Source organism: Salmo trutta, chromosome 1, assembly GCF_901001165.1.
Source record: "Salmo trutta chromosome 1, fSalTru1.1, whole genome shotgun sequence".
Taxonomy (NCBI): domain Eukaryota; kingdom Metazoa; phylum Chordata; class Actinopteri; order Salmoniformes; family Salmonidae; genus Salmo; species Salmo trutta.
In genome coordinates this window covers 37,683,927-37,828,105 of record NC_042957.1, presented here as the reverse complement: position 1 = coordinate 37,828,105, position 144,179 = coordinate 37,683,927, and the positions used below count along the sequence as shown (strand labels likewise).

The following is a 144,179-nucleotide window of genomic DNA, read 5'->3' as shown; positions in this document are numbered from 1 at the left end:
CTTTACACATTTCTCAAATTTCTTGCAATCATGGGACAGTATGGATGATGAGTAGTAGACAGGATATAAACAGCACTCCTAAAGAAGATGCATTCTCGAGTTAGCTACCAACTTCAAAGAGGCGATTTTAGCTAGCATAAAACCCACATTGCAAAATGTGCTTCGGCAAATAACATAAAGAGTGGCTTATTTGACGTCAAACCATCATGGCTATGTTTGTAATTGTTAAGGACTGGGGAGTTTTTCAGGATAAAAGGGCCAGGGCCCCAGAGGGGCCAAAAGTAGTGCACTACACAGGGAATAGGGTGCCATTTGGGACCCCGACACAGACAATGAAATGCTAGTGTCAAAAAGTGGAGGGGAAAGAACCTGTGGAAAAGAGGGCTAAGAATAGCAGCTAACGATTGCCTCCACTGGCACTCTCTCTCTCTCTCACACACACACACACACACACACACACACACACACACACACACACACACACACACACACACACACACTGAACTGTAACATAAACTGGCCCGCCAAAGAAACCAAAGCAATCAGGAAATCAAAGCGCCCCCAGTGTCTGTGTGTGGGCAGGGAAAGGAGGCTGGTGGAAATAATTCGCCCAGAAAGAGGGGTGTGTGCCTCTGATGTATAGCGGATGTCCCGAGTGAGTGAGAGAGAAGACTTATTTTCATTCAGCGTGAGGAGATTTGTCTTGTTCTCTCAGCATTTGAAGTCCATTCTCTCCCCATCACACACAAGTACAGTAAATAAAATATCTCTGACTGCTGCTCTTTCTTCTTGCAATTATGCCCAGACAAATGAGAGAGGGAGGAGAGGAGAGGGGTTAGGTGAGGAAGGCGATAAGGGTGGAAAGTTAAGGTAGAGAGAGAGAGGGTAGGAAGAGAGAGAGAGAGAGAGAGGGGGGTAGGAAGAGAGAGAGAGAGAGAGAGAGGGTAGGAAGAGAGAGAGAGAGAGAGAGAGGGTAGGAAGAGAGAGAGAGAGAGAGAGAGGGTAGGAAAAGAGAGAGAAAGATAGAGGGTAGGAAGAGAGGAAATAGTGGGGAAATGAAAAGGCGAGAGGAGAGGGTTGGAGTGGGGTTGAGAAGAGAGAGTGGAGTCAAAACAGGAGAGAAGAAAGGAAGAAATTAAAGATGTGTTTGTTCACAACCACCGGCTGATACACTTCTCTTATCTCTTGCCCAAGTAAACCACATGCCCCTAGGCCACAGAGAGGGAGGGAGGGAGGGAGCGGTGTGTGTGTGGCATGTGTGTGTGCATGTGTACAAGAGCGGGCACATGCCAGATGGACAGGGAAAAGAAAGAATGAGCGGTCGAATAGGATGAATGGAGAAAGTGAGAGAGAAAATATAGCAATGGCGAGGAATGGAGAAAGATTGATAGTGAGAGAGAAAAAAGAGAGCGAGCAACAGACAGATGGGGAAAGGATGAGTTGAGCTAGCAGGGGCTTGGCTTTGACCTGGTTCCATTCTCTCCCCCATGGCCACCCAGTTGCCCGATGACCGCAGACACAGCAGGCCAGGCGCAGTGCAACTGGCAGGGTACAGACGCCATCGCCCCATGACAAAGAGCCGCCGCCACAATCCTCCAGACACCTCAGCGGGCCACCATGTTGGCTTGATGGCCCTGATTCGACATCTTTGGAGCTGATAGTCCGCCATATCAAAAAAACGGACCATTCTGTCTGTGGAAAATTTGGAAGGGAAGTGTGAATGTCAAACAATGTTTAGACCACTACTGTGTGTATAACAAAAGTTATATTTGGTTCGTTTTATATTACTAGCAAAACCTGGCGTGTGCCAAGAAATTAACATAGCGGCTGCCGGTTTTTGATTTGTTGAGTTACATGTTGAGTTAAATGTGAGTCGAACATACACAGACTATCACAGTGTAAATCCTGTCAACGGTGACTGCGGTTTGGATGCGAGTCTGTGACTCGCTCCACATGTTTAAACTCCAGTTGAACGTTGAGGTCCTCGACGCCTAATTCCCCTGTTTATTGAGTCGGCTTTAAACACAAAGTGAATTCAATAGCTGCATCATGGTTGGTTGTTGGCCATTCACTTCTATGCCCCGAGGGATTTTACATGGCTGTGAATGAGGTTAGCTTGCCCCTGGTCGCATTCATTAGGCACCAACGGGAGAAAATGGGACTACATTGAACTTCCCAATGCGAAACGCTCATGTTAATTTCCCGTAGCAACATTTTTTCTACGGCATGCCCTAATAAGTACAACCCCGGTCAGGATGTCTGTCTCTCTCTCTGCCTTTGGGCTGCATTCAGAGGAGCCGTTGTGTTCCTGAACGTTCCCCAGTGCGGTCTCATTCCTCAATAACCCCTGAATAGTCTGCTATACTATGAAAGCCTTGGGGGCTGTTTTAACTTTGCGTTCCATTCAGTGTGTTTTATATGTCTTAATGAGGGGAGAAATTGGAGGTGGAGCATTTATCTGTTTTATCTGTAGTCAATGTGTGACTTCAAATAGTAACAGCGGTGAAAAATAGAATCCCTTGAGATTGTTGTATTACTGTGAATGAGACCTGCTGTCACAGTAAAATTGTGTGTGTGTGTGTGTGTGTGTGTGTGTGTGTGTGTGTGTGTGTGTATATAAGCCATAGAGGTTTATTTTGGACTTGTCGTCTGAGTAGGATTTACAGTGCGCCCCCCGAGTCTACACTTCCTACTCACACTCACACATGATCCCTCCCTCTCTTTCTCTCTCTCACACAACACACATTCCCGGTGCGGAGGTGCGCTCTTTATCACTGTGACAGTTTGATTTATAAGGTAATCAGTCAATTGAAAGTAATTCAGTAGGCCATAATCTATGGATTTCACATGACTGAGAATACAGATATGCATCTGTTGGTCAAAGATACCTGTGGAACAGAACACCAGTCAGTATTTGGTGTGACTACCATTTGCCTCATGCAGCGCAGCATCTCCATTGCATAGAGTTAATCAGGCTGTTGATTGTGGCCTGTGGAATGTTGTCCCACTCCTCTTCAATGGTTGTGCGAAGTTGATGGATATTGGCAGGAACTGGAACAGGCTGTCGTACACGTCGATCCAGGGCATCCCAAACATGCTCAATGGGTGACCTGTCTGGTGAGTATGCAGGCCATGGAAGAACTGGGACATTCTCAGCTTTCAGGACTTGTGTACGACATGTGGCCGTGCATTATCATGCTGAAACATGAGGTGATGGCGGCAGATGAATGGCATGACAATAGGCCTCAGGATCTCGTCACGGTATATCTGTCAATTCAAATTGCCATCCATAAAATGCAATTGTGTTCATTGTCCGTAGCTTATGCCTGCCCATACCATAACCCCACCGCCACCATGGGGCACTCTGTTCACAACGCTCACCTACATGATGTTGTACACGCTGTTTGCCATCTGCCTGGTACAGTTGAAACCAGAATTAATCTGTGAAGAGCACACTTTTCCAGCGTGCCATCGAACACCGAACTGCACTCAGATCAAGACCCTGGTGAGGACGACGAGCTTCCCTGAGACTGTTTCTGACAGTTTGTGCAGAAATTCTTCAGTTGTGCAAACCCACAGTTTCATCTGCTGTCCGGGTGGCTGGTCTCAGACAATCCCACAGGTGAAGAAGTCGGATGTGGAGGTCCTGGGCTGGCGTGGTTACACATGGTCTGTAGTTGTGAGGCCAGTTGGACTTATTGCCAAATTATCTAGAACAACATTGGAGGCGGCTTATGGCTGAGAAATTAACATTCAATTCTCTTGCAACAGCTCTGGTGGACATTCCAGCAGTCAGCATCTGTGGCATTGTGTTGTGTGACAAAACTGCACATTTTAGAGTGGCCTTTTATTGTTCCCAGCACAAGGTGCACCTGTGTAATGATCAGGCCGTTTAATCAACTTCTTGATATGCCACACCTATCAGGTGGATGGATTATTTTTGGCAAAGGAGAAATGCTCACTTAGAGGGATTTTTTAAATTTGAGCTAAATAAGCTTTTTGTAAGTATGGAACATTTCTGGGATCTTTTATGTCAGCGTCCTAGTGTCTGGTCATCTGGCATTATAACGTTTTAGACTGATCCAATGAACCATTACATAGCTGTTCAAAATGTTGTATCAAGACTGCCCAAATGTGCCTAATTGGTTTATTAATACATTTTCAAGTTCATAATTGTGCACTCTCCTCAAACAATAGCATGGCATTCTTTCACTGTAATAGCTACTGTAAATTGGACAAGAATTAACAAGAATTTAAGCTTTCTGCCCATATCAGATATGTCTATGTTCTGGGAAATGTTTTTGTTACTTACAACCTCATGCGAATCACATTAGCCTACGTTAGCTCAACCGTCCTGCGGGGGGGGGCGACGACACCGATTCCGTAGAGTAGTGTTGCACATGAAATCACAGATGCAAAACACATGGACAATTGTTTTACAGTAGATGGGATAAGGGTTAGAAGTGATATGAGCATGCATGCAGGCAGGCAAGTGAGCAACACACACATGTGCACACACACACACTGTAGGCCTACATAATGGATAATGCTTGGCACAATTCAAAAAACATAGTAGGCTACTGAAAAGGGTAAGACTACACATGTTATATGCAATAACAAGGGAAATACATCCAATAGGCCTATATCTGACCTTTACAGTGTGTGTGAACCAAGTTATCACTAGGGAGTCTAATGTGTCTCTCATCAACACACCTACTGTCAACTAAAAATAAAACTCTAGGGCTGGCAGAAACCCAGCAGTGGTGCTACGATGAGGCCTCCTCCTCTCCCGGCCGCAGCATTAATCTAAAACACATGGTTAAAACGGATGACTTTTCTCCTGGTCTTTTATTACAGCTATTGAAGAACGCATGCTGACTGAGTTGCTGTGTCCTCACAGATGGTTCTAACAGCGTCTCAAAGCGACCGGCAGTCCCTGACTGTTTGGAGCCTCGCGCAGCTCTCACACCCCTGTAGGACTCAAAGCACACAGAGACCTGGCTGTTTTTGATTAATCATACCTGCTTGGACATGCTGTCCTGAGTGGCCAAATCACATCTATTAGAGCCGGGGAGTCACCGCAGACACAGAGCGAGAGAGGACACTTTGTGCACGGGTACACAGGTCATTGTCCGTCTGTAGCGCCCAGGACGCCTGGGTCTATTTTGCGGACATTAAAGTGGACATTGTGAGGGGCTTGTTACGACAACCTCTCAGTGCAAGGCCGTGGATTTCCTCCCCGTATAGGCTAAGTTTCCTATTTCCTATTTTGCAGCTAGATATGGGGAGCAAGAAGGGTGGCCCTTAGTACTCAAAACAGATCATCAAAAAGGCAGTTGTTTCAAAACTGCACATTTTCAATGAACAACACACAAAATCAGTCACTTTTCACCAAACTTAATCAGTGTTTCATCTAGAAATACGTTTGACATTGCAATACATGTTCATATAAAGTAATTGCCTTTCACAATGCAATGCTTTTGATATGATTCTCTTCTCTTTTGTTATGAGACATTTTAGTATTACTTAATCCGACTGCTCTTAATTGATGATCACTTAAACATTTGGTAAACCTATAGATTTGACATGTAAACTGTTGTGTCTAGTACACATTTTGAGAAGTACATAATGAAAATGTATGTCTGTAAAGTAGAAACATATACAGTACGATATATACTTCATTATAAATGGGTGGTTCTAGCCCTGAATGCTGGTTGGCTGACAGCCATGGTATATCAGACCTTATACCACAGGTATGACAATACAATTATTTTTACTGCTCTAATTAGGTTGGTAACCAGTTTATAATAGCAATAAAGCACCTCGGGGGTTTGTGGTATATGGCCAATATACCATGGCTAAGGGCTGTATCCAGGCACTCCGCGTGGCATCGCGCATAACAACAACCCTTAGCCGTGGTATATTGGCCATATACAACACCTCCTCGGGCCTATTGCTTAAATATACTACTATGATGATGACTTATGATTTTACTTCACAGTACGTTTAAACAAAATCTGATATTCACAAGATCAGAGATGTACTGTATGTAACAAATAAAATCAAAGTGTATTGGTTGCGTACACAGATTAGCAGATGTTACAGCAGGGGCAATACAGTACTGTAATACCATAATATATGCCATTTACATAGCAGACACTTTTATCCAAAGTGACAACAGTCCACCCATGTTGCTATGTGACCCCAGTGGGAATTCAAACCCACAACTCTGGTGTTGCTAGCGCCATGCTCTTATGAACTGAGCCACATACAAGACCACTACAATACAATACTGTAAAAGACAATACACACGTACAATATACAGTGGCTTGCGAAAGTATTCACCCCCTTGGCATTTTTCCTATTTTGTTGCCTTACAACCTGGAATTAAAATTGATTTTTTTGGGGGGGTGGTATCATTTGATTAACACAACATGCCTACCACGTTGAAGATGCAAAATATTTTTATTGTGAAACAAACAAGAAATAAGACAAAAAAACTGAAAACTTCAGCGTGCATAACTATTCACCCCTTGAAAGTCAATACCTTGTAGAGCCACCTTTTGCAGCAATTACAGCTGCAAGTCTCTTGGGGTATGTCTCTATAAGCTTGGCACATCTAGCCACTTGGATTTTTGCCCATTCTTCAAGGCATAACTGCTCCAGCTCCTTCAAGTTGGATGGGTTCCGCTGGTGTACAGCAATCTTTAAGTCATACCACAGATTCTCAATTGGATTGAGGTCTGGACTTTGACTTGGCCACTCCAAGACATTGAAATGTTTCCCCTTTAACCACTCGAGTGTTGCTTTAGCAGTATGCTTAGGGTCATTGTCCTGCTGGAAGGTGAACCTCCCTCCAAGTCTCAAATATCTGGAAGACTGAAACAGGTTTCCCTCAGGAATGTCCCTGTATTTAGTGCCGTCCATCATTCCTTCAATTCTGACCAGTTTCCCAGTCCCTGCCGATGAAAAACATCCCCACAGCACTTTTTTTTAACAATTATTTTACCTTTATTTAACTAGGCAAGTCAGTTAAGAACAAATTCTTATTTTCAACGACGGTCTAGGAACAGTGGGTTGTTCAGTGGCAGAACGACAGATTTTGACCTTGTAAGCTCGGGGATTTGATCTTGCAACCTTCCGGTTACTAGTCCAACGCTCTAACCACTAGGCTATCTGCCGCCCCAATGCTGCCCCAGCACGATGCTGCCACCACCACCATGCTTCACTGTGGGGATGTTGTTTTCTGGGTGATGAGAGGTGTTGGGTTTGCACAAGACATTGCATTTTCCTTGATGGCCAAAAAGCTCAATTTTTAGTCTCATCTGACCAGAGTACCTTCTTCCATATGTTTGGGGAGTCTCCTACATGCCTTTTGTCGAACACCAAACGTGTTTGCTTATTTTTTCCTTTAAGCAATGGCTTTTCTCTGGACACTCTTCCATAAAGCCCAGCTCTGAAAATGTACGTGTGTACATTTGTACGGCTTAAAGTGGTCCTATGGACAGATACTCCAATCTCCTCTATGGAGCTTTGCAGCTCCTTCAGGGTTATCTTGGTCTCTTTGTTGCCTCTCTGATTAATGCCCTCCTTGCCTGGTCTGTGAGTTTTGGAGGGCGGCCCTCTCTTGGCAGGTTTTTTGTTGTTCCATATTTTTAAAAGTATTTAATGGTGCTCCGTGGGATGTTCAAAGTTTTGGATATTTTTTATAACCCAACCCTGATCTGTACTTCTCCACAACTTTGTCCCTGACCTGTTTGGAGAGCTCCTTGTTATTCATGGTGCCGCTTGCTTGGTGGTGCCGCTTGCTTAGTGGTGTTGCAGACTCTGGGGCCTTTCAGAATAGGTGTATATATATATACTGAGATCATGTGACAGATCATGTGACACTTAGATTGCACACAGGTGGACTTTAACTATGTGACTTCTGAAGGTAATTGGTTGCATCAGATCTTATTTAGGGGCTTCATAGCAGAGGGTGAATACACACCACTTTTTTTCTTTTACATTTTTTTTTTAAACAAGTTACTTTTTTCATTTCACTTCACCAATTTGGACAATTTTTTTGTATGTCCATTACATGAAATCCAAATAAAAATCAATTTAAATTAGAGGTTGTAATGCAACAAAATAGGAAAAACGCCATGGGGGATGAAACATTTCAATGTCTTGAAATGGCCTAGTCAAAGCCCAGACCTCAATCCAATTGAGAATCTGTGGTATGACTTAAAATTGCTGTACATCAGCAGAACCCATCCAACTTGAAGGAGCTGGAGCAGTTTTGCCTTGAAGAATTGGCAAAAATCCCACTTGCTAGATGTGCCAAGCTTATAGAGACATATCCCAAGAGACTTGCAGCTGTAATTGCTGCAAAAGGTGGCTCTACAAAGTTTGGACTTGGGGGGGGGGGGTGAATAGTTATGCACACTGAAGTTTTCAGATTGTCTTATTTCTTGTTTGTTTCACAATAAAAATATTTTGCATTTTCAACGTGGTAGGCATGTTGTGTACATCAAATGATATAACCCCCCCAAAATATATATTTTAATTCCAGGCTGTAAGGCAAGAAATTAGGAAAAATGCCAAGGGGGTGAATACTTTCGCAAGCCACTGTACGTATCCATTTAGATCCTCTCCAAAATGGCCTATCAACTTGAAACTTTTTGGGGTCATAAAAAACATTACCATGTGTAACCATGTTAAGTTTGGAATTGATGTCTTAAATAAGGAAATTATTAGCAATTCACTTTAAGTAATGACTTTAAGAATGATTAACTGCTGCATTCAAAGATAACCAACCTACAGCACTAGCCTGAACTTCACTTGCATCATCCTTCCGGAATTGAGATATAAACATGGCAAGGTTTTCATTAGCCGTTAATAGCCGGCTTTTGGCCGATAAAAAAATTGAAAAGCAGATGAAGAAAATTGGCACCGGCCAACTGTCTGCGAGAAGAAAAGAAAATCCCATTCTGAAATAATGCTTTTAGCTTTCCCTAAGTAAATTGTATTAAATTGCTGAAAATTATATAGCCTAATTAGCCTACTCCTGTCTATACATAAATAGGTAAAGTAATTCAAAATAGGCTACTAAAGCCAGATTTGGCAACAAATAATTATTAGCCTCCCCTAGCCTTAAAAATATAATAATTGTTGATTGTTTTAAATCGCATTGCCTACAGTCGGAAAGAAAAGGAGCAAGCGGAATTTGGGCAGTGCACATGTGGACATTTCCCAAATAGATGATTGTTAAGTTGCGACTGTCAGTGAAAAGATGCCCAGCTAGGCATATCTCAATATTATAAAATTAAATCACAGGAAAACATTGTTTGGAAAGCAAATGGCTATTGCTGTAAAGAGGAGACAATGAAAATACTAATGTCTTTTTGTTATCAAAATTCTCAGTTTAATTGAGGCAACAACAGTAGGCCTAACAGCTGGCACCAGCAGAGACCATTGGCCATATCCCCGGTGAGTGCGCACTGCGCATATTCACTTTGTCATTCTTGGGTCAGTGCCACTTAAGTTTGTTTTTGGACAATAATTTACTCCTCCAGTTTAGATGGACATCATATTATCTTTGTCGCTCTCCTTCTTGTAGGCTTACTATATGGACAACATTGTTTTTATTGATCTGTTTGTGTCAGCAGAGCATGCTACCATGTCATTTGTTATATAGAAAAAATGGTCTGCTAATGTCTGCAGTCATATACACGTAGTAGAATTGAATGTAATATGTTTATAAAAGGCATCTTACCCGTGTAAAGGAAGAAGAAGCGTATCTGATATAGCCTATAGCCTCTACGCTATACGCACTCAGCCATGCATTGAACAGTCAATTTTGCGATCAGTGATTGAGTTATATCATTAGCCTAAATTATGACTATACAATCTTCTCAACGCATTACGAATAGTAGGCTAAGTCTGCAAATGCAATGATGCATGGAATGCTTTATTATAACGGTGCATTTTATGGTGAAATAGGCGGTTTGTTACTCATCTTGTTGGCTGAGGAAAAGTACATGTGGACAGGTATTCTAACATCTCCAAGTGTTCTGTAAGGACACACGTCATTGCATCCTCGACGTGCATGTTCTGTTAACCCTTTGACGCATACGATCACATATTTGTGATCATTGTGAAGTGCTCCCTGCAGCATACCATCGCAAGTATGTGATTAGAACAGTAGCAACAGAACGTATGATGCAACAAACGTGTCTAAACAGCATTGTTGTCTGAAAAGCATCTAAACAATGTTTTGTACTGATGGGAAATGAAGGTCTTCACAACTTTATTCCTCAATTTCACCTTTTATTGTAAAAGACAAATGTGAACTTTATCATCCAAGCATGACACGGAACAACCACAGCCAAACACTTTTCCATAAACCAGTCTAAATAACAGGTTGCACTGACAAAAAAACAAAACATAAGTTAGCAACCTAACAGCTAGGCTTGTTTACAACATACCACATCTCTGCTGAGCACAAGGGAGAATTGTAATATTGTTTAGAATACAGATGTGTGTCAGCTAAGCTAACAGCAGCTAAATTCTTTGTGATGGCAGCCATGTCGGTTTATGTTTGACAAGCGAAAGCTCCCTAATCCCAGAATGCCATTTACTATAAAATGTAAATAAACAAAGTCAAAATGAAAGTTGGCTGTGCCCATCGCCTGAAAAATAAGAACTTATCCTGTTGAAGCACCCGTCCCGCATGCGGGATCAACATCCAGCGTAAAATCATTTCGCCATATTCATAACCGAACAATAGAAAACATTTTGACTGAAAAGTGGCCAAACTATAACAAATCTTTGATGTACTTGTCTACAGTGTCTACAACATTTACATTTTAGTCATTTAGCAGATAATATTATCCAGAGCGATCCAGAGTGAGTGAATACATTTTCCTTATTTCCTTTCTCCCCCCATACTAGTCCCCCGTGGGAATCGAACCCACAACCCTGGCGTTGCACGCGCCATGCTCTACCAACTGAGCTACACAGGACTCGACCAGAGCACATGATTTGTCGAAAACGACAAAATAAAATGCTTTCACCTCAAAGATCATCACCCCAAATACAAGACTAATGCCTAGCCTGACCATAGCGCGAAAGCTAAACAGGGATGACACCATTTTAGGAGGGTTTGTGGAGCGTTTAATTTCATTTCTGGGGGGTTTTCCATGGGGGCAGGTATCGTGGGGGGATATGATGCAGGAAATATTACAATGATGGGGGATTTATCAATAAATTGGGGGCAAACAGGAGAAGTGTATACACTAAATAAAAATAAAACCCCTGGAAAGGGGGGGTCTGAGCTTGCAACCCTGAGGTATCATAGTTACAATCTGATGCCACGTTCAAACAACTGGAACTCGGAAAGAAATGAGCTCTGACTTGAGAAAAATCGTTTTGAACCGTGATCCAACTCGGGAACTCGGCCCACTTTTTAGAGCGCCGACCTTCCGACCAGAAAATCACTAACGTCATGATTTGACCTCATTTTTCAGAGTTCCCAGTTGTCTTGAAAGCACCATACAGGGCAGTTGGAACATATTCAGACCTCTTCCCGTTTTCCACACACCTATCTATATAAGGTCCCCCTGTTGACAGTGCATGTCAAAGCACTGCAGCACTCCACCAATCAGGCCTTTATGGTAGAGTGGCCAGACTGAAGCCACTCAGTAAAAGGCACACGACAGCCCGCTTGGAGTTTGCCAAAAGGCAACTAAAGACTCTCAGACCATGAGAAACACAATTCTCTGGTCTGATGAAACCAAGATTGGTCCCACAATTGACAGTGCATGTCAGAGCAACAAACCAAGCCATGAGGTCAAAGGAATTGGCCTTAGAGCTCTGAGACAGCATTGTGTCGAGGCACAGATCTAGGGAAGGGTCATACCGTTGGGATGTTTTTCAACAGCAGGGATTGGGAGAATAGTCAGGATCAAGGGAAAGATGAATTGAGCAAAGTACAGAGAGATCCTTATTGAAAACCTGCTCCAGAGAGCTCAAGACCTCAGACTGGGCCAAAGGTTCACCATCCAACAGAACAATGACCGTAAGCACACAGCCAAGACAATGCAGGAGTGGCTTTGGGACAAGTCTCTGAATGTCATTGAGCGGCCCAGCCAGAGCCCGGACTTGAACCCAATCGAACATCCCAAAAGAGACCTGAAAATAGTTGTGCAGCGACGCTCCCCATCCAACCCGACAGAGCTTGAGACGATTTGTAGAGAAGAATGAGAGAACTCCCCAAATACAGGTGTGTCAAGCTAGTAGCGTCATACCCAATAAGACTCAAGGCTGTAATCACTGCCAAAGGTGCTTCAACAAAGTACTGAGTCTGAATACTTACAGTATGTAAATGTGATAGTTTTTTTATGCATTTACAAACATTTCTAAAAACCAGTTTTTGCTGTGTCATTATGGGATATTATGTGTAGATCGATGTAGGTGAAAAAAGGTTTAATCAATTTTAGAATAAGGCTGTAATGTAACAAAATGTGAAAAAGTCAAGGGGTCTGAATACTTTCTGAATGCACTGCAAGTCAGTCGAGTGAACTATACCTTGTTAGAACATCTTTGGTCTGACAGACGCTTATGTGACAACCAGAATGCTTTGTATGATGTCAACAAACATGCAGCCACATTTACAACTGGCAACTCATCATAATCAGTACAATCTTCAAAATAGTATTTTACACACGTGTACATTACAATCTATGCAAAAATCAGAATGCATGATTTGTCATCAGTACTTGAAACATGTGAATGAAACAGTAAATACATTATGCTCCATTCATACGGTGTGCTAAAGTAGAACGCACACATGTCGAAAGTTATTATTTGTAAGGAAAACAACAACGAAGGCAATGCGGGTGCAAGCCAGAAAATTTGCCAGGGGGAAAAGTATGTTCTGACTAGAGATGTGCAATGTCTTCATACTTGATCTGGGGAAACACTGGGGAGGTGCTTGGGCTCTCGTTGAAGAGAGAAGTTTGTCCAGCTCAGTAAAGCATCAAACATAAATTGTCCGCAACAGTGAAACGGGCTACTTCTTATGTGAATTAATGAGGTGGAGCACACCTCAATTCAAACTATTGTTAGAAAATACATTTTCTCACCACCTTGTGTGTTTTACACACACTCTCTAAATCGGGTTATGGATTCAATTCATAGGCCTATGGGTCCAGTAAATGTCTCAAATGTCCAGTAAATTAAAATACTGCAGGACAAATGTACAGTGACACATTTTCATAATGTTAACCCTGAAACATCATAATGCTTTCACTATATACACATAAAGGAAGATTGTCATGTAGGAACTGAGTGCTTGCTTTGTTAGCCAACTGCTCGTGTCCTTTCAGTCATCCTGTGAACCCCGTTTATCGCTGGTTGCTAAACATGCACACATTGTACATGTAAACTTGTGATCACTGAATGCATGCATAGATAGTTATATTTGCTGGAGACGCACAACCAAAAGGTTTCCAAGCCAAACCAATTACCGGCATTCAACCAAACTCTAATATGTTTCCCTCTCTCTCACAGGTTAACCACAATCAAAACAACATGATAACATCCAAAAGCCACACAAATTCAATAAATCAAATGTGCATAGTTGAATACATGGTCTGATGTGGTTCTAGAATGGCGCTATACATATCAGCCGTTTTATGGGCTCCTGACAAATCCTGCTATTTTTTTTTTGTTTTGTGCTGATCGTAACTATTTTTGTACATAATGTTTTCACCATCGTTTCCTATGACGGAAAAGTGTTTCTGGACATCAGAACAGTGATCAGTAACCTCGATTTGGATAAAGATTTCTACTTCAACAAGTTAGATGCACAGGACATACTGCCAGACCAGGCCAGACCAGGCCCTAATCCCCGAGGGCAACCTGACGAAACTACGTCAGCAAGTACATAAACTGTCTCTACCCTCTGTTCTGTTGGCTAATGTACAATCAATTGAGAACAAACTGGACGAGCTCCATTCAAGACTATCCTATCAACGGGACATGAAGGACTGTAATATCTTATGTTTCTTGGAGTCGTGGCTGAACAAGGACAATATACAACAAGCTGGTTTTTCTATGCATCGGCAGGACGGAATGGCAACGTCGGGTAAGCTCAAGGGGGGAAGGGGGGTGTATTTTTGTCAACTGGTGCGCAATCTCTAATATTAAGGAAGTCTCAAGTTTCTGCTTGCCTAAGTTAAAATACTTCATAAGTTGTAGACCATACTATTTATCAAGAGTATATTTTTCATAGCTGTCTATTTACCACCACAAACCGATGCTGGCACTAAGACCACACTCAACCAGCTGTATAAGGCCATAAGCAAACGAGAAAATACTCATCCAGAAGGTGCACTCCTAGTGGCCAGTGATTTGAATGCAGGAAAACTAAAATCTGTCTTACTAGCATGTCACCTGTGCAACTAGAGGCGGGGAAGAAGAGAAAAAAAATAACTCTAGATCACATTTACTCCACACACAGAAACGCATACAAAGCTCTCCCTCACACACCATTTGGCAAATCTGACCATAACTTTATCCTCCTGATTCCTGCTTACAAGCAAAAAGTCAAGCAGAAAGTACCAGTGACTCGCTCAATACGGAAGTGGTCTGATAATGTTTTGCTAGCACGGACTGGAATATGTTCCGGGATTCATCCGATGGCATTGAGGACTATACCACATCAGCCACCGGCTTCATCAATAAGTGCTTTGACGACATCGTCCCCACAGTGACCATACTAGAACCACAGCAGACAACGTGTTAAAAATGTGCACCTTTTATTTATTGTATTTGTGTGGCTATCGATGTTATGCTGTTGTATCCCAACCAAAAGCCATGAATTACAGGCAACATCCGCACTGATCTAAAAACTAGTGCTGCCGTTTTCAAGGTGAGGAACACTAATCCAGGTGCTTATAAGTAATTCCACTACACCCTCCAATGAACCATCAAACAGGCAAAGCTGCAACACAGGACTAAGATCCCATACTACTCCAATACTCTGATGCTTGTCGGATGTGGCAGGGCTTGCAAACGAAGACAGATTACAAAGTGAAACCCAGTCGCAAGCTGTCCAGTGATGCGAGTCTACCAGACTACCTAAATGCCTTCTATGCTCGCTTCGGGTGAAACACTGAACCATACATGAGAGCACTAGCTGTTCCGGACTACTATGTGATCACTCTCCCCGAAGCCGATGTGCGTAAAACCTTTAAAATAGGTCAAGATTCAGAAGGCCGCGGGGCCAGACGCATTACCAGGCCATGTACTTCGAGCATGCGTGGACCAACTGGTTAATTGTCTTCAATACATTAATACCTACATGTTTCCAGCAGACCACCATAGTCCCTGTGCCCAAGAAAGCAAAGGTAACTAGCCTAAATGACTCGATAGCCATGAAGTGCTTTGAAAGGCTGATCATGGGTCACATCAACACTATCATCCCGGAAACCCTAGGCCCACTCCAATTCGCATACCGCCCCAACAGATCCACAGATGACGCAATCTTAACCGCACTCCACACTGTCCTTTCCCACCTGGACAAAAGGAACATCTATGTGAGAATGCTGTTCATTGACTACAGCATTCAACACCATAGTGCCCACAAAGCTTATCACTAAGCTTAGGACCCAGGGATTAAACACCTCCCTCTGCAACTGGATCCTGGACTTCCTGACGGGCCGCCACCAGGTCGTAAGGGTAGCCAATAACAGATCTGCTACGCTGATCCTCAACACGGGGGCCCCTCAGGGGTGCATGCTTAGTCCCCTCCTGTACTCCATCTGCCCACGACTGCGTTGCCAAGCACAACTCCAACACCATAATTAAGTTTGCAGACAACACAAAAGTAGTGGGCCTGATCACTGAGAATGATGAGACCGCCTATAGAGAGGTGGCAGTGTGGTGCCAGGATAACAACCTCTCCCTCAACGTGAGCAAGAAAAAGGAGCTGATTGTGGACTACAGGAAAAGGAAGGCCGAACACGCTCCCATTCACATCCACGGGGCTATAGTGGAGCGGGTCGATAGTGTTCACATCACCAACATACTACCATGGTCCAAACACACCAAACTTTTTGGTAAAAACTCAACTCGTCGTGTTTGGAGGACAAAGAATGCTGAGTTGCATCCAAAGAACACCATACCTACTGTGAAGCATGGGGGTGGAAACATCATGCTTTGGGGCTGTTTTTCTGCAAAGGGACCAGGACGACTGATCCGTGTAAAGGAAAGAATGAATGGGGCCATGTATCGTGAGATTTTGAGTGAAAACCTCCTTCCATCAGCAAGGGCATTGAAGATGAAACGTTGCTGGGTCTTCCAGCATGACAATGATCCCAATCACACCGCCCGGGCAACGAAGGAGTGGCTTCGTAAGAAGCATTTCAAGGTCCTGGAGTGGCCTAGCCAGTCTCCAGATCTCAACCCCATAGAAAATCTTTGGAGGGAGTTGAAAGTCTGTGTTGCCCAGCGACAGCCCCAAAACATCAATGCTCTAGAGGAGATCTGCATGGAGGAATGGGCCAAAAAAACAGCAACAGTGTGTGAAAACCTTGTGAAGACTTACTGAAAACGTTTGACCTGTGTCATTGCCAACAAAGGGTATATAACAAAGTATTGAGATAAACTTTTGTTATTCACCAAATACTTATTTTCCACCATAATTTGCAAATAAATTCATTAAAAATCCTACAATGTGATTTTCTGGATTTCTTTTGTCTGTCATAGTTGACGTGTACCTATGATGAAAATTACAGGCCTCTCATCTTTTTAAGTGGGATAACTTGCACAATTGGTGGCTGACTAAATACTTTTTTGCCCCTGTGTGTGTGTGTGTGTGTGTGTGTGTGTGTGTGTGTGTGTGTGTATGTATGTATATATATATATATATATATATATATATATACACACACACACACACACACACACATTCATACACACACACATACATATATATATACTGCTCAAAAAAATAAAGGGAACACTTAAACAACACATCCTAGATCTGAATGAATGAAATAATCTTATTAAATACTTTTTTCTTTACATAGTTGAATGTGCTGACAACAAAATCACACAAAAATAATCAATGGAAATCCAATTTATCAACCCATGGAGGTCTGGATTTGGAGTCACACTCAAAATTAAAGTGGAAAACCACACTACAGGCTGACCAACTTTGATGTAATGTCCTTAAACAAGTCAAAATGAAGCTCAGTAGTGTGTGTGGCCTCCACGTGCCTGTATGACCTCCCTACAACGCCTGGGCATGCTCCTGATGAGGTGGCGGATGGTTTCCTGAGGGATCTCCTCCCAGACCTGGACTAAAGCATCCGCCAACTCCTGGACAGTCTGTGGTGCAACATGGCGTTGGTGGATGGAGCGAGACATGATGTCCCAGATGTGCTCAATTGGATTCAGGTCTGGGGAACGGGCGGGCCAGTCCATAGCATCAATGCCTTCCTCTTGCAGGAACTGCTGACACTTTCCAGCCACATGAGGTCTAGCATTGTCTTGCATTAGGGTGAACCCAGGGCCAACTGCACCAGCATATGGTCTCACAAAGGGTCTGAGGATCGCATCTCGGTACCTAATGGCAGTCAGGCTACCTCTGGCGAGCACATGGAGGGCTCTGCGGCCCCCCAAAGAAATGCCACCCCACACCATGACTGACCGCCAAACCGGTCATGCTGGAGGATGTTGCAGGCAGCAGAACGTTCTCCACGGCGTCTCCAGACTCTGTCACGTCTGTCACGTGCTCAGTGTGAACCTGCTTTCATCTGTGAAGAGCACAGGGCGCCAGTGGCGAATTTGCCAATCTTGGTGTTCTCTGGCAAATGCCAAACGTCCTGCACGGTGTTGGGCTGTAAGCACAACCCCCACCTGTGGACATCAGGCCCTCATACCTCATACCACCCTCATGGAGTCTGTTTCTGACCGTTTGAGCAGACACATGCACATTTGTGGCCTGCGGGATGGTCATTTTGCAGGGCTCTGGCAGTGCTTCTCCTGCTCCTCCTTGCACAAAGGCGGAGGTAGCGGTCCTGCTGCTGGGTTGTTGCCCTCCTACGGCCTCCTCCACATCTCCTGATGTACTCCTGTCTCCCCCCCCCCCCCCCCCCCCACACACACACACACACACACACACACACACACACACACACACACACATATATATATATACACACACACACACACACACACATACATACATATACACACACACACATAGTTGAAGTCAGACGCTTACATACACTTAGTAACCCCTCCCCAAAACTATAGTTTTGGCAAGTCAGTTAGGACATCTACTTTGTGCATGACAAGTAATTTCTCCAACAATTGTTTACAGGCAGATTATTTCACTTATAATTCACTGTATCACAATTTCAGTTGACCGTGCCTTTAAACAGCTTGGAAAATTACAGAAAACAATGTCATGGCTTTAGAAGCTTCTGATAGGCTAATTGATATAATTTGAGTCAATTGCAGGTGTACCTTTGGATGTACTTCAATGCCTACCTTCAAAATCAGCCTAGACGTCAAAAAAAAAAAAAAAAAATGGTGGACCTCCACAAGTCTGGTTCATCCTTGGGAGCAATTTCCAAACACATGAAGGTACCACGTTCATCTGTACAAACAATAATACGCAAGTATAAATACCATGGGACCATGCAGCCGTCATACCGCTCAGGAAGGAGACTAGAGATTAACATACTTTGGTACGAAAAGTGCAAATCAATCCCAGAACAACAGCAAAAGGCCCCTGTGAAGATGCTGGAGTAAACAGGTACAAAAGTATCTATATCCACAGTAGAATGAGTCCTATATCGACATAACCTGAAAGGCCGCTCAGCAAGGAAGAAGCCACTACTCCAAAACCGCCATAAAAAAGCCAGACTACGACTTGCAACTGCACATGGGGACAAAGACCGTAGTTTTTGGAGAAATTTCCTCTGGTCTGATGAATTTTTTTTTTAAACTGTTTGGCCATAATGACCATCGTTATGTTTGGAGGAAAAAGGGGGAGGTTTGCAAGCCAAAGACCACCATCCCAACCGTGAAGCACAGTGGTTGGCAGCATAATGTTGTAGGGGTGCTTTGCTGCAGGAGGGACTGGTGCACTTCACAAAATAGATGACATCACGAGGCAGGAAAATTATGTGGATATATTGAAGCAACGTCAAGACATCAGTCAGGAAGTTAAAGCTTGGTCACAAATGGGTCTTCCAAAATGGACAATGACCCCAAGCATACGTCCAAAGTTGTGGCAAAATGGCTTAAGGACAACAAAGTCAAGGTATTGGAGTGGCCATCACAAAGCCCTGACCTCAATCCTATAGAACATTTGTGGGCAGAACTGAAAAAGAATGTGCGAGCAAGGCCTGCAAACCTGACTCAGTTACACTAGCCCTGTCAGGAGGAATGGGCCAAAATTCACCCAACATATTTTGGGAAGTTTTTGGAAGGCTACCTGAAACGTTTGACCCAAGTTAAACAATTTAAAGGCCATGCTACCAAATACTAATTGAGTGTATGGAAACCTATGACCCACTGGGAATGTGATGAAAGAAATAAAAGCTGAAATAAATATTTCTCTCTACTATTATTCTGACATGTCACATTCTTAAAATAAAGTGGAGATCCTAACTGACCTAAGACAGGGAATTTTTACTCTGATTAAATGTAAGGAATTGTGAAAAATTGAGTTTAAATGTATTTGGCTAAGGTGTATGTAAACTTCCAACTTCAACTGTATGTATGTATGTATGTATGTATGTATGTATGTATGTATGTATGTATGTATGTATATTTTTTTACCGTTATTTAACCAGGTAGGCCAGTTGAGAACAAGTTCTCATTTACAACTGGGGCCTGGCCAAGATAAAGCAAAGCAGTGCGACACAAAACAACAGAGTTACACAAACAAACTTACTGTCAATAACACAATAGAAAAATCAATGTACAGTGTGTGCAAATGTAGAAGAGCAGAGAAGTAAGGCAATAAATAGGCCATAGAGGCGAATTAATTACAATTTAGCATTGACACTGGAGTGATAGATGTGTAGATGAGGATGTGCAAGTAGAGATACTGGGGTGCAAAAGAGCAAGAAGATAAATAACAATATGGGGGAGGTAGTTGGGTATGCTATTTACAGATTGGCTGTGTACAGGTACAGTAATCAGTAAGCTGCTCTGACAGTTGATGCTTAAAGTTAGAGAGTGAGATAAGTGTCCAGCTTCAGTGATTTTTGCAATTCGTTCCAGTCATTGGCTGCAGAGAACTGTAAGGAAAGGCGGCCAAAGGAAGTGTTGGCTTTGGGGATGACCAGTGAAATATACCTGCTAGAGCGCGTGCTATGGGTGGTTGCTGCTATGGTGACCAGTGAGCTGAGATAAGGCGGGGCTTTACCTAGCAAAAACTTATAGATGACCTGGAGCCAGTGGGTTTGGCGATGAAATTGTAGCGAGGGCCAGCCAACGAGAGCATACAGGTCGCAGTGGTGGGTAGTAAATGGGGCTTTGGTGACAAAACGGATGGCACTGTGATAGACTGCATCCAGTCTGCTGAGTAGAGTGTTGGAGGCTATTTTGTAAATGACATCGCCGAAGTCAAAGATCGGCAGGATAGTCAGTTTTACGAGGGTATGTTTAGCAGCATGAGTGAACGAGGCTTTGTTACGAAATAGGAAGCCGAATCTAGATTTAACTTTGGATTGGAGATGCTTAATGTGAGTCTGGAAGGAGAGTTTACAGTCTAACCAGACACCTAGGTATTTGTAGTTGTCCACATATTCTAGGTCAGAACCGTCCAGAGTAGTGATACTAGTCAGGCGGGAGGGTGTGGGCAGCAATCGGTTGAAGAGCATGCATTTAGTTTTACTAGCATTTAAAAGCAGTTGGAGGCCACGGAGGGGGTGTTGTACGGCATTGAAGCTCGTTTGGAGGTTTGTTAACAGTGTCCAAAGGGCCAGATGTATACAGAATGGTGTCGTCTGCATGGAGGTGGATCAGACGAGGGTATTGTAGGATGTGAGTACAGTGGAGATAAACCTAGGCATTGAGTGACGATGAGAGAGGATTTGTCTCTAGAGGCACCATTTAAGCACCATGTGTGGGGGTGGGACAAAAGGGCAATCTAAGGCATATTGGGCAGGGCTGGGGGCTTTACAGTGAAATAAGACAAATCACTAACCAAAACAGCAATATACAAGACATATTGACGTTAGGGAGAGGCATGTGAAGCCGAGTGATCATAGGGTCCAATGAGTAGCAATATTTAAGTCAGGGAGCCGATTCAGTAGTTGCTACTACGCTAGGCAAGCTGGAGACATGGCGATTCAGAAAGCTAGCGGGCCGGGGCTAGCAGATGTGCCTTCGGCGACGTTGCAACGGAAGAGCCTGTTGAAACCCCCTCGGACGATTACGTCGACAAACCAGTCATGATGGATAGGCGGGGCTCCGTGTCGGAAGTAAAGGGTCCAGGCCAATAGGCAAAAGAGGTATTGTAGCCCAAGAATTAGCTGGTGGACCTCTTCGGCTAGCCGGGAGATAGGCCTAGCTCGAGGCTAGCTGGTGCTTGCTTTGGGACAGAGACGTTAGTCAGGAGTAGCCACTCGGATTGCAGCTAGCTAGCTGCGATGATCCGGTGTAAAGGTTCAGAGCTTGCGGTAGGAATTCGGAGATGTGGTAGAGAAAAAAGCAGTCCGATATGCTCTGGGTTGATATCGCGCTGAGCAAACTGGCAGGTATTGACCAAGCTGAGGCTGGCTGGTGTCCCGAGTTAACGGTGAAGACTGCTAGCAGTGGCTAACTGACTACTAGCTAGTTAGCTGGCTAGCTTTTGATGGGGGTTCCGGTTCTAAAGTATAAAAATAGCAGATCCGTACCACATTGGGTGAGGCGAGCTGCAGGAGAGTATATTCAGTCCGTAGATGGAAAGTGAGATTAAAATATATATGAAATATAACCGAAAAACACAAGGAAAACAATATTTACACGGGACAGGACAAGACAAAACACATGTCCGACTGCTACACCATCTTGGATCAAGTAATATTGAGTTAGCCTAACTCACAACCTGTATACCAGGGGTAGAAAATCACTCATATAAAATCCTTGAATTCACCTTAGAAAAGAATTTCCATGACAAAATTATTTCAATCCCAGAATTCGGTTCACCCCCATTTGAACACTTGCCTGTATATGACGCTCAATTCCTACTAATTTACAAACAAATTACCACTGTCATAATAACATTCTGTATGTTCAGCTAGTTTCACCTCAACCAAATGACAGTAACATTTGCTTACATTTCCCTCAGCAGGAACCCATGAGACGTTTTCAATCCTATTGGCAAGGGAATTATGAGGATACGCTACATTACCAAAAGTATGTGGACCCCTGCTCGGGTAGTTTGGATACAGGATGATGATCTGACCATAAGTGTACACTGTTGTGCCCACCAGCTCTCCCCCGCCTGAAAGACTTTGGCTACAAATTGATAATTGTGATGCCAGACAAGGGCCTGGATGTTGCTTTGGGGGCCCACCTGGAAATTAGGGGAAAAGCACTGGTCTAAGGGTCCTAGGAGATAGTGTTCAAGTGAACCAGTTATGTAGTGTTGTGGGTTACATGCATTCCTGTTCTTGTTCATCCTTGACACGTCAAACTATCGAACAGCTCCTGGTCAGTCAGACTATTGCAGTCTGCGAAACTGGAGGCAGCAAGGCAGGAGAAGATGGGGGTTGTGCCAATCAAAAGAGCTGTCAGAGGGTATTCAGTGGCACGCCAGGAAGTCCACGGCACGCTAGCAGTTCCGCCAATGGGGATGCCTTCAGGCTGGCAGACACACAGGCGGGCAAGAGTCTTGGCAAAAACCTTGCATTGGGATGGCACGCCTTTCGGACGAGTAGACCTGGCATCTCTTGGCTACTACCAGACTGCCCCTCTCGCTCCAGTCCGGTAGGGAGTCAAGGGAAAACACACACAGTCACTCACAAACACGGACACCATCATGCTGGGGAATAGACATAGCATTGGTGGGGGGGGGGGTGATTTTGAAAAGTTTGTCTCCAAAGTCTGTAAAAGGCTTAGTAGTGAATGGAGTTTTAAATAGGCAGCGTGAATCAGTGCCTGCTGAGCCTCTGGGGATCAGATGGGTTTAAATCAGATGGTTTTAATTAATAGCAGAGGTTTGATAGCTGACTGCTATTGAAGTAATCAGGTGGGATAATACGACCTGCGCTAAGGTGTTTGCTTTTAGGAATTCTTCCAGCACGTGCCGAGGCACAGATATAAATGGGGAAGGAGACATGACTAATCGATGTTTAGCATAAATATAAAATGGTCAGTCACACATCTATGCTTGGTTTTACCATTTAAAAAAAAATGGGGTAGATACCATCAATAATTTCCCCTTGGGGATGAATAGAATTTATAGCATTAAACTCACCCATAGACTTCCTGCAAAATTGAAAATATAAAAAATGTTGAGCTTTGGTAGAACTTTAGTGATGACAAACTTTGGTAGAATTCTGAACCTTCAGATAAATTAAATAAAGAAAACCGGTGCATAAAAAAAAAATTTGAATGGACAAACGGTGCACCTCAAGACCTTACAGTACTATATAGCCACATTTCTTCTCTTTTCCATGTATTGTGTGATACGAGGGTACCACCTGGTGGAGACAGTGCAGACATAGAACAACTGAGGGTCACCCTTGTAAAAAGATAGAACAAGTAAACTGACCTCATTATCAAGTCAAACCATTACAAAATTGCTAAAAATGGGTTTATGAATTATAAAAAACTTCCCATTCACAATAAAATGTTCTACTAGAAAATGTAAAGTGAAAAATCAGCTCGCGAACATTGAAAAACGTTTTCCTTGTCCCAAATCTGCTAGCGCCGTCTTGCCGATTCTGATGGTCATTGTCACGCCACCATAGGAGTTGGCAAGACAGCACAAACAGATCTGGGACAAGGCTACTGCAACATAGCAGTGCAGAGAACACAATTTCAGTCTCGCCAGCACAAAAGGTAGTAGGACATCATACAGCAAAGATCATTTTTAATGGTCCCAAATATTTCTGAACAACAATGTAAAAGAAAACAACAAAAAAAATGTGAAGATAAGAAAAAATTGATCACATCTAGAATTCCACTCAATCTTTAATAAGACAGGATTACAAATTATTTTTCCAAAAGATCTGCAGTTTCAAAGGGCAAAAAAGGGTAAAACTAGCTCAACCTACTGGGGTCTTTAAAAACCTGTTCAAGTGAGACTGAAAAGTTCCTGAACATGTAAAGGCAGGTCTCTTTGTTGTCATTTACAAAAACAGAAGAGCGAGAGAGTGATTTAAAAAGGAAAAAAAATTAACAGCTGGCTTTTTTCTATTGAGAGGAAGAACTTCCGCTGAGCGACGACGACAGCACTGATGACATCATCAAAATGAAAATCTGACAGCGATTTCGCCCCGTCGGTCTGCAGTCTCCCGTCTGGTCCTAGAAACTAACATCTTTTTTTAAAAAACAACGTAAAAACAAACAAAAAAATGAGAAGGGGGGGGGGAGTAAAGGAGGGAAAAGAGAGAAATTAACAGAAGCGGGTGGAGAAGTCAGCGCAGTGGGTGAGTGGTTCTGCATCTTGATTGGTCGGCCCCATGGGGGGGGGGGGGGGGGGGGTCGCTGTGATGTCCTTCCCTGAGTGGGGGGTTTGGGGTGGGGCAGTGGGTCATGGTCCGAGCACGCAAGCTCTTTGGGGTTTAAGTCTGTGTGTGTGTGTGTGGATGAATGCGTGTATTTATGTGGTCATTTCCCGCTGTATTTTAGCTTTGTTAGATTACAAATCGTCAGTCTGCCCCTTTTACCTGACACCATTATCGGTAATAGTCTTCTCTCTCCGCCTTTCTCTTTTCCGTCCGTTCGTTCCTAGCTCTGCGGCCTCCCGATTGGCACTTGTGTATTAGGATTAGTTCGAGGAGACGCGTTTCCATTCATAGTCTGCTCCTTGAAAACCAAGGGGGGTTCATTTAATTGTTTTAACAGTTTGAGCAGTTTTTGTTCCATCCTGTGTTGAGTCTATCGTGGGATCGGTGGAAAGTAGTCATTAACAATGTATTTTTATTAGGAGCTAAGCTTGGACTTCTTGGACAAGGGCGGAGTCTCTTCTTTACTCATGCCACCCACATCCTCTTCGTCTTCTTCGTCGTCATCGGGGTAGTCCACCAGCCCCACCTGAGAAAGAGCGAGAGAGAGAGAGAGAAAGAGAGAAAGTGGGGGCGGGGTCATTCATGTATTCAGATCTGATCTTGATTATATTTCTTACAGAAAATAACTACTTAACTCTTTACCATAACAGAGGTCTGAAGCTACTATCTTAGGGTCCCCAAACTGATATCTGATTCCCATCAGAATCAGCCCCTTAAGAGGACTTTTCAGCCATTGAAATCCTTGAGTATGAGTATGAGTGAGTGTATATATATATATACATATATACACACACACACACACACACACACACACACACACACACACACACATATATATATATATATATATATATATATATATATATATACACACATACATACATGCATACACTCAAAAGTTTGGGGTCACTAAGAAATGCCCTTGTTTTGTTAAAGAAAAGCAACATTTTTGTCCATTAAAATAACGTCAAATTGATCAGAATAGTAATTTATAACTTTAACAATGTCTACACTGTATTTATGATCAATGTTATTTTTATGGACAAAAAAAAATGAGCTTTTCTTTGAAAAACAAGGACATTTCTAAGTGACCCGAAACTTTGTACGGTAGTGTATGTGTAAACACACACACACCCACCCACCCACACATATATAACTCCTCAAAAAAAAGAAACGTCCTCTCGCTGTCAACTGCATTTATTTTCAGCAAACTTAACATGTGTAAATATTTGTATGAACATAAGATTCAACAACTGAGACAAACTGAACAAGTCCCACATACATGTGACTAACAGAAATGGAATAATGTGTCCCTGAACAAAGGGGGGGGGGGGGGGGGGGGGGGGGTCAAAATCAAAAGTAACAGTCAATGAAGCTGGTGGCCACACCAGATACTAAGTACAACAGTGCATCTCCTCCTCATGGACTGCATAAGATTTGCCAGTTCTTGCTGTGAGATGTTACCACACTCTTCCACCAAGGCACCTGCAAGTTCCTGGAAAATTCTGGGGGGGGGGGGGGGGGAACGGTCCTAGCCATCACCCTCCGATCTAACAGGTCCCAGACGTGCTCAATGGGATTGACATCCAGGCTCTTCGCTGGCCATGGCAGAACACTGACATTCCTGTCTTGCAGGAAATCACGCACAGATCGAGCAGTATGGCCGGTGGCATTGTCATGCTAGAGGGTCATGTCAGGATGAGCCTACAGGAAGGGTACCACATGAGGGAGACAGCGCTGAGATTGCCTGCAATGACAACAAGCTCAGTCCAATGATGCTGTGACATACCGCCCCAGATCATGACGGACCCTCCACCTCCAAATCGATCCCGCTCTAGAGTACAGGCCTCGGTGTAACGCTCATTCCTTCGACGATAAACGCAAATCCAACCATCACCCCCGGTGAGACAAAACTGTGACTCGTCAGTGAAGACCACTTTTTGCCAGTCCTGTCTGGTCCAGTGACGGTGGGTTTGTGCCCATTGGCGACGTTGTTGCCGGTGATGTCTGGTGAGGACCAGCCTTACAACAGGCCTACAAGCCCTCAGTCCAGCCTCTCTAAGCCTATTGCGGACAGTCTGAGCACTGATGGAGGGATCATGCGTTCCTGGTATAACTCGGGCAGTTGTTGTTGCCATCCTGTACCTGTCCCGCGGGTGTGATGTTCAGATGTACCGATCCTGTGCAGGTATTTTTACACGTGGTCTGCCACTGCGAGGACGATCATCTGTCCGTCCTGTCTCCCTGTAGCGCTGTCTTAGGCATCTCAGTACAGACACTGCAATTTATTGCCCTGGCCACATCTGCAGTCCTCATGCCTCCTTGCAGCATGCCCAAGGCACGTTCACGCAGATGAGCAGGGACCCTGGGCATCTTTCTTTTTGGTGTTTTTCCAGAGTCAGTAGAAAGGCCTCTTTAGTGTCCTACGGTTTTCATAACTGTGACCTTAATTGCCTACCGTCTGTAAGCTGTTAGTGTCTTAGCGACCGTTCCACAGGTGCATGTTCAGTAACTGTTTATGGTTCATCGAACAAGCATGGGAAACAGGGTTCAAACCCTTTACAATGAAGATCTTTGATTGACAAGGTCCTGAAAAGGGGACGTTTCTTTTTTTTGCTGAGTTTAAATATAAAAACACACACGCACACTGTATATACACATAGGGCCTTCAGAAAGTATTCATACCCATTGACTTATTCAAAAAAAAATTGTGTTACAGCCTGAATTCAAAATGTTAAAGTCTTAGCATAGATTTTCAAGACAATTTAAGTCAAAACTGTAACTAGGCCACTAAGAAACATTCGATGTCATCTTGGTAAGCAACTCCAGTGTATATTTGGCCTTGTGTTTTAGGTTATTGTCCTGCTGAAAGGCGAATTTGTCTCCCAGTGTCTGTTGGAAAGCAGACAACCAGGTTTCCTCTGGGATTTTGCCTGTGCTTACCTCTATTCCGTTTATTTTTATCCCAAAAAATCCCTAGTCCTTGCCGATGACAAGCATACCCATAACATGAAGACACCACTACGCTTGAAAATATGAAGTGGTACTCAAGTTATGTGTTGTTTGATTTGCCCCAAACATAACACTTTGTATTCGGGACAAAGTTTATATCTGCAGATTTTTTTTTGCAGTTTTACTTTAGGTCGTTATTGTTAACAGGATACATGTTTTGAAATATTTTTCTTCTGTACAGGCTTCCTTCTTTTTCACTCTGTCATTTAGGTAAGTATTGTGGAGTAACTACAATGTTGATCCATTCTCAGCTCTCTCCTATCACAGCCATTATAAACTAACTGTTTTAAAGTCATCATTGGCCTCATGGTGAAATCTGAGCGGTTTCCTTCCTCTCAGGCAACAGAGTAAGCAAGGACACCCGTTTCTTTGTAGTGACTAGGTGTATTGATACTCTCCAAAGTGCAAATCATAACTTAACCATGCTCAAAAGGATATTCAATGTCTACTTTTTTATATTTCTACCCATCTACCAATAGGTGCCCTTCTTTGTGAGGCATTGGAAAACCTACCTGATCTTTGTGGTTGAATCGGTGTTTGAAATTCACTGCTCGACTGAGGGACCTTACTGATAGATCATTGTATGTGTGGGGTACAGAGAAAAAAATCATGTTAAAATCTATTATTCCACACAGAGTGAGTCCATGCCACTTGTGACTTAAGCATTTTTTTTTTTTTACTCCTGAACTTATTTAGGCCATAACAAAGAGGTTGAATACTTATTGACTGAAGACATTTCAGCTTTTAATTTATTAATTTGTAAGAATTTCTAAAAACATAATTCTACTTTGACATTATGGGGTATTGTGTGTAGACCATCTCAATATAATAAATTTTAAATTCGGGCTGTAACAACAAAATGTGGAAAAAGTCAAGGATTATGAATACTTTCTGAAGGCACATTTGGAAAGTATTGAGACCTCGACTTTTTCCATATTTTGTTAAGTTACAGCCTTATTCTAAAAAAGAGATTAAATTGTTTTTTCCCCCTCAATCTACACACAATATTCCATAATGACAAATCAAAAACAGCTAATTTATAAAATAAACAAAAATGAAATTACATAAGTATTCAGACCCCCGTTTTTTGAAGCATCTTTGGCAGTGATTACAGCCACGAGTCTTCTTGAGTACGAAGCTACAAGATTGGCACGTGTATTTGGGGAGTTTATCCCATTCTCTGCAGAGCCTCTCAAGCTCTGTCAGGTTGGATGGGGAGCGTCGCTGCACAGCTATTTTCAGGTCTCTCCAGAGATGTTCGATCAGGTTCAAGTCAGGGCCATTCAAGAGCATTCAGAGACTTGTCCCGAAGCCAGTCCTGAGTTGTCTTGGCTATGTGCGTACGGTCGTTGTCCTGTTGGAAGGTGAACCTTCGCCCCAGTTGGAGGTCCTAAGTGCTCTGGAGCAGGTTTTCATCAAGGATCTCTCTATTCTTCACTCCGTTCATCTTTCCCTCGATCCTGACTACTCTCCCAGTCCCTGCCGCTGAAAAACATCTCCACAGTATAATGCTGCCACCACCATGCTTCACCGTAGTAATGGTGCCAGGTTTCCTCCAAACGTTACGCTTGGCATTCAGGCCAAAGAGTTCAATCTTGGTTTCATCAGACCAGAGAATCTTGTTTCTCATGGTCTGAGAGTCTTTAGTTGCCTTTTGGCAAACTTCAAGCAGGCTGTCATGCGCCTTTTACTGAGTGGCTTCCGTCTGGCCACTCTACCATAAAGGCCTGATTGGTGGAGTGCTGTAATGCTTTAACATGCACTGTCAACAGGGGGACCTTATATAGACAGGTGTGTGCCTTTCCAAATCATGTCCAATCAATTGATCATCTCAAGGATGATCAATGGAAACAGGATTCACCTGAGCTCAATTTTAAGTCTGAATTTTAAGGGTCTGAATAATTACATAAATACATTTTTTTTTTTAAACCAAAACTATTTTTGCTTTGTCATTATGGGGTATTGTGTGTAAATTGATGATACATTTGATTTAATCCATTTTAGAATAAGGCTGTAACGTAACAAAATGTTTAAAAAGTCAAGGGATCTGAATACTTTCCGAATGCACTGTCCACATACATGTGGACATCCCTTGAAATTAGCGGATTCGGCTATTTCAGCCACAACTATTGCTGACAGCTGTATAAAAATCGAGCACACAGCCATGCAATCTCCATAGACAAACCTTGGCAGTAGAATTGTTACGTAACACAATGTCACAGATGTCTCAGTGTTTAGAGGGAGCGTGCGATTGGGGTAAATTGACTTCTACTGGTTTTTCATTTGCAAATGTTAAAAGTTAATGGTTGTTAGCAGTGGTTCGGTAAACAAACCCAAAGTGTGGATTGCAGTCTGTCCTTCTCCGGACTGATTTCAAGGTAAGGAAACAAAATATGTCAATTTTATACTTTGGGTAAACGATCCCTGTGTTTTTGTAAGACCTAAACTCCAACCCCCAAACAATCATCCCATTCTTAGGCACAGAATGAAGAAAACAGACAAACTTCAACTGTCCAATAACTAACTTACATTTGAAATGTTTTCTGTTGTGCCCAAATGAATACAACCCAGGTCCCCGTGGAGACTAGCCGGGTGCTACTACCCACCTTTGTGGTGACTGTGGCTGCTGTCGGGGGTGAGCCCTTGGCCCCTGACCCAGGCGAGCCGGGGCGCAGCAATGCGGGTGGGCTGGACAGGCTGGTCTTGGTGGTGGAGCCGGAGAAGGAGAGTTTGAAGCTGGGGCTCTGGCGGCCTGACAGACTACTGGACTTGCCCAGGACTTCCTTGTCATCGGAGTCTTTCACTGTGGAACAAAAAGACAGAGATCCAGACAATTGTGGACTGCCAGTTTTACTTTTTTTTTATAAAGATGCAAGACAACTTCTTTTTTTCTCAGTACAGAGTATATCAGCAACCTTCAAATGCACTTCATTTCATTTCCCTAGAGCACCGAAAAAAAGTACAAATTCCCAAAAAAGTACAAGTAGTACAAATTCCAAACCAAAACAGGTGCATCTAAACTCCCCTTAATAAACAGCACTTCACATATGTATTTGACCCAGATATGTCAGTAATTCATGCATTCTTTCCCTGCGACCTACGTTTCTTCCTTTCCATGAACTTGCTGATGGGGTCCATGAGGTCTTCATTCTCGCCGGCGCCACCGCTCGCTTTGGTGGTCTTGTTGTCCGAGGGGGGCACCACTGCCTCGCAGTCCTCAAGCTCTTCCTCGTCCGCATTGAACCACATCTCCTCATCGTCGTCCAGCGTTCGCGCATCACGCCGGAACCGGTGGTTCCTCAGGATCGACCGCATGCTGTGTAAGGAGAGTTGGCAAACAGTTCAACTTGAGCATGACTAGAGTTGAGTTCCAGACAAATAAGGAATAGCAAATTGATAGAAACCAGTGGATTCCAAATGTAAAAAATGGACAATCATTCATAAAGCCAATCAGCTTGAGTCGAGCCAAAAGACCGTATCACTAGCCAATTGGATTCGTTTAAAGCCAAAGACAACAACCCACTCATCCTGTTGCTAATGGCAGCCATTCCAAAACTACAGCTAGAATGCCCACTACCAACCCCAAACATCACTAGCAGAATATGTATTTAATCTATCCATCCAATCCAACCATCAATCCAATCCTACCATCACCCTTCCCCCTCAGTCTTAGAGTGGTCTTTCTTATCCCAGAGGTGCAATTCATTTTGCAGCACATAGTAAAAACAATGGACACATGACAATAAATAAACACAAAAACAATATGAACCTGTCCAGTTTGGGGTTGTCCTGCCTCTCCCTCTGCTGTTCATAGCGCAGCTTCAGTCCTTTAAAGGTCTGCACATAGTCCACATCCTCCAGGACCTTCCAGTAGTTCTCCACTATGTGGGCTGTCAGGGACTTCACATCCTCCTGGGGAGAATGGTAGTGTATAGAGGAGGAAAGAGAAAGAGAGGAAGACCATACCATTCTTGCTCAGCATAGGTTTTGTTCTGTCTAAGCAGGTGTGATATTGTCAAATGTGGGGCCGCTAGGGGTAGGTGGGGGGGGTTACCATTTATACTTTCTTTCGTGATATAAAAGTTAAAACACAAAAAGAGGAGACATTGGAAGCAAAGAAATGCTCACCACGCGGACATATTCAAACATCTCGATGATGGCTGAATTCATGAGGTTGTAGCGGGCGCCGTTGTTGAGGAAGGCCTTGACCACCGGCTCAAACAGGAAATTCTTCATGATGTAGCGGTTGTAGAACTCGTCCTTCAGCCCGATGATCCGCCGCATGAAGCGCAGTGCGCCTGGAGGAGAGTTTAACACACATTCATCTTTTCATTGTGATCAAGTTGATACAGAAACAATGTTCCGACCAACTCGTACAGTGTGCAAAGATTACAGTTCTCTCCTGAGTGTGAGCAGAGAGAGACTCAGCAAGTGTGTGTGTGTGTGTGTGTGTGTGTGTGTGTGATATTCGAATAGTGCGTTGGGGAATCAGAGATAAAAGGACAGGAGATGGGGTTTTAAAGGTCTAGAGTGTGGTGGTGATGCAGAAAGATACAACACAGGCTTGGTGAGGCTATAGTGACAATGTAGGGCCGGGTTTTTGGCGAGCTGAACGTTATGTTGTGTGTGTGTGTGTGTGTATATATAGAGGACTCACAGAGGGCCAGGAAGGCGTGCTGTGAGGCAGTGAGCACCAGGACCCTACGGAGGATGTCCTTGTTGATGATGTAGTTCTTGATGTGGTAGGTGTGGTGCTCTACGCAGAACGTCAACAGCTCCAGGATCAGCGCCAGCAGCTGAGACGTCTGGAAGTCATCTGGAGGGGATACAGGGAGGGGGTTAACTGTGTGTGTGTGTTCATAACAATCATGAAGCACTCACACAGAAATACAGTGGCTCATATGGTGTGTGTGTGTGTGTGTGTATATACTTGTGTAAGAAGTCATTCATTCACTCAGCGCACTGACATACATTGGCTCATCTCGGGTGTGTGTGCATGCGCGTACGTGTGACAGAATGCTAAATTGTACCTTGTCGCATCAGATACTGTATATACACAACTTTAACTTCTTTGGGATAGGGGGCGGTATTTTGACGTCCGGATGAAAAGCGGGCCCAAAGTAAACTCCCTGCTACTCAGGCCCAGAAGCTAGGATATGCATATAATTGGTAGATTTGGATCGAAAACACAAAAGTTTTCAAAACTGTTAAAATAATGTCTGAGTATAACAGACTGAAATGGCAGGCGAAACCCCGAGGACAAACCATCCCCCCCAAAAAAAATATTCATCCCACCACTGATTTCAAAGGCTGGCACTTTTATAATAGGGCAAAATCGTGCCCGATTGCAGTTCCTAGGGCTTCCACTAGATGTCAACAGTCTTTAGAAAGAGTTTCAGGCTGGGTTTTGGAAAAATGAGCCAGAAATTGTAGTTTTTCTAGGTGGCTCCCATTTTGGCTGTAGTGTTTCCAAGCGCGTGAATGAGAGCGCGTTCTTTGGTATTTTTCTCCGGTAAAGACAATAACGATTCTCCGTCTGAAATGTTATCGTTTATTTGCGTATTAGGGTACCTATTGTTTGATTATAAATGTTGATTGACTTGTTTGGATAAGTTTATTGGTAACGTTAGGGATTCATTTTGTATGCATTTTGAAGGAGGGAAACCGAGTGGATTATTGACTGAAGCGCGCCAGCTAAACTGAGTTTTTATGGATATAAAGAAGGACATTATCGAACAAAAGGACCATTTGTAATATAACTGGGACCTTTTGGAGTGTCAACAGAAGAAGATCTTCAAAGGTAAGGCATATATTATATCACTATTTCTGACTTTCGTGTCGCAACTCCCTGGTTGAAAATGATTTGTTATGCATGTGTGTGCTGGGCGCTGTCCTCAGATAATCGTATGGTTTGCTTTCGCCGTAAAGCCTTTTTGAAATCTGACACGGCGGCTGGATTAACATCAATTTAAGCTTTATTTTGATGTATTGCACTTGTGATTTCATGAAAGTTTAATATTTATAGTAATTTAATTTGAATTTGGCACTGTGCAATTTCACCGGAAATTGTCAAAATGGGACGGTAGCGTCCCACTAATCCGCAAGAAGTTAAGTCAGTGTCAGTCATCCTGAAAATCACAGGGCACCGACACACATATCTTATACTGTATTTCTGGTTTATTTGTATGCAGGTAAAACATTGTTCCTCTGCAAACACCCAGGGGACAGTGGATGGATGAACACACCTCTACTGGGTTTGTCATCCGTGGTGTTGGCCAGTAGAGGAGCAGAGAGGACATGCATGCAGTGCTTGTAGAAGAAGCTCAGGAACTCTGTCTTCTCCGTTTTCTGCAGGAGGAGGAGAGTCAAACCATGAGATGCAAACACTCCAAGTGAAAAGGGTTTCACCAAAACACACATGACCTGAAGGAAGTGCTTAGGGAGTAAGTTGGGTTTGGTTTACACTCTACCAAGTGATCTCCTAAGTTGCAAATTATGGCATGCAGCGAAATCTCTGTGCGAAGCCCTATGTGTGGTGCCGAGTGAAGTCACAAAACGGTTGCGGAGCCTCTAGGAAGTATGCCTGGTGGGATTTAAATCCTGCCCAAGGACTAGGAGCTAAGGGTCAATTCGAATTCCAGCCACTCTCTCAGCGGGGGGTGAGAGGGCAGTGTTAGACTTGCATTGGCCATGACCAGCATGTTATCAAGGTGAAAGGGGTAAGGAAAAGGTCAGAGGTAAGAAGCGAGCCGCTCTACTCACGTTGGCGGTGGCCATCATGTTTTCAGGATCCACCAGGGTGCGTAGCAGACCCATCAGCTGCACAGCGCCGCCCAGCTCCGGGTCCGAGTCACAGATCATGTGCTCGATGATCAGGTTGATCAGCAGGATGTCCTGGGAGAGACATGAAGGGACCATTGGTGGGGGAAATGTAAAACTGACTAAAGATCAGAGTCCAGAAGCAAATTCCCCACTAGCATTCAAAACATACAGGCGACTCATAGGAACTTGTGGACCACCCTTTGTTGCTTGGTAGTTTGCCTGGCTGGCTGGTTTGAAGAGCATGCTAGCTTATGTCCAGAATTCCAAACTGAATGAATATGGTACTTTAAACCTCAAAACTTCTTAGCTAGACTCTAAGTGAAGACTGTTCATGAGGGCTAACATCTGTGTGAGACGTCAAAGGTAAAAATACAAAATTGCCATCATTGTCTCATTAAAAACAATGACATTTGACATGAAAGCAGATATAATTAAATAGAATAATCTCCATAAAAAGTACATGCGGAACCAACCTCTAGAATGGCATGGGTCCCAAAGTTAATACTTATTTTCAGTAGTACCAATTACCCCACTGAAAACCTTCTTTAAAAAAATATACTCTGCCATTAGAGACTTCATAAAACTCAGAATAAATAGGAAAGTTTTACATGTCCCTAAATTTAAAGGTGGTTTTAACCTTCCAGATTTGCAATTGTATCAACTCGCCAACCAAGGCTTTTCTTTCTTTCTTTTTTTACCTGCGACATATTGTTTTAAATGCACTAAAAAGAGGAACAATGGGTACATATTGAATATGTGCATGCTCATCCCCAGAATCGTTTCACGTGTTTGGTTTCAAAGGATGGAGTTAAGAACATTAACAACTTCATAGTTTAGAAAATTAAAAGGATTCTACAAGAAGCAACATCACTCCCTAAAAACACACCCCTTTGCTATTTGGATAGCTTTTCAGAATTCACCGATAAATTGGCCCACATGGAAAACTAAAGGCATAGAAACCGTAAACTAACCGGTAATAGGCAATACAATTATTTCCATGACAGAATTAAAATGCACATTTTGGACTGACCAATGTAGACTTTTTCAAATATATGCAACTTAAGTTATACTGCTTCACAAAATTTCAACCTGAAAGCTTTGGGACATCAGAGCAATGTTGAGGGAATCCTATTTGAGTCAGTCCAAAAGTTAAGAAAGCTGTCTGTCAGAAATTTTACAATGCAAGTGTACTTTTAATCCATCTGACTGCATACTTCCAAGGCATGGCATATGGGGGTGTGGTGAGATACCCAATGGGTTGGACAATATTCTTTTCATCACTTATATTGAAGAAGCCATTACATAAATACTGGAAGTCAATTGATCCAACGTTAAGAGAATGAAAGAATCAAATGTTTTATCATTTAAATATTTTGTTTAAAAAAAAATCTGTCTAGAGAAACATAACACAATTAGATTAATGTGCGTGGCAGGGGGCTTGGGAAGGCCTAGCTGAATGTTAGAGCCCCCTCATCTTGCCGGTGTAGAGAAATGTTTGCATTTTTTACAGCTAACTCCCTGCAAGTGTAAGCATTTTGCCATAGCTAATTCGTTCTTTTGCTAAAAACAAATGCTGCTAAATTCATTGTTTTTGGAATTTTCAATTCTCTGTCTAGCTTTTATTTTGGTGATTGTTAGCAGGGTTTCAGACTGCGTCCAAAACACTCACATTTACGACCCTTTTGACAAAGCAGTGCGACACCAGTTTTTATTGGTCGCTAAGGTGGCAATTTATTTTTGCTGTCACAAATTTTTGGTTCACATTTAATTATCATTATCTAAAACAACAATGGGTATGCAAACCATGTACTCAGAAAGGTTTGTATATAGTCTTGCGGGAATCTACGCTATGCAGTATTCATGATCTGATTGAACAAAACAAAAACCTTCCCAAGTAAATGACTGCACAGTAGGCCTAAATGGCGGAATGTTATCATGATGATGTGTCAATTGCGGGGCACATGTTTTGCAAACTCTGCAATCACATGAAGCCTACACTGTACAATGGAAAACCCCTGCTAGCCAAACAAAGGTATCTTGCTAAGTGAACAATTTAATAAAAAGAGCATCGACACCCTCCCCCAAAACATTATTATAATTTTTTTTTTAATTGTTCCCAGACCTTAAAAGTATTCTCCTCATGTGGTTTAAGTATTGCAGTGGACTTGGGGGGGGGGGTTACATATAAAGAAATGTGATTGTAAGTTAAAACCTGAAAACAAATAAGTAAACTTAGAAACCGGGAAAACTGAATTTACCAAAAGATAAAACTGATTTTATAGGGCCCTACAACTGTAGACTATAAAATTGCTAACAATAACACCCCTTTCTGAGTGCGCAAAGGTTTTATTTTTCCCCTTCAAACTGAACAAAACATGTTGGCCCCATGTTTCATGAGCCGAAATAAAAGATCACAGAAATGTTCCATTCACACAAAAAGCTTATTTTGCTCAAATGTCGTGCACAAATTTGTTAACATCCCTGTAAGTGAGCATTTCTCCTTTGCCAATATAATCCATTCACCTGAAAGCTGTGGCATATCAAAAAGTTGATTAAACTGCATGATCATTACTCAGGTGCACCTTGTGCTGGGAACAATAAAAGCCCACTCTAAAACGTGCAGTTGTCAGACAACACAATGCCACAGATGTTTTGAAAGAATGTGCAATTGGCATGCTGACTGCAGGAATGTCCCCCAGAGCTGTTGCCAGATAATTGAATGTTTATTTTCTCTACCATAAGCAGTCTCCAATGTCGTTTTATAGAATTTGGCAGTACATCCAACCGGTCTCACAACCGCAGACCATCTGTATGGCGTTGTGTGGGCGAGCGGTTTGCTTAAATCAATGTTGTGAACAGTGCCCAATAGTGGCAGTGGGGTTATGGTATGGGCAGGCATAAGCTGCAGACAACAAAAATGTCCCAGTATTTCCATGGCCTGCATACTAACACGACATGTCACCCATTGAGCACGTTTGGGATGCTCTGGATCGACGTGTACGACAGAGTGTTCCAGTTGCCGCCAAGATCCATAACTTTGCCCAGCCACTGAAGAGGAGTGGGACACCATTCCACAGTCACAATCAACAGCCTGATCATCTATATGCGAAGGAGAGGTGTAGCGCTATGAGGCAAATCGTGGTCACAGCAGATACTGACTGGTTTTCTGATCCACGCCCCTACCTTTTAAGGTATCTGTGACCAACAGATGCATATCTGTATTCCCAGTCATGTGAAATCCATTGAATTTATTTCAATTGACTGATTTCCTTATATGAACTGTAACTTAGTAAAATCGTTGACATTTTTGCATGTTGTGTTTATATTTTTTTGATAGTCAAGTGAACATGTAATTATTTGGGTATGGAGGGTAGGTCATTATAGACTATTGGCTACTTGTGCAGCCAGTAAATTAAAGATAATTTAAATGTTATGCGTGCATCATCCACTATCCCAGGCCAGTATTATTTTCCCATTCGGGACAGTAGCTTTCAGTTGCCAGTGACACCTGGTGTGTCACTTGCAAATTTACCTGGATGTCAAGTCCAGCAAGGGCATACTAATTTAAAAGATTGCTGGTCATTGTTAGCCTGGTTCTGTTTGGAATGCAGGTGGGTCATTCTCATGAAACCATTACAATACCATGGCAGTATTGATTTCAAATATAAAACGTTTAATTTAGTAATAACAAAATATCATAATTAAGATGTGTCCTCTACCTTGCGCAAAGAGTAATTTCAACATAGGAATTAATAATTTCTGTATTTTATTACATTTTCTGCTGAAATTGTCATTACCGCAACGTGTCCAGCTCTGTCTGAATATATGTTATGTTGTAATTTAAACAGAGTGAAATGAAAAAAATTCTGTAAAAAATAAATGGATGTTCTACTAGATGTTTTAAATTGACAATTCTTTTAAAAAAACTGAATAAGTCCATGACTGACGTTCTCATCCACCGCAACATTTTGGAAGGATTGTTAATACACACACACACAGGATTTTAAATAAAGTTTGATTTTGAATGAAGCAACATCTGCCAGTACCTTCAAGATGGCTACCAGATAAGCAGAGCTCCTTATATTTCTCCAGTTAAAAGTTGAACATTCTCTTGTCAGACTGCGTACCCGACAGTATTGATTATCATTAGATACAGGTAGTTATCCAATTTGAAAAATGTTAGATTTGACATTTTCTATGAAAATATACTTCATTAATGTCTAATTATGTACATTGAGTAAAAGTTTGCTTAGTCATCATGGCTTCCCTATTGTTAACAAAACATGCTAAGGTTCCTCATCCTTCGCAACACCATTCTCATTTATTACTGCAATTTAAGGCCAGTTGCGGTAGAGAACTTGTGTTTCGGTAATGAGAATTTAATCATACAGACTATATTCCAAACAACTTCACAGGTCTTCATTGTAAAGGGTTTAAAACACTGTTTCCCGTGCTTGATCAATGAACCATAAACAATTAATGAACATGTACCTGTGGAAGGGTCGTTAAGACACTAACAGCTTACAGACGGTCGGCAATTAAGGTCACAGTTATGAAAACTTAGGACACTAAATAGGCCTTTCTACTGAATCTGAAACACACTAAAAGAAGGATGCCCAGGTCCCCTGCTCATCTGCGTAAACGTGCCTTGGGCATGCTGCAAGGAGGCATGAGGACTGCAGATGTGGCCAGGGCAATAAATTGCAATGTCTGTACTGTGAGATGCCTAAGACAGCGCTACAGGGAGACAGGACGGTTGACCGTCCTCGCAGTGGCAGACCACATGTAACAACACATGCACAGGATCGGTACATCTGAACATCACACCTGCGGGCCAGGCACATGATGGCAACAACTGCCCGAGTTACACCAGGAACGCACAATCCCTCCATCAGTGCTCAGACTGTCCGCAATAGGCTGAGAGAGGCTGGACTGAGGGTTTATAGGCCTGTTGTAAGGCAGGTCCTCACCAGACATCACAGGCAACAACGTCGCCTATGGGCACAAACCCAGTGTCGCTGGACCAGACAGGACTGGCAAAAAGTGGCCTTCGCTGGCGAGTCACGGATTTGTCTCACCAGGGGTGATGGTCGGATTCTCGTTTATTGTCGAAGGAATGAACGTTACACCGAGGCCTGTACTCTGGAGCGGGATCGATTTGGAGGTGGAGGGTCCATCAAGGTCTGGGGCGGTGTCAAAGCATCATCGGACTGAGCTTGTTGTCATTGCAGGCAATCTCAACGCTGTGCGTCACTGGGAAGACATCCTCCTCCCTCATGTGGTACCCTTCCTGCAGGTTCATACTGACATGACCCTCCAGCATGACAATGCCACCAGCCATACTGCTCGTTCTGTACGTGATTTCCTGCAAGAGAGGAATGTCAGTGTTCTACCATGGCTAGCGAAGAGCCCGGATCTCAATTCCATTGAGCACGTCTGGGACCTGTTGGATCGGAGGGTGAGGGCTAGGGCCATTCCCCCCTAGCCCTCAAGGCTAGGGGGGAATGGTGGAAGAGTGGGGTAAGAGTGGGGTAACATCTCACAGCAAGAACTGGAAAATCTGGTGCAGTTCATAAGGAGGAGATGCACTGCAGTACTTAATGCAGCTGGTGGCCACACCAGATATTGACTGTTACTTTTGATTTTGACCCCCTCTTTGTTCAGGGACACATTATTCCATTTCTGTTAGTCACATGTCTATGGAACTTGTTCAGTTTATGGCTCAGTTGTTGAATCTTATGTTCATACAAATATTTACACATGCTAAGTTTGATGAAAATAAACGCAGTTGAAAGTGAGAGAACAGTTCTTTTTTGCTGAGTTTATATAGTCTATAGGAAGCCTATGCCCTCATACAGGGTCTATAGGAAGTCAATATCCTAGTGTTAGGAAGTCTACACATGTGCACACACACAATCAGTTAGCCATTTAGTTTGTACTATAGGATGTCCACACAGAGTCTGTAAGCCATTCAGTCCCTACTATAGGATGACGTGTCCATAACAGTAAGATTTTTCCCATGTTTTGAGACATGTTGATCTTGAGGAATGTGGCTTTCAGTATTTGGCTTTCGACCCTTCTGTGTGTTGCCTCAGATCTGGGCAAAGTAAGCAAACAAATGTGTGTAAAACACTGGAATTGGAAGGGGGATAGAGAGGGTAGCAGGAGGTGTTGGGGTGGTGATAGGACTAGACTGTGATGGTTACCGCCATACAACGGCCACCCTCCCTTCAAGTTGATCTCATTACCGTGATGCGGAGGGCCATTTAATCCCCTGGAGTGAGGTTAACTGATTTTCTACTAGTGCATTATCCTGCTTATACCACAGCTACCTTGCCAAAGTAATGAATTCACAATCATTTTGAAATGTAGAAACAAATGTATATGAGACACAACCAATCAACATTGGGGGGGAAATAGTACCTGCTCCCAAATGAACTAGACTACTTCCATGAATTAGAAGTGTATGGTGTGCAGACTATGGTATGTGCATTTACATTTGTTTGATATTTTAGCTGTGTGCATATTCTACACATCCATTTCTTGTTAGCATGGTTGTTCAGAATTAATGTACCCCCACGTGACAAGTATTGACAAAATCAGAATGTGGTATTTGCCCTTGGTGGTCGGTAATTTCAGTGCCGTGGTAAAATAGTTTAGGTGTTTTAGTATACGTTCTAATGTTGCCCTGCTCAGCAGTGTTCTAATGTTTTTGTATTTGTTGTTTCTGTTTGTTCTCTGTTTTAAGCACATGTTAGTTATGTACTTTTGAAGCACTGCAAAATGAAATTGATTTACCTTGAATCCACGATTGCGCCAATATTATCTCATTTATTTTCTACATTAAATGTCATTCTTTTAACCATACCTCAGTCTTAGTATACTTATTATCATTACAGAAATTGTCAACCTCATTTCCGAAACCTAGGTATCATTACCGCAACAGGTGTTATTTTAATGAATGGAAAAATTGTAAATTGCTTTTTACATCGTTATGTTCTTTCAGGTTTGCCACATCATTTTGAAAATGTCAGGTTTCAATGAAATATCAAAAATATTAGGTTGTAGATTGCGGAAGGTGTTGCGGTAATGAGAGAAATCAGTCAAAATCAAAATGTTAATTTAAAAATACAAGTAAATGTGCATGACTGTTAAACCAATTTTTTTTTAATGTGAAAATGTATTAGCTTTCCTAATGGTCTTGACGTTTTCAGACCGTTGCGGTAATGACATTTTTAAGGACTTGTTTTGGAAAATATGTAAAAAAAAAAAAAAGGTGTTAATTTAAAAACATTTACTGACAATGTAACGCTCAAACACTTCAGACCTGGTTATTAGTGCTTAAAAAAGGAATTTGTTGATGCAAGTCTTTTTAACGATTTCCTGTATGAAATCTTCGAAACCAAAATCTCGTGAGAATCACCCAGGTACATTTTGTGATACAGGTCAGGTCATTATCCACTGGTGGGACCAAATCATGTGATGGTGCCATCAGTTCAAAAAGTTTGTCTAGAACAATGGTTAGTTTTCATAAAAGATTATATGATTTATATATACAGTACCAGTCAAAAGTTTGGACACACCTACTCATTCAAAAGGTTTTTCTTTATTTTTATATCGTAGACTAATATTGAAGACATCAAAACTATGAAATAAGATATGGAATTATGTAGTAACCAAAGAAGTGTTAAACAAATCAAAACATATTATAGATTCTTCAAAGTAGCCTCCCTTTGCCTTGATGACAGCTTTTGGCATTCTCTCAACCATCTTCATGAGGAATGATTTCCAACAGTCTTGAAGGAGTTCCCACATATTCTGAGCACTTGTTGGCTGCTTTTCCTTCACTCTGCGGTCCAACTCATCCCAAACCATCTCAATTAGGTTGAGGTCAGGTGTTAGTGGAGGCCAAGTCATCTGATGCATCACTCCATCACTCTCCTTGGTCAAATAACCCTTACACAGTCTGGAGGTGTGCTTTGGGTCATTGTCCTGATGAAAAACAAATGATAGTTCCACTAAGCGCAAACCAGATGGGATGGCGTATCAATGCAGAATGTTGTGGTATCCATGCTGGTTAAGCATGCCTTGAATTCTAAATAAATCACTGACAGTGTCATCAGCAAAGCACCCCCACACCAACTCCTCCATGCTTCACTGTGGGAACTACACATGTGGAGATCATCCGTTCACCTACTCTGCGTCTCACAAAGACACGGTGGTTGGAACCAAAAATCTCAAATTTAGACTCATCAGACCAAAAGGACAGATTTCCACCTGTCAAATGTCCATTGCTCGTGTTTCATGGCCCAAACAAGTCTCTTCTTCTTATTGGTGTCCTTTAGTAGTGGTTTGTTTGTAGCAATTCGACCATGAAGGCCTGATTCACGCAGTCTCCTCCGAATAGTTGATATTGAGATATGTGGGCGGCAGGTAGCCTAGTGGTTAGAGCGTTGTGCCAGTAACCAAAAAGTTATGGATCGAATCCCCAACCTGACAAGGTAAAAATCTGTTGTTCTGCCCCTGAACAAGGCAGTTAACCCACTGTTCCCCAGGAGGCTGTCATTGTAAATAAGAATGTGTTCTTAACTGACTTGACTAGTTAAATAAAGGTTCAATTTAAATAAAAAAATGTAATAAGCAATCAGCAATCTGATGTGCAGGTAACTCTAATGAACTTGTCCTCTGCAACAGAGGTAACTCCAGGTATTCCTTTCCTGTGGTGGTTCTCATGCGAGCCAGCTTCATCATAGCGCTTGATGGTTTTTGCGACTGCGCTTGACATTTTCAGGATTGACTGTCCATGTCTTAAAGCAAAGTTTCACTTTGCTTATTTGAGCTGTTCTTGCCATAATAAGGACTTGGTCTTTTACCAAATAGGGCTATCTTCTGTATACCATGTCACAACACAACCGATTGGCTCAAACGATTAAGGAAATAAATTCCACAAATGTACTTTTGACAAGGCACACTTGTTAACTGAAATGCTAAGATGGCCCTCCCAAAGATTTCAATGGCAGAAATATTCCTGACACCTTTGCGACAATTGTGCACTAAGATCTGAATGAAACATTGAGTAAAGAATACAATGAAGCCACAAAATAAGACCACTAACTATCCAAGGTTGGGGTTAAGTTAAGGACTGAGGCCAGGTCCTTTCGTGTTTATAAAATAAAAAAAAGCAGTGCAAGAAGTTCTCTTTTCTCAGATGGTCATGTGATTGTTCTGTCAATCACTCAGAGTCCCACTGTTCTAGGACCCGGTAGGGTTGTCAGATACCAGTATTGCGATACTCAAAAAGGTTTCTTGGCAAGGAAACAAAACATGAAGCGGACAACATTTCAGAGGAAAACAATCCTAATGTTGGAAATAAGAAGCCTTAGGTTGTCACCCAGAATCACATGTATTTATTTTCTAAGCTATAGGTACATTACATTTGACATCAAGCAGTTCTTCTTTTTAAAGGACCAAAGCGTTTAGTCTGCTTTGTGTTTTGCTATGGAAAAATCAAGAATTGTGGCAGATACATTAAGCCCTGTCACTCTCCGCTTCTCATTATACAGACTTGGCGACATACAGTCAGACTGCAATGCCTCAAAGGGCAGAAGCAAGATGTTCTTTAGAAACTGCTTAAATTACCATACGGTAGGACCTCAGAGATATGAACACTTCAGGAATGGAGGAAGATCGCTGATCAGAACACTGAAATATTTAACTTAAAAATTCACTTACCTTTATAATAAATATTGATTGCATGTTTACATACATTTTAATTTAGGCCTAGATGAATACTGTAAATGTCTGATGTGCTTCAGCACACACAAGCAGCATTTACATTCAGGGCCTAAAATGTACTTTTTGTTTCACTAGCCACTGTGGCAGGTAGATATAAAAATCTACCAGACACTCAAAAAAGATTTACCAGCTAAAATGTTAAAATATCTCACTATAATTAAACCAACAAAAGAGATGAGCATGCTCTGTAATGTATCTAAAACAATAACATGTATTTCTAGTAATAAGTAAATGTGGTATATTATTACATTACATTTATTTTATTTTTTCTTTGAAATATCAAAGACGAGACAAAAATGTTCACCTTCCCTTTTAAGTGAGCGAGGTTACCATGGTAAAAGACTCATTTGTTCCTGTGAGATGGGATAGGCTATATAGGATTCGTAGTTCTTTGACGGAGATTAATTTACCAGCTATGAAACAAAAAACTGCACTCATCATCAAAATACTTTGAAAACAGCTCCTGTAGCATTTATTTTACTATAAATGTGATCATACTTGACTGTGAAATGCTCACACTGTGGGGCCCTGATCACCAGCCAACGTGCCTGGTGAAAAATACATTTACCTGCCATTGCCAAAATATGTCTGTCTGTAGCCTACAGAAGTCCGTTTTTTTTGTTGCATTTAATATATGTCCCATGTCCATAGTCTAAAACTCAGATTCCTATCTCTGTTGTCCTATTGCATATGGGGGGATGCAGGTATAGGTAAAAGAGCTGTACTCACGTCGTCATTCTGTTGGGACTCCTGCATGATAAACTCTCGTACCATAGAGGGGTTGTACTCCACCAGATAGGAGAAGATATCGGTGGCTGCGCCACGCACCTGCACATCATCCATACCCTGATGGCATGCACACACACACAATATTCACAACATAAATCACAGAAGACAATGGAATCGAATATGAAGAAACAGAACAGAGTAGAATAACATCGTAAAAGATAGCTAACAAATACAAAGCAGTGAGTTTGAGTACAATATTCCATTCATGTAGATCTAAAATAACTGTAGGTAATTGGTATAAGCAATAAGGTCCACCTTGCCATCAAATAGGCTAGGTGGAATTTACACACGTGCCGAGGGGTTATGAGGTAGGGGCTAGGGCTTGTGTGTGTGGGCACTCACCAGTATAACCTCTAGTGCAGGGAGAATTCCCATGTTTGACAGAGTCTTGAAGAAGGTGTCTCTGTTTTGAGGTTGTAATGTTTGTGAGAAGGCGCAGAACTCCTTTAGGAAGTTTACCTGCGGGGAAAACAATGCTTTGTGTTAGTCATTGACTAACTAACTGGGCTCCCGAGTGGCACAGCGGTCTACGCCACTGCATCTCAGTGCTAGAGACATCACTACAGACACCCTGGTTCCAATCCAGGCTGTATCACAACCAGCCGTGATTGGGAGTCCCAAAGGGCGGTGCACAATTGGCCCAGCGTCGTCCGGGTTTGGCCATTGTAAATAAGAATTTCTTAACTGACTTGCCTAGTTAAATACAGGTCAAATAAAATTAAAATAGGACTATCCTAAGTAAGACTTTTTAGCATCATCCTCAATTATTTCATTTGCATCTCATTTGCTATGTGCTTCTTTTTTATTGTCTAATGCAGTGTCTCCAAGCGCAGTTTTGTTTTCACCCTAGCACTAACACAGCTGATTCAACTTAAGCAGGGGTGTCAAACTCATTCCATGGACGTCCGAGTGTCTGCTGGTTTTTGTTATTTCCTTTCAATTCTTGTCCAATTAAGACCTAGACAGCCAGGTGACGGGAGTTCCTAACTAATCAATCACCTTAAATGATTGATCAAGTACAAGGGAAAACCTGCAAACACTCCATGGAATGTGTTTGACACCCCTTAACTAAAGGCTTAATGATGAGTTGATCATTTGAATGAAGTGTGTGTGTGCAAGGGAAAAAAACAAAACATGTGCTGCACCCCCTTTGGATTCCCAGGACCAGGAAGCATAAGGATGTGCAACTCTCCTTTCATGAACGATTCGATACGCATCTAGATACATGGGCTCCGATGCAGGAACGATACATTTTACTTTTACTTTGAAACGATTCGGTTTGATTAGGGGAACTAACTGATGAGATTCTGCATGAACCCATTATTTTTCCATTTCAAATTAATATCTGCTGCTGATGGGAGCTTAGCAGCTGGATCTGTCTGAGATGACTTCTCTAATGCTGCGTGTACACTACCCGACTTTCAAAATCCTAACATCACTGAGTCTCTCACATTAAATGACAGTCATTCATGTACTTTTTTTGTCTTGTCAACGTAGTGGTGCACACACTATCCCCTCTGGGACAGACGGGGTGTCACACACACACACGACAAGATTCTTCACTTAGTCGTGAGGATTCTCCATACCACCATTCTGTCTCACAAACACAATGACTTGTGATTAGATTTTAGCTACGTTAACAACGAGTGGTGGCTCAAAGCAGCCACATAAAAGTTTTCAGTCAGAGATTCACGGTTGACACAGAGTTGAAATTTGTAGCCAACATTTTGAATTGAATAACACTGAAAATTTGACACTTTGCCTTTGGTTAAAGAAAATGACTCAAATAAAAGTCACATAGTAAAATTCTACTTGAGTAAAAGTATTTGGTTTAAAATATACTTAAGTATCAAAAGTAAATGTAATTGCTAAAATATACTTAAGTACTAAAAGTAGAAATAAAAAAGTCCTTATATTAAGAAAACTAGAAGACACAATTGTCTTGTTTTTTAAATTTACGAATAGCCAGGGGCACACTCCAGTATTCAGACATAATTTACAAACAAAGCATGTGTGTTTAGTGAGTCCACCAGATCAGAGGCAGTAGGGATGTTCTGTTGATAAGTGTGCATTTTACAATTTTCCTGTCCTGCTAAGCATTCAAAATGTAACAAGTACTTTTAGGTGTCAAGGAAAATGTATGTAGTAAAAGTACAATATTTTCTTAAAGAATGTAGTGAAGTAAAAGTAGTTCAAAATATAAATAGTAAAGTACAGATACCCCAAAATTCTACTTTAGTACTTTCAAATATTTTTTACTTAAGTACTTTACATTACTGACAAAGGCATACTTGGTGTCCTTGATTCTACACATTCTGGGTGAAGCAAAACCAATAAAATCAAATTTATTTATAAAGCCCTTCTTACATCAGCTGATATCTCAAAGTGCTGTACAGAAACCCAGCCTAAAACCCCAAACAGCAAGCAATGCAGGTGTAGAAGCACGGTTTGAAATCAAACAGGTTAGAAAATATCGGGACGTCTCGGACTTCTCAAAGACAGGATTGGTAGCCCTCAGATCGCGTGTCAGTGATGGCCGCACATCTCAAGTTGGCAACAACATAGGGAATTTGTCTCCGATCTCAAAAACTTGTCTGGGACAGCTTTTGTAGGGGACAAAAGTGTGTAGTGTACTTTTGGCTTAAGCTGCGTGGCCCTCAGTGTGTGTGTGTGTGTGTGTGTGTGTGTAGGCACCTGAGCTGAGCCATAGGGCAGGCTGAGCATCTACCACCCCACTATCAGATATGGGGTGGGGGCAATATAGGCTTTTGTCCCCCACTTTTTTTTCTGAAATCACTATCACCCACTGATTAACTTGACATTTCTACAGATGAAACATTTTGAGAGCTAGAACTATGTCCATATTTATCTTCAGAAATGTAACCAATTAATAAAAGGAAACTTTGGATTTTACCCTGTCTTTTATCCCAATCTGACCAATGAATGTGACCATGCACAGCTCACAAAAATGATTGATGACCTTTATAAAATTACCCTGTTCGGGTAAAAAGGACCAAATGCACTGTTTAAAGCAAAACAACCAAAACTACATCTTATGGCGAACCTGAACAATCTAAATACAATCTTAATGATTGAAAACTCCAATCAGCAGTTGGATGCGAGTTGTGTCCACTCCGGTAGGCTACACAACCCTGGTAAAAAACGATTTTCTACAGCGCATTTGGTAAAGGTAACAATGACTCAGCAAATTACGTTGGTTGTCACTCAAATTATAAAACCCATGATTTGACAATGCAAAAGCCATTTTACAAGCATCAATTCTGAAGGTGCCCCGCAGATACAAATAGCCTAGAACAGGGATAGGCCTACCTCTCGTTGGGGTGAGCAGCTGTCTCGCGCACAGTGCGGCGTGCTCACTCTTAATGTTTGAATGGTTTATCTGACCGATGCATGCTTCACATTTGGATGGGATTGGGCTCCCGCAGACCGATGCACTTGTATCTTAAACATTGGAACTGAGGACCGACGAGGACCAATGCGGACCGAGTGAATCGTTACATCCCTAGAAACATAGGTCTAATAAACACTTCTAGGCCTATGGAAACTTTGCAGTATTTTGTATGATTTCTTACCATTGTTAGCCCAGAAAATCTGAAGTGTTATTACATACAGCCGGGAAGAAAAACTACAGTGTGTAAGGAAGGTGGTGATATTTGTCAGGTATAAAAAAAAAACAACAGTTGTGCCTGCGCTGCTGTCAGTTGGCGTACCAGTTCGTGTCTCTTGTCATCATCGGTAGCCTCATCTGTGAGCTGTGCAAAGAGGTCTGTCAGGAACTTCTCGTCGTCCTGAGCGAGGGAGGGGAGAGAAAAAAAGAAAAGAAGAGAAGATGAAAGATGGACACTGACATACTGCCAATTTTATGTTTCGACTCCCAAATGTCTATGGTTGGAAAGGGGTAAGCTGATCCTAGAGCTGTGCCTATGAAGCCAACTTCTAGCTGTCGCTCGCATCACTGCACTAAAGTGTTCAATTTCAGACATTTTGGCAGTTGGTCTACTGATGTTTAGCTGTCCCACCATGCCCGACTCCCTGGGGCTGTTTCAGTAGGCACAAAACAGGAGAAAACATTTTGAAAAACAGGAGGTACTATCTGTTCTTGTCCAATAGGAACACTCATGAATTTTTAGTTGAAAACATTTGTTTTTTGTGCCTTCTGAACACAACCCTGACTTGCAGGTGACAGACTGGCCAGGTTAGAGCCATTAGAGGACATTCAAAACAGAAGCCTCTAGATAAAGGACCTTTGAGAAGTCCTTATGACAGTTTTACCATGTTTCGTTTCAGTCAGACCTTCACATACAGCTACACACTCTATCGTGTTAACCAGTCTTGTTGTTTAGGGCACACAAATGATTTTTACTTATTTTTATGTTTTGTGACAGAAAATGAAAATGTGCTTTTTTTATTGGACATGACCAGCTGCGGCCTTCCTGCTTCCGTCCATTTATTTCCATTTGGTGCCTGATGAGCACGAGCTATAGACAGATTGGCTAGCCAAAATGACAAGAAGCTGCCATGTGGGGAATCGTAGGTGGCTCGTTTCAGCTAGTTTTATCTTGTTCTTGCTTTGAGGTGTTGACTGATTTTCTGTCAACGTTAATATGGCAACAAAAAAAATGCTACCTAGCTAACCAACAACTGAGACAAGTACACATTGTGGAAATGTATACTGAACAAAAATATAAACACTATGCAACAATTTCAATATTTTTACTGAGTTACAGTTCATATGGAAAATCTGTCAATTTAGATGAATTCATTAGGCTCTAATCTATGGATTTCACATGACTGGGAATACAGATACGCATCTGTTGGTCACAGATACCCAGCGGTAGATAAAGTACCCACTTGACATATTTCAGTATTTTTACTTAAGTGCTTTACACCACTGCAGATACCTTTTAGAAAAATAACAAAATAGGGTTGTGGATCACAAAAACAGTCAGTATCTGGTGTGATCACCATTTGCCTCATGCAGCACGATCTCCTTCACACAGAGTTGATCACGCTGTTGACTGTGGCCTGTGAAATGTTGTCCCACTCCTCTTCAATGGCTGTGCAAAGTTGCTGATATTGGCAGGAACTGGAATACATGTCGATCCAGAGCATCCCAAACATGCTCAATAGGTGACCTGTCTGACTATGCATGCCATGGAAGAACTGGAACATTTTCAGCTTCCAGGAATTGTGTACAGATCCTTGCGATCCATGCATTTTCATGCTGAAACATGAGGTGATGGAGGCGGATGAATGGCATGACAATAGGCCTCAGGATCTCATCACGGTATCTCTGTGCATTCAAATTGCCATTGATAAAATTTAATTGTGTTCATTGTCCGTAACTTATGCCTGCCCATACCATAACCCCACCGCCACCATGGGGCACTCTGTTCACAACGTTGACATCAGCAAACCGCTCACTCACACAATGCCATACACATGGTCTGCGGCTGTGAAGCCGGTTTGACATACTGCCAAATTCTCTGAAACGTAGAGAAATTAACATTCAATTATCTTGCAGCAGCTCTGGCTGATATTCCTGCAGTCAGCATGCCAATTGCGCACTCCCTCAAAACTAGAGACATCTGTTGCATTGTGTGACAAATCTACACATTAAAATGGCCTTATTGTCCCCAGCACAAGGTGCACCTGTGTAATGATCATGCTGTTTAATCAGCTTGTTGATATGCCACACCTGTCAACAAAAGCAATTTGTGCATATGGAACATTTCTGGGATCACTGTTGACAACATGTAAACCACTCTAAACCAACCCAGTCTGTTTTACCCCATTGTTGCGCACACATCAGTTTTGTTGCGAAACAACCAACCTATCTAGGTATCCATCACGCAACGTATCCAAAGATCTTTTATAAGTAACCCAAGATAGACCACGTCTGTTGTTTCCAATGGGAGCAAATGAATCAGTGGGATGAACAAGCAAGGTGCTGGGCAGAGCCAAGATCCTATTTGTGCATTCTTGGATGTATTTGTATATTTCCGTTAAGGAACGCCTACTCTGAAGTGTGCAAGTGCAATAACTCAATTGGCCCTTGCACTCCTAAACAATGCACTTTTTTTTTACTTTAAAAGTCTAAAAAACGTTGTCCACTCTGTTCATAACAAATTCTAGTTTTAGGAATACAAAACTGTATTGAGAAAATGAGCAGAATGTCGGACAAAATAAATCTTCTCCCACTTCCGGCCACTTGGCTTCCTCTCATTACCATATTTGGTGGTGAGTGGAAATGCCAACCCGATGCTTCAGATTTATACAGCCGGTGAAACATCTGGCTCATTGTGCCATCTGTGGGTTAACTCATTTACCAAACACTCTTGCGTTTCCATAGAGATGGCTGTGCACAAACACTTTGGGAAAGAAACAGCGCCCCTTGAGTACACTGATGGTAATCCCATATACCCCAGTATGGTAACGGAACAGTATGAAAATCTGGATACCTCCCAACCTTACTTGCATGTGTATTCTACTATGCTCCCTACGCCCCCGACCTCACCTGCAGCATACCCACAATCTCCACCTTGTTGAAGAAGATGAACGAGTGCAATGTGGAGAGCATGTTCTCCTCGAACACCGACGGAGTGGGCAGCACCATGTCCTGGATGTACTGCACGCGGTACGTCTGGTGGATCTTGGCCCGCAGCTCAGGGTCACCAATAGGGATGACCTCCTTGAAGCGTGCCGTCTTGGTGAGGAAGTCGCGGTGGCGCCGCGGCAACCCGCCCAGCGCAGGATCATGCTCCAGGCAGCCAATCACATCCATGATGCACTCCTCAGAGAACATGACCTCGAAGAGGGCCGTGCGGTTTAGCAGGAAGATGCCCTTTACGATCTCGTATAGGTGGTGGAGGCCATCTGCGTTTTCCAGGTCCTCGCACTGGCGGAAGAGCTCCAGGAGCTTGCGGATGTAGCCCTCGTTCTCCACGGCCAGGGCTAGTTTCTCGCGGCGTAAGGGGGAGGGGAGGGAGGAGGCCACGAGCTCGGCGAGCTCCTCAAGGTGGCCCAGCTCGCAGGGAGGGAGTTCGAGGCCTGGGGAGGACATGTCGTCAAAGCGCTCCTCCTCCGACTCGTCCACCAGCTCTTGTGTGATGTCCACTGACGGGTCCTTGCCCTGGACCTGTTGGAGATGGGATGGAGACAGGGAGATAGACACAGAAGTCAAAAATCACATGCACAAACCAATGAGTTATAACAACACAACATGAGGGACAGAACAGAGAGACACGAGTCAAAACACAATGCATGAACAAATTAGTTAAACAAGAATGATGCTACTTTTAAACCATACTTTGATTTTTGAAATCAAAGTATCTGCTGTCACTTTGTCAAGTGAGTGCTAACCTATTTACCTTCATTATATGGGAATGTTGGGCTTCTAGCTACAAAACAGAGCTGAGCATGATTCACCTTCAACTTATAGATACACTGAACTTACACACAAACACACAGGAATAAGGTCACCAACCTGACAGATTTTCTCCCAGATCTCATCGCAGCCGGCCTTCTCCTGGAAGCTGAGGGCCAGGTCATAGTTCTCAGCCTCCGACCACACTATCAACGTGTCCTGAAGGGAAAAGAGAAGGGGAAAAAACGCTAGCAACGTGTTCATTAGGGCAAGCGGTGTCTGGAAACGCAAACAGACGTTTCATATATGACCAGTTCCAGGAATTTCCTCCCAGTTTCAGTCCAGTTCCTTCCATTTGGAGCCTAATGAACATGGCCCAGGTCATAGAACACATTATGCTAGTATTCAAGTGTCTTCATCAAGCAAGCGACTGACCTGTTGTTTCTGGTAGGCTGTGTTTGGGTTGATTTTCGACTCGAGCAGTAGGGAACCTGAGGGATGAGAAAAAACACAGTATGTTATTACACTAAAAACGAACGTGCAGTTAAGCAGTTTGCACAAAGACTTCGAAAGGGGAGGCAGGTTACGGCTACAACAGGACAGTAGAGGTGCTAAATTGGGAGTTGTGTATCTCAGAACCCTCTTTGGGCTGTGAGGACAGTGTGGTTATGTAGTGCCACATTCAAAACAACTGGGACCTCGGAAATCTTAGACTTCTGTGCGTTCAAAACAATTGGGAACTCTGGAAAAAATATAGTTCCCGCTGTGAAAACTTGATTTGAATGGTCATCCAAATTGGAATCCCAACTTCTAGAGCTTCGACTTCCCGCCCCGAAGATCATTATTTTTTTTTAGAGTTCAGTTGTTTTGAACAAGGCATAAGTGCAAGGCGATGACAGAATTCTTGGACTGAGAAAGTTTACAACAGCGTGATGGCTCAATACAACTGGAGGAAAGAGATGGGGGACATTCCATGATCCAGTCTAGCGATGTTTTTTCATCTTTCAGTGCACATTATGGGGATTCAGGGTTATAGTGCCTTGTTTATGAAGTCAAGGGCTTAATGGACCCACTCACTAGATAGATATCAAGGCTCATTTTTTGACAGTCTAAATAAGAGTACACAAAAGCTATTATAATAGTTCACACAAACGATATAGTTTGTTTACTGCTAACTAGTTACGTGTTATCAACAACATGATTCATGAAATGATCAGAACAAAGAGTTTAAACCAATGGTTGTGAGTATTAGAGTAGTAACAATACTTATACCTGACTCACCATCGCTCTCCGCTCGCACCAGCAGAGACATGCCTTTCAGCCTCTCAACATAACCGGAGGAGACGTGTCCCGTACCGCGGTCATCCCATTGTCTGTCCTCGTTGAGAGTATAAACTTTGACTCGGCGGCGGGTATCCGTCATCTTGGCAGGTGGTCGTGACCGCTTTCCCCCGCCGATGTATTTACCTTGCGCCGCAACTCTACCGACTGCCTTGTATGAGGATAACTAGATCCACTTTCGCTTTCAAACAGTAGCTAGATTACTTAGGTTTGGCTGTTTGCTAATTGTAACTTCCTACAGATAACTAACCTTAGCTGGCTTCCGCAAAACATGTCTTGCGCAGACTAGAAATGCACGACGCATGATCAACTCGCGCTGTTTAACATACATACAGAAACAGTACAATCAGACTAATTAATAAGTATAACGAGTATGTTTCAATGGTAAACATGCAGGTAAGATCACCTGGCTATATCCTCAGACTTCAGCTACAGTGAGATGATTGTTGTATACTAGCTACTGTAACGACCGTAGTGGGCTAGCTAGCTGCCTAGCAAGTTAGCTAACTGCCTATCTACATTAAACATCTTATGAAAACAGTAAATTGTTAAATAGCGACAAATACTATGCACCCGTTATATTATTGCCCGTTTACAACCAGTGTTGTCCAATGTAGCCCCCGACGTTTCGGATCAGCTAGCTAGGTGTATCTTGATAATACCGTTAGCTGCTAGCTATTTCTTTCCAAAGTGTTCCGCCATGTTCTGGCTCTGGGCCGCCGAGAGACCAGTCTCTCTCCTTACGAGGTATTCTTGCACTCCAAAATTATGCAGATCAACCAGCTGTAATCGTATAACTCCATCAATGTTATGTTTCATATACTAACGTTATTTAACATTAATTTCCATCATATTGCATAGATGATTGCCAACTACCCCCCCTGTGTGCGTTCAGCCATCTTGGGTCCCTTCAGAAAGTACGGGGTTTCCAGCACAGCAACAACAGGGCAGCCTGACAATTTTAAAGCAACAGTACAGTTCTCAAAAGATGAAGACAAGAGCCTGAGCATTGTTTTATTTAACAAAACAAGTCAGTTAAGAACAAATTCTTATTTTAACATGACGACTCTGGGCCAATTGTAAGCGGCCCTGCACTTGGTGCAAAAGACAGAATATGAAGAAATATCCAGCGTAAGGAATCATAACTACTACATATACCTAGTAAGCAACAGGAAATTATTTAACATTATTTGTAAGATACTATTTTCAGATTCAGGCTTCCCTGGAGAATGCCATTTTTTATCCTCTGGTAGTTTACCAAATCAAATATGTTCCTCCATCTCTCAATTCATTTGTGAGTCTTAAATGCACTTCATATCAAATCAAATTTTATTTGTCACATGCGCCAAACACATCACAGTGAAATGCTTACTTACAAGCCCTTAACCAACAATGTAGATATGAAAATACCTACAAAAAAAGTATGAGATAAGAATTGCAAATAATTAAAGAGCAGCAGTAAATAACAATAACAGGGGTATATACAGGGGATACCGGTACAGAGTTAATGTGCAAATAGTTTGGGTAGCCATTTGATTAGCTGTTCAGGAGTCTTATGGCTTGGGGGTAGAAGATGTTTAGAAGCCTCTTGGACCTAGACTTGGTGCTCCGGTACCGCTTGCCATGCAGTAGCAGAGAGAACAGTCTATGACCAGGGTGGCTGGAGTCTTTGACAATTTTTAGGGCCTTCATCTGACACCGCCTGGTATAGAGGTCCTGGATGGCAGGAAGCTTGGCCCCGGTGATGTACTGTGCTGTACGCACTACCCTCTGTAGTGCCTTGTGGTCGGAGGCCGAGCAGTTGCCATATGCTCTTGATGGTGCAGCTGTAAAACCTTTTGAGGATCTGAGGACCCATGCCAAATCTTTTCAGTCTCCTGAGGGCGAATAGGTTATGTCGTGCCCCCTTCACGACTGTCTTGGTGTGCTTGGACCATGTTAGTTTGTTGGTGATGTGGATGCCAAGAAACTTGAAGCTCTCAACCTGCTCCACTACAGCCCCGTCGATAAGAATGGGGGCGTGCTCGGCCCTCCTTTTCCTGTAGTCCACAATCATCTCCTTTGTCTTGATCATGTTGAGGGAGAGGTTGTTGTCCTTGCACCACAAGGTCAGGTCTCTGACCTCCTCCCTATAGGCTGTCTCATTGTTGTCAGTGATCAGGTCTATCACTGTTGTCATCAGCAAACTAATGATGGTGTTGAAGTCGTACCTGGCCGTGCAGTCATATGTGAACAGGGAGTACAGGAGGGGACTGAGTACGCACCCTTGAGGGGCCCCCTTGTTGAGGATCAGCATGGCAGATGTGTTGTTACCTACCCTTACCACCTGGGGGAGGCCCGTCAGGAAGTCCAGGATCCAGTTGCAGAGGGAGGTGTTTAGTCCCAGGGTCCTTAGCTAAGTGATGAGCTTTGAGGGCACTATGGTGTTGAATGCTGAGCTGTAGTCAATGAATAGCATTCTCACATGCGTAGGTGTTCCTTTTGTCCAGGTGTGAAAGGGCAGTGTGGAGTGCAATAGAGATGATGGCGTAGCAGTAGGACGTCTGTTTGTCTTGTCCCGTCCCATGTATATATATTTTTCTTTGTATATATTTCGTATATATTTTTTATATATATTTTTTTTATCTCAATTTCCATCTACGGACTGAACATACTCTCCTGCAACCCGCCTCACCCAATGTGGTATGGATCTGCTATTTTTTACACTTTAGAACAGGAACCCCCATCAGAGGCTAACCAGCTATCTAGCTACTAGCTAGTAGTCAGTTAGCCACTGCTAGCGGTAATCACCGTTAACTCGGACATCAGCCAGCCTCAACCTGGTCAATTCCTGCTAGTCTGCACAGCGTGATATCAACCCAGAACATATCGGACTGCTTTTTCTCTACCACATCTCCTGAATCCTACCGCAAGCTCTGAACCTTTACACCAGATCACCGCAGCTAGCTAGCTGCTATCCGAGTAGCTACTCCTGGCTAACGTCTCTGTCCCGAAGCAAGCACCAGTTAGCCGGGAGCTAGCCTCAAGCTAGGCCCATCTCCCTGCTAGCTGAAGAGGTCCATCAGACAATTATTGGGCTACAATACCTATTTTGCCAATTGGCCTGGATCCTTCTACTGCCGACACAGAGCCCCGCCGATCCATCACGACTGGTCTACAGACGTAACCGTCCGAGGGGGTTTCAACAGGCTCTTCCGTTGCGACATCCCCCAAAGGCCCATCTGCTATCCTGCTAGCCCCGGCCCGCTAGCTGTCTGAATCACCATGTCTCCAGCTCGCCTAGCTACTCACTGGACCCTATGATCACTCGGCTACACATGCCTCTCTCGAATGTCAATATGCCTTGTCTATTGCTGTTTAGGTTAGTGATTGTCTTATTTCACTGTAGAGCCTCCAGCCCTGCTCAATATGCCTTAGCTAGCCATTTTGTTCCACCCCCACACATGCGGTGACCTCACCTGGCTTAAATGGTGCCTCTAGAGACAAAACCTCTCTCATCGTCACTCAATGCCTAGGTTTACCTCCACTGTATTCACGTCCTACCATACCCTTGTCTGTACATTATGCCTTGAATCTATTCTACCACACCCAGAAATCTGCTCCATTTACTCTCTGCTCCGAACGCAGTAGACGACCAGTTCTTATAGCCTTTAGCCGTACCCTTATCCTACTTCTATTCTGTCCCTCTGGTGATGTAGAGGTTAACCCAGGCCCTGCAGCCCCAAGCTCCAGTCTCATTCCCCAGGTGGTCTCATTTGTTGACTTCTGTAACCGTAAAAGCCTTGGTTTCATGCATGTTAATATTAGAAGCCTCCTCCCTAAGTTTGTTTTATTCACTGCTTAAGCACACTCCTCCAACCCGGATGTCCTAGCCATGTCTGAATCCTGGCTTAGGAAAGCCACCAAAAATCTTCTAATTTCCATCCCTAAATATAACATTTTCCGACACGATAGAACTGCCAAAGGGGGCGGAGTTGCAATCTACTGCAGAGATAGCTTGCAGAGTTCTGTCACACTATCCAGGTCTGCGCATAAACAATTTGAGCTTCTACTTTCAATATCAACCTTTCCAGAAACAAGTCTCTCACCTTTGCCACTTGTTATAGACCCCCCTCAGCCCCCAGCTGTGCCCTGGGCACCATATGTGAAATGATTTCCCCCATCTGTCTTCAGAGTTCATACTGTTAGGTGACCTAAACTGGAACATGCTTAACACCCCAGCCATCCTAGAATCTTAACTAGATGCCCTCAATCTCACACAAATTATCAAGGAACCTACCAGGTACAACCCTAAATCTGTAACCATGTGCACCCTCTTAGATATCATCCTGACCAACTTGCCCTCTAAATACACCTCTGCTGTCTACAACCAGGATCTCAGCGATCATTGCTTGCGTGCGTAATGGTTCTGCGGTCAAACGACCACCCCTCATCACTGTCAAACGCTCCCTAGAACACTTCAGCGAGCACGCTTTTCTAATCGACCTGGCCCGGGTATCCTGGAAGGATATTGACCTCATCCCGTCAGTAGAGGATGCCTGGTTGCTCTTTAAAAGTGCTTTCCTCACTGTCTTAAATAAGCATGCCCCATTCAAAAAATGTAGAACTAAGAACAGATATAGCCCTTGGTTCACCCCAGACTTGACTCCCCTTGACCAGCACAAAAACATCCTGTGACGTTCTGCATTAGCATCGAATAGCCCCCGCGATATGAAAGTTTTCAGGGAAGTCAGGAACCAATATAGTCAGTCAGTTTTTTAAACAGAAATTTGCATCCTGTAGCACTAATTCCAAAAAGTTTGGGACACTGAAGTCCATGGAGAATAAGAGCACCTCCTCCCAGCTGCCCACTGCACTGAGGATGGGAAACACTGTCACCACCGATAAATCTACTATAAACGATAATTTCAATAAGCATTTTTCTACAGCTGGCCATTCTTTCCACCTGGCTACCTGTTACGGATACAAGTGTGTATCCTGTGTGTTTCGTTTCTCTCCTTCTCCTCCTCACAGGTGATAATCATCAGTCCCCAATCAGTCATCAATCAGTCCCCAATCAGAAGACACCTGCTCCTCTTCCCTCACCCAATCACAGTCCCTTTCCCTTGGTTTAAAACCCCAGTCAGTTGCCTTCTCTCTCTAGCTCATTCTCACTCTGTGATCAATCTTTGTGTTCATTCTCGCAATCGCTCTGTGTTCAATCTATCTCTCTCTCTGTGTCCCTCTATCTCTGTATTGATCTCTTTTGTTTTTGCAACTACATGTCACATTTGTCCGGTAATCCTGTGAGTATTGTTTTGTTGTTTGACTGTTTGTTTGGTGGGAAAAGGGGGTACCAAGACAAGTCGCCCATGGGCATACATTACCCGTAGGAATACTTTGTCTAAGTACCCTAGTTAGAACTGGGCGGACCACCCTCTGTATTTTTGGTTAGTTAGCTAGCTGTTGTGGAAATAGGCTAGTCTAGCTTAGGGGTGTTTTTGATTATTGTTTCTTTGCTTGGGTCCAGCTCAGCCCCTTTTCTCACACCGCTTTACCGTGTGTTTAAAATAAACCTTTTGAGTTTGACGGTAGATTTCAGTTGTCTGTGGTTTTTGGTTCTCACTGTTCTTTCTCACTATTATAATTTGCATGATTTGTTACGGGTCTCGTATCCATCCCCCCTAGACTGCTGGGCCAAAGGGATTCGTAACACTACCCCTACCCCGGCCAACATCTCAGCACCCCCTGCAGCAACTTGCCCCCCCCCCCACCAAAACCCAGACAGCTGATGTTCTGATAGAGCTACAAAATCTGGATCCCTACAAATCAGCTGGGATAGACAATCTGGACCCTCTCTTACAAAAATTATCCACCGAAATTGTTGAAACCCCTATTACTAGCCTATTCAACCTCTTTCATATCGTCCGAGATCCCCAAAGATTGGAAAGCTGTTGCGGTCATCCCCCACTTCAAAGGAGGAGACACTCTAGACCCAAACTGTTATAGACCTATATCCATCCTGCCTTTCTAAAATCTTCGAAAGCCAAGTTAAAACAGATCACCAACCATTTCGAATCCCACCGTACCTTCTCCACTATGTAATCTGGTCTCAGATGCACCTCAGCCATGCTCAAAGTCCTAAACGATATAACCGCCATCGATTAAAAGACAGTACTATGCAGCCGTCTTCATTGACCTGGCCAAGGCTTTCGACTCTGAATCACCGCATTCTTATCAGCAGACTCAATTGCCTTGGCTTCTCAAATGACTGCCTCGCCTGGTTCCCCAACTACTTCTTATAGAGTTCAGTGTGTCAAATCGGAAGGCCTGTTGTCCGGACCTCTGGCAGTCTCTGTGGGGGTGCCACAGGGTTCAAATTTCAAGCATACATCTGCATATATCATTTATGTCGCTCTTGCTGCTGGTGATTCTCTGATCCACCTCTACGCAGACGACACCATTCTGTATACATCTGGCCCTTCTTTGGACACGGTGCAAACAAACCTCCAAACGAGCTTCAATGCCATACAACACTCCACCCGAGGCCTCCAACTGCAAGTAAAACTAAGTGCATGCTCTTCAACCGATTGCTGCCCGCACCCTCCCACCCGACTAGCTCTGGACGGTTCTGACTTAGAATATGTGGACAACTACAAATACCTAGGTGTCTGGTTAGACAGACACGTGATCACAGTCAGAACAGGTGATGCGCTCACGCATGTTTCAGTGTTACTTGCCTTGAAGCGAGCATAGAAGTTATTTAGCTCATCGGGTAGGCTCGTGTCACTGGGCAGCTCTCGGCTGTGCTTTCCTTTGTAGTCTAATAGTTTGCAAGCCCTGTCACTTCCGACGAGTGTCAGAGCCGGTGCAGTAAACTTGTTCATCTTCTCAGTAAATAAACAGATGCACTCGTACAGTAGTGTATTGATATGCTTTCAGTAAAAACACTGCAAATAAAATCTGAAAAGTTTTTCCTGTATTCAGAGAACAATTACCAGTGAAAACATGAAATCAGATGTCAAGATTACAAAAACAGGATTTCACAGGTCTAAAATAAAAATGGTACTAAGAGGTGCAAATATGGAAAATGACATAATTACCCTAAATTAATAATCAGCATTTCAGGTAAATCACATTCATCAATGTTACATAATCACCAAATTACACCCTTAACGAACACCATCAGTGGCATGTTTTCAATTCAACTCTCCCCTACTTTTCATAAAAAACAAAGCAAAGTCACACTCCTCATAACCCTCTTCCTTGAACAGAAATGGACATTTAATGAAAGAAACAACGATACAAAAATAGTTGTCGTTTTTAGTTCATGTAACCTTGTTTGTCTAGTTTATTTTGTTCAAAAGACCCATCTTTACCAATACATTTGTCCTTCAATCAACTAGCCACTCCCACAAAGAATAGACCCAAACAAATTATAGGCTTGTCTCCCCGCCTATAGATCACTGTCGCCGTTCGAATACTTTCCTCCCTTCCCTGGAGTAATCAATGATCAGATTCAGTTGAATTGGTGAAAGCAATAGGTTGATAACCTTGCTTTCATCTATCCAATCACTTCTAGATCTGTGATTATCTCAAGGGAGGGTGAATGCACGTTGTGTATTCTAAAAGGGCCACTGTCCCCCTCCCTCTATACAACCTCTGCCAAAAAGCCAAGGCCCACCCACCCCTTGTGCAGGATGAAGTTGCCCCTATGTACTGGTCCCGAATCAGTTTGGGCTTGTCATTTCCTAGTGGTTTTCATTTCAGGGTGGAGTAAACTGATCCTAGATCTGTACAAAGGGGACAACCTCTCAGCTCCTTCCCTTCCTGTCTTTACTTCCCAGCTTGTTGGGCTTGACGCCGCAGCAGCACGTAGATCTTCTCCTTGATCCAGTCTTTGTTGTACGGCTGGTATGTCTGAGTGTCCGCCCGGTATCTGGATGGAGAGGAAGTGGTTCGTATTCATTAGACACCAAATGCAAGAAAAAAATAATACATTTGGGAGGGAATACCTGGGGTCTCTTCACTAGGAACAAAGCATAACGAAACGGGGAGGGACCTACCCTAAATTTGTCCAATAGAAACTCTCGTTGTCATTGCAAATTGCCACTGTTTGAAAGGGTTTGGACTAATGATTACACTCATTAAATTGTCCAATAAGAAACACTAGTTTTCTATTACAAAACATTTTGAATACGACCCAGGAGAGACATGTCATTAACATAACTTTGTTCTCATGAGATGAAGCCTTAAGGTCAAATAGCCTACTGGACCTCATTATTACTGGGGTGAAAACAGAAGGCAATTCTTAGTCCCAATCTAAATTTGACCCCTAGCCCCCTAAACCTTGGCCACTTTTGACAGCTCCTCAGAGCTGTGAAATGACAGGATAGAACAGGGTTGTATTCACTAGGAACGAAACGGGGAGGGATAACCTGATAAAGGCTTGTATTCATTTTACATTGCAAACCGTATTGCTACAGTGTGGACTAATGAATACAATACTGCAGTATAGTATTAGCTCGATTAGCACTCTAGTAAGCAAGGTGAAGTTTAGGCTACACCATTAGGTGTAGCATGCTAGCTGTTCCTGTAGACTTCGTCATTGCACTAACACTAATTAGCAATGGCCCCAGAAACAACCTTAAACTTCCTTCAAACTGCAGGCAGAGACATAAAAATGGTATTGCACTATCCCTTTAACAGTGAGGTTGTACAGTACTACTTACACTAAACAGCTGAGGTCTGCCAAATCGTCAATGAAGTCAAACAGCTGGCTGATGTCATATGTGATGGAGGGACTGTTGGGGTTCATCCTCTTCAGGTGCTCCTCATACATTTTACACACACCTGGATTAAGAGGGACTCCGGGTGAGACATAGAACTACATGTGAAAATACTTAAGTTGAGGACAAAACACCTCGCCGACAAACTATTAAAAGCAGCGTGTGGCTGTGCGATCGTCTGCGGGTGCCGACGAACAGTGACGTTGTAGAATGTCAACATGTAGATAAGGTATCAACTAGATTCTGCCGCAAGCCTTTTTTTTTCTTGAGTGGATGGTCAGGAGGCCAGGAACATAAAATAATTTGGAGACTGCAAATTTACCGCAAGAAGCCCAAACATATATTTGACTAAAACAATTTCAAACCTTGCTTACATTTGTATACGATTACATCTCTTATGTGTGGGAATACTTTGGAACAGATTTCCAAAGTCACTTGGAGCTGATTTGCTTGTGTACAGTCTTATGTCAAACAAATCAACATATTTAAAAACATTTTACTTTAGCGCTGAACTTGTAGGGCCAGATCTGCGGGCCGCCAGCTGGGGACCCTGGTGTAGATGTTCTGGTCAGAGTTGATTTGACGGCCACCTGCTGCTTTTAACCATTTGTTGGCACATTGAGCTTTATTTTTTACACTAGGGTCGTGTTCAAAAGGGCACACTGTAGCAAAATGGCAACGTTAGCTAGCTAAGCTCATGTGCAGAAACATCATCTGATCTAACAGTTGTGTCGCGCATGTGCAGGTCGTCAAATCAAAGGCATTCCTTTGCTATAACGTAGTTTTTGATGAAAGTCTGTCGTTTTCACAAGGTTGTAGTAATGACATGCTCAGCTACGTAAGACATTGGCTCAAATCTAGGTTGTGCCTTTAGATTGTGAAAATTAACAAATAAGGACAAATTTAACTTCTACCATCCACTTCCCAAACCACGGTCTGGTCTGTTTCTCGAGGCATTCCCAGAAGTATTAGCCAGTTGGAACTATTAGTTTAAAAACTGTTGCACTCTGTCTGTATATTGACTCTCACCCTCCATGCATTCGTTGACTGACTCGTAGTCGGCATATGTTCTCCCCTCTGGTCTCTTTGTTGGCTGGACAAGCAGAATTGTGTGTGACTGCAAAGCAGAGAAACAAGAAGAGTTATCACAGACTACGGCTGACCCCAACTGGTCGATTGTTTGGTCGTAGGTCGACCGAGATTGTTTAGTCGCGCAATAACACACTGCGCCCATCTCAGTGAACTAATCCATTGCAGAGGCCTAGACTAAAAGCTAATTTTTGCTTGATTCGATAATGTGGTTGGAGGCTTCATATGGAGGGTATGACGCAATTGCAAAGCCAACAGAGGCATACAGAGGCCAGATCGAGCTCTGTACCGCATCGCATGCGCCTCCCAAATTTTGAAACAATGCGGAGGGCTCTGTATAGCTACGCATTGACATTTGTATTTATTATGGATCCACACTAGAACTCTTCCTACGGTCTGGCAAAATTAAAGCAGTTATACAATTGTAAAAACATAATACATTTGTTACAGAATTCACAACACACTACATGTGTGCCCTCAGGCCCATACTCCACTACCACATATCTACAATGCAAAATCCATTTGTACGTGTGTGTATGCTGCGTATGTTATGTTTGTATGCATGTGTCTGTGCCTGTTTGTTACTTCAGTCCCCGCTGTTCCATAAGATATATTTTTACCTGCTTTTTAAATCTGATTCTACTGCTTGCATCAGTTACCTGATGTAGAATAGTGTTCCATGTTGTCATGGCTCTATGTAGTACTGTGCGCCTCCCATAGTTTGTTCTGGACTTGGGGACTGGGAAGAGACCTCTGGTGGCATGTCTTGTGGGGTATGCATGGTTGTCCGAGCTGTGTGCTAGTATTTTAAAACAGACAGCTCGGTACCTTCAGCTTGTCAACACCTCTTTCAAATAATGAGTTAGTAAATCTCTCTTCCACTTTGAGCCATGAAAGATTGACATGCATGTCATTAATGTTAGCTCTCCATGTACTTTAAAGAGCCAGCTGTGTTGCCCTGTTCTGAGCCAAATGCAATTTTCCCAAGTCCCTTTGTGGCACCCGACCACACGACTGAACAGTAGTTCAGGTGCGACAAAACCAGGGCCTGTTGGACCTGCCTTGTTGAGTGTTAAGGCAGAGCAGCTCTAAGTGTTTCAGTCGCTGTAGTAGCTGACGTGTATAGTGTTGAGTCTTCCGCATACATAAGACACTCTGGCTTTACTCAAAAGTCAGTGGCATGTCATTAGTAAAAATTGACCGTAGCTCTCTCTGTCTGACTGCAGCGACCGTGCAAATAGCAGGCCCGGAATGAAGCATGACTAGTAGTGATTTAATGACGCTTTGGACATATTGCAGCCTCTGGGTCACACAGAGACAGGCCGTTTGCGGGGCCTAAACAGCTACCCCGTCGAATTCCTGCTTCTATCTGGATTATGTTTGAAAGGCTTCCATTAAAAGACACCCTTTGTGTTCTGTTAGACAGGTAACTCTTTATCCACATTATAGCAGGGGGTGTAAACCCATAACACATACAATTTTGATCGATAATGTCAAAAGCTGTACTGAAGACATGATTGGTTGACGGTAGGTGGGGCCGATACATCCTGTATAAACAAACTCACTTCCTTGACAACAGCGCTGCACTGCTCTGCAAAGTGCAATAATTGTGAATGCCCTGACTTTAGTTGAGGCCATATCACCGTAAATGCTGCATGGCCAATGCAGACGTCGGATTGACCATGTGCCCAGATGCACTTCTCTCTCCAGAATGCGCTCTCCCGCAAATTTTTGCACATTCATTGTTTCATAAATTCATTGTGTGAATTGTTTGCGTTTGATTGTTAGTGTCTATAAATTCGCCATTACATCACCAGTAGGACATTTACTGTTAATTCCTAATCTACAATGTTTTACTTTGGTTACGGTCATTTCTTTTAATGCATTTATTAGAGTTTTTAGAGTGCTGGTCCTGAAGTTGACATTTCTATCACCAGACACACGCCGCAAAACAATATAAATACCTGCTGACTTCAGCTAGTATGCATGCACACGTGTTTGCTCATGACTGAAGGCACGAACACAACACTTAAGTACATGCACACATGGATTTTTGTATCAATTTTTGACCATCTGAAGGACCAACACCACAGCAGGTAAAGTTCAAATTTCATTTTATTAAACATTCTTGCTCGAAATGAACATTTAAGATTTTGCAGTCATTAGTTTCCTGCTGTATATGCCAATTAATTGTGTATTACAGCCTGATTAAGTCAGACTAGGACTGTATCAACCGTGTACTAATGAAAAAAATGTATACCAAAAGATAGTTTGAGCGGCTTTTCCCTTTAACATGACCTACCTAATAATGCACAGGCTAACATTAGTAGCTACATTTAGCTCATACCATTAGACAAATTAGCAACTATAGTAGTTGCTAGTAAGGTCGCGAGCTCATGCCAGAGCCCTGTGGCTCGGGCTAGTGCTAGCCACAGTAAGCTATCTTAGCAAAAGCCAAATGATTGAATAAAAGTGTATCTTACAATATATGAGGAAAAACCCCCATAAACAATCACTCTTACCATGTTTGTTCTGGTGTCCAAGCTAGACTTGCAGATTCAGTGTTTAATTTGCTGTTATATTGCTTTTCTATCCCCGTGCAATGCAGCTGTTAAGGAAAGAAAGGAAGTAGAGGGAGATTCTTTTCCGGTAGAAAAGGTCAACGTCTACTTCAAAGTAAAAGCACCAATTTGTAAAAAGCGTTTTTTACCTTTTTTATTTAACATTGATAAACTGGGGTCAGTCTCAATGTAAAAAGGTAGTGGTGTAAAAAATACTACTTAAGTAGTTTTTTGGGGTATCTATACTTTACTTTACTATTTATCTTTTTGACAACTTTTACTTCACTACATTCCTAAAGACAATGTACTTTTTACTCCATACATTTTCCCTGACAACCAAAAGTACTCCTTACCTTTTGAATGCTTAGCAGGACAGGACAATGGTCCAATTCACACACTTATCAAGAGAATATCCCTGGTCCTGATCTGGCGGACTCACTAAACACATGCTTTGTTTCTAAATTTTGTCTGAGTGATGTGTGCCCCTGCCATCTGTAAAAAAATAACAAACAAGAATAGTGTCATCTGGTTTTCTTAAAAATGAATTTTAAATTATACTTTTAATTTTGCTACTTAATTATGTTTTAGTAATTACATTTACTTTTGATCCTTAAGTATATTTAAAACCAAATACGTTGTCTATTTCTCAAGTAGTATTTTACTGGGTGACTTTTACTTTAGTCATTTTCTATTAAGGTATCTTTACTTTAACTCAAGTATGAAAATTGGGTACTTTTTCCACCACTGTAAAAAGGAAATAAATAGTGTATGATACAAGAAGGACACCATGATTCAACAGATTTGTTCAGTTTATTGATGTCAAAGTAAACAATGACAGAACAGAGAATTGGTGCAGGTCAGATTTTGGAAGATATTCATTAACAGATTAAAAAAGTAAATCATATTGCTTCATATTTCTCTTTTCCCCTGTAAGGACACGGTGTGTGTCACTGAAACTCATTCTTCTTGTGTCTCTTAAGACCGGACACGGTATGCCCTCGCCCTTGTGCTCACCCTCACGTTCCGTGTGTGTGGGGATGCCACTCTCGGTGTCTCGACGGCACCACCACACTTCCTTTGGCAATGGTCCCTGGAGACAAAGTTGTTGGCATTGCCCTGGCATCCGCCGAACCAGAACTGGGTGCAACTGCCAGTGGCTGAGTTGTAGTAGAAGCGGGAAGTCCAACTGGCACAGGGTCCAGCATCATGTGACAGGGAGCACATATGGCCAGACTGAGCAGGAGCGGAGTGGTCCTAGAGAGTAAGAGAGAGCTGTGAATGATCTGAGAGACAAGGCAAGAAGGGCCTTCTATGCCATCAAAAGGAACATAAAATTTGACATACCGATTAGGATTTCGCTAAAATACTAGAATCAGTTATAAAACCCATCGCCCTTTATGGTTGTGAGGTCTGGGGTCTGCTCCCCAACCAATAATTCACAAAATGCATGCAGAATTCTGCAAAAATATCCTCCGTGTACAACGTAAAGCCAAATAATGCATGCAGAGCAGAATGAGGACGATACCCGCTAATTATCAAAATCCATAAAAGAGACGTTAAATTCTACAACCACCTAAAAGGAAGCAATTCATACCTTCCATAACAAAGCCATCACCTACAGAGAAATACAACTGGAGAGGAGCCCCCTAGGCAAGCTGGTCCTGGGGCTCTGTTCACAAACAGACCACACAGAGCCCCAGGACAGCAACACAATTAGACCCAACTAAATCATGAGAAAACAAAAAGATAATTACTTGACACATTGAAAGAATTTACCAAAAACAGAGCAAACTAGAATGCTCTTTGGCCCTAAACAGAGAGTACACACTGGCAGAATACCTGAAATCTTTGACTATGTACAGACTCAGTGAGCATAGCCTTGCTATTGAGAAAGGCCGCCGAAGGCAGACCTGGCTCTCAAGAGAAGACTGAGAGCACACTGAGCTACACTTCCTAACCTCCTGCCAAATGTATGACCATATTAGAGACACATATTTCCCCTCAGATTACAGAGACACACAAAGAATTTGAAAACATATCCAATTTTGATAAACTCCCATATCTATTGGGTGAAATACCACAGTGTGCAATCACAGTAGCAAGATATGTGATCTGTTGCCACAAGAAAAGTGCAACCAGTGAAGAACAAGCATTGTAAATACTACCTATATTTAGTTTATTTATTTTCCCTTTTGTACTTTAACTATTTGCACATCATTACAATACTGTATATATAAATAATAGTTAGACATTTGAAATGTGTTTCTTCATTTGGAACTTTTGTAAGTGTAATGTTTCCTGTTAATTTTTGTTGTTGTTTATTATCCATTTCACTTGCTTTGGCAATGTAAACATATGTTTCCCATGCCAAGAAAGCCCTTACATTTAATTGGAAAAAGACTGGTTGAGAGAGATGGAGAGCCATATTTCAGTTTATTAATTTTCCATTTTGTACTTTAACTATTTGCACATCTTTACAACACTGTATATAGACCTGATGGCATTTGAAATGTCTTTACACTCACAGAAGTTCTAAAATAATGTTAATTTGTATTGTTTATTTCACTTTTGTTTTATTTATTATCTACTTCGAGAGAGCTTTTCCAATCTAAAGGATGGATAGACTGCTTTTGATTGTGAAAGAAAAAGAGTGGTCTTGACATAATGGGTAGTGGGCAGCTCTTACTGCAAGTGGGTGGTAATCAGGACATCCTGCCCTTCTATGACCCTGAGCAGGAGTCACCCCATCCAGACAGCAGCCGTACCTGACAACCAGAGACGAACACAGGTAAGATATATATATATATATATATAGGGTAGACAACAAACCGATAGCTGTTATGGAAAGGCACAAAGGTAGGTGAGACAGAAACATGGACTCAGACAGCATCCATGAATGTGAATGTCACTAGTTGGACTGTCCAAGTAAAAAAGTTGTGTCATAATCAACCTGTGCATGCCATGTCTGTTTTACACAATTATCGCTATCTTAAAGTTATGTAAAGTTGCACCCAACTGAACAGATGCCACCTAGGTCTTACCGGGTGCGTACGCAGTCATCTGCAGGACATTCCTCTCCTCTATGCCCACCAGAGGACGTGTGGCCATCGGGGCAGCAGCCGTAGTATGACTGGGAGCAGTGAGGACCAACCACAGCGGTGGAATAGGGGTTGTACACTGTGTTAGTGGCTAGAGAGAGCAAACAGACATATGGCTAAATGTTTAGATAATCTATACAAATAGCCTATATACTTAATGTACCTATAGTCTCAACATCAACAGTGAAGAGGCGACTCCAGGATGCTGGCTTTTGCCGAAGCAGAGTTGCGAAGAAAAAGCCATATCTCAGACTGGCCAATAAAAGATTAAGTTGGGCAAAAGAACACAGACACTGGACAGGGGAACTCTGCCTAGAAGGCCAGCATCCCAGAGACGCTTATTCACTGTGGATGTTGAGACTGGTGTTTTGCGGGTACTATTTAATGAAGCTGCCAGTTGAGGACTTGTGAGGCGTCTGTTTCTCAAACTAGACACTAATGTACTTGCCCTCTTGCTCAGTTGTGCACTGGAGCCTCCCACTCCTCTTTCTATTCTGGTTAGAGCCAGTTTGCGCTGTTCTGTGAAGGGAGTAGTACACAGCGTTGTACCAGATCTTCAGTTTCTTGGCGATTTCTCACATGGAATAGCCTTAATTTCTCAAAACAAGAATAGACTTTCTCCTGAAACTCGTCAGTCTTTCTTTCTGACCATTTTGAGCCTGTAATCGAACCCACAAATGCTGATGCTCCAGATACTCAACTAGTCTAAAGATGGCCAGTTGTATTCCTTCTTTAATCAGCACAACAGTTTTCAGCTGTGCTAACATAATTGCAAAAGGGTTTTCTATTGATCAATTAGCCTTTTAAAAATTAGCTAACACAACGTGCCATTGGAACACAGGAGTGATGGTTGCTGATAATTTGCCTCTGTACGCCTATGTAGATATTACATAAAAAAATCTGCAGTTTCCAGCTACAATAGTTATTTACAACATTAACAATGTCTACGCTGTATTTCTGATCAACTTGATGTTATTTTAATTGACCAAAAAGGTGCTTTTCTTTAAAAAACAAGGACATTTCTAAGTGACCCCAAACTTTTGAACAGGAGTGTAGATGGATAAAAATGTACATTTTACATGTTTTGAGGGTGTTTATTTTTGCTATCGTATATTTAGGAATGCGATAGTTATGTTTAGCCAGAGAGTATATTTTCAGATGTTGATATACCACTTTGACTGGTGGATCCTGTCTTGTCTATGTAGTTATACTTTTTTGATGGATTACAACACTGTCTAGACAGAGAATGGGACATACTATAAGAGAGGTGTGTTTTAGCATAAGATAGAAAGGTTCATTTTCAAATTCTTGTTTTGCTAAGCTATTTCTGTCTCTACCTTAAAGCCAGGATATGCATATAATTGGTACCATTGGAAAGAAAACACTTTGAAGTTTGTAGAAATGTTAAAATAATGTAGGAGAATATAACACAATAGATTTGGTAGGAGAAAATCCAAAGAAAAACCAACCTGAATTTCTCTTTTGAGAGAGTGACCATCCTCTTACAATGGCAAGTATAAGAGCATACTAAAATGAACTCCCAGGATGCAATTCCTATGGCTTCCACAGGGTGTCAGCAGTCTATGTTCAATGTTTCATGCTTGTAACTTCCAAAACGAATAAGAAATATCAGATTTAGTACAGGGACACAGTCTTGGAAATGTATGTTTGCACGCGCTAAGACAGGACGCACCTGCTAAAATCTGTTTCCTTTCGAACATACTTCTTTCCGTTAGAAATATTATAGTTTGATTACATTTTAGGGTATCTGAGGAGTAAATAGTATTTTGACTTGTTGAAACAAAGTTTATGGGTAGATTTTCGGATTCCTTTCTCTGCATGTTGAACGAGTCAATTACTCAAATCGATGGCGCCAACTAAACAGACCTTTTGGGATATGAAGAAGGATTTTATCTAACAAAACGACACTACATGTTATAGCTGGGACCCTTTGGGTGACATCATAGGAAGATTTTCAAAAAGTAACTGAATATTTAATCGCTATTTGTGAATTTATGAAACCTGTGCCGGTGGAAAAATATTTTGATGTGGGGCGCCGTCCTCAAACAATCGCATGGCATGTTTTCGCTGTAATACCTACTGTAAATCGGACAGTGCAGTTAGATTAACAAGAATTTAAGCTTTCAACCGATATGACACTTATATTTACCTAAATGTTTAATATCCATAATTTTTATGATTATTTATTTGAATTGCGCGCCCTCCAGTTTCACCGGAAGTTGTCCCGCTAACGGGACTCCTAGCCCTAAGAAGTCTTTTAATTATCCCAAGTCAATCTACACACATATGATTATAATTACGCACACAAATTGATACACATGCCCATGCATGCATAGAGACAAAAACATCCCTAACGCACACTCGTACCTGAAGGGTCATAAGGCACATATCCTCTCAGAGTGCTGTCATGTCCTGTTGGGTCATGGACACTTGGTACACCTAAACAGAGAGAGACAATGATACATGAATAGAAACCCCCCCCCCACACACACACACACACACTGAACAAAAATATAAAAGCAACATGCAACAATTTCAAAGGTTTTACTGAGTTACAGTTCATAGAAGGAAATCAGTCAATTGAAATATATTAATTTGGCCTTACTCTATGAATTTCACATGACAGGGCAGGGGTGCAGCCATGGGTGGGCCTGGGAGGGTATAGGCCCACCCACTGGGGAGTCAGATCCAGCCAATTGGAATGAGTTTTTCCTCACAAAAGGGCTTTATTACAGACAGAATGGATTATCTTGGCAAAGGAGAAATTCTCACTAACATGGATGTAATCAAATTTGTGCACAAAATTTGAGAGAAATAAGATTTTGGTGTATATAGAACATTTCTGTGATCTTTTATTTCAGCTCATTAAAAAACATGGGACCAACACTTTACAAGTTGTGTTTATATGTGTCCAGTAAGTACGTATATACAGTACCAGGCAAAAGTTTGGACACACCCACTCATTCAAAGATTTCTTTATTTTACTATTTTCTACATTGTAGAATTAATAGAGAAGACATCAAAACAATGAAATGGCACATATGGAATCATGTAGTTACCAAAAAAGTGTTAAACAAATATATTTTAGATTTCTGATTTGCACACTCTCATTCAACTCTGGGATACTGGTCTTGTAGGCAGAGTTGCAAAGAAAAGCCATATCTCTGTCCAGTGTCTGTTCTTGTGCCCATCTTAATCTTTTCTTTTTTTGGGCCAGTCTGAGATATGGCTTTTTCTTTGCCACTCTTTCTAGAAGGCCAGCATCCCGGAGTCGCCTTTTCAATGTTGATGTTGAGACTGGTGTTTTGCGGGTACTATTTAATGAAGCTGCCAGTTGAGGACTTGTGAGGCATCTGTTTCTCAAACTAGACACTAATGTACTTGTCCTCTTGCTCAGTTGTGCACTGGGGCCTCCCACTCTTCTTTCTATTCTGGTTAGAGCCAGTTTGCGCTGTTCTGTGAAGTAAGTAGTATACAACGTTGTACGAGATCTTCAGTTTCTTGGCAATTTCTCGCATGGAATAGCCTTCATTTCTCAGAACAAGAATAGACTGACGAGTTTCAGAAGAAAGTGCTTTGTTTCTGGCTGTTTTGAGCCTGTAATCGAACCCACAAATGCTGATGCTCCAGATACTCAACTAGTCTAAAGAAGGCCAGCTTAATTGCATCTTTAATAAGCACAACAGTGTTCAGCTGTGCTAACATAATTGCAAAAGGGTTTTCTAATGATCATTTAGACTTTTAAAATGATCAATTTAGCTAATCTAACACAACGTGCCATTGGAACACAGGAGTGATGGTTGCTGATAATGGGCCTCTGTACGCCTATGTAGATATTCCATTAAAAAAAAATTCCGTGTCCAGCTACAATAGTAATTTATAACATCAACCTGTTGGGGCTAGGGGGCAGTATTTTCACGGCCGGATAAAAAAGTACCCGATTTAAACTGGTTACTACTCCTGCCCAGAAATGAGAATATGCTTCTCTTGCCCAGAAACGAGAATATGCATATAGATTTGGATAGACAACGCTCTAAAGTTTCTAAAACTGTTTGAATGGTGTCTGAGTATAACAGAACTCATATGGCAGGCCAAAACCTGAGAAGATTCCATGCAGGAAGTGCCCTGTCTGACAATTTGTTGTCCTTCTGTTGCATCTCTATCAACATTACAGCATCTGTGCTGTTACATGACACTTTCTAAGGCTTCCATTGGCTCTCTAAAGCATTCAGAAAGCGGAATGACGTTTCTCCTGTCTCTGGGCAAAGTACAGCAGCAGAGTTTGTAAGTGGCCTGCCTGGGGACAGTGAGACTGAGATGCGCGTTCACGAGACTTCTCCATTTTTTTCTTTCAGTCTTTGAATGAATACAACGTTGTCCGGTTGGAATATTATCGCTATTTTACGAGTAAAATGGCATAAAAATTGATTTTAAACAGCGTTTGACATGCTTTAAGTACGGTAATGGAATATTTAAAAAAATTTGTCACGAAATGCGCTCGCGCGTTACCCTTCGGATAGTGACCTGAACACACGAACAAAACGGAGGTATTTGGATATAACTATGGATTATTTGGAACCAAAACAACATTTGTTTTTGAAGTAGAAGTCCTGGGAGTGCATTCTGACGAAGAACAGCAAAGGTAATCCAATTTTTCTAATAGTAATTCTGAGTTTAGGTTGCCCCAAACTTGGTGGGTGTCAAATTAGCTAGCCTGTGATTGCCGAGCTATGTACTCAGAATATTGCAAAATGTGCTTTCGCCGAAAAGCTATTTTAAAATCTGACATAGAGTTTGCATAAAGGAGTTCTGTATCTATAATTCTTAAAATAATTTATGTATTTTGTCAACGTTTGTCATGAGTAATTTAGTAAATTCACTGGAAGTTTTCGGTGGGTATGCTAGTTCTGAACGTCACATGCTAATGTAAAAAGCTGGTTTTTGATATAAATATGAACTTGATTGAACAAAACATGCATGTATTGTATAACATAATGTCCTAGGCGTGTCATCTGATGAAGATTATCAAAGGTTAGTGCTGCATTTAGCTGTGGTTTTGGTTTTTGTGACATATATGCTTGCTTTGAAAATGGCTGTGGGATTATTTTTGGCAGGGTACTCTCCTGACATAATCTAATGTTTTGCTTTCGCTGTAAAGCCTTTTTGAAATCGGACAACGTGGTTGGATTAACGAGAGTCTTGTCTTTAAAATGGTGTAAAATAGTCATATGTTTGAGAAATTGAAGTTATAGCATTTTTGAGGTATTTGTATTTCGCGCCACGCGATTCCACTGGCTGTTGACTAGGGTGGGACGCAAACGTCCCACTGGCCCAGAGAGGTTAACAATGTCTACACTGTATTTCTGATAAATTTGATGTTATTTTAATGGACAATTTTTTTTTCTCGCTTTTCTTTCAAAAACAAACATTTCTAAGTGACCCCAAACTTTTGAATGGTAGTGTATATAGACACACACTGGAATTGGACTCACTCTGGGCTTCATGGCAGGCCTGGGTGTTACAGTGCTCCACAGTAGCGGGTTTAGGGTTTGGGGCGCACCTGTCTTCCCCATATGGGTTCTGGTCTATGTCCATACACATTACCCTCCTCTCCCGCACCCCTCCACCACAATTCCTAGAGCACTATATAGGGAGGAGAGAGAGAGCATGATAGATATACACAGAAGTAGGGAAGGATAAGAGAAAATGGTAGGACGTCACCTGTCTACTAAGCACCGGTCCTGGCAACCCATCATTACGCACATCTGGCAACAATCATTACGCACACTTGCGCCCCATCATGAGGCACACCTGGACTTCATCACTTCCCTGATTACTTCCCCTTCATCTAGCACTCCGTTGTGTCACCCATTAGGTAGTATTGTTTCTTGTTTTCATGTTTAGACGCTACTCCTGTTTTTGTATTCACTCCATGGTCTTTCCTATTAAACTCACCGACTGCACCTGACTCCCTGCGTCTCCGTTACAGAATACTACCTCGCAGAATGGAAGAAGTAGCCAACCGAGACCTCTCCTAGATGGTCGGCGAACAGGTGGACCTACACCGCCAACACCACGTGCAGCTGGGTCAACTGGAGACGGCGATGGATGAGGTTCTCTGCGTTCTTCAATGTCTAGATCTTCCTCAAAGGACGTCACCCCCCCCCCCCCCCCCAACGAGCGGAGGATATTCTACAATGAGTCGAACCAGCACTCCAGCCCATTCAACAGCATGCCCAGGTCACAGGTCAGTTTGTCCCTTCCAGACATATATGACCTCAGGTGCAGTCAACTATTTTTCTCATCAAACGGGAGCCCCCACCACCGAGAGGTCCGAGGTTGCCACTGTTATTTCCCTGCTGACTGGGCGGCCGTTGGAGTGGGCTACAGCTATCTGGGGGAGAGGAGAGGAGCTGGATTCCAATGGGAGGTTCATGGCTCTGTTCAGAGGAGACTTCGATCATCCACCGGAGGGCAGAGAGGGGGGTGAATGCCTACTCCAACTACGGCAGGAGGACCAGACTGCTGCTGAGTACGCCCTTACCTTCCATACAGTGGCAGCATTCAGCAGATGGCATGAGCCTGCACTCCGCTCCTTATTGAGAAGCGGATTGTGCGATGAGGTCCAGACGGAGCTGGCATGCTGAGTTGACACCCTCTCATTGGATGCACTCATCACGATGGCCATCCATCTGCATAAACTCCTTCGAGAGTGGTGGCACTCTCATCGCCTCTCTCCCTCCTTCGTTGACCGATCTGAGTAAGAGTCTGAACCCATGGAGGTAGGGGCCACATGCCTCCCCGTGGCTGAGTGACGCCATTGGAGACAGCTGGGGCTCTGTCCTTATTGTGGTCAAGAGAGGCACCAGATTCAACGGCGTCCACTACGTCACAACCCGGGAGCCACTAGAGCAGAGGGACGGTCCCGTGATCACCCGTCTTCTGGGGTAGGTGTGAGTATTCCATCATCACTCCCCACCAAACCCTTTTTAGTACTGATTTCACTAACTGGCTATCCAAAGTGTTGTTCCTACAGCTCTGGTGGACTCCGGTGCCGCTGGGAATTTTATTGTCCAGGCCCTTGGCACCTCCCGGAAAATAACATCATACCCGCTCTCCTTTCCAGTTCAAGCGCTGTATAACTGACCACTGGGATCTGGGACATTCACACACATCACAGGACCACTCACCATCACCGTGGGACCCCTGTACCAAAACAAACTTCCCTTCCTCATCATCCAGGCACCCGTACACAAAGTCAACCTCGGCATCTTGTGGCTCCAACGCCACGACCCCACCATCTCCTGGTTGAGAATGGAGATCACGGCCTGGGCCGTGACCCTGATGTCGGAAGAGAGCCCGGTGGTTGCCCTTCAGGCCGACATCCCGGAGGTTTACCAGGATCTCCGGGAGGTTTTTCCCAAGACCCATGCCACCTGTCTCCCTCCTCATTGCCCCTGGGACTGTGCCATCGACCTGCTAACAGACTATGCGCCTTTGCGCAGCCGCATCTACCCTGTCAGTGGTTGAAACCAAGGCTATGGAGGAAAACATCCAGGAGGCTCTCCAACAGGGGTTCATCTGCCCAGCCACCTCCCCATGCGTCAGCAGGTTTCTTCTTCGTGGCCAATAAGGAGGGGGGTCTTTGTCCATGTATTGACTACAGAGGTCTCAATACCATCATCACCAAGTAGCCCCTCCCGTTGGTGTTGGCCGCCATTGAACAGCTCCGTGGGGCCTGTTTTTTTTTTTTTTTTTTTTTACCAAGCTGGACCTGCGGAGTGCCTACAATTTGATCCGCATCCCGGAGGGGGATGAATGGAAGACGGCCTTCAGCATGATATCTGGGCACTATGAGTACTTAGTGATGCCTTATGGATTAGCCAATGCTCTGTCAGTGTTCCAGGCATTAGTGAATGAGGTGTTTCGGGACATGCTTGGCCGTTAGGTGGTCGTGTATATTAATGATATCCTGATCTACTAGGCCACCTTGGATGAGCATATCGTCCATGTCCGGGTAGTCCTGAAACGCCTCCTGGAGAACCAACTGTATGTCAAAGCGGAGAAGTGCCAGCTTCCTGAAGCTGCCGTCTCCTTCTTGGGATATAGGATCAGCCCGCAGGGAGTTGTTTTGGAGGAGAGGAAGGTAGATGCAGTCAGGTCATGGCCAGTCCCAACCACCATAAAGGGACTACAACGGTTTTTGGAGTCCCCTCAAAGTTTGTCCCCGTAAGTTGGCGTTTAATTCTGCCTACTGAAGGGGTGTTTAACCTCCACCCCATTTCACCACCCAGATCCTATGCTTCCCTTCGTGGTGGAGGTGGATGCCTCAGAAGTGGGTGTGGTGGCCGTCCTGTTACAACTTCAATGTAATCCACAAAAATTGTATCCATGTGCATACTACTCTAGAAAAATGTCTCTTGCAGAAAGGAACCATGATGTCGGTGATCGGGAGCTCCTGGCGGTGAAGTTGGCATTAGAGGAGTGGAAATACTGACTGAAGGGAGCCGCAGACACATTTCTCATCCTCCCCGACCATCGGAACCTGGAGTACATACGGACAGCAAGGCGGCTGAACCCGCGCCAAGCAAGGTTGGCCCTTTTCTTTACCAGATTCAACCCCGCTGCCCACATGAGGCTCCAATGCGCCATCCTCCACTGGAAGGAGCAGGTGGATCGTCACCACAGTGAGGCTCCTGTGTTCCAACCTGGTGATCACGTCTGGCTCCACCAAGAACCTCCCGCTCTTCCTGCCCTGCCGGAAGCTGAGCCCCCGGTTTGTGGGGCCATTCAAAGTGCTCTGGAGGGTCAATCAATGAGGTAACATACAGATTACAGCTTCCCACTAACTACCAGATCTCACCCTCTTTTCACGTTTCCCTACTCAGGCTGGTGGTTCCTGGTTCCCTGGCTGATTCCGTCCCCCATGACCCACCTCCTCTGGACATCGAGGGAAGCCCCGCTTATGCTGTCAGATCCCTTCTGGACTCCTGACGTTGTGGGGTCGGCTCCAGTACCTGGTAGACTGGGAGGGGTACAGTCCAGAGGAGTGGTGTTGGGTTCCGGGGGACGACATTCTAGATCCCAACATCATCTCAGATTTCCACCTTCACCGACCGAACCAGCCCGCTCCTTGCCCTCGGGGCCGTCCCCATGGCCGCCGTCATCCTGCGGCTGAAGCCGTGCATTTGGGGTGGGTGTACTGTCACGTCTACTCCCGCTTTGGTACTCGACGTCGCCGGTCTACTTACCACTGGTCCTGGCAACCCATCATTACGCACACCTGGCAACCACAATTACACACACCTGCGCCCCATCATGAGGCACACCTGGACTTCATCACTCCCTGATTACTTCCCCTTTATCTAGCACTCTGTTGTATCACCCATTAGGTAGTATGGTTTCATGTTTAGACGCTACTCCTGTTTTGTATTCCTGTATCTCCATTACAGAGATGCTACATAAGGGTATAGTACATGGGAGGCTGGTGGGAGGAGCTATAGGAGGACAGGCTCATTGTAATGGCCGGAATGGAGTAAGTGGAATGGTATCAAACATATGGAAACCACGTTTGACACTGTTCCATTGATTCCATTCCAGCCATTACAATGAGCCCGTCCTCCTATAGCTCCTCTCACCAGCCTCCTCTGGTATAGTATCATATCGAACATCCCTTTCCAATTCAAAATGCTTTGTTGACATGACAAAATGACTTGTATGTATTGCCAAAGCAACAATGTGGAACAATTTAACAAACAACTAAATGTATCTCTGTTACCAGTCCGAAGTCATGGACGTGCCAGCTGATGTGGATGTGGCAGGCTGGCTTGCGGCAGGCCTGGACTGCAGGTGGGCGTGCCAGACCACTGCAGGCTTGGTCCCCAAAACGCTCCCCTCCCGCCCCCACGCAAACCACCTCCCTGGTCTGCTGGCCGTCCCCACAGGTCACCGAACACTGGGAATGGGAAATATATAATAGGGAAACTTGGCATCAAAACAAGATCAATGGCTCAATCTTACATTTGACATTTTAATAATTTAGCAGAGGCACTTATCTAGAGCAACATACACTGGAGCAATTAGAGTTAGAGTGCCTTGTTTTAGGGCACATTGACAGATTTTTCACCTTGTCAGCTCAAGGAGTCAAACCAGCAGGGGCGTGTATTCATGGTTGCCATGGAAAGCCAGGCTTCCCCAAATATTTCACCAATGAAAATGTAGCTTTCATCTCTCTGTTTTCAACGTGGCTCAATCTCACCTGAGAAATCATCCGAACAAGGGAAACAGCGCCCCTCTGTCTGTTTGTGTGGCCCATGTATCTGATGCTGTCTGGACCAAAAGAGTATGACGTTGTCGCCATGCATTTAATTGATGCCAGCAAGCATTTAGCCAATCAACGTTGAGCTGAGCTCAACTGTGGGTTGTCCTGACGCAGCAAAACACACCCCAAGAGAGGCCAGTTTGGATTTGTTTTCACACCAATCAAATCACATCGAAAGCAAAATGTCATTTTCAGAAACGTGTTTCTGGTCAGCTTGTGTTGTTGTCCTGCAGAAGCTAGCTTGCTAAAGCAGCCTTTCTAAAGTCATGGATGAAGATGGGGATTTGGACTTGTGGTTTTGACTTAATACTCTGTACAGGCCAATGATTATAACTGTGATTCTGATCTAATCATGAATTCATATATTGTGCCACAGACGATTGAAATTCAAAATGTAGCCTAGATGTAGGCTCATGTTAACTAGCTAACTTAGCTGATTCATTGTTGCCCATGCGAGGAACTTAGGCTAGCAAGCATTTTAACTAGGTATCCTATGACAACAAAAATGAAAAGCGTACTGTATGACAGACCCATAAACATTATGCCAACATGAAGAGAGGATGATGGCATGGTTTTCAACTAGTCTACGCACACTCACACACACACACACACACACACACACACAGAGAGAGAGCGAGAGAGACAGAAATCAGTACCACTGACAGCCACATGATATTTAGGAACATTGATTGGACCAATTTTCTTTAAGGGGTAAATCAGCTTTAATATTGCAGATAGAATGTAGTTTCCATCAATGTAATTGTCTGCATCATTTCCAATCCCCCATATATACAGTACCAGTAAAAAGTTTGGACATTTACTCATTAGTGTTTTTTTGTTGTTTTTTTTACTATTTTCTGCATTGTAGAATAATAGTGATGAATTAACATATGAGATCACGTAGTAACCAAAAAAGTGTATTTTAGATTCTTCAAGGTAGCCACCCTTTGCCTTGATGACAGCTTTGCACACTCTTGACATTCTCCATGAATGTATTTCAATTAACAGGTATGCCTTGTTAAAAGTTAATTTGTGGAATTTCTTTCCTTCTTAACCACTTGTCTTTGTGAGACACAGTGGTGAACTGCTGTGAACTACTGATCTCTGCACGTGTGGTTCCCACTGTGAAGCATGGAGGAGGAGGTGTGATGGTGCTTTGCTGGTGACACTGTCTGTGATTTATTTTGAATTCAAGGCACACTTAACCAGCATGGCTGCACACTTAACCAAAATGGCTACAACATCATTTTGCAGCGATACACCATCCCATCTGGTGTGCGCTTTGTGGGACTATCATTTGTTTTTCAACAGGACAATGACCCAACACACCTCCAGGCTGTGTAAGGGCTATTTAAACAAAAAGGAGGGCGATGGAGTGCTGAATCAGATGACCTGGCCTAAACAATCACCCAACTTCAACCCAATTGAGATGGTTTGGGATGAGTTGGACCGCAGAGTGAAGGAAAAGCTGCCAACAAGTGCTCAGCATATGTGGGAACTCCTTCAAGACTGTTGGAAAAGCATTCCAGTTGAAGCTGGTTGAGAGAATGCCAAGAGTGTGCAATGCTGTCATCAAAGCAAAAGATGGCTACTTTGAAGAACCTAAAATATATTTGGATTTGGTTAATACTTTTTTTGGTTACTACAAGGCAGAGGTGTGGACCCGAGTCACATGACAAATATGATGACTTGTAACTCGACTTTGACTTTAACATCAATGACTCGTGACTTAACTTGGACTTGAGCCTTTTGACTCGAACTAACTTGATACCCTCCCCAAGCCCAAATATTAAAAATTATGCTATTAAAAAAGTGTGCAGGGCATCAACTCTTCATTTAACGGATTACAGTTTGAATTGGACAGCAGCCAATCAAATTGTGCCAGCTGGGAAAAAGTTGCATGTGGCAGTGCAGAGGAACATCGGCGGGTGAATTCAGATGGAGCCCTTGGAAAGATGATACCCAAAATTATTATTTTCGGATATAAAGACTACGCTGTATCAACAAAAAATGGATTGCAACTTGCAAAAAATTACAGACGGAGGTGCAACAACTTTGAACTTTGTTTGACATTTGAAGCTGCACAAAGAACGGTAAATCGTGGCTAATATAGCCGACAGCTAACGTTATATAATTTAGAACTTTGCTAGTGTAGCATGTAGATTAACGTAACGTTAACTCAATTAGCCTCCACACACACAGTTAGTCAGTGCGGGAATGTGACCATTGCACCCAAGATTGAGCTACAACAGGCTAGGCAGTTGGTAGCCTAAATCCTGCCTGATGTTACTGCTGTTCCTAAAACCATTGACATACTTTAGCCTACTGTAACCACACACAGAGAGGGGGTGTGTGTGTTAAGGTTGGTTGATTGTGCACAAGCCAACATCGCCGATTGCGCCCCATAGCAATCCTTGATAGTTGAGCGCTATGAGGGGCTACCCATGTATTTCCATGGAAATATAAAGTTTATTTGGAAAGTAATAAATATCAATATTTTTAAAAGCATTCATAATTGCGAAAGACTTTTATAATGTTCAATTAACCTTTTAAAATGATAAACTTGGATTAGCTAACACAACGTGCCATTGGAACACAGGAGTGATTGTTGCTGATAATGAGCCTCTGTACATCTATGTAGATATTCCATTAAAAAAAGAAGCTGCAGTTTCCAGCTACAATAGTCATTTACAACATTAAAAATGCCTACACTGTATTTCTGACCAATTTGATGTTATTTTAATGGACCAAAAAAAACTTGATTTTCTTTCAAAACAAGGACATTTCTAAGTGACTCAACTTTTGAACGATAGTGTATATTTGAGTTTAACCATAATATTTGTAATATTGTTTGTTCTGTCTTTTCTGGTGGATTAAACTGAAATTGCCACCAACTTTCTATTGCTGTAATCTGAATATGGGGTGAGATTGAAGCCTTTAGTGAGAGGACTAATGCTTTAATATTGAATAATTTCTGCCCTCAAAATTCAAATTCATTATATAAATACATTCAATTTTGTCTGGCTTGCCATTCCAACTAAAATGTAATATTTTTCGCTAGGTGTAGGCAAGGCCATAATCAAATAGGTAAACTGGGATATGACTAAAGAGTTAATCAGGGTGATTTTCCCACAAATATACAGGTATTTTCCTTTTCTATAAAAATGTATTGTAGTGTGATAATTTTCAGGATATGAATACCGAGTATGTCCGCATCACCGTCAGACCATTTTATTGGTAAACTACATGATAATGTAAAAACAAATTGTGATCCAAAACTTAATATAGTACACATATCATGATTTGGTTGTAATCCAGAGAGGTTAGAAAAAAATATCAAGATCCTCTGAGGCTGTGAAAGGATCCAAATTGTGGATTTAAAAGAAAACAACATGAATCCTCAGAATACAGTGACACCTTTGTTTTTAAACCCTGGATTTCTAGCCCCTTGATATTATTGCTACCATTTCGATGGCCATTATAAATAAATATACTGATAGTGGACAGCCTTGTTTTACTACTCTTGACAGTTTAATACTTTCTGAGTAGTAGCCATTATTTACAATTTTACACCTAAGGTTACTATACATAACTTTAACCCATTGTATAAGAGATTCTCTGAAATTGAAATATTCCAGGCATTTATAAATTCCAGTAGTACTTTATCAAAAAGCCTTTTCAAAGTCAGCTATGAATACCAGGCCAGGTTTCCCTGATTTTTCATAGTGTTTTATTGTTTCCAGTATAGTTTGTTGATTGGACTAAATCGTTTTTGGTATATTTAAGTTTGTTTTCACTGTATTAAACTAAGCATACACTGCATACAACCTTGTTGATTTGATGATGTTTCAATGTTTAAGATAAAATGGTGCTGGAATAGCAGAGGCAATGCTCCTGTTGCCTTTGTGCTGACTTGCTTAACTCCATGGTTCTAAATTAGTAGTTGTTTAGTAAACTGTCAAACATTAACTTGCTTGACCATGCTGTAGGCCATGTAACTGTTTATTACATGCAATATTTATTTGCTTTGTTGACTTCACAGGACAGATTTTGCCCTTCCGGTTTTGTGATGAAACAAATGTATGTGTTGAATTTATTCCACCACTGTGTGACTGATGTCTTTTTGTTGTTTTGGCCTTATTGTATATCAAGGTGGCGTATGAACAAATGGGTTATAGAGCAAAAATTGCAATTATCACAACATAGGGTGTAATATGCCTTTTTTTACTGGCTTGGTGGGACAATACCATTATTGCAATACTTGGTAGTATCGTAGCAAGGGAACAAAACACAAAGCGGATTATCTTCACTAGGAAAACAGCCCTAATGTTGGAAACAAACATCATTATGTTGTCATCCAGAGTCACATTTATTTTCCAATCTGTAGCATACAATATTTTGTGTGGTTCTGGTACTGGTACCGACTGACATTTTGGCATATAAATTGATGTGCGAACACTAGATGGAAATGGCTTGCATTGAGCGATAGCCCTGATTGCCACAGACAGTAATATATTTTGTTCGCCTGTGAGGTAGGATGTGAAATCTGAAACTACTTGAGGCTGGGAAACTACTTGAGACTGTCCATCAACTCCTGACTGAACCCTTTGTCACAACCACAGACAAATCCTTACATCTTAACACAGCAGGAGAGAGTGGTTTCATCATTATAGCATATTCAGAGATTGATTTATAGTCATAAATAAAAAAATATTCTTAGATTTTAAACAAAAAAACCCTGTTTGTCATTGATGGATAGGTTTAATATGAAATGAAAGGTGTGTTCTTAGCGAGTTCAGGAAGCCAAAATAGAGCTCGGTGTTGTCACGTCCTGGCCAGTATAAGGGTTAATTAGTATTGTAGTTTGGTCAGGACGTGACAGAGGGTATTTGTTTTATGTGGTTCAGGGTGGTGTGTTTGGTTAAAGGGTGTTTGATTTAGTATTTCTGGGGTTTTGGTTTATAGTCTATGTTTATGTATTTCTATGTGGAGTCTAGTAAGTGTATGTCTATGTTTGGTTAATTGGGGTTGGGACTCTCAGTTGAAGGCAGGTGTTGTCTATCTGCCTTTGATTGAGAGTCCCATATAGTAGGGTGTGTTTGTGTTTGGTATTTGTGGGTGATTGTTCTGTGTTCAGCCCTAGGCTTTGCCAGACTGTTTGTTGTTCGTTCGTTTTGGAGTGTTCTTTTGATGGTTAAATAAAAGTCAAAATGAGCATACACGTACCTGCTGCATTTTGGTCCTCTTTCACCGACGACAACTGTGACAGAATCACCCACCAAACCAGGACCAAGCAGCAGAGGAACGAGGAGGAAGGATGGACATGGGCCGAGTTAAGGAGGAGCATTTCCAGGGCGATGGAAGAGTTTAGGGAGACCGAGAGGCACCCCCAAGAATTTTTTAGGGGGGGGCACAAGGGCTGTTTGACGGGGCAGGAGCTGCCCGCCAGTCAACAGTCGTCGGAGCTGCCCGCCAGTCAACAGTCGTCGGAGCTGCCCGCCAGTCAACAGTCGTCGGAGCTGCCCGCCAGTCAACAGTCGTCGGAGCTGCCCGCCAGTCAACAGTCGTCGGAGCTGCCCGCCAGTCAACAGTCGTCGGAGCTGCCCGCCAGTCAACAGTCGTCGGAGCTGCCCGCCAGTCAACAGTCGCCGGAGTGGCCAGACTGCGCTGAACTGCCGGAGTGGCCAGACTGCGCTGAACTGCCGGAGTGGCCAGACTGCGCTGAACTGCCGGAGTGGCCAGACTGCGCTGAACTGCCGGAGTGGCCAGACTGCGCTGAACTGCCGGAGTGGCCAGACTGCGCTGAACTGCCGGAGTGGCCAGACTGCGCTGAACTGCCGGAGTGGCCAGACTGCCCAGACTGTCCCGAGTGGCCAGACTGCCCAGACTGTCCCGAGTGGCCAGACTGCCCAGACTGTCCCGAGTGGCCAGACTGCCCAGACTGTCCCGAGTGGCCAGACTGCCCAGACTGTCCCGAGTGGCCAGACTGCCCAGACTGTCCCGAGTGGCCAGACTGCCCAGACTGTCCCGAGTGGCCAGACTGCCCAGACTGTCCCGAGTGGCCAGACTGCCCAGACTGTCCCGAGTGGCCAGACTGCCCAGACTGTCCCGAGTGGCCAGACTGCCCAGACTGTCCCGAGTGGCCAGACTGCCCAGACTGTCCCGAGTGGCCAGACTGCCCAGACTGTCCCGAGTGGCCAGACTGCCCAGACTGTCCCGAGTGGCCAGACTGCCCAGACTGTCCCGAGTGGCCAGACTGCCCAGACTGTCCCGAGTGGCCAGACTGCCCAGACTGTCCCGAGTGGCCAGACTGGCCAGACCGCCCAGACTGTCCCGAGTGGCCAGACCGCCCAGACTGTCCCGAGTGGCCAGACCGCCCAGACTGTCCCGAGTGGCCAGACCGCCCAGACTGTCCCGAGTGGCCAGACCGCCCAGACTGTCCCGAGTGGCCAGACCGCCCAGACTGTCCCGAGTGGCCAGACCGCCCAGACTGTCCCGAGTGGCCAGACCGCCCAGACTGTCCCGAGTTGCCAGACCGCCCAGACTGTCCCGAGTTGCCAGACCGCCCAGACTGTCCCGAGTTGCCAGACCGCTCAGACTGTCCCGAGTTGCCAGAGTGGCCCGACTGCCGGGAAAGGCCTGAACCGGAGCCACCTCCTGATATAGGTGGGTTGGGGAGGGGGGGTGTAGCACAGTGCCGTCGTTGACGGCAGCCACCCTCCCTTCCCTCCCTTTAATAGAGGGGAATTTTTTGTTTTGTTGTTTGGGGTTGTTTTTGTTTTTGTTTTAAAGGTGCTTCCGGGGTTAGCACCTTTAAGGGGGGGTACTGTCACGTCCTGGCCAGTATAAGGGTTAATTAGTATTGTAGTTTGGTCAGGACGTGACAGAGGGTATTTGTTTTATGTGGTTCAGGGTGGTGTGTTTGATTTAGTATTTCTGGGGTTTTGGTTTATAGTCTATGTTTATGTATTTCTATGTGGAGTCTAGTAAGTGTATGTCTATGTTTGGTTAATTGGGGTTGGGACTCTCAGTTGAAGGCAGGTGTTGTCTATCTGCCTTTGATTGAGAGTCCCATAATTAAGGGTGTGTTTGTGTTTGGTATTGGTGGGTGATTGTTCTGTGTTCAGCCCTAGGCTTTGCCAGACTGTTTGTTGTTCGTTCGTTTTCGTGTTTTGGAGTGTTCTTTTGATGGTTAAATAAAAGTCAAAATGAGCATACACGTACCTGCTGCATTTTGGTCCTCTTTCACCGACGACAACTGTGACAGGTGTAGCGTTCACAGCGGTGGGGGCAGATGTTTTGATCAAGAGAGACCTTAAGAAAATATGTACATTTTCTCTAACACTAAACATGCAAATATGTATTTTATTGTTATAAGGAAGGTGAAATCTTATAGCTAGTGCATTTATAATTTGATTATACTATATTTAGAAAGCATGTAAGTCATTTCTAGCCCCTCTATTGACAATACTGGGACCAGACCTGTGTCAAATACATGAAAGTATTTGAGACTAGATGTTCTTGAATTAGTTTGGAGTATGTACTTTTGGGACTATTCCATCGGTACCGGCTAAACTAAATCCATTGCAACTCACAGTATGTATTTGACCCAGGTCTGACTGGTAACCCACCACACTTCCACAACCACCCTTTAGTCTTATAATCATACTAGTAATAATACTGGTAACAGTCTCACTATACTGGCCATACTGGTCCCCCCAGGTACCCACCACACTGAAGCTGGACACGCTGTACTCGGCACATCCCTGCTGGTTGCAGGCCTGCTGGCTTTCCGGCCTGGGTAGTTGCTGGGAGACGCAGTAAGAGTCATCCACCACATGGGGTGCCATCGAGTCCTGCACCATGCACTGCACGCTGCGATGCTGGGTGCCACTGTTGCAGGGGGCCGAGCACTCGGACCAGGCGCTGTATGTGAAGGCATACATGATCGGCTCGCTGTACCGGAGGTTGGCAGCGGGAGCGGGAGTGGCAGGCGCCACATCGCGGTCCATGCCAATGATTTCTCCATTTCTCACAGCCTAGAGAAGGAAAATATAGGAGGATTACATGGTCAAACAACATCCCTGAACAGATGACACAGTTATATTCCCCCCCACAACCTCCCTCCCATGCTAGTTTTGGTTATCCTCCCTACTCCCATCGCCAGGACATGCCTGGGACACTCCTGCCCCCCATGGCAGCCCCAACCCTGCAACAGGAGCCATGCCAAGTCTTCCTGTACACACCCAGAATGGAGCTTTGGCAGCCACTCCACACACTAACTTTAGCTATTATTATTTTTGCTTAATCACACTAGACCTGAATCAAACGATGAAACCAGCTGCCAAACGTTTTCTCAACGCAATGTTTGTTTTTAGTCAGTATAGTAATGTTATTGATCCGTCAGTTTCACTAGCTAATTCCCTACTTTCACACTGACATAGTATAAAACAGCTCTACACGCTTCACTGGCATGGTGAATAGTCATTAAACAACACTATGCTCATCATGTCTTAGTAGAATCAGGTTAATGTGTAGGCTACAGTCTGGGATCTGGGAATAATGGCCATTTTAATTATTGAACCATTGATTATATTCTTGGATAATATAATGTATAAATGTACACAAGTATTTCTTTGTCATGCCTCATTTGAACAGGATCAGATGGTGACAGGGGTCACAGCATGGTCAGAGAACCAGGGAAGACCAGTCTCTGACGGCGCAGAAGTGAACTTTTGCAGATACAACACTTTATTCTCTCTGTGCAGCAAACACTGGACAAGCAAGAAGCTTCAAAGACAAACTATTTTATGGCAGTGTAACAAACCTCTAAAGTTGATTTCAAAACCGTATCAAGGGTTGATAGAGGCTTTTCTCAATAACACAAAACATAAAAAACTAAAATGTGAGGAAGACCTGGGAGACACTATTGAGGATGATGATGAATGGATACAGATATGTTAGAATACCCAGTCATGTTCATATCTCAGACATAACCTTTAGTAATTTAAGACCATCCATAGAACGTTCTAATTTTTTTTATCATATTACTCCAATGCTAGCCTCCCTACACTGGCTTCCTGTTAAGGCGAGGGCTGATTTCAAGGTTTTAATGATAACCTACAAAGCATTACATGGGCTTGCTCCTACCCATCTTTCCGATTTGATCCTGCCGTACATACCTACACGTACGCTACGGTCACAAGACGCAGGCCTTCTAATTGTCCCTAGAATTTCTAAGCAAACAGCTGGAGGCAGGGCTTTCTCCTATAGAGCTCCATTTTTATGGAATGGTCTGCCTAACCATGTGAGAGACGTAGACTCAGTCTCAACCTTTAAGTCTTTATTGAAGACTCATCTCTTCAGTAGGTCCTATGATTGAGTGTAGTCTGGCCCAGGAGTGTGAAGGTGAACGGAAAGGCACTGGAGCAACGAACTGCCCTTGCTGTCTCTGCCTGGCCGGTTCCCCTCTCCACTGGGATTCTCTGCCTCTAAACCTATTACAGGGGCCGAGTCACTGGCTTACTGGTGCTCTTCCATGCCGTCCCTAGGAAGGGTGCGTCATTTGAGTGGGTTGAGTCACTGACGTGGTCTTCCTGTCTAGGTTGGCGCCCCCCCTTGGGTTGTGCCATTGCGGAGATCTTTGTGGGCTATACTTGGCCTTGTCTCAGGATGGTAAGTTGGTGGTTGAAGATATCCCTCTAGTGGTGTGGGGGCTGTGCTTTGGCAAAGTGGGTGGGATTATATCCTGCCTGTTTGGCCCTGTCCGGGGGTATCATCGGATGGGGCCACAGTGTCTCCTGACCCCTCCTGTCTCAGCCTCCAGTATTTATGCTGCAGTAGTTTATGTGTCAGGGGGCTAGGGTCAGTCTGTTATATCTGGAGTATTTCTCCAGTGTCCTGTGTGAATTTAAGTATGCTCTCTCTAATTCTCTCTTTCTCTCCTTTCTTTCTCTTGGGGGACCTGAGCCCTAGGACCATGCCTCAGGACTACCTGGCATGATGACTCCTTGCTGTCCCCAGTCCACCTGGCCGTGCTGCTGCTCCAGTTTCAACTGTTCTGCCTGTGGCTATGGCACCCTGACCTGTTCACCGGACGTGCTACCTGTCCCAGACCTGCTGTTTTCAACTCTAGAGACAGCAGGAGCGGTCAATGATCGGCTATGAAAAGCCAACTGACATTTACTCCTGAGGTGCTGACCTGTTGCACCCTCGACAACTACTGTGATTATTATTATTTGACCATGCTGGTCATTTATGAACATTTGTACATCTTGGCAATGTTCTGTTATAATCGCCACCCGGCACAGCCAGAAAAGGACTGGCCACCCCTCATAGCCTGGTTCCTATCTATGTTTCTTCCTAGGTTTTGGCCTTTCTAGGGAGTTTTTCCTAGCCACCGTGCTTCTACACCTGCATTGCTTGCTGTTTGGGGTTTTAGGCTGGGTTTCTGTACAGCACTTTGAGATATCAGCTGATGTAAGAAGGGCTATATAAATACATTTGATTTGATACTATATGCCAGTGAAACTGAATATCATGCACTCAGAAATGTAATTCTTCTGCTGGAGGTGTGAAACACAGAAAGGTATATATTTACGTATGTTATGGTCTTATGAAGGCTGGCTGAATTCTGGTAAAGAGTCTTCTTTTATCTCAATATGTCTACAGATTCTCCCTTCAATCTGTTTTTATTTGTTTGGAAATGGTTATACTGGAGGCTGTTATCAGAAGAAACTGTAACCTAGCATTTATTACAAGATTTAGAGTGTATTTAGGCAATCCCTAGCTGCTGGGCTACTCAGTCCTGGCCCTGGAGGTCTGCTGCACTGTTGTCACTCTGGCCTTGGCCTAACACACCCGAAACCAATAAAGAATGTTTCACTAAGATCCTAAAACTGAGTGGGGTGTGTTGGGGCGCTGCAGGGCCGTGGACCCCTAGGGACAGGACAGGGTAACCCAGCTATATTGTGTGCAAGTAAAAAGATCTCTACAGTACTATTAGGCCATTGACATGAATTACAGTGCATTCAGAAAGTATTCAGACCACTTGTCTTTTTCCACATTTTGTTACATTACAGCCTTATCCTTTGCCCCTTCATCAATCTACATACAATACCACATAACCTGTTTTTGCTTTGGCATTTTTAGATTTTTTTTGTTGCAAATTCATGAAAAATAAAAAACTTAAATGTCACATTTACATAAGTATTCAGACCCTTTACTCAGTACTTTGTTGAAACACCTTTGGCAGCAATTACAGCTTGGGTATGACACTACAAGCTTGGCACACCTGTATTTAAGGAGTTACTCCCATTCTTCTCTGCAGTACCTATCAAGCTCTGTCAGGTTGGATGGGGAGCGTCGATGCACAGCTATTTTCAGGTCTCTAGAGATGTTCGATTGGGTTCAAGTCCGGGCTCTGGCTGGGCCACTCAAGGACATTCGGAGACTTGTCCCAAAGCCACTCCAGCATTGTCTTGGCTGTGTGCTTAGGGTCATTGTTCTGTTGGAAGGTGAACCTTCGCCCCAGTCTGAGGTCCTGAGTGCTCTGGAGCAGGTTTTCATCAAGAATCTCTCTGTACTTTGGTTTAGATGGCTTTTGAGAGGGTCTGCAGAGAAAAATGGGAGAAGCTCCCCAAATACAGGTGTGCCAAGCTTGTCGCGTCATACCCAAGAAGACTTAAGGCTGTAATCGCTTCAACAAAGTACTGAGTAAAGGGTCTGCATATGTAAATGTGATATTTCCATTATGGGGTATTGTGTGTAGATTGATGAGGGGGAAAAAAACAACAATGTAATACATTTTAGAATAAGGCTTTTACGTAACAAAATGTGGAATAAGGGGTAAGGTTAATACTTTCTGTATGCACTGTATACATATATTTGCATTAATTTTTTTCAACTGGTACTGGGGAACTTCAGACGAGTCTTGTGGGCTCCTAGAGCAAAACAACCAACATGTTCGTGAGAGTCTCACTTTTCTACAGAGAGGTCATATTAGTGTGTAGCCCAAACTGTTCGGACGCTACAGACAGAAGTTGGCAGATTGGCTATACCGACTTCAGACGAGTCCCAAGATGCTTGTGGGGTCATAGTGCAAAACAGAGAACACCATCGTTTTCTTGAGAGTCTCATCTTTCCGTATAGGGATGTAATAGTTTGGCAACCATTTGGATGCTACAGACGATTTTGTGAGAAGCCCTATTATCGGGATGCCTCATGGTTTGACACCTTTCACCCAAGATGCGTCAGTCCGATGGATTGAGATGCATCCAATGCAAAAATGATATCTCTAGCTTAAACTGACAGGTTTTTAATGGGGATTTTTTATTATTATGCTAATTCGATTTCCACAGGGAACGGACGTCGACTCTAGAGGGTAAAATTGTATGTTTGGTGCATCTAGAGCAAAGCTGTTTGAATAAGGGCACAAGGCGAGACCCAAATGCAGACACAGGAGGCAGATGTTTGAGCTCCGATATTTATTAAAAACAAAAGCGGTAGGCAAATGGCAGGTCGGGGACAGGTGAGAGTTCATAAACCAGGTCAGAGTCCAGTACCAGGCGATAGGCAGGCTCGAGGTCAGGACAGACAGGGGGGGTTCAGTGGTCAGGTCCGAGTCCAAACAGTACAAGGAGATAGGCAGGCTTGAGGTCAGAACAGGCATAGTGTTCAGGCAGGCGGGTTCGGCGTCAGGACAGGCAAGGGTCAAAACCAGGAAGGCTAGGAAAACGCTGGTTGACTTGGCAAAACAAGACAAACTGGCACAGTTTGAGACAGGAAACACAGGGATAAATACACCGGGGATAATAAGCAACACCTGGAGGGGGTGGAGACAAGCACAAGGACAGGTGAAACAGATCAGGGCGTGACAGTACCCCCCCTCTAGGGGGTGCCACCTGGCGTCCTACCTGGGCGCATACCTGGTTGACCAGGGTGTCAGCGGTGGAAGTTGGCGATGAGTGCTGGATCCAGGATGTCTCTCACGGGAACCCAGCACCTCTCATCCGGGCCGTAACCCTCCCAGTCAACCAGGTACTGGAAACCCCTGCCCTGCGGCCGAACGCCCATGAGGTGTTTCACAGCGTAGGCCGGATGGCCATCGATGACACGTGGAGGAGACGTGGGCCTGGAGACAGAAGACAAAGGGCTGTGAGTCATGGGCTTAAGACACATGGAAAGTAGGGTGAATACGGAGGGTACGGGGTAACAAAAGACAGACAGCAGTGGAACTAAGGACTCTAGAGATGGGAAAAGGGCCAATGAAACGGGGGGACAATTTGCGGGACTCCACCCGAAGGGGCAGGTCCCGTGTGGAAAGCCATACCCTCTGCCCAATGCGGTAGCGGGGAGCTGGAGTCCGGCGGCGGTCCGCTTGTCAATGATACCTGGAGTTGGTCTTGAGACGTGCCGACCGAGCTCTTCTCCAGGTACGTCGACAGTGGCGGACAAACAAATTGGTCGACCTCTAGTTCAAACGACAAGACCTGGTACTCATAATGTCCGCTGGCTGTGCTAAATGCTGTCTTCCACTCATCTCCTTCGTGTATCCGAAACCAGGTGGTAGGCATTCCGAAGGTCCAGCTTGGAAAAAATGGTGGCCCCCTGGAGAGGTTCGAAAGCTGAGAAGAGTGGTAGGGGGTAACGATTCTTGATTGTTATATCATTCAGAACCTGGTAGTCAATGCACGGATGCAGGGTCTTGTCCTTCTCCATGAAGAGAAGGACCGGCACTGGCAGGAGATTCAGATGGACGGATGCCTCCAGTAGCCAGAGAATCCTCAATGTACTCTATGGCCTTGGTCTACGGGCCGGATAGGGAATATAGACGACCACGAGGTGGTGTGGTGTGGTGCCCGGGAGGAGATCAATGGCACAATCATAAGGATGGTGTGGGGGAAGAGAAGTACCACGTGCCTTACTAAAGACCTCCATGAGGTCATGGTACTCAGTGGGAATGGCAGAGACATCCGAGGCTGTGCTTACATCCCGAGGGTGACGTCTCAAGGACGGCTGTGCCGCTTTAAGGCACTGAGAATGACAAAACGGGCTCCAACCCAGGATGGAGCTCCTGGTCCAGTCAATAAGAATCCCAAAACCACAGGAACATGGGAAAAAATAAAATAAAATAATAATGATTTTAATTTTCTTTTACAAAAATTGATGAGGAGGAACTGTATGGTCTCACTGTGGTTTCCTGATAGCCGTATATGAACGGGCACTGTGCTATGGGTGACTCTTCCAATAGAGTGGCCGTCTAGTGCCCTTGCATCCATGGGGACAGAGAGAAGTTGAGTGGGAATACCTCATTCGGAAACCATGGAAGCATCCATAAAACTTTCATCAGCCCCAGAGTCAATGAGCACCCGGAGAGACTTAGATTGGTCTTCCCACAGCAAAATCACAAAAAAAGGTGGGCGGGTGACTAAATTAGGTCTCTACAGTCTGGCTCACCAGAGTACTTGTACCCACTAAAGAAAAGGGTTTCTTAACATGGCTAGTGGCTATATAATGTCCCACCCCTCCACAGTACAGACAACAGTTAGAATTCGGCGTGAGCGTTCCCCAACCGATAACCTAGCTCTTCCCAGTTGCATGGGCTCAGGAGTATTCAACTCGTGTTTTTGGCTCTACCATAAAATACACACTTTGGGGATTTCCGGTTTCCTTAGGACGTTCACCAGCATCAGCAGACGAACCCAACGTCCTCTCACACCGGCATTCTCGTAGGCGCCCATCAATCCTAATCACCAGGACGATGAGGGAATCGAGGGCCTGTGGTATTTCCTGAGCTGCGAGCTCGTCCTTTATCCCCTCTGACAGTCCATGGAGGAAGGTGTCAAACAGAGCCTCTGGATTCCAGGAACTCTCGGCGGCCAATGTGCAAAAATCTACTGCATAGTCTGCCACACTACGGGAGTTCTGATGTACCTGCAGTAGTTTGAGCCGCATCCCACCCGGGCACCGGAGAATCGAAAACCTTCCTCACTTCTGCCATGAATTCCTCCAAGCTATGGCACACAGTGGATTGCTGCTCCCACACATCCATTGCCCAGGAGAGCGCCCTTCCAGACATTAGCGTGATTAAAACCGCTATCTTCGATCGGTCCGACGGGAACGAAGAGGGCTGGAATTAAAAAATTAGGGAGCATTGGGGATGGAATGCCCGGCAGCTACCAGGATCACTTGCATAGCGCTCCGGAGGAGGTAAGCGGGGTTCTCGGGGAGCCAGGGTAGGTTGAACAAAACCACTAGTAGTAGAAAGATTACTGGGTCTTGGGAGGTCTCAGATGTAGCGTGCTGCCTATGAGCTAATTCACAGATTTGCCTTGAACCCTTGGTCGTGGCGTTCCGTCAGGGAACGAAACCCTTCCAAAAGGTCCCGCAGTAGCGCCTCATGCCTCCCAATGGTGGCTCCCTGCAGGGAGACAACGTGATGGAGCTGGTCCAACTCTGCTGGGTCAGTCATGGCCAGTTCGTACTATAAGGGCACAAGGCGAGACCCAAATGCAGACACAGGAGGCAGATGGTTGAGCTCCGATATTTATTATAACAAAAGGGGTAGGCGAAAGGCAGGTCGGGGACAGGCGACAGTTCAAAAACCAGATCAGAGTCCAAACAGTACCAGGCGATAGGCAGGCTCGAGGTCAGAAACAGTCATAGTGGTCAGGCAGGCGGGTTCGGTGTCAGGACAGGCAAGGGTCAAAACCAGGAGGGCTAGGAAAAAACAGAGACTGGGAAAAATAGGAGCTAGGAAAACGATGGTTGACTTTGCAAAACAAGACAAACTGGCACAGAGAGACAGGAAACACAGGGATAAATACACCGGGTATAATAAGCGACACCTGGAGGGGGTGGAGACAAGCACAAGGACAGGTGTAACAGATCAGGGCGTGACAGATTTTTTACTGATGAATTTTTGTTTTTTATGATCATGTTTTTCCTTTCTGTTTGCATTTTGTATTTGTTTAATTATTTATGTTGATGTGTGTATTTTCTATAGTTTATGTAATTCATGGCTCATCTGTAAAAGAGACCAAACCATTTAAAAGTTTACATTTCAGTGAAAGGGGATAGACAGATACAAAGACATGTATTGCATTTGTGCTTAAAACCTCTTACATCTGGATGTTCCGCTAGCGGAACGCCTCGCCAATATCCAATGGTAGAGCGTGGCGCGAATTGCAAACTCCTCAAAAATGCCAAAACTATTTTACACCATTTTAAAGACAAGACTCTCCTTTATCTAACCACATTGTCCGATTTCAAAAAGGCTTTACAACGAAAGCAAAACATTAGATTATGTCAGGAGAGTACCCAGCTAGAAATAATCACACACCCATTTTTCAAGCTAGCATATAATGTCACAAAAACCAAAACCACAGCTAAATGCAGCACTAACCTTTGATGATCTTCATCAGATGACAGTCCTAGGACATTATGTTATACAATACATGCATGTTTTGTACAATCAAGTTCATATTTACATCAAAAACCAGCTTTTTACATTAGCATGTGATGTTCAGAACTAGCATACCCACCGAAACTTCCGGTGAATTTACTAAACATAATAATTTTTTTAAGAATTATAGATGCAGAACTCCTTTATGCAATCGCGGTGTCCGATTTTAAAATAGCTTTTCGGTGAAAGCACATTTTGCAATATTCTGAGTAGATAGCCCACCCATCATGGCTAGCTATTTTGACACCCACCAAGTTTGGCACTCACCAAACTCAGATTTACTATAAGAAAAATTGGATTACCTTTGCTGTTCTTCATCAGAATGCACTCCCACGACTTCTACTTCAACACCCAATGTTGTTTTGGTTCCAAATAATCCATAGTTATATCCAAATAGCTGCGTTTGTTCTTGCGTTCAAGACACTATCCGAAGGGTGACGCGCCGGCGCGTATCGTGACAAAAATTTCAAAAAATTCCATTACCGTACTTCGAAGCATGTCAAACGCTGTTTAAAATCAGTTTTTATGCGATTTTTCTCGTAAAATAGCGATAATATTCCGACCGGGAGTCGTTGTTTTCGTTCAAACACTGAAAATGTAAAATGGACTCTTCACATGCACGCGCACACCTGTGTCATTGTTCTCAGATCGACCACTTTCCAAATGCCCTATTGTTTTTCGCCCAGGGACTGCAGAGTCATCATTCCCCGTTCTGGCGCCTTCTGAGAGCCTATGGGAGCCTTAGAAAATGTCACGTTACAGCAGAGATCCTCTGTTTTCGATAAAGAGGCTATAGAAGGCCAAGAAATGGTCAGAGAGGGCACTTCCTGTATAGAATCTTCTCAGGTTTTGGCCTGCCATATGAGTTCTGTTATACTCACAGACACCATTCAAACAGTTTTAGAAACTTTAGGCTGTTTTCTATCCAAATCAAACAAAATATGCCTATTCTAGTTTCTGGGCAGGAGTAACAACCAGATTAAATCGGGTACATTTTTTATCCGGCCGTGAAAATACTGCCCCCTATCCTAAACAGGTTAAGGTGCTGGCACTATACCCACTAAAACAGCCCCATGCATTTTGGTGTGTTGCCTTCATCAGTTTTCCAATTCAACAAGCAAGTTGAAGTAAGTACCTACCCGGTGGGCACAGATGTCAATTCAACATCAATTTCACGTCGGTTCAACGTAATTTAATTGAAATGACATGGAAACAACGTTGATTCAACCAGAGTGTGCCCAGTGGGTAAATACTAAGTACTAACCCTGCAGATGCCTTTGATACAGATGTCACTGCGGCCCACATAGCAGGGTGTGCCATCCACCACGGAAGGCCTGTGTCTGTAGAAGAAGTTCTCGCCACGGGGGATGCAGTTCAGCTCACATGGGTTGGACGCTTCACAAGTAAACAACAACAGGTGAACAACAAAGTACATTAGTATTTGTTTGTGTATGGGTAATGTGGTTATTGGTAATAATCCAAAGTCAATTGTTAAACTATTATTTGCATCAATATTGCAGTTTTATTCAATAGCTTTGATGCAATTTTCACAAGTATGTAGTACATTTTGACAACACTTAGTACAAAACAAATCATCAAAAAGGCAGTTGTTTCAAAATTCTAAGAGCGTTTTCAATTGACTAAGTACAACACACAAAATCGGTCACCTTTTCACCTAGAAATACAGGTTTCACATTGGAATATGTGTTCATATAGAGTAATTGCTTATCACAATGCAATGCTCACATTACTTTTGATATGATTGTCTATATAATTTTACTGTGAAATACCAAGAGATCATTAATTTAATCACCGAAACACAACATAATGATTTCACATTTTAGTTGTTTTAACAACCAGTTAATCCAATAGCAGAAAATGCAAGATACATGTTTCAAAATTTCCCTTTGAATGTAATATGCTACAGTACTGTAAATTACAGTACATTACATTGTATTGCCTAATGTGAAAACACTTGCAACACCCATCAAAATTGACCCTTCAAAAATCTAAGGTGTGATCATTGAATACATCTTTCACAATCATTGATGCAAAAATATATTGTTCAGATAATTACAACGTAGGTGTATTTAATTAAACGAAACACATGAAATGAATGAAAGAAACATAACGTTTAGCAGGCACTAGTTTGTATCAAGTCTGTCACAGTAAATGTCCTAATTGTTCATGCACCTGCGGTCCCATGTGGCTCAGTTGGTAGAGCATGGTGTTTGCAACGCCAGGGTTCTGGGTTCGATTCCCACGGGGGACCAGTATGGAAAAATGTATGAAATGTATGCATTCACTACTGTAAGTCACTCTGGATAAGAGCGTCTGCTAAATGACTAAAATGTAAAAAATGTAAAACCTTTCAGCATGGCGAATCCACAAATCCACAACTCTGGTATTGCTAGTGCCATGCGCTTACTAACTGAGCCACACATGACCACTACAATACATAAGTACAATACATGATTACAATACAGGTGAAAGGTGTATGATTGCCATGAGCAGGTCACCCTCCTGCAATGTGGATGAGAACCTATGTCCAAATGCTCAAGACAGGCATGACGCAAACCAATGCCTGTTAAACATTGTTTATTTATTTCATTTGATTGCAGTGCACCTATGTTGTAATTATTTATGAACAATACTTGCATTTTTTGCTTCAATAATTGTGAAAGATGTCTTCAATGATCACACATTTGAGACCCGACTCAGGAAACTAGGCGTACTGTGTGTTGCAATTCACGACTTCACAGGAGAGCTGTTTGAACGTAAAAATGTGTTTTTATCAAAATGCGTTTTTTGGCAGAAATGCCTTCTCGAACATGTGAACTTTCATGTGCCTTAATAACAAACTTGTATGCCATCTGTAAATACAGTAGGACGTGTGTATCTGTCTTTGTCTTATCCCGTGTCTTATCCCATGTAAATAGCCGGTCTTTTTCGTATATATCTTAATCTCACTTTCTATCTTCAAACTAAATATACTTTACTGCAACCCGCGTCACCCTATGTTGTACGGATCTGCTATTTCTATTCCTTATAACTGGAACTTTAATCAGGAGCTAGCCAGCTAACTAGCTACCAGTCTTTGTTAGCCACGGCTAGCGGTCCTCGCCTTTTTTCCCCGTCATCAGCCAGCCTTAGCTCGGACAACACCTGCCAGTCTGCACAGCGCGATATCAACCCAGAGCATATCACCGGATTCCTGCTGCTCTGGATCATTAAACCGGATCATTACTCCGGATCATCGCAGCTAGCTAGCTGCAAACGAGTGGCTACTGTTAGCTAACGCCTCTGTCCCGAAGCAAGCACCAGCTAGCCTTGAGATAGCCTCGAGCTAGGCCATATACCAGCCAATTCTAGGTCTACAATACTTCCTTTGTCAATTGACCTGGACCCTTTATTGTCGACACAGAGCCCCGCCCATCCATTACAACTGGACTGCCGACGTGATCACCCGATGTGGTCTCAACAGGCTATTCCGTTACGATGTCGCCGAAGAACCATCTACTAGCCCCGGCCCGCTAGGTTTTCTGAACGCTGTGTCCCCTGCTTGCCTAGGGTAGTAGTGACTACTGAACAGCACCCTGACTCACCTACTGCTGCTCTTTTGACCATATGATCACTCGGCTACACAGCTAAATGTCCCCTGGACTGTTTCAATAACACAGTACCTCATTTTGATTACCTGTCGGCCCCAGCCTCGAACTCAGGTCCTGTATGTACCTAACTGACCCGCTCTGCCCATTCATTGCCATTTACCCATTGTTGTCTTAGCTCTCCTGATCAACACCTGTGATTGCTTTATGCCTCTCTCTAATGTCAATATGCCTTGTCTACTGCTGTCTTGGCTAGTTTTTACTGTTTTATTTCACTGTAGGAGTGACTGTTTTAAAGGGAGTGTGTGTATGCGTGAGAGACTGTTTTAAAGGGAGTGTGTGCGAATGAAAAATGAATAACAAAACTCGGGAGTGTGTGCGAATGAGTGTGTGCTATCTAAGGCTCAAAATGCCTTAGATAGCTCTTTCGTCCAACCCCATACACATGCGGAGACCTAATCTGGCTTAACTTGTGCCTTCAGAGACGAAACCTCTCTCATCGTCACTCAATGCCTAGGTTTACCTCCACTGTACTCACATCCTCACATCCAGCCTTGTCTGTACATTATGACTTGAATCTATGCTACCACGCCCAGAAATCTGCTCCTTTTATTCTCTGTACCCAACGCACTAGACGACCAGTTCTTATAGCCTTTAGCCGTACCCTTATCCTACGCCTCTTCGGTCCCTCTGGTGATGTAGAGGTTAATCCAGCCCTGTAGCCCCCAGTTCCACTCCCATTCCCCAGGCGCTATCATTTGTTGAATTCTGGAACCGTAAAAGCCTTGGTTTCATGCATGTTAACATTAGAAACCTCCTCCCTAAGTTTGTTTTATTCAATACTTTAGCACACTCCTCCAACCCTGATCTGATGTCCTAGCCATGTCTGAATCCTAGCTTAGGAAGGCCACCAAAAATCCTGACATTTCCATCCCCAACTACATCATTTTCCATCAAGATAGAACTGCCAAAGGGGGTGGAGTTGCAATCTACTACAGAGATAGCCTGCAGAGTTCTGTCATGCTATCCAGGTCTGTGCCCAAACAGTTTGAGCTTCTACTTTTAAAAATCCACCTTTCCAGAAATAAGTCTCTCACTGTTGCCACTTTTTATAGACCCCCCTCAGCCCCCAGCTGTGCCCTGGACACCATATGTGAATTAATTGCCCCCAATATATCTTCAGAGTTTGTACTGTTAGGTGACCAAAACTGGGATATTGTTAACACCCTGCCCGTCCTACAATCTAAGCTAGATGCCCTCAATCTCACACAAATTATCAAGGAACCTACCAGGTACAACACTAAGTCCGTAAACACATGCACCCTCAAAGATATCATCCTGACCAACCTGCCCTCTAAATACACCTCTGCTGTCTTCAACCAGGATCTCAGCAAGCACTGCCTCATTGCCTGCGTCTGTATTGGGTCCGCTGTCAAACGACCACCCCTCATCACTGTCAAACACTCCCTAAAACACTATCCTGGAAGGATATTGACCTCATTCCGTCAGTAGAGGATGCCTGGTTATTCTTTAAAAGTGCTTCCCTCACCATCTTAAATAAGCATGCGCCATTCAAAAATGTTTGAACTAAGAACAGATACAGACCTTGGGTCACTCCAGACTTGACTGCCCTTGACCAACACAAAAACATCCCGTAGCGTACTTCATTAGCATCGAATAGCCCCCGCGATATGCAACTTTTCAGTGAAGTTAGGAACCAATATACACAGGCAGTTAGGCTAGCTTTTTCAAACAGAAATTTGCATCTTGTAGCACAAACTCCAAAAGGTTCAGGGACACTGTAAAGGCCATGGAGAATAAGAGCACGTCCTCCCAGCTGCCCACTGCACAGAGGCTAGGAAACATCGTCACCACCGATAAATCAACGATAATTGAGAATGTCAATAAGCATTTTTCTACGGCTGGCCATGCTTTCCACCTGGCTACCCCTAACCCGGTCAACAGCTCTGCACCCCCCACAGCAACTTGCCCAGGCCTCCAAAATTTCTCCTTCACTTAAATCTAGATAGCTAATGTTCTGAAAGAGCGGCAAAATCTGGATCCCTACAAATCAGCTGGGCTAGACAATCTCTTTCTAAAATTATCAGCCAAAACTGTTGCAACCCCAATTACTAGCCTGTTTAGAAAATTCCCCCACCTACTTGTGAAAATAGCATCAAAGTGATAAAAAATACTATATGGCAATACAGTATATAATCCTATTTGCACCTCCATGGTAAGGCAGCCAGGTGTAGCGTTTGCTCTGGAAGTCTATCCTACTAAACTGGGCACACTGCTCCTCACGGAAATCCCTGGATCCCACTGGACATGCCTGCATAGAGTAATTACAGACAATGTCAGTCTGTTAGTGTTTACATCGGAAACAGAGAGAGAGATTGTGTGTGTGTGTGCCTGTGTGCACCTGCATATTACAGATGCGGTAAGATTTTGAAGATCCCACGCAGTTGTTTCCTCCATCTGTCCTGCAAGTCAAAGAGAAGTAGAGTAAGAAAGACACACAATCATCATATACACTCTCTGTCCCACTTGCGTGCTCTCTCTCTCTCTTTTACCTTGCAGTGATACATTGCCTGATCCTCATGGCTACTCCAGTGCCACAGGGGCGACTGCACGCCCCATAAGCCCCATACTCCCCCCAGTAGTCATTGCTGGGCGATGTTAGCTGGAACACAACAGCAGCCAGCACATCAAGCACTGAAAAACCACTGTGCACTAGTACACACAGTACTCTACACCAGAATAGCAAATGGAAAACATCCTGTCACCACAAACCATTCCATATCATTACACAAACCCTTATTATACACCAGAACGGTAACGATAGAAAATCCCCACATTCCAGCTGTTTTCGTAAACAAAATCATACTATTTGTGTGTGTGTGTACATTCACAGTGTAAACTTGAACTTTATTGTATGCTATTGAGTTGTGTTGTATTATTTTTGCTATTTTATGTGTATGTTGTGTATATGGTATTATTATATTATCATATGTACTGTATTTCCTGTTTGTTTTTGTCTCATTGAGGACCACATTGGAAATATGTTTTGTGTAATACTGATATATTATCCTCAGGACTCTATACCTGTACTTGATTTTACACTGCAAAATAATACAATCAAATAAGTATCACTTACAGAGAATGATGGTACAGCCAGTAACTGCAGGAGAACCAGGACCAGTAGGGTGCCCATGTTCACTAGGGAGTAAGTGCAATGATAGTGCTGCATTAGAGAAAGATAGAGATTGTAAAAACCTTACAGAAATGTCCTTTAAAAGGGACATATCTAAAATGTTCAACTTCATCATCTCCAGCACCTACCTCCACAACATCAACATGAAGCAATTTTTATGTTTTGTAGTAAAAAAGATAAAGGAAGAGACTGTAAGTGTTTCCAATGATATCATCAACCAATTAGTAGAACATTTGTAGGCAATTAGTATGCAATTCCTACTCATAATTGGTTAAAATCACATGTACACCGATGTTGTCAATAGAAACATGTATCTTCTGTCTATTTTACAAGAAAACATAGAAACAGACAATTTTCACAAATGTTGATGTCGAGGTGGTGCTGGAGATGATGAATATGAAGGAAAACATTTGTGAAGTTTCTCTTTAACGCGTTTCATTTAACATCTGATCAACTTTCGGATTAATACGATTATATACAGTACCAGCCAAAAGTTTGACACACCTACTCATTCCAGGTTTTATTTATTTATTATTATCTACATTATAGAATAATAGTGAGGACATCAAAACTATGAAATAACACATATGGAATCATGTAGTAACCCCAAAAAATATATTTTATGTTTGAGATTCTTCAAAGTAGCCACCCTTTTCCTTGATGATAGCTTTGCGCACTCTTGGTATTCTCTCAACCAACTAGTTCAAAGTAAATTTGTGGAATTTCTTTCATTCTTAATGCATTTGAGCCAATCAGTTGTGTTGTGACAAGGTAGGGTTGGTATACAGAAGATAGCCCTATTTGGTAAAATATGAAGTCCGAGTGGCGCAGCGTTCTAAGGCACTGCATCTTAGTGCTAGAGGTGTCACTACAGACCCTGGTTCAATTCCAAGCTGTATCACAACCGGCCGTGATTGGGAGTCCCATAGGGGGGTGCAAAATTGGCCTAGTGTCGTCCGGGTTAGGGTTTGGCCGGGGTAGGCCGTCATTGTAAATAAGAATGGTCTTAACTGATTTGCCTAGTTAAATAAAGGATAAATAAATATTATGGCAAGAACAGCTCAAATAAGCAAAGAGAAACGACAGTCCATCATTATTTTAAGACATTAAGGTCAATCAATCTTTGAAAGTTTCTTCAAGTGCAGTCGCAAAAACCATCAAGCGCTATGATGAAACTGGCTCTCATGAGGACCGCCACAGCAAAGGAAGACCCAGAGTTACCTCTGCTGCAGAGAATAAGTTCTCTAGCCTCAGAAATTGCAGCCCAAATAAATGCTTCACAGAGTTCAAGTAACAGACACATCAACATCAACTGTTCAGAGGAGACTACGTGAATCAGGCATTCATGGTCGAATTGCTGCAAAAAAAAACACTACTAAAGGACACCAATAATAAGAAGAGACTTGCTTGGGCCAAGAAACACAAACAATGGACATTAGACCGGTGGAAATCTGTCCTTTGGTCTGATGAGTCCAAATTTGAGATTTTTGGTTCCAACCGCCTTGTCTTTGTGAGACGCAGAGTAGGTGAACGGATGATCTCCGCATGTATAGTTCCCACAGTGAAGCATGGAGGTGGTGTGATGGTGTGGGTTTGCTTTGCTGGTGACACTGTCTGTGATTTATTTCGAATTCAAGGCACACTTAACCAGCATGGCTACCACAGCAATACGCCATCTCATCTAGTTTGTGCTTAGTGGGATTATCCTTTGTTTTTCAACAGGACAATCAATCAAATGTATTTATAAAGCCCTTCTTACATCAGCTGATGTCACAAAATGCTGTACAGAAACCCAGCCTAAAACCCCAAACAGCAAGCAATGCAGGTGTAGAAGCACATTGACCCAAAACACACCTCCGGGCTGTGTAAGGGTTATTTGACTAAGAAGGACTGCTGCGTCAGATGACTGGCCTCCACAATCACCCGACCTCAACCCAACTGGACTGCAGAGTGAAGGAAAAGCAGCCAACAAGTTCTCAGCATAAGTGGGAAATCCTTCAAAACTGTTGGAAAATCATTCCAGGTGAAGCTGGTTGAGAGAATGCCAAGAGTTTGCAAAGCTGTCATCAAGGAAAAGTGTGGCTACTTTGAAGAATCTCAAATATTCTATATATTTTGATATAACATTTTTCTTGTTACTACATGACTCCATATCTGTTATTTCATAGTTCTGTCTTCACTGTTATTCTACAATGTAGAAAATAGTAAAAATAAAGAAAATCACTTGAATGAGTAGTTGTGTCCAAACTTTGACTGGTACTGTATATAATGATAATATATAATAACAAGTGTCTAACTGAAAACTACAGTGAAAATTGACCAAGAAATCGCTCTAAGCTGAAATTGTAATTTGTCTTATTTATTTCTTCCAACGACTACATCCTATTGGTGCGTATATTTTACATACAGGCCATACAGACAGCTTTAACATACACAGAGAAGACAAAATAACCACTTGTCACCACAAAAGACACATTCCCTAAAGTGTTTCCAAAAATGTAACGAGTATGAGAATATGATAATAGAATATATGATCATCATTCAATAGTACCTTATCAATATCTCTGTAGTTTAAATCCAAGCCTCTTGCCCAGCGTCCTAGAAGGAAGTGCACTCACCCAGAAGACAGGACAGCGACTGACACTGAGTTATCTGTCCACTCCACCTCTCAAATCTGTTAGCTACAGGTGTCAAGTTACAATTAACTCCTTGCTTGAAATTAACACCTTTTATATCCAGTTCACTGGATCCTTGGATTTGCCCCGTTGCTCACTTTGCCTTCCATATTTAATTTAATTTTTATCAGGAGATGACGATGCATGTATACACACCCGTCAAAAGTTTTAGAACCCCTACTCATTCAAGGGTTTTCCTTTATTTTGACTATTTTCTACATTGTAGAATAATAGTGAAGACTTCAAAACTATGAAATAACACATATGGAATCACGTAGTAACCAAAAAAGTGTTAAACAAATCAAAATATATTTTAGATTTGAGATTATTCAAAGTAGCCAACCTTTGCCTTGATGACATCTTTGCCTACGCTTGGCATTCTCTCAACCAGTTTCATGAGGTAGTCACCTGGAATGCATTTCAATTAACAGGTGTGCCTTCTTAAAAGTGAATTTCTTTCCTTCTTAATGCGTAGGTGTGTCCAAACTTTTGACTGGTACTGTACATACACATCAATAAAAGCATAGAGTTTCACATTTGAAAAATACATGTTTAAAATGTACAGAGAAAACAGCTTATAAGTGATGTCCTTTAATGGTTTGTTTGTGGTTCATTCTGACCACTGAAAGTCCCATTCGCACACCCCACAACCACAATCCCACTAAACACACACTGATAAATCACATGAGAAGAGCAGTTGGAGTCGCCAAGTCGCTGAAATCGTCTTAGGGGGGGTTACTTATGAGTTATTTCAGTGTGAAAGCACAGAAGACTAATGCCAGGGTGGTGAAGGAAGTGTGGCCTGTTTCTATATGTTAGAGGACCATTAGTAGCGGTTCCCGTGCCATGTTTTCACCAGATGAAAGAGGAGACATTACTGCTTCTCTGCTGTTGAACAAACAGCCAAACGGAATGCTGGACTATATACTTTAATTTAATCAGTAGGCCATCTATCCTGGGGAAAGAATGGGGAGGGAGAGAGAAAGAGAGAGAGAGAGCGACAGAGAGAGACAAACAGAGAGAGACAGACAGAGAGAGAGAGAAAGAAAGAAAGGACAGAGGGAAAGAGGGCGGGTAGACAGAAAGGACAAGAGAAAGGGACTGAGAAAGGGACAAGACAGAGTAAAAGGTAATGATCGGGAACAGATTCTACTGTAAGTCAGCCCATACTGTATATGGACAGGATAGGACCTCTCAACTGAGACACAATTTAAGATTTACTGTGGGTCCAATTAACAAAAATGTTTTCCATTGGATGACGTGAAGTGTCCTCCGTTAACCTGAGAGAGCCCAAATCACACTAGGTACTATATTTTTTCTTGTAGAAGTGCCCTGAAGAACTTTGGTGACTGTCTTTCAGGTGCTTGTGTGACCGACTGGGTTCAAACCCAGGGTCTCATGCACGTCAAAAGACTGTTAGCCCGCTGAACTAAAGCCTAGGAATTAGTTCAGGGAGCTAACACAAGTCTTTAGGTCACAAACAAGACTCTGTTAAACTTGAATAGGCTCAGATATGACTGATTTCTCATTGATTGATTAATCTCTCAAAACCACAAACTGCAAAATAGAATACCAATAATTATGTGAGTTTGAACCTAATGGGCGCTTCTTCAGATCAATGGACGACATTTCGCTACCTCATCGCTTATCATTAGCAAAAAAAAAAAAAAGACTCCATCGTTTATGCATTATCAAATATAATCATAGACATCAATGGCTCCATTGTCAACATTTTTGTTGGGCATGCAAAAGAAAGGAGTGTGGTTTTAATTGCAGCAGAGCAAACCCTCTGTTTATGGTATTGGTGGAGGAATGAAATGGTAAGAGTGGCGAACACTGAACACTGAAGCCTAGCAATTTTTCCTTGGAATTATATGTTTTATCACTATAATACGAAAATGGAATGAACATCCTGCCCATCAAAGGCCAGAATCAAAAAGTACAGAAAAAAGGGCTGGTCCGACGCTAGCCTGTTTGGCATGACAATTCCATGAGGAGAATAAGAGAGCAGAAACAGATGGCCACCTAGGCTAATCCAACACTTCTTACACAGGCTTTTGAGGCCAGTGCTGCCGTAACTGCATGAACGAAGGAATTGAGAAAACTAAAACTATTCATGGTATAGCAGCACGTCTGCTTCAATAATTACCTCAGCTTCTTCAGCATCAAAATGGAAAATGTTTATTATTTTGGGGGGATTTTGGGGGTGGGAACAGCTAACTTCCTGCAATTCTACACATATTGCCATGGGGCAGAGGGGAACATTTGCAGTTTTATAGCAAATCTCATGCTATTCTACACATGACTGAGATCATTCAGCATTTTTAAAGCTAATTTACTGCCAATTTCCACATTTTGTCATGACGCTGAGAGAAAATGTAAAAGTTTTACCGGTAAATTCCTGTAATTCTAAATATTTTTGCCATGGCTTAAGGTTTTTTTTTCAAACCACTCTACACAATATCAAGTCCCCTCACATGAAGAATATAGTTATTTGAGTTGAATTGTTTGAAGAATATTTCTCTTCTGGTCACTGTGTATCAGAATCATGTTCATTTCTATCGTCAAGTACCAGAAAATACCCAGCAATGGTGTGGTTGGAGGTGAGAGTGTAACCCCACTGTTCTTCCCTCCAAAGGCAACAGACAGCACAGCAGGTACAGACTGATGAGAGCTCAAGCAATGTTTTATTCTCTTGGAAATGAAAAATGACATACACTGCAGTGAAGGATCCTCTCATTCTCTCCAACAGCATGAAACAGTCTGAGGAGAAATGGTCAATAACAATAGTATAAATTAAAGTGTAATACAGCTAATAACCCGCAAGATGTCAGTCTTCACCCATTTATTTAATAAAATGTCAATAAGAGTGAAGATATGTGATCTTTTTTTTAAATCAAAATGAAATTTTGGGGCAGAAATGTCTTCTGGAACATGTGAACTTTTATGTGCCTTAATAACAAACTTGTATATCATCTGTAAATACGAATAAACATTTTAAATTACGAGCCTAGTTGGTTTAGCCACAAAGTCAACAACCTTCCTGTTAGCCATGATTGGCTGAGATAATGTGTGGGCTGGACATGCTGAGAGATGAGTTTGGATTGTCTGCCATATAGCACGCTTCTGTCTATTTGAGCTGGTTAGTATACAGTGGTTTTGAGCTTATGCTGCGACTGTGTTAGATGGTGGCACATTGTGGTAAATTGCGTCATTCTATCACAAGGGGAGCTAGAACGCTGATCGATCGGTAGTCTAAACTCTGGCACAAAATAAACATTTTTCGTAAATTAATGGAGGTGTTTTCAGTCCGAGAGTCTTTCTTCTCTGGCACTAGAGTCCTGCATCAGGCAACAACGAAAAAAATGAGCTGACGGTGGTCCTGGAGTTGAGAGAGAACTTGGGTAAATACAATGTGCAAATTACACTTGACATGTGGACTGATGATTTTTTTTAAAAATAGGCACGGTGGGCTGTTGGTTTCTCTCCCTCTAAAAACAGAAATAAATAATTAGAAATAACAAACTGGCTTTATTTACTAGTGTGAAAGTGTGACAGCCCCTTTATATAAAGTGCGTTTCTAAAAACGGAGTTCTTCTTTACTGATGTGAAGAAGAAACGGAATGAAAAAGTCCAGCAAGTATTTGTAAGCATAAAGCTGATTGACTCACTCATTCCTGGCTTTCAATTAAAATAAATATGTACCAACATTCTGTTAGTCTTTAATAAAGACATTGACTGTTATGTCCAAGTTAACCTGGATTATTCTTAATGAGTTCAGAGAGCCGATCAGTTACCCAACAACAAAATATCAATTTATTTAGCAAAATTATTTTTAAGACTACAGACAGCAGGCTATTATTCCACTTTTCCTCCATGCATTAATTCATTTGTCTGAATGTCTATTCAACATTTGGCGAAAAAGAAACCACGCCATAAATTAATAACAGATTTTTTTCTCTGTAAGGTTTTACATTTCTAACTCAATATCACAGCTTAGATTTGCCCTAACAAAAAATGCATCAAGCCCTACAAATATATTAAATTATTAACCCTGCATTATATTTGTATAAAAGCCCCTTAGATATTAATTTAGAAATCTCCAATCCTCTAAATTGAATTAGATCTACAGGGAAATTTGATTGATCTGCCAGTATTTTCTGCCAGAGTTCCAAGAGCCATGTCATAATAATTATTGAATTATTCACCCTGGCAACCACTTGTTAGTGTAAAAGTGAAAATGATGTGCATTTGTTTTTTTGATCGAATTCAATAATATATTTGTACCACTGTAGATGCTGTATTTTAATTTACAGTAGTGATGGATAGCTGGAGGCATTTTGAAAACATGTTTTCAAACACTTGTTTTTCACAAGTGTAGCACAGTGTGAACTCTACAAACAACGTTTCCATGATGGGCTATTAGCAGGACAATAGACTCTTCATAACACCATTTATTTACAAAATGGTAGTCTAATAGCTCGGCTAGGTGTGAAAAATCCCCCTCAACTTGCAATGTATTTGTAACGGCTGTCGTAGAGAGGGGACCAAAGTGCAGTGTGTTGAGTGCTCATTATGATATTTATTAACTCAAAACACTAAAGACAAAATAACAAACGGCAAACGATCAGAATACAGTTCTGTCAGGTACAGAGACTTAACAGAAAATAACTACCCACAAACACATGTGGAAAAAAACCCTACTTAAATATGATCTCCAATTAGAGGCAACGAGGACCAGCTGCCTCCAACTGGAGATCAACCCAGAAAACAACATAGAAATAGAAAAACTCGAACTTAAACATAGAAATAGAAAACCACCCAAAACACCCCCTGTCACGCCCTGACCTACTCTACTATGACATCTTACAAGGGTCAGGACGTGACAGTATTCAATGCTTAAGTACTACATTTCTAACTCAAAACCTCATGCAAACGCAAAATGTCGGATGAAGCATATACTGTACAGTATTTGTTCATCAAGATCTTTATGCTTTCGTTAATAAAATAATGATTAAAAAGATGTTTATTTCAAATACTGTACATCTCAGCTACATTTTAGTTGCACTTCCCACCAGCTCAACGACCACAGGTAAAACCTTGCTGAGATTATCAATGTATTTGATGCATTGTTGTATCGTCAGTTTCTCAAGCCAAAATGTCTAGATGGCCTTCACCAGTTCATCTTTGCTTGTAGGCTTGGAAGAGTTACAGATGAATGTTTTCAGTTGATGCCAAACTAGTTCGATCGGGTTTAAATCAGGAGACCTATGTGTACAGATGAAGATAGATGTGATTAGAGCGATGTTGATGTTGGGCGGTGATGCCAGCAGATTACAGATTGCCTTTGCCGATCGCTCATCATCTTCAACCATCAGTGAGTCGATGGCTTGAATAGTCTTGCTGGAAATGGAATACAATACAAAAATGTGTAGCATACAGTAAAAACCAGCAGTAGATTTATTTAAGCATTATTTTTAGCATTATTATGCCTACTTTACAGGATTGTAGCCTACTGTACCTGTTCCTTTTCCTGGGCTTTCGCATAACACAGGCACCTGATGATAGTGTTTGCGAATAGCACTGTCCGTGACCATAATCCCCAATTCTAACAGTATTTTACCGACATGCTTAATTATTCAAGGCTCCTTTCTCTTCTCTGTGCTGGAGTTCTGTTAAGAATACAAAAGAAGCCATCCACCCTTGATGGGCTATCATCAGGACAATAGACTCTTGCCGAGTTTACGAACTTTAAATGTATTAATGGATGTTTGCGAGGCATGTCACTTCTCCCATCTCTTTTGCATAGCCTACCAATGCATTGTTTTCTAACCACATCTGGTGGATTCATAACAAATTACTATGGGAATAAATATCACTGAATGACGAAATATTGGAATAAAGCAGGCTAGTGAAGGCAACAAATTGTTGCTTACTGGAACACCCAAAGTCATCCAATTGTTATAATAGGATTTGAAGCAATACTCAACTCGCGTGTGGTCAACTATTTCAGCACCATTTCACGCTGCTCTGAGACAAGCATGGGGACTGGTCTTGACAAACCAATGAGATTTTTATTTTCACTGAATCTCTGTTTGGGTATTGGTTAGCATACAACTAGGGTGTGGAAATTTGAGGATTATTTTGCTCTTCACTCGCTGTCATTTAGTAGCCTAGGCCTAATCCCGACCTTATTTATTTTATTTCACCTTTATTTAACCAGGTAGGCTAGTTGAGAACAAGTTCTCATTTACAACTGCGACCTGGCCAAGATAATGCATAGCAATTCGACAACATAGAGTTACACATGGAATAAACAAAACATACAGTCAATAATACAGTAGAACAAAAGACAACAAAAAGTCTATATACAGCGAGTGCAAATGAGGTAAGATAAGGGAGATAAGGCAATAAATAGGCCATGGTGGCGAAGTAATTACAATATAGCATTTAAACACTGGAATGGTCGATGTGCAGAAGATGAATGTGCAAGTAGAGATACTGGGGTGCAAAGGAGCAAGAGAAATAAATAAATACAGTATGGGCATGAGGTAGGTAGATAGATGGGTTTTTTACAGATGGGCTATGTACAGGTGCAGTGACCTGTGAGCTGCTCTGACAGCTGGTGCTTAAAGCTAGTGAGGGAGATATGAGTCTCCAGCTTCAGTGATTTTTGCAGTTCGTTCCAGTCATTGGCAGCAGAGAACTGGAAGGAAAGGCGACCAAAGGAGGAATTGGCTTTGGGGGTGACCAGTGAGATATACCTGCTGGAGCACGTGCTACGAGTGGGTGCTGCTATGGTGACCAGTGAGCTGAGATAAGGCAGGGCTTTACCTAGTAGAGACTTGTAGATAACCTGAAACCAGTGGTATGGCCACGAGAATGAAGCGAGGGCCAACCAACGAGAGCGTACAGGTTGCAGTGGTGGGTAGTGTATGGGGCTTTGGTGACAAAACGGATGGCACTGTGATAGACTGCATCCAATTTGTTGAGTAGAGTGTTGGAGGCTATTTTATAGATGACATAGCCAAAGTCGAGGATCGGTAGGATGTTTAGTTTTACGAGGGTATGTTTGGCAGCATGAGTGAAGGATGCTTTGTTGCGATATAGGAAGAATATTCTAGATTTAATTTTGGATTAGAGATGCTTAATGTGAGTCTAGAAGGAGAGTTTACAGTCTAACCAGACACCTAGGTATTTGTAGTTGTCCACGTATTCTAAGTCAGAGCCGTCCAGAGTAGTGATGCTGGACGGGCGAGCAGGTCGGGTGAAGATGCATTTTTAGTTTTTCTTGGAATAAAAACACCATAATATTAATCAAATTAATTAAGCAACATTTCTAAAAATCAATCCCATATACTATGTTCTTACAAAAAAGGTTTAAAGTCTCTAGTACTGCCAATATTAAAAACAGTCAAATGCTTCTCAAAGATGCCCTCTGGTGGTCAAACTAGCACTAATTAGCATTAATGGCAACAATGACTGACAATTAAATAACGTGCCATAGCATTCTGAGGCAGCCCACAAGCTGTGCTGCAGTACGACACAACTTTTAAAGAAAGAACCACTGTATGTAGGTAATCCTGTCTAACACTGCTTTTTAAAAATATATTGCTTAGTAGAACTGCATAAACGTTGCTCTCCACTTTTTGCATGACCGAGTTTTGAAATCAGTGGAATAAGAGTATGATAGCTAAGGATTACGTCTTCAAACTAAGGGCAACCATGGCATCCGTTACAAGGAGAAGCATCCAACCATGATGTATACGGGTAAGATAGTCTAGCTAGCTACATTTTCAGGTATTACATGTTTGTAATTTTGACAAACTAGTTTTCATTTAAAGTGTACTGTTAGCTAGCTAGCTTAAAGTTAGGTGTATGATCTTGTTATTCGTACCTCAGAGCCATTTGCTTAGGTAGTTATATCCTAATGTTAGCAAGCTAACATTGAACCTAGTTGGTTAGCTACCTACAGATTCATGCAGGGTAGTAACGTCATGAGCTGTGATTATGGTTCATTGTTTAGCTAGCTAGCTAGCTAGCTACATGTCTTAACAAAAAACTCCACTATGCAAGTGTCCATTTCAATAGAATGTCACTGCGACAAATCTTAGTCAGTTAGCTTGGGTGTTTGACTGCTATTGTTGGGACAGAACGCTCGGATCAACCCTTAAAGTGATTGGTTGATCTAAAGCTTAATAAGAGGGTGTGAACGAGCAGAATGGGTGTAGACAAAAAACATTCAAAGGCCATTTTCTCAAAAGTGAGGTTACAAGTTTATCAACATTCAAAGCAGAATTACTTTCCCATTGCTCCTAAAATGCAGTGTACGATATACCATTTTGTAGCTCTTTGTCTCTGATTTTATCCATTGTAAAAAACACAATTTCAAATTTTGCTACATAAGATCGAATCAAGGAAGTCGGTCACATTTAGTCAAAGACAAATTCAATAAGTATGCAACCTAAATTCACTTTTGCTATGGCTTTACAGGCACCTGTTCTTCAATTGAAGCTTCTCACAAAAACACACTCACACAAAATTTTTGTTGTTATATTGTTTCTATATCGTTATTTTAAAAATGTCTGTGACTGTCCTTGTCTATCAGTGTATCAGTGTGTTGTTACTTTTAATGTTTAGTGTTTCTTGTCGACTCCAAGAACAGTAGCTGCTGCTTCTGCAAAAGCTAATGGGGATCCAAATAAACCAATTGGCCAAGTATATGCAGGGGTCCTAGTACACCTGTTTGGGAACCACTGGTCTACATGCCTGGGTGTCACACAGGATATTTTAGTAATCCATCTCTCTTTTGTTTTGAGAGAAAACAATGTGTTGTTCGACTTAGATTTCATATTATGAAAATGTGCTACCATACCATCCCTCCAGTTACTGTATGAACAGAATAAAAAAAAAGTTTTTATTTCGGGAATCCAGTGAATATACTAAAACTTAAGAATTATAACAGCACATTATCCAGCACAAAACCATATAAACAATTAAGTTGTTTGCACATTATCCTTGTTCATCTGCAAGCACAGTGGTGTTGTTAGTTTTCAAGTAATTATACCTAATAAGTGTATTTCTGTCAAATGCAGTCAAAGTAACACACTCTTGTCCACACGATGCCATACATGTGGTCTGCGGTTGAGGCTGGTTGGACGTAATGCCAACTTCTCTAAAACAACGTTGGCGGCAGCTTATTGTAGAGAAATTAACATTCAATTCTCTGGCAACAGCTCTGGTGTACATTCCTGTAGTCAGCATGCCAATTGCACCCTCCCTCAAAACTTGAGACATCTGTGGCATTTTGTTGTGTGACAAAACTACACATTTTAGAGTGGACTTTTATTGTACCCAGCACAAGGTGCACCTGTTTAATGATCATGCTGTTTAATCAGCTTCTTGATATGCAACACCTGTCAGGTGGAATGACTATCTTGGCAAAGGAGTAATGCTCATTAACAGGGAAGTAAACACATTTGTACACAGCATTGTTGAGAAATAAGCTTTGTGGGTATGGAACTTTTCTGGGATCTTTAATTTCAGCTCATGAAACATAAGACCAACACTTTACATGTTGCATTTATATTTTTGTTCTCTGTATGTGTGGGGTTGTAACGTATCAAACTGAAACTTAGCCATGGTCACCTACAGTGGGTCCTCATTTAAAAGTTGCAAGGCCAAAATCCCTGTCATTCGCTTGAAGAAGAGATGGAGATATCGGGACATAGGTTGGGGTGCCTTGTAAGGACCCGATGGTGAGTGGGTAATCTGCCTTTACCATCAGTCCTATTAGCCAACGTGCAATCATTGGATAACAAAATGGATGAGGTCCGATCAAGACTTTCTGACCAACAGGACATTAAAAACTGTAATATCTTATGTTTCACTGAGTCGTGGCTGAACAACGACATGGATAACATACAGCTGGCTGGGTTTTCCGTGCATCGGCAAGACAGAACAGCTGCCTCCAGGAAGACAAGGGGTGGAGATCTGTGTCTATTTGTAAATAACAGCTGGTGCACAAAATCTAATATTAAGGAAGTCTCAAGGTTTTGCTCGCCTGAGGTAGAGTATCTCATGATAAGCTGTAGACTACACTATTTACCAAGAGAGTTTTCATCTCTATTTTTCGTAGCTGTCTATTTACCACTACAAACTGATGCTGGCACTAAGACCGCACACAATGAGCTGTATAAGGCCATAAGCAAACAAGTAAATGCTCATCCAGAGGCGGTGCTCCTAGTGGCCGGGGACTTTAATGCAGGGAAACTTAAATGTGTTTTAACCTGATATGGATAGGGGGCAGTATTTTCACGGCCGGATGAAAAAATGTACCCGATTTAAACTGGTTACTACTATTGCCCAGAAAAGGGAATATGCATATTATTAGTAGATTTGGATAGAAAACACTCTGAAGTTTCTAAAACTGTTTGAATGGTGTCTGTGAGTTTAACCTGTTAGGGCTAGGGGGCAGTATTTACACGGCCGGATAAAAAAACATACCCGATTTAATCTGGTTACTACTCCTGCCCAGTAACTAGAATATGCATATAATTATTGGCTTTGGATAGAAAACACCCTAAAGTTTCTAAAACTGTTTGAATGGTGTCTGTGAGTATAACAGAACTCATATGGCAGGCAAAAACCTGAGAAGATTCCATACAGGAAGTGACCTGTCTGACAAGTTCTTGTTCATCTTGGCTCTTTTTATTGAAGACTGAGGATCTTTGCTGTAACGTGACACTTCCTACGGCTCCCATAGGCTCTCAGAACCCGGGAAAAAGCTGAATGACATCGAGGGAGCCCCAGGCTGAAACACATTAGCGCGTTTGGAAAGTGGCCGATCAGAGGGCCATTAGACTAAGGCTCATGCACGAGGGGATCCCATGCTTTTACTTTCTCTCTCGTTGAATGTAAACAGGCTTTGCCGGTCGGAATATTATCGCTTTTTTACGAGAAAAATGGCATAAAAATTGATTTTAAACAGCGGTTGACATGCTTCGAAGTACGGTAATGGAATATTTAGAATTTTTTTTTCACGAAATGCGCCGTGCTCGTAACCCTTATTTACCATTCGGATAGTGTCTTGAACGCACGAACAAAACGCCGCTGTTTGGATATAACTATGGATTATTTGGGACCAAACCAACATTTGTTATTGAAGTAGAAGTCCTGGGAGTGCATTCTGACGAAGAACACCAAAGGTAATCAAACTTTTCTAATAGTAAATTGAAGTTTGGTGAAGGCTAAACTTGCTGGGTGTCTAAATAGCTAGCCCTGTGATGCCGGGCTATCTACTTAGAATATTGCAAAATGTGCTTTCACCAAAAAGCTATTTTAAAATCGGACATATCGAGTGCATAGAGGAGTTCTGTATCTATAATTCTTAAAATAATTGTTATGCTTTTTGTGAACGTTTATCGTGAGTAATTTAGTAAATTGTTAGTAAATTCACCGGAAGTTTGCGGGGGGTATGCTAGTTCTGAACGTCACATGCTAATGTAAAAAGCTGGTTTTTGATATAAATATGAACTTGATTGAACAAAACATGCATGTATTGTATAACATAATGTCCTAGGTGTGTCATCTGATGAAGATCATCGAAGGACAGTGCTGCATTTAGCTGTCTTCTGGGTTTTTGTGACATTATATGCTAGCTTGAAAAATGGGTGTCTGATTATTTCTGGCTGGGTACTCTGCTGACATAATCTAATGTTTTGCTTTCGTTGTAAAGCCTTTTTGAAATCGGACAGTGTGGTTAGATTAACGAGAGTCATGTCTTTAAAATGCTGTAAAATAGTCATATGTTTGAGAAATTGAAGTAATAGCATTTCTAAGGTATTTGAATAACGCGCCACAGGATTCCACTGGCTGTTACGTAGGTGGGACGATTTCGTCCCGCTTACCCTAGAGAGGATAACAGAACTGGCAGGCAAAAACCTGAGAAAAAGTCAACCAGGAAGTGTTGGATCTGAGAAATGTAGTTCTTCTTTCTAGTCCCTTTCGAAACTACAGTATCTGTGCTGTTATGCTGCACTTTCTAAGGCTTCCATTGGCTGTCTAAAGCCTTCAGAAAGTGGATTGAGCCTTCTCCTGTCTCTGGGCAGAGGATAGGAGCTCAGTTACTGAGTGGTCTGCCTGAGGACAAAGAGATTGGATATGCGCATTGCCGCGAGCACGCTGTTTTTTCTTTTCCTCCTTGAATGAATACACTATTGTCCGGTTGGAATATTATCACAATTTTACGTTAAAAATAGCATAAAAATTGATTTTAAACAGCATTTGACATGCTTCTAAGTACGGTAATGGAACATTTTGACTTTTTGTATCTCGAATTGCGCTCGCGTGTTACCCTTTGGATAGTGACCTTAATGCACGAACAAAACGGAGGTATTTGGACATAACTATGGATTATTTCGAACAAAAACAAAATTTATTGTGGAAGTAGCAGTCCTGGGAGTGCATTCTGACGAAGATCAGAAAGGTAATACAATATTTCTAATACTAATTCTGAGTTTAGGTTGCCCCGAACTTGGTGGGTGTCTGAATAGCTTGCCGTGATGGCGAGCTATGTACTCAGAATATTGAAAAATGTGCTTTCGCCAAAAAGCTATTTTAAAATCTGACACGACGATTGCATAAAGGAGTTCTGTATCTATAATTCTTAAAATAATTGTCATGTATTTTGTCAACGTTTATGATGAGTATTTTTGTAAATTCACCGGAAGTTTTTGGTGGGAATACATTTTCTGAACATCACATGCCAATGTAAAAAGCTGTTTTTAGATATAAATATGAACTTGATTGAACAAAACCTACATGTATTGTATAACATAATGTCCTAGGAGTGTCATCTGATGAAGATCATTAAAGGTTAGTGCTTCATTTAGCTGTGTTTTGGGTTTTATTGACATATATGCTTGCTTGGAAAATGGCTGTGTGGTTATTTTGGTCTATGTACTCTCCTAACATAATCTAATGTTTTTGCTTTCGCTGTAAAGCCTTTTTGAAATTGGACAATGTGGTTAGATTAACGAGAGTCTTATCTTTAAAATGGTGTAAAATAGTTGATTGTTTGAGAAAATTGAATTGTGGTATTTTAGTTGGTTTTGTATTTCGCGCCATGCGATCCCATTGGCTGTTGGCTAGGGGTCCCGCTGGCGGAACAGGGTTCCGCTAGCGGAACGCCTAGATGCAAGAGGTTTTAACTCATTTCTACCAGCATGTTACATGTGCAACCAGAGGGAAAAAAACTCTAGACCACCTTTGCTCCACACACAGAGACATGTACAATGCTCTCCCTCTCCCTCCATTTGGCAAATCTGACCATAACTCTATCCTCCTGATTCCTGCTTACAAGCAAAAACTAAAGCAGGAAGTACCAGTGACTCGCTCAATAAGGAAGTGGTCATATGTCTCAGATACTAAGCTACAGGACTGTTTTGCTAGCACGGACTGGAATATGTTCCGGGATTCTTCCGATGGCATTGAGGAGTACACCACATCAGTCACTGGCTTCATACCAAAAAATGTCTGCAGCATTAAAGGTCCCCAAGTGGCCTCCATCACTCTTAAATGGAATTAGTTTGGAACCACCAAGACTCTTACTAGAGCTGGCCGCCTGGCCAAACTGAGCAATCGGGGGAGATGGGCCTTGGTCAGGTAGGTGACCATGAACCCAATGGTTACTCTGACAGAGCTCTAGAGTTCCTCCATGGACATGGGAGAACCTTCCAGAAGGACAACCATCTCAGCAGCACTCCACCAATCAGGCCTTTATGGTAGAGTGGCCAGACGGAAGCCACTCCTCAGTAAAATGCAAAGACAGCACACCTGGAGTTTGCCAAAAGGCACCTAAAGACTCTCAGACCATGAGAAACAAGATTATCTGGTCTGATGAAACCAAGATTGAACTCTTTGGCCTGAATGCCAAGTTTCACGTCTGTAGGAAACCTGGCACCATCCCTACGGTGAGGCATGGTGGTGGCAGCATCATGCTTTGGGGATGTTTTCAGTGGAAAGGACTGGGAGACCAGTCAGGATTGAGGGAAATATGTACAGAGCAAAGTACAGAGAGATCCTTGATGAAAACCTGCTCCAGAGCACTCAGGACCTCAGACTGGGGCGAAGATTCACCTTCCAACAGGATGACAGTCCTAAGCAGTGATTTATTTAGGATTCAAGGCACACTTAACCAGCATGGCTACCACATCATTCTGCAGTGGTACGCCATCCCATCTGGTTTGCGCTTAGTGGAACTATTGTTTGTTTTTCAACAGGACAAGGACGCAACACACCTCCAGGCTATGTAAGGGCTATTTGACCAAGAAGGAGAGTGGTAGAGTGCTGCATCAGATTCCTGGCCTCCACAAATCACCCGACCTCAACCCAATGGTTTGGTATGAGTTAGACCGCAGAGTGAAGGAAAAGCAGCGAATAAGTGCTCAACATATGTGGGAACTCCTTTAAGACTGTTGGAAAAGCAATCCAGACAAAGCTGTCATCAAAGCCAAGGGTGGCTTTGATCTGTTTCACACTTTTTTGGTTACTATATGATTCCATACAATGTAGAAAATAGTCAAAATAAAGAAAAACCCTTGAATGATTAGGAGTGTCCAAACTTTTCACTGGTACTGTATATATACCATTCTGTTCCCTAGAGAGAGAGCGAGAGAGCGAGAGAGAGAGAGAGAGAGAGAGATCCTTTCTGTTCCCTTTTTAACCTGTGAAATCAACATTTTTTAAATTTTATTTAGCTCATTGTCAAACACTAGATCCCTTCTAGCCATGACCCAAGAGAGCTTTGAGGAAGAGGTTTGAAGCGCTGGGCAATCTTGTTATGACAGTATCTGAATTAGCAGACTCAAAATTATGGTCATGGTAGAAAGGGGCAATGCTACTTCAGGGCAGGAAGTGCTAGTCAACAACACTGCCTAGCTAGAAATTTTACATCTGCTACGCTTACATACTGCTAACTATATACTAGACGAGACAGGAGGTTCGTGGCACCTCAATTGGGGACGACGGGCTCAGAGAAATGGCTGGAACAGAATTCATGGAATGGTATCAAACTCGTCAAACACATGGTTTCCATGTTTGATACCATTCCATTCACTCCATTCCAGATATTATTATGAGCCGTCCTCCACACACTGGTTGAATCAACGTTGTTTCCACATCATTTCAATGAAATTATGTTGAACCAACATAAAATAGACATTGCATTGACGTCTGTGCCCAGTGGGTCCTGAGTTACGAGAGATGGGTTATTGGAAGTAATTTGTGAATGAAACCTTAACTTTATTTTCATATTGTCAAAGTGCAACTACAATTGCATGCAGATCTACAGTACTACACTAAGATGAGCATTTAGTATGTTCTTGAAATACCTACCTTTCACTGATATCTTGTCCATTTTCACCTTGCAAATGTTTGTAGTTTATCTTTCAGTTCAGATACTAACTTATTCACGTGATTAAAGGAGACGTGTGGATGGACAGAAATGCTGGTTAAATCAAATTGTATTTGTCACATGCGCCGAATACAACAAGTGTAGACCTTACAGTGAAATGCTTACTTACAAGCCCTTAACCAACAATGCAGTTTTAAGATAATCTCTAAAAAAGTCCGCAACTGGCAGCTTCATTAAATAGTACCCGCAAAACACCAGTTTCAACGTCAACAGTGAAGAGGCGACTCTGGGATGCTGGTCTTGCTGATGTTTCTCCACCAACTGTTTCTGCAGAGAAATACATCTTAAGCAATTATCTATATACACAGAACAAAAATATAAATGCAATATATGCAACAATTTCAAAGATAGAGTTCATATAAGGAAATCAATCAATTGAAATAATTTTTTTATAGTTAGGTAACCCCAGTGAATTTGAGCAGGAAGTGAATGTATTCTTAAATTATAATCTGTTTCCAATACGTGGAAAAGTGTCCAGTAATAAAAGTAGAATGAAATAAGTATTGACTAAGCTGATAAGACAGCACCAACTTTTTAAAGGTTCTACATTTGTTAAACAACAGTTTTGTATTTTACTAAATTGATTAAACAGGTTAAACTGATAGGATTACTGGAAAGGGGTTCTGGGATTGTTTATTTTAAATGGGGTCAATTCCACTTAATGGAATACTGTATTATCTGATGTGTCTTGAGTAGGATTCTTGCTTCCAGGACTGATGGAAGTCCAATACAGTAAGTATGGTAATTAAGGGAGACATAGGAGACTTTTTATTAGATGCCTGGGATCAAATATCACTGATTCCTTAAACTGAGAAATTGACTACATTTACGACAGGAAAAAGTATTACGAAAGGTTAACAGGAACAATCTAAGGTGAAACAGCTATTACGTGTGTTGATTGAACATTGGTCTAGTAACGATACCAGGAAAATTGTACATGGTTATGGAAGAGAGAGGCCAGTCATATAATACCATATGGGAGTGAATTGTGTCTAAGGGTAGTACATGCTAAATAAAGAATGGGGTGGATTAAAACATTTAATGATTGGAGTAAGGACAGTCAATTTACCATTATCATGTTTGGTTTATAAATAATACTTTGGGATTGCTGATTAAGATGTAGCATAGTGAATGCTAACGGAATGTACGCTTTCTTTTCCAGAAGAGGAGGGGGTTTCATTATCTCTTTGAAATGTTTCCTGAGGCTATGGTCTTGGGAGAGCAGTTAGTGAAATTCCTCAGTTTTATAGGCATAAAAGTATCTGGATTCGGTGATAAAGGGAAGTTACCAAATTAAATAATTACCACACACACCAGCACGCGCACACAATTTACCGGTTATGAATATCCGTTAATGGTGTTTATACTAGGGTTCTACCGATTAGGATTTTTCAATGCTGACACCGATTATTGGAGGACCAAAAAAAGCTGATACCGCTGCAGGAGGGACTGTTGCACTTCACAAAATAGATGGCATCATGAGGGATTAAAATTATGTGGATATATTGAAGCAACATCTCAAGACATCAGTCAGGAAGATTAAGCTTGGTCGCAAATGGGTCTTCCAAATGGAAAATGACCCCAAGCATACTTACAAAGTTGTGGCAAAATGGCTTAAGGACAACAAAGTCAAGGTATCGGAGTGGCCATCACAAGGCCCTGACCTCAATCCTATAGAAAATTTGTGGGCAGAACTGAAAAAGCATGTGCGAGCAAGGAGGTCTACAAACCTGACTCAGTTACACCAGCTCTGTCAGGAGGAATTGGCCAAAATTCACCCAATTTATTGCAGGAAGCTTGTGGAAGGCTACCCGAAACAGTTGACCCAAGTTAAACAGTTTAAATGCAATGCTACCAAATACCAATTGAGTGTATGTAATCTTCTGACCCACTGGGAATGTAATTGCAGAAACAAAAGCTGAAATAAATCATTCTCTCCACTATTATTCTGACATTTCACATTCTTAAAATAAAGTGGTGATCCTAACTGGCCTAAGTCAGGGAATCTTTACAAGGATTAAATGTCAGGAATTGTGAAAAACAGAGTTTAAATGTATTTGGCTAAGGTGTATGCAAACTTCCGACTTCAACTGTATATGTGAACAAAAAAACACGTTTCAAGAAATATTCAGCAATGTTTAAGCCAACATGCTGTCTATTTCAAATTAACACCCGCCAAGCGCCTAATGCGGGTAGATTTTCCGTTTGGCAGGTCAATCTCTGAAGGCTATCCACCACACTGGCGGGTAAATGTTTGTACCAAATAGTCATGTAATAAAATCTGGCATGATGGCTCGAGGAATTTACTCCTGTTTGCCAGCCTACCACAGACCGTGTCTCACATTCTCCTAGTTTTTCGGCACTGTTTACTGCACGGGGTATCAGCTACTCGACATCGCTCACTTGCCATGGGTCTGCTGCTAGCTATCGTTCATTAAATAGCTTTTATGTGGCAACATTTACCTGGAGTAAGCCAACCTTTGAAACAAAAACCCACCGACAAAAAGGAGGACGAATCACATAAAAAAATAACGTTTTGTGAGAAATGGAGGTTTGGAGATAAAAGGAGTTTCAAGAAAAAATCATTGTGACACAATTGACTTTACCTGTCTTATAGTGTTGATCCTTAAGTAAACAAAGGGTAGAAGGCTAATTTAGCACAATCAACTGCCAGCTATATTGGATAACATGATTGTATATTTAATAATTATTGAATTAATTTGATGTTTATTTTTGCAGTTTGGATGAAAAAAAAGGAATTGCTGTGGGCTCAACATATAGAAAGGAGAAGCAAGCCAAAGAGTTTATGCACCATATTGCAGAGGTGGAGAGAAACAACATAGAGAATCTGAAAAACACTACATTTCTCTCCATCATGTCAGATGGCTCCACAGACAGTTCTGTGGAAGAGGAGGGGTTAGTTTGTCAGATTCTGTCACAAGGGCAAGATCGAGTGGAAGTTTGTTGTATCAAGTCAGTGGAGAAGGCAGACACACATAAGCAACGCCATCAGTGCCATCATGGAGGGAGTGTGTGATGAGTGGGTCAGCAAGTTGGTCGCTCTGGGAACAGATGGAGCTGCTTTGATGATCGAAGCCAAGAATAGTGTGGTAAACCGGCTGAAAGGGGACAGGGCCTACATCATCGGCATCCACTGTATGGCACACCACCTTGAACTGACCTTTTCTGATGCCATCCGGTCCAATGTGATGTTTCCTTCTATCACACCAGTCCACTGAACAGGGCAAACCTGGTAAACAGCTTCCAGGCTCTTGGGCACACACCACTGGTGCCCACCAGAATTGTCAGGACCCGATGGGTAGGACACCTATTGCGTGCACTGGATCACTTCCTGCGAGGTTACCAGGGGCTTGTCCAGCACCTGGAACAGGTAGTTGCTCTAGATTGCTATGCTAAGTACTCCAATAGTCATGCCCAGTAAATAACAACAAACACGGTTACAATTGGTAACATCATGTTTCAATGCTTTATGCACTGATAAAATGTGTCATATCTAATGTAGTTTTTTTGGACAGCCATTCATTATTTGTATGTCTTTGTTCTTTATGTATTTCAGATTCAATCTGCTGATGCCCAAAATGTCAGAGGTGTCCAGCAGGCCAAGGCCAGGAAATACTACAGTACTGTGAGGGAGGATGTTGTTATCCGCTTCTGTGGCTTCCTGCATGACACACTAACACACTTGAGCAACCTGTCTGCAGAGGTCCACCATCACCATAGCAGAAGCCCACAGCTCCTTGGGCTCAACACAGGCAGTACTTAAGAAGTACAAAACCAGGTATGTTTATTTAAGCTGCAATAAGAAATACTTACCTTAAGAGAATGAAGAGAGAGGATTACGTCAATAAGAGATGGAGAGAGAGTGTGAGTGAGTTGTGAAGGAAAATTCTGAAAGGATGGTAAAATTATCCTTTTATCATCAGAGAAGGGCCCATGATGAAGGCCACAATGGCCATGAGGGAATTTCGCTGACCAGAGGTGACAACAAGACCCTTGTCACATCACAGGACAAAATGCTTGACAGGCTAGTCAAGAGTATGACTGACAGGTTCCAGGACGCCAGTGTAGAGGTCCTGAGTGCCACCAAGCTGGTCAGCTTCACCAACTGGCCAGAGTCAGGAGATGCAGCAGCAGGTTACTTTATGTTTTGTATTACAGGGCAGTCAGGTTAAGTTCAGGTTCATGATCATATTTTTATAGTTAGAATTAAAACAGCATGATGCAATGTATACAATAACTCTAGATTTTGGTGACACTGAACTGGAAAACTTGGTGGACCACTTCAAGCCGGTCCTGGAGACCTCTGGCATCCATGTTGAATCCCTGACCTGTGGACTGTCCTGAAGGTGCTGATGTACCAAGAGCCCCAGTCCCTGCAGAAGATGTTCTGGTTCCGTGTCAACAGGAGCCATCAGCATTCCTGTCCTGATTTTTTGGCATTGGTTGACCTGGTCCTGTCCTTTCCTGCCTCCACAGCTGAATATGAAAGAGGTTTCAATACCATGAAACAGGTGAAAACCGATTGTCGGTCCAACCTAAAGTCTGATACACTGTCAGATCTCCTTATATTCCAGCTGTCCTCTTCAGAGATCCGTGAGTATGATCCGATTAAAGCTGTGATGCTGTGGCACCAGGACTCTGTCAGGAGCAAGAGGCCAGTTTTCATGGACCATGCAAAGAGGGTGATTGCAGTAGAGAGTGAGTAGTCTGATGAGGAAGTTTAAGTTGATTAAAAGGATTAAGCATCTGATAGGTTTTGTATACCTTCAAACTTACTTTGTTTGATCCTTAAGTACATTTAATAGCATAATACTTCAGGAGACTTTTTAGTTCAAGACTTCTTCAGTTGTATTCGGGCTGGGAAATTAAATCTAGCCACAGCCAAAATCTCTAAAGTCTCTATTTTACCAGAGTATTTCTACTCAAAGGGAAGGATTTGTAGACCTGCTTCCCCTGTTTCCCCTTTGTATCAGGAGAGCACCAGTTCTATGTCCACTGCACATAATTGTATCAAACCATTGTTGTTGCCCTGTTTTGACTTCAATGTACTCTTATCCTTTGTATCTGATATGTTTTGTTTATTTCATTGTGTGCCCACTGTAAGGCGTTTTCGCAGTCTGTACAGCACGTTTGGTCAACTACAGTTGTTTTTAAGTGTGCTCTACAAATAAACTTGATTTGATTAACTGTTGATCAATATATTACAATAAATGTGTTTCAAATTTCTCTCTGGCCTCTTCTTTAAGTTTGTATTCAACCTAATAACTTATCTCAATGAAATGTACTGAAATGAATGTATATGTGACACAAAAAGGCAATTTATTATTTTGGCCGGTAAAAAATATGTTTGGCTGGTGGATTTTTTCATCTACCAGTCCCCTTGGTAGGTGAGCCAAAAAATTTCGGACACTGGTTGCAGCCAAGGGGTGGAGAGCCTCTGTAAAGCTCACAAGTAGAGGTGCAAACAGGTATAGAAAACACACACATAGTTGACAAAGCTACAAAAGAGAAACATTTCATCTGTAAATAACTAGATAAGATACTCAAGTGAGAGAGTGGTGTGGAGCCATCCTCTCTTTCCTTCCTCGAATAACTCGACAAAACTGTCTTTGTTTCGGGGACGGTCTTATTTTTGCGACAAAACCGCCACTGACATGACCGCCACCTACAGCTGCTGTTGAAAAACCAGGGGAGACTGAAGATCTAACACTAATTGCTAATAGTCTACTAGAGGGGGAGAGCACACCTCCCTGTACTAATTGCAGATTGCCTAGGAGAGGTGAAACCACTCCCCCTCCAATACAGCCACTTATTACCAAAACAAGTCACAAATTGCCCTGCCCCTTGATCCTAGTTAATGTGTCAACAACTATCTACAAATTATGAGTAGTCAGCAGTTCACACAGCACTTCTTTGATATTATGACGGTCCACAAACAAAAGTTATAGGTAGGTGCATGCCACCACTTATTGTTTTGGCTGTGTATCAGCCTACTCTTCTTTACTATGAATTCATTACACTTCGTGAAGAAGAAAAAAAAAAACCTTACACCCATTAAATCCTCACCACTACTCCACTACTCTGGCCACATCTGATCCTACTCCAGGCCGCCAGCAGCATGCGAGGACGGGACAATATTGTTCAAAACATCTTGGAAGTCTTCTGCAGTAAAATCTTGTACACTCTAGTACTTCTCTGCAGCTGCCGCCACAACATCTATCCTCTGTGATTTACATTCCATTCCTGTGGTACATGTAACGGCTGTCGTAGAGAGGGGACCAAAGCGCAGCGTGTTGATTGCTCATGATGAATATTTATTTTAACTCAGAACACTAAAGAAAAAATAACAAAGAGAAAACGAAAGCGCACAGTTCTGTCAGGTACAGAAAACAACTACCCACAAACACAGGTGGGAAAAAACCCTACTTAAGTATGATCTCCAATTAGAGACAACGAGGACCAGCTGCCTCTAATTGGAGATCATCCCAAAAAACCCCAACAGAGAAATAGAAACCTAGAACCTAAACATAGAACAATAAAACATAGAAAAACACAAAACACCCCCTTTCACGCCCTGACCTACTCTGCCATAGAAAATGACATCTTACTATGGTCAGGACGTGACAGTACTCCCCCAAAGGTGCGGACTCCGGCCGCACCTAAACACAACAACCCCCCCCCCCAAAAAAAAAACAATGGCGGCTCTAGTAGTGCAGTCCACATAACCTTATCCTCCAGCGGATCCTCCAGCAGAGGAGGCGGCTCCGGTGTAACCCCCGCTCCACCCGCTGATCCCTCTGCTTCAGTACCACCGGACCGTGGATCGTCGGAGGAGGAACCAGACTGTAGATCATCGCCGGAGGCTCTGTGCTGCAGGCCGTCGCTGGAGGCTCCGGGCTGCGGAGCGTCGCTGGAGGCTCTGGACTGGGGAGCGTCGCTGGAGGCTCCGTGCCATGGATCATCACTGGAGGCTTCGTGCCATGGATCATCACTGGAGGCTTCGTGCCATGGATCATCACTGGAGGCTTGGTGCCATGGATCATCTCTACAGGCTCCGTGCCATGGATCATCTCTACAGGCTCCGTGCCATGGATCATCCCTACAGGCTTCTTGCCATGGATTATCCCAACAGGCTCCGGGCCATGGATTATCACTGGAGGCTTCGTGCCATGTATCATCACTGGAGGCTTTGGACCATAAATCATCACTGGAGGCTTCTTTCGTGGAGCTGGAGCAGGTCTCACCGGACTGGGGAGATGCACTGGAGACCGGCTGCGCAGAGCTGGCACAGGGTATACTGGGCCGTGGAGGCGAACTGGAGGGAGAGTGCGAGGAGCAGGCACATGCTCACCACTATAAGCACGGGGAGTTGGCTCAGGTCTCAATCCTGACTCCGCCAATCTACCCGTGTGCCCCCCAAAATATTTTTTGGGGTTTGCCTCTTGTCAAGACTGTCCTGATCAGGTCAGATTACAGGAGACCACAACCCTACAGATTATCTCTCAATCCCCAACAGAGGAGGAGAGATCTAGGGGTCTGAAGATGTGGGGGTTTTATGACCCCTCACGCCCATGATAAATCTTAGGCCACAGACAAATTCCTTTGTCCTCTCACTATGGAGAACTGGCCTCAGAACATTAAACATGCAATAAAGGGACTTTGGAACAATGGTTTCCGTCCGCCACAATGGTGGTCATGACGATAGATGGAATATGAAAATGTATGTAATTTTTGTGTTGTTATTAAAGGTTAATAGGTGATTTTATTACCAAAACATTGTAACTTTAAGAGTTTTCCCAGTATATGCCTGATGTTTATACATTGTACGTTGTGTGGAAAATGTTCAAATCAAAGAGAATGTTTTGGTAAAGATGAAATGTGAATTTAGTTGTCTAAAATTGGATTTGAGTAAAATCTAGACCTTGCCTCTTAACTTGGTACACCCAGAGAATTGCCCTAAAGGCGGTTACGCCCACTTCTGACCCGAGGGTATAAGACATGGGGGTTAAGGATGAACAGATCAGACTAAGTGACCCAAGCTGCAGCAAGGTCTAAAAGGTCAACGAACTCCAAAACGCAACACAAGGTCGAAGACAAAGAAATCTTTTTCTACCCAAGCTATGGATGAGTCGCTGTGTCTAACCTGTTATGGATAGGGGGCAGTATTTTCACGGCCGGATAAAAAACGTACCCGATTTAATCTGATTATTACTCCTGCCCAGAAACTAGAATATGCATATAATTATTTGATTTGGATAGAAAACACTCCAAAGTTTCTAAAACTGTATGAATGGTGTCTGTGAGTATAACAGAACTCATTTGGCAGGCCAAAACCTGAGAAGATTCCTTACAGGAAGTGCCCTCTCTGACCATTTCTTGGCCTTCTACACTCTCTTTATTGAAAACTGAGGATCTCTGCTGTAACGTGACACTTCCTACGGCTCCCATAGGCTCTCAGAAGGCTTCAGAACGGTGAATGATGACTTTGCATCCCATTGCTGAAAAACAGTAGCGCATTTGGATAGTAGTTGATCAGAGAACAATGAGACTGGGGGCGCGTGCACGAGCCAACACCATGTTTTTATTTTTTCGTCTTTGAACGAAAACAGGGTTTCCCGGTCGGAATATTGTTGCTTTTTTACGAGAAAAATCACATAAAAATTGATTTTAAACAGCGTTTGACATGCTTCGAAGTACGGTAATGGAATATTTCGAATTTTTTTGTCACGAAACGCGTCGGGCGCGTCACCCTTCGTCACCCTTCGGATAGTGTCTTGAACGCACAACAAAACGCCGCTATTTGGATATAACTATGGATTATTTGGAACCAAACCAACATTTGTTATTGAAGTAGAAGTCCCGGGAGTGCATTCTGACGAAGAACAGCAAAGGTAATCCAATTTTTCTTATAGTAAATCTGAGTTTGGTGAGGGCTAAACTTGGTGGGTGTCAAAATAGCTAGCCCCTGATGGCGAGCTATCTACTCAGAATATTGCAAAATGTGCTTTCACCGAAAAGCTATTTTAAAATCGGACATAGCGATTGCATAAAGGAGTTCTGTATCTATAATTCTTAAAATAATTGTTATGTTTTCTGTGAACGTTTATCGTGAGTAATTTAGTAAATTCACCGGAAGTTTCGGTGGGTATGCTAGTTCTGAACGTCACATGCTAATGTAAAAAGCTGATTTTTGATATAAATATGAACTTGATTGAACAAAACATGCATGTATTGTATAACATAATGTCCTAGGAGTGTCATCTGATGAAGATCATCAAAGGTTAGTGCTGCATTTAGCTGTGGTTTTGTTTTTTGTGACATTATATGCTAGCTTGAAAAATGGGTGTCTGATTATTTCTGGCTGGGTACTCTGCTGACATAATCTAATGTTTTGCTTTCGCTGTAAAGCCTTTTTGAAATCGGACAGTGTGGTTAGATAAAGGAGAGTCTCGTCTTTAAAATGGTGTAAAATAGTCATATGTTTGAAAATTTTTCGAGGACTTTGTATTTCGCGCCACGCCCATCATTGGATATTGGAGCAGGTGTTCCGCTAGCGGAACGTCTAGATGTAAGACGGGTGAATTCAAGCCGGAACACCTGGCCTCCACTCTCCATTGAATCGTGGTATCTACACTGTTTCATTCCTACACTGTGAGCTACAGAGCTGTCTGTCCTCAGAAGACCCTTTTCAGAGCAAGGGCGAGAAATCAGACCACTAAGCCAAAAAGGACACTGACATCGTGAGGACAACCAGAGAGTTGCGCCGGAGAAGTGCGTCATTGAGAAGCCTAAACGACCCACGCGGAGCTTCCCATCTGAGACCTCCGACACGTAATTACATCATTATATTCCGACCCATAAGAGCGGCATGTTCGGGGCAAGGCTAGGGTTAAAATAAGCATAGCTGACAAATGCACCCAAATGTATATTTCTCTCGTGTACTTTCTCTTTTTCTCTCTCTTTTAAATCCCCATTTTTGGTAACACGCGCCATAGTGTGTTGGCCCGTTATACTAAGTCCTAATCAATAGCCTAGACTGTGTTTTTGTGTATGTGTATCTTTTATCATCATTTTAGCTTTCTAGTAAATAAATAATCAACTAAGATTGGTGTGGTACGAAGTCATTGGTGGGACCCGGGTCCGTGCAGATTCCCGGATTATGCGACGTTCAGAATGAGACTGTAGAGGAAATTGATTAATTAGCGACTATTGTAAAATCGATATTCTTTGAGTTAATTTGGGAATTACAAACTCAGTAAAACTAATTTTCCCATGGTGCCCCAGGTTAATAAGTTAATAATTACTTGATTAATTTAATCACGCAATTATAAACCGTTAATCATTCGATGAGCAACAGTTGTCACATTAACTAATACAACGTCACGACACTCTCGTGCTTCCCCGGCAGGCTTCTGTATCTTTCCAATACTTTCCCCCAAGTCCAGTCTATCCTCTCTCGCCACTCCTCCAGAGACCAGGAATCCATTTCCTCCCGGGCATGCTGCTTGATCCAGTTGTGGTGGGTAGTTCTGTAACGGCTGTCGTAGAGAGGGGATCAAAGCGCAGCGTGTTGATTGCTCATGATGAATATTTATTTTAACTCAGAACACTAAAGAAAAAATAACAAAGAGAAAACGAAAGCGCACAGTTCTGTCAGGTACAGAAAACTAAACAGAAGACAACTACCCACAAACACAGGTGGAAAAAACCCCTACTAAACTATGATCTCCAATTAGAGACAACGAGGACCAGCTGCCTCTAATTGGAGATCATCCCCAAAAAAACTAAATAGAAATAGAAACCTAGAACCTAAACATAGAACTACAAAACATAGAAAAACACAAAACACCCCCTGTCACGCCCTGACCAACTCTACCATAGAAAATAACATCTTACTATGGTCAGGACGTGACAGTACAATTGACAAACATGGCCATGAACACCAACAAAACAACCTTACTGAAGCACATTATTCCTTTCACTATATATTGGCCTCGGCCTACTCAAAGGGATCCTCTTAGGATCCTTCACCCTGGACGCATCTTTCTCTACTACTCTCTTCACTGCCTTAGCATATTGTACTGTACGACATGCTCTGACCACTCTGATCCTGGCAACCTCAACCTGCCTTTCTCTCACCGGACACTCCTGATCTCCAGCACCATGGGTACCCCTACAGTTTACACAAACAACTTTTTAATGTCCTCCTGCACACTTCACACATCTAAGAATCTCCCTCTTACACAGTGCTGCCACATGACGATAAGCTTGACACAAAAAACATCGTAATGGGTTTGGGACAAAAGCACTCACGGGATAACTGACACATCCTAACTTGACAACAGTGCCTTTTTCCTGAGAGGAAAGCAAGTCACAGTTCTTGTTCCCAGTCACGTGATGCAGAGTGCACGCTCCCTCTGGACTGCAGAAATGCAAAAAATCGACACGATTCCACTAAGAGTCACTTTCACCGACCCAACATTCCCCAACTTCTTCTCCATCCAACCATACACCATATGATCTGCCAGAAGGCAGGGATCCATTCTCTCCAAAAATGTCACTCCCACTGGGCCAGAATCATCTTTGTCATCATCAGGACAAAGCTCAAACTGCAGTCTTCACCACACCTGCCACTGCAGTTAATTCATCCTCACTCTCGTCATGTTCAATTTCCTTCTGTAGCTCTTCCAAAAGTTCTGTAAATCCACCACTCCATATTCACTTGAAACAAGTTCCACTTTTCTCCTTTTTTTATTGTTCGCCATCTTACCCCGACCTTACGGTCACACCGGCAGCCCACTCAACCATCTACCGAGCCAGACTATTTTTAAGCCCGAGGTACGGGACTTTTCCTGAGGAACCTATATTATTATTTTGTTACACTGTGATGCAATTTTTTTCTGGGAATTCTCTTTTGTGATCGTCTTATTTTGGATAATACAGAAATACAAAAGAACACCATTGTTTTGAAGACATTTATCATGTTTTTAAGTGTTTATGAAAAGTTCATTTTACAAAACTGAATTTTACATAAGTGTAAATTTGACTAACCAGACAGAACTCATTCCCTCACAACAAAAAAAGAAGAGGAATCATTCCATATCTTTGGTTGGCCGATCTACCTGGCACATCTAACAAACAATCTCAAGTCAAGTCAAAACCTTTACAATGTGTCCAGTTTTCTGTGGGTTAGGAGAATATCTGTCGTCAGGCGGATGTTCCCAAAGAAACATTCTCCAAAAAAAACAAAACAATTGTTTCATCATTACACTACACCCATTGTTACTGTGGCTGAGCCCATCAAGGCTCTGATTGGTGAACCACTGATCCATTCACAGTTCTTTGTTTGTTGACAAGATTAGGGACACACACAACAATGCATTGAACATAGTGTTTAGAACTTACTGTACATATTTGACACACTTTGACATAACATTAACAATGTAACCATGTCATTTATACAGTAATTATTCAACATGTCCCTGGGATTTGAACTCACAACCTCGTGGTTCATGGCATTCGGATCTTCCTTCTACGCCATGATAGCGGACAACATAGGTATCTTTTGGTTATTACTACGGCAAGAGCGTCCAGGAACAACACAATATTGAGATCATTGGCAATACTTTTTGCAATACTTTTGGCTCGAGAGACACATTGGGATTTGAAAATTCAGCGGAGGGCCACACAGATTTTTTATCAGACCGATTTGTTTGTCAAAAGCAATTTGCATGCCAGAAAAAGGGCAGTTAATTGAAAGCGTATAGGTCCATTATAATTCCAACCTACTTTTTATGTAGTTTCAGACTTTCAAGAGTGGCCTGGAGTAATTTAGCAAAAATGGGTAACATTACAAAAACGTTCTATCTCTAGAATTGTTAGCGGGGTATTACCCAGCTGCTGCTGCTGTTGGTGCCAGCAATGCTAGTTTATTACCTAACCCCGCTGCTCAAGGACCAACAGGACAAGATGGCAAAGATGTAAAACCAAAAGACAGGAAATCACGTCACGGGTATTGACAGATAACTATAGCTCTGAAGAGGACATCATGATGTCATGTCATGATAGCGGACAGTTTTAAGAGCAGATTTGGAGGCCACCTGCCTAGCACCAAAATGGCTACTTGTGATGTAAGAGAGAGAACTGCAGTGACTGGTTAAATCTGTCACTCACACACAGATCACTAGTTACACATTAATGAGCATAATCACTTAAATAGATAAATGAGCAAACCTGCAAAAATTACACATAGGCCTAATATTTCACACACATGCATAAATAAGCATGTAGTGTGTGTGCTTTACCTACATACACTCACATAAAAACTGACGCGCGATCGTGCGCACACACACACACCCATACACACACACACCCACCCACACACACACACACACACACACACACACACACACACACACACACACACACACACACACACACACACACACACACACACACACACACACACACACACACACACACACACACACACACACACAGCATCCGCCCCATTTGGTAGAGGGTGAAAGGCTGAAGGACACAGACGTGAGCCTGAGGCTGTCGCCGTTGGAGTGACAGTCACCAGGAGAAACTGACTGACTGGTTGTCAGTCAGCAATATTAACCCTGTGGCCCCTGCCTCCGCCTCCCTGGAGATCACCTATCCATAATTAATACAATCCCAGAAGGAATATGGAAAAGGTTACTGAGCACAAAATATGTCCCTTTTCACATATACAGCTACTCTCAAAGTCACAAACCTAAGCTGTGAGGTGGTTGGCACAAACAATAGTGCAGACATAGGCTACTCTAATGAATGTACTGCTATTTCATGAAGACATCTGATCATATACACATAGATGTGCAACATACACAAGTGGAAGGTGTTGGGTTTGCATATGGTTGCGTGAAACTTTTTATTACATTTTTTTATTTAACCTTTATTTAAACTGGGAGTCACATTGAGATTAAAAATCTATTTTACAAGAGACACATTACAATAACAACAGAATATTAAAACAACATACACATGTGTATAAAACATTATAATTCAGCACAATAAAACAAATAAAAAACATATTTAATAAAAGCAATCACATTCAACTACATAGAGGTCCTGAGTGAATAATTTAAACTGCCTGAGCGGTACCAGCACATCTAGCTGCAGTGAACTCTGCAGATTGTTCCACAAATTAGGGGCAAAAAAACTAAACGCAGATTGCCCAAATCTGTGGAGACTGTAGGAATCTCTAGTGTTTTCCATGCCTATGAACGGGTTTGGTAACTTATGATTCTTATCTTAATCAATGATGTTACATATAGAGGGAGTTTCTGTAAGATTGCCTTGTAAATAAATAAGAGAATGCAGCTCTCTTCTTACAGACAGAGAAGTCCATCCTACATTTTGTACAGACTACAATGATGAGTCCTAAAATTGTCCCCTGTGATAAAACTAATTGCTGAATGGTAGACTGCGTCCAAGGGTTTTAAAACAGAGGTTGCCGCATGCATGTAAACAATATCACCAAATCAACTAAAGGGAGAATGTCACGGGTCCCACCGGAACTTTCATTGCGCACACCTGGCCCCTATTCCCACTGATTGTATTTGTATATATGTACCCTTTGTTCACCATGGTCTTGTTGTTTATTGTTACTATGTCCGTTTGATGCGTTTGAGTACCTGTGCTGTGTGTTTTGGCTTTCGTGCCCTTGTGGATTGTGCAGATGACTACGGGTCTCGTCCCGTGTGTTAATCATTGTGCGCGTGTTATTTATTCTAGGTACTCCTCGCTCTTTTTGTTTGGGTTTCAGCCCTGTGTTTTTGTATAGTGTTTCTTTGTTCTTTGTCCCCGTGCCTTTACACAGCACGCCGAAATATGGGGAATAATAAAAAGCCTATTACGCATTCCTGCGCTTGTCTCCCGAATCTCTCTGTCACGACTTCCGCTGAAGTCGGGTCCTCTCCTTGTTCGGGCTGCGCTCCCGGTCAGCGTTGAAGGTCTTCTAGCCATCATCAATCCACTTTTCATTTTCCATGTTGTCGTGTCTTTGGCTATGCCGGATTAACTGATTAAGTACAATTCGAATGGTGTATCAATACACCCAGTCACTTCAAAGATACAAGCATCCTTCCTAACTGCCGGAGAGGAAGGAAACTGCTCAGGGATTTCACCATGAGGCCAATGGTGACTTTAAAACAGTTACAGTATTTAATGGTTGTGATAAGAGAAAATGTAGGTTGTATCAACTACATTGTAGTTACTCCACAATACTAACCTCATTGACAGAGTGAAATGAAGGAAGCCTGTAGAGAATAAAAAATATTCCCAAAACACGCATCCTGTCTGCAACAAGTCACTTAAGTAATACTGCAAATGAATGTGCCAAAAAAAATCTACCTTTTGTTCTGAATAGAAAGTGTTATGTTTGGGGCAAATCCAACACAACACATCACTGAGTACTACTCTTCATATTTCCATGCATGGTGGTGGTTGCATCAAATTAATGGTTTGCTTGTCCTTGTCCTTGGAAAAGTCCTTGGAAAAGGACTAGGGAGTTTTTAAGGATCAAAAGAAATGGAATAGAGCTGATTAAATAATTTTTTCCCTCATCAATCTACACACAAAATGGATTAAATCGTTTTTCCGCCTCATCAATCTACACACAATACCCTATAATGACAAATAAAAAACAGGATTTTAGAAATGTTTGCAAATGTATTAAAATTACAAAACTGAAATATGACATTTACATAAGTATTCAGACACTTTACTCAGTACTTTATTGGCAGTAATTACAGCCTCAAGTCTTCTTGGGTATGATGCTACAAGCTTGGCTCACCTGTATATGGGGAGTTTCTCCCATTTTCTCTGCAGATCCTCTCAAACTCTGTCAGGTTGGATGGGGAGCGTCGCTGCACAGCTATTTAAAGGTCTCTCCAGAGATGTTCGATCGGGTTCAAGTCTGGGCTCTGGCTTGTCCACTCAAGGACATTCAGAGACTTGTCCCGAAGCCACTCCTGCGTTGTTTTGGCTGTGTGTTTAGGGTCATTGTCCTGTTGGAAGGTGAACTTTCGCCCCAGTCTGAGGTCCTGAGTGCTCTGGAGCAGGTTTTCATCAAGCATCTCTCTGTACTTTGCTCATTTCATCTTTCACTCAATCAGTCCCTGCTGCTGAAAAACACCCCCAAAGCATGATGCTGCCACCACCATGCTTCAACTTAGGGATGGTGCCAGGTTTCCGCCAGACATGACGCTTTGCGTTCAGGCCAAAGAGTTCAATCTTGTTTCTCATGGTCTGAGAGTCTTTAGGTGCCTTTTGGCAAACTCCAAGCAGGCTGTCATGAGCCTTTTACTGAGGAGTGGCTTCCGTCTGGCCACTCTACCTTAAAGGACTATTTGGTGGATTTCTGCAGATATGGTTGTCCTTCTGGAAGGTTCTGCCATCTCCACAGAGGACCTCTGGAGCTCTGTCAGAGTGACCATCGGGTTCTTGGTTACCTCCCTGACCAAGGCCCTTCTCCTCTGTTTGCACAGTTTGGCCGGGTTGCCAGCTCTAGGAAGAGTATCGGTGGTTCCTAACTTCTTCCATTTAAGAATGATGGAGGTCACTATGTTCTTGGGGACTTTTAATGCTGCAGAAATGTTTTAGTTTCCACAGATCTGTGCCTCGACACAATCCTGTCTCGGAGCTCAACCGACAATTCCTTCGACCTCATGGCTTGTTTTTTGCTCTCATATGCACTGTCATCTGTGCGACCTTACATAGACAGGTATGTGCCTTTCCAAATCATGTCCAATCAATTGAATTTACCACGGGTGGACTCCAATCAAGTTGTAGAAACCTTTGAGAGGATGATCAATGGGAACAGGATGCACCTGAGCTCAATTTCAAGTCTCATAGCAAAGGGTCTGAATAAGGTATGTCTGTTCTTTATTTTTAATACATTTGCAAAAATGTCTAAAAACCTGTTTTCACTTTGTCATTGTGGGGTATTGGGTGTAGATGAATACATTTTAGAATAAGGCTGTAATGTAACAAAATATGGGAAAAGTCAGTGTTCTGAATTTACATTTACGTCATTTAGCAGACGCTCTTATCCAGAGCGACTTACAAATTGGTGCATTCACCTTATGATATCCAGTGGAACAACCACTTTACAATAGTACATTTGTATATTTTTTTGGGGGGGGGGGGGTGTTAGAAGGATTACTTTATCCTATCCCAGGTATTCCTTAAAGAGGTGGGGTTTCAGGTGTGAATTTTTTCCGAATGCACTGTAACGTTCTCACCATGCACTCATACACACACACACACACAAACAACTAATTTGTCAGTCAAGCGGGGAGATCCTCATCAGCACAAATAAATGAGCTAAATCCCACATTGCAATTCTCATCTGATGTAACAACCAGGAAACCCTTGTTTTTTTCCTTTTCAAGCAATTACTTTTTTTCTGCTTGACAATCAAATCAACGTTTATTGGTCGCGTATACAGTTTAGCAGATGTAGGGGGTGCAGCTAAATGTTTATCAGTTAGTGGGATTTATCAGTTATTATCAGGTTATCTTTTATTTGGAAGGCCCCTTATTCAAGCCTATAGCTCACCAGAAAACGATAATAAATGCTCCATAATGATCTTGAAAATACAAAAGCATCAATGATTGATCACCAAATCCAATTTAGATCAAAGTGCCATCAGCTTTGCCCGGCTGATTGAGTTCTGATGGAGGTCTGGACTGGACCCAACACATGAAATTAATATAAATTGTCCGTGTTAAAACAAACAAACACACATTCCTGGATGTGCTAGTTGGATGGAGTTCCAGAACAACGATATGAGCAGCTAGCTGATATCCACTCCCTTGACAGTCCTAGGCGTGTCACAGAGCAGAAAAAGCTGTTTCTGGTTGTTTGGGAATATAGCTTGCGTCATGGCGTTGAGTGATTCGTGCGCTGCCATTGAGACACAGCCGAAGCCAGTGTGTGACTGTGAAGAATGAAGACGTGGATTGTTGCATGTAAAAAAGGCCGTAAAAGCACCTTCGTTTTTGAGCATCCTGTTTATTTTAAGTTTGAACAGTGACGATATGGCTTAATTTTAGGCTGACACGGAAATCTTAGCGTCTGATCTGAGCTTTTATTTGAATGTTAAAAGCATAGATAGGTCTCATATTGGTGACGCTAAAAATCGCAATAACTTCTAAATAGATGGGTAAGAAAAAAGTGTAAGAATAAAAGTCTTCCTCAATTAAAGTGGTAGGCCTGTAACTAAAAAGTAGGCTACACGGCTATAGGCACCAGTGGAAGCTGCTGAGGGGAGGACAGCTCATAATAATGTCTGGAACGGCACAAATGGAATGACATCAAACATGGAAATCATGTGTTTGATGTATTTGACACCATTCTACCTATTCTGCTTCAGCCATTACCACAAGCCCGTCCTCTCCAATTAAGGTGCCACCAACCTCAGTTCATGACACAATGCTTTAAGGGCATCATCAAGCAATTCCTCCATCGTTCAAATTAAATTAAATTAAATTAGCCTTCGATAGCCAGGGAGATTCAAGATCCTTGGAGTTTAAAAGACTTCAATAAGATGGCAGTCCTGTATTCTATCACAATTGCCAACACACTGACTTCTGCGCATGCACCATCATACCTGTGTTTGTCACAATGGTTTACGACGCGGTTAATCTCAGTGACGTCGCATCAAGACTAGAAGGACTGTAATTCAAATATTCGACGATGACTGAACAATAACAAAAAAGTAATCAAAATAGGTCCTGGGGGAATTAATTAATTGTGGATATGCAACCAGTAGTGTAGTGAATTCATTACGTGTTTTTTTCCGTGAGATAGGGGTCTATAGGTGATATGTGTTGCATGTGGTCATAAACCAGTATTGTAGGTTTTAGATGTGTTTTTTTTACATGGAAGCAAAAAATGAAAGACCCCTATGTGCAATCATCTAGCCTTATGCATATTGCAATAATTATAGGCTACTGCAATGAGAGAGAGAAACAGTGGAGTTCTTATTCATGATGTATATAAAGAATACTTTAAATCATGGCATTTGAGGACAGTGAAATGAATCAACGCAGGGTATTGGCTTGCATCGCTCCTGGACCCGCCTCCCGGACATGTTTTGAGACCAGAACGTCCACTTCATTTGCTGGACAAGAGAGAAGGCTCCCTTGTGTGCTACATTACCTCACCACCTCGCTGTCCGGACCTCAGAGCCTATCTATAAACGCCTATTCGAGCTTTCGCCGGCTGGGTAAACAATGCGGTGAGTGTATCTGAAAGCCTGTGGACCACAGAGACTATAGCGCACCATCTCATTATCTTCCTAGTAAATGCCTCATAAATACCGGAATGGTGCAATCGTTTTATGCAATGAGCCCGTGTTCTAGCCAAGATGAATGCAAGAGAAATCTGCTCCGTCAGTGAAGGACACATTGTGCGTGTTAAGCATCTAACAGGCTAAGCATCTTCTATTGCACGGTGTATAGCATCTAATCATTCAAGACGGACGGCGTGGTGGAGCACAGAGGGAGGAGGGCAAATATGAGGGACAGGGACTTCATGCCCAATGTGGAACGGGGAAAACCCGCCACATACACTGGGGACAAAAAGGCTAAAATGGCTGCGAAGACCAACAAAAAGTGGGTGAGACTGGCCACTGTTTTCGCATACGTGTTGTCCGTGTCTCTGGCGGCGATCATATTGGCCATATATTACAGCCTAATATGGAAACCAACATCTGCCTCCTCCTCATCATCATCATTTTCGAGACCCAATGCTGTGACCCCCGTCACGGCAAATACTACGAACAACACCACCAGTGTACCAAATTATACCACACACACAGGTACGCAGAAGACGGACACTTTCACACGCGATGAGTCAAGGTCCATGGCATCACTCGTTACAATAAAAACCGATACCGCCGGCACCAATGCATTTCAGTGGTTGGATAGTAGTAGTAAAAGTCCCAGGGTCCCCTCAGACGACAATACGCCCACAACAGCGGTTGAAGGACCAACAATAGTACACTTCGTCACCGCACAAAGCTACGCAGCCACACAGAACAAATTGGCCACGCCGACAGAAGTCAGAGACGCGTCTCCAAGTGTCACTCGAGAGGATCCAGCGAACTTGCCGACGCACACAACCAGGGACCAAGAAGAGACGTGGTGGACGTTTGGAGTACAACAGGAATCGCTGGAAGGATATGGGCTGGATTCTATCCAAGAGAGTCAAGCTATGGATTCTTCTCGAACAAGAGTGATGCTCACAGAAGCCTCGGCGGCTCCAAACACAGACCAACAGGCTTTTCGCACAGACTCTACCTCTGACCAGGCCCAGGGTACGTGGGGACTCGTTACCTTTGCTGATGCACAACGTGATTCTGATTTAATAATGGAAGGGTCCTCTTACTTCCTGGAGGAGCTGGTTACCATGGACAACGGGGATGCCTCAGTCAAAACTGCACATGTCCTGAGCGCACATGATTTTTAGACACGATACAAAGTGCAGTGTAGGACCTATATATTCTTATAATGCATTAACGCTTTGGGGAAATTATAATTAAAATATTCCAACTGATGCCTTAATTTGGCACCGTTATTTGGATTGTTGGCATCACAACATTTCTATAGGTTATATCTTCAGTTCAAATGTGACCCCATAGCCATAATTTGACTCATCTGGATTGGGCTATAGGCATGTGTGTGTTGTTTACATTGGGCCTTATTCTCAAGGATAACGGACTAATACACAAATTCTAAGCTATTTAACAAAAATACGTTCCACAAATGCAGGCTATTTTTAGGCCTTTAGGTTATGTCCCAATGTAAGATGATATCATGAATGGATTGGCAGAGGAAAAATATGTAGTCCCTCTCAGGTATGTCCATATAAACTTGATTCAAAGCAAGATTCACTGTGTTATGATCTTTTCAGTAGGAGTAAAATTCTGCGCACCGGCCTATGTTGATGTTTTAGCCAATTGTAGCCTCGTTTTTACAATTCCCATGTGCAATACGTAGCCTATATCAAGAGACAAATAAAACCTTTTGAGAATAATATTGTTTTTTATTGTTTGTAATTTCTTTACACTATAGGCTAGTAGGTTATTTAGAAAAATGGATTTAAGATTATGCTTTATGAACTTATTTCAAGAACATTTGGTTAGCGCACTGATTCCTTGACTGAATCAATTATTCAAGTATCAAATAGAGTTGCCGCTTATTATTTCAACTGGGTAGGGTTGAAATCTTTAATACTCTGAAAGATTGCTTTGTCTTTAATAGGCTACTTTTCAATTTTATATTGCTTGTTGGTGCGTGGAATTATTTTTCATGGCAGGTGGCGAACCAACATACCACACTTAAGGGAAAGTATCCACGTATTATCAACATAAGGTAAAATGTTCATACAGAGGTGTTTGTACACCAGAAAAACACAGTCATAACAACTTTACTGTAAACAGCACCATTAATCTAACTTTATAAAAACACGTAGTAATGAGCTAATCCACATCATTGATTTATTTGCTACATCTAATTTGAGAAAAAAAAACTATGAATAGTATTATATTATAGCTTTTTACATTTAGGATAATAATCATAAATGGCAAAGACAACCACATAAACATTATCACAATCCATATTGTTCAGAAACACTCATGTGAAACTCCAAGCCAGCAAGTGTCAAGCTGACCATTACACCACATTACCTTTCTGTAGGCCTAGAAATGGTTGCATGTTGAACTAAAGTACCCACCTGCAAACCAATAGCTTATCATCAGTGGTGCCAAACTGTTTACAAACTTGACCCTAAGGGCTCACTCTGGGCTTTGACAGATGTCATATTGGACACACACAACCCTGTGTCGGGCTGATCCTAGCCTACAGTCCTGAAACGTCAAGCCTCAAGTAGAGTGATTGTTTCAGTGCATAGTTGTTCTGACAAGACCAAAACAAGGCATATTGCCCAAAACCGTCTTTCATTAACTTTATTTTCCTGTTGCTCTAATGGTACTGCCAGACAAAGAGATGAGAAGTGATTGTTCGATGCCTTTTTCATCATTCACCTATTTACAGAAAGTAATACAAAATGCCTCTTCTCAGACCACAACTCATCCATTCCCTGTCACAAATAATAGTGTTACTTCAGTTTAGTCTGGTTGTGTGCTGAAAAAAAAACTGAGTAAGACAAGGGTTGAAATAGTCTGGGACATTTTTATCCTGGCCGGAGTTCTCCATTGATTATTATTCTCAAAAATATTCAGTCATTTTGTCCTATAAAGACGAATGGTAGGGGCAGGGAAATTTTGTCATCAGGATGACATTGCTTCACCAATTGGGATGAACTCCACCGTAGCTGCAGCAGAAACTGCCTTGTTGGACAATGTGGCACAAATACAGGCAGGGCATTGTGGGAGGCCATCAGATCATTAACATAAGGGTTTGTTGACCTTTCAAAGCCCTCAAGGGATTGTATGGAGGACTAAGCAAACCAATCAAACCAGTAAACCACAATGCCTAAGAGAAGGTTAAGAAGGTTATGTCTTCCCCCAGAGGCATAGATTGCAACCCTTTGATGTAGCAATATTCCATAATATTCCAACCTGAGGGCCAGGGTAAATGTAGGGGCGGTTTCAGAGGGGTGTTACGGGTGGCAACCCCCCCCCCCCCCCAAAATACAATGCTCAAAAAAATAAAGGGAACACTTAAACAACACAATGTAACTCCAAGTCAATCACACTTCTGTGAAATCAAACTGTCCACTTAGGAAGCAACACTGATTGACAATACATTTCACATGCTGTTGTGCAAATGGAATAGACAACAGGTGGAAATTATAGGCAATTAGCAAGACACCCCCAATAAAGGAGTGGTTCTGCAGGTGGTGACCACAGACCACTTCTCAGTTCCTATGCTTCCTGGCTGATGTTTTGGTCACTTTTGAATG

General features: G+C 42.6%; 3 protein-coding genes across 9 annotated transcripts; all 3 read right to left on the bottom strand.

The window, feature by feature from the left end:
* Nucleotides 1-24,080: 24,080 nt before the first annotated feature.
* Nucleotides 24,081-54,817, bottom strand: LOC115195537 (serine/threonine-protein phosphatase 4 regulatory subunit 3). Of its 6 annotated transcripts, none has more exons than XM_029755483.1 (17): nucleotides 53,815-54,817; nucleotides 52,978-53,033; nucleotides 52,663-52,761; nucleotides 51,694-52,314; nucleotides 48,887-48,964; nucleotides 45,498-45,614; nucleotides 45,096-45,212; nucleotides 34,512-34,643; nucleotides 33,995-34,097; nucleotides 32,407-32,565; nucleotides 31,878-32,047; nucleotides 31,519-31,661; nucleotides 30,851-31,065; nucleotides 30,356-30,552; nucleotides 30,083-30,116; nucleotides 28,262-28,317; nucleotides 24,081-25,263 (listed from the first exon to the last, which is right to left on the bottom strand). In XM_029755483.1, exons 1-17 carry the CDS (start codon nucleotides 53,963-53,965, stop codon nucleotides 25,153-25,155), a joined length of 2,559 nt encoding a protein of 852 aa, XP_029611343.1. In that variant the 5' UTR covers nucleotides 53,966-54,817; the 3' UTR covers nucleotides 24,081-25,152. The 6 variants fall into 6 exon arrangements, with proteins under 6 accessions (XP_029611343.1, XP_029611359.1, XP_029611352.1 ...); XM_029755499.1 differs by having other exon boundaries at nucleotides 53,824-54,817; XM_029755492.1 differs by having other exon boundaries at nucleotides 31,519-31,658; nucleotides 53,815-54,816.
* A 6,002-nt stretch (nucleotides 54,818-60,819) lies between these two features.
* Nucleotides 60,820-66,393, bottom strand: LOC115195528 (enhancer of rudimentary homolog). The gene is made up of 4 exons (XM_029755470.1): nucleotides 66,263-66,393; nucleotides 63,681-63,768; nucleotides 62,595-62,715; nucleotides 60,820-61,801 (listed from the first exon to the last, which is right to left on the bottom strand). Exons 1-4 carry the CDS (start codon nucleotides 66,263-66,265, stop codon nucleotides 61,699-61,701), a joined length of 315 nt encoding a protein of 104 aa, XP_029611330.1. The 5' UTR covers nucleotides 66,266-66,393; the 3' UTR covers nucleotides 60,820-61,698.
* A 699-nt stretch (nucleotides 66,394-67,092) lies between these two features.
* Nucleotides 67,093-105,684, bottom strand: LOC115195526 (papilin-like). 2 transcript variants are annotated; one of them, XM_029755444.1, is made up of 13 exons: nucleotides 105,580-105,684; nucleotides 102,972-103,033; nucleotides 102,388-102,497; nucleotides 102,237-102,297; nucleotides 102,044-102,146; nucleotides 97,471-97,601; nucleotides 87,472-87,780; nucleotides 79,199-79,375; nucleotides 74,913-75,063; nucleotides 71,788-71,859; nucleotides 69,343-69,490; nucleotides 68,988-69,066; nucleotides 67,093-67,555 (listed from the first exon to the last, which is right to left on the bottom strand). In XM_029755444.1, the coding sequence occupies exons 2-13, from the start codon at nucleotides 103,026-103,028 to the stop codon at nucleotides 67,277-67,279; spliced, it is 1,677 nt and encodes a 558-aa protein (XP_029611304.1). In that variant the 5' UTR covers nucleotides 103,029-103,033; nucleotides 105,580-105,684; the 3' UTR covers nucleotides 67,093-67,276. The 2 variants fall into 2 exon arrangements, with proteins under 2 accessions (XP_029611304.1, XP_029611315.1); XM_029755455.1 differs by having other exon boundaries at nucleotides 102,972-103,058; nucleotides 105,580-105,672.
* Nucleotides 105,685-144,179: the final 38,495 nt, after the last annotated feature.

Excerpts from the sequence above, each read along its gene's own strand:
- LOC115195526 (XM_029755444.1), bottom strand. The coding sequence starts at position 103,028 with ATGGGCACCCTACTGGTCCTGGTTCTCCTGCAGTTACTGGCTGTACCA. Across the intron at positions 102,298-102,387 it reads AGGCAATGTATCACTGCAAG|GACAGATGGAGGAAACAACT; the intron begins GTAAAAGAGAGA and ends TTTGACTTGCAG. Across the intron at positions 71,860-74,912 it reads GGCCTGCCATGAAGCCCAGA|GTGTACCAAGTGTCCATGAC; the intron begins GTGAGTCCAATT and ends CTCTCTGTTTAG.
- LOC115195537 (XM_029755483.1), bottom strand. The coding sequence starts at position 53,965 with ATGACGGATACCCGCCGCCGAGTCAAAGTTTATACTCTCAACGAGGAC. Across the intron at positions 45,615-48,886 it reads ATGACAAGAGACACGAACTG|GTAAACTTCCTAAAGGAGTT; the intron begins GTACGCCAACTG and ends TTTTCCCCGCAG. Across the intron at positions 32,566-33,994 it reads GGATGACAAACCCAGTAGAG|ATGACTTCCAGACGTCTCAG; the intron begins GTGTGTTCATCC and ends TATCCCCTCCAG.
- LOC115195528 (XM_029755470.1), bottom strand. Across the intron at positions 62,716-63,680 it reads AGTCAACGAATGCATGGAGG|GTGTGTGTAAAATGTATGAG; the intron begins GTGAGAGTCAAT and ends CTCTTAATCCAG. Across the intron at positions 61,802-62,594 it reads GCAGACCTCAGCTGTTTAGT|ATACCGGGCGGACACTCAGA; the intron begins GTAAGTAGTACT and ends CTCTCCATCCAG.